Source organism: Sceloporus occidentalis, unplaced genomic scaffold (assembly GCF_023333645.1).
Source record: "Sceloporus occidentalis isolate IW3139 unplaced genomic scaffold, rSceOcc1.0.p SCAF_302, whole genome shotgun sequence".
Taxonomy (NCBI): Eukaryota; Metazoa; Chordata; class Lepidosauria; order Squamata; family Phrynosomatidae; genus Sceloporus; species Sceloporus occidentalis.
The window spans coordinates 2,486-146,664 of record NW_028317282.1 but is presented as its reverse complement, the minus strand read 5'-3'; the positions used below and the strand labels follow the sequence as shown (position 1 = coordinate 146,664).

The 144,179-nt window shown below is 38.8% G+C and overlaps 6 protein-coding genes across 6 annotated transcripts; all 6 read left to right on the top strand.

The window, feature by feature from the left end:
- The first annotated feature begins 78,983 nt into the window (after positions 1-78,983).
- LOC149275011 (B-cell receptor CD22-like) lies at positions 78,984-91,643 on the top strand. The gene is made up of 13 exons (XM_089504964.1): positions 78,984-79,020; positions 80,541-80,704; positions 82,611-82,746; positions 83,139-83,435; positions 83,824-84,087; positions 84,684-84,944; positions 85,971-86,234; positions 86,598-86,867; positions 87,160-87,253; positions 87,622-87,685; positions 87,790-87,914; positions 90,677-90,755; positions 91,440-91,643. The coding sequence occupies exons 1-13, from the start codon at positions 78,984-78,986 to the stop codon at positions 91,641-91,643; spliced, it is 2,259 nt and encodes a 752-aa protein (XP_089361090.1).
- A 681-nt stretch (positions 91,644-92,324) lies between these two features.
- LOC149275010 (free fatty acid receptor 3-like) lies at positions 92,325-93,296 on the top strand. Its single transcript, XM_089504963.1, has one exon. The coding sequence runs from the start codon at positions 92,325-92,327 to the stop codon at positions 93,294-93,296; it is 972 nt and encodes a 323-aa protein (XP_089361089.1).
- A 3,850-nt stretch (positions 93,297-97,146) lies between these two features.
- LOC149275009 (free fatty acid receptor 2-like) lies at positions 97,147-98,109 on the top strand. The gene has a single exon (XM_089504962.1). The coding sequence runs from the start codon at positions 97,147-97,149 to the stop codon at positions 98,107-98,109; it is 963 nt and encodes a 320-aa protein (XP_089361088.1).
- Positions 98,110-102,296: 4,187 nt separating this feature from the next.
- Positions 102,297-103,253, top strand: LOC149275008 (free fatty acid receptor 2-like). The gene has a single exon (XM_089504960.1). The coding sequence runs from the start codon at positions 102,297-102,299 to the stop codon at positions 103,251-103,253; it is 957 nt and encodes a 318-aa protein (XP_089361086.1).
- Positions 103,254-103,294: 41 nt separating this feature from the next.
- On the top strand, positions 103,295-126,192 carry LOC149275007 (free fatty acid receptor 2-like). The gene is made up of 4 exons (XM_089504959.1): positions 103,295-103,362; positions 107,353-107,504; positions 121,016-121,124; positions 125,220-126,192. Exons 1-4 carry the CDS (start codon positions 103,295-103,297, stop codon positions 126,190-126,192), a joined length of 1,302 nt encoding a protein of 433 aa, XP_089361085.1.
- Positions 126,193-142,675: 16,483 nt separating this feature from the next.
- LOC149275006 (free fatty acid receptor 2-like) lies at positions 142,676-143,617 on the top strand. Its single transcript, XM_089504958.1, has one exon. The coding sequence runs from the start codon at positions 142,676-142,678 to the stop codon at positions 143,615-143,617; it is 942 nt and encodes a 313-aa protein (XP_089361084.1).
- The last annotated feature ends 562 nt before the right edge of the window (positions 143,618-144,179 follow it).

Sequence of the window (144,179 nt, the reverse complement as noted above, 5' to 3'; positions counted from 1 at the left end):
TAGCCTGAGGCCTTCAGTTGTGAAACTTTCTCTGTGGTTTCAGCACGCTTCAGTTATACAAAAAATGTGTCTAATTGTTATATTAAAATCTCAGAGGTTACTTACAGGAAATCGAAACTTTTAATTTTCGTTTCCCTGAAGTTCAGAACCATCACCAGTAAAAGTGTAGCATGTACAATCATGACCTGGTTTAGGAGGACAGATAGCATCAGGTAGACTAACCATATTGTATTTCCTTTACTTTGATATATGTTCATCACCATTTGCAAAACATTCCGTTACACCCCTGTTAAACACTAGTCTGCACCCCTATCTCATTCCAAACACCCCCCTGAATTCTTATTTTCGGTCAGTCATTAGTATAATATCATTACATTATACAATAAAACCCCTCCGATGTAAGATTCCACAAAATAATTTATGAGTCTTGAAATTTTGCAGACAGTGGTCAAGAAGGGTCAAAAAAACAAGCCGAGGTCTGAATAAACACCAAGAAGACACCAAAACAAAGATAATACTCACTAGCTCAACAATTGGGTGCTGTGGGGTAAAAGCCAGGGTTTAATTACTCAAATTTGGCGCCAAATGGGAGATTGAAAAACCAACAACCTGTTTTGGTTGTGCCCAGGGGTATGATCCCACTGCTGCCAACAAATGTGACGGCAGGTCCTGTACCCCGACTGGATACACTCGCCAAACGTTGCTTCCTTCCCGAGACTTTGGCGATTAACCCTCTCCGTGGTAGACATAACTAGCAGTAGAGAGATGAAGCGGAACTTGACTCAGAATGGAACCGTGCTGATCGAAATCCAGCTGATGAAGCGCATGTACTGTCCTGACAGTAAGTGATTATAGCAGCCCACCTCAAGCATCAGACAGAACTCATGTTGAGGTGAAAAACAAAGAACACTTTATTGTGAAAACACACAGCCTTATATCCAGACTAATCCCATCACCAGAAACAATACCCCCTGCCCAGACAGCCAGGCGCCACAATCACATCACCAAGCACAGCAATGCCCGGATAAACCTAAATCGTTGTATTCGGGGTGATCCCAAGGTGCTCCCTCTCCCAACCACCCCCTCTGGTGGGGCCAGGGGCATCCAAGATATTTACGGTTAAAACTCCTGCGGATCCTAGCTGACAAACAGTTCCAGTGAATTATGGCTAAGACCCTGTCAGGTACAGGGCAAGGTTAATAAAGATGTAATAAATCCGGGTGACACACGGGTGGGATTATAATCCTGGGCACAACCAAAACAGGTAAACACAACTGAAGAAGGAGTTAAAAGTCCTCTGCAGCCCTGGTTCCGTGACAGTCACTTCCGGTTTGGTTTCTTCAGCCGAGAAGTACTGATCCTGAAAAGAAGTGCAGCTTGGGAACGAGTAACACGTGTATAACAGAAAGACTTTGGAGGATATTTAGAGTCTGTGTCAGACATCATTCCGGATAAAGTGGGGTAAAAACATTGCAGATTATGCCGTTTTTTTGAAAATAAAAAATTGTGTGGTGAGCATATAAATACCATGGGTGGGACATGGAAGAGAAGAGGTCAAAAGTAGGCAGATCTTTACCGGTGCCCTAAAACATGGTCTGTTGGTGGGAATGTTTGGGAATAATGATGGGTAAGAATAAGTTCCTGCTTTGGGGTTCAAGACACCCAACTCCTTGAGGAACCTAGCAAACACTATTGGGGCCAAATCCTTAATGTTTTCAATGGTGACGCAACTCGATAGTTAACCACTGACGAAAAAACTCATCTCCAAAGCCTTATTGGCACAAGTTTCCCAATAGTTTTTTTGATGAATTGAGGAACTTATGGAAGCGGTGAAAGTATTTCTTAGCGACCCATCGTTCGGAAACCGAGAAGAGAGAGGTAACAAAAAGATACTGATGTTGTATAAGAAAGGAACCAGCCTTTTTGCATGGAATCCAAGAACAGATAGATTAGTGATACCAATACAAGATGCAACGAGCAGCACATGCATGATAAACACATTCATATTTCTGCTTTTCGCAGAGAATAAAGTTTGCAAAACCGACGGAACCATGAAGCACATTGTGATAAGATTCCGTCAATATAATTGAATCCTTTTCTATAAACGCATCATTTTTCAAAATCTAAAATAGAATTCAACGAGCAAACAGTAGAGTATTTCCAGATCATATTTCATGAACCGGTTAAATTTTTGTTGAGGAAGTACAAATTATAAATAAAACATCATCTGGAAGCCTTGTTTTTCTCCATTCTAGAACATTATGAAGCTAATTGACCATTACCGTAAAGAATGACATATTCTGTTGAACGTTCTGTGTTTAAATGGAACCTGATAGTTGAGCCAGAAGTATAATGGGAAATGGTGGGGAAAAAAAAGAATAGTTCATTTTAATTTCCAGGTCGATTCCTAATGATGGCATTACTAATTCATGTCACTCAAATGCGGGGTGGATGAATGATGGTACAAGTGGAGCTGTGAAATCGCAGTAAATTAATTAAGCATAAGAGATTTTTGTGCACATCCAAATAACAGCGTGGACGACAATTATTTCTTCCAAACTCGACCGATTTAATTGGTAGGATTCAAACTGCATAGCATTTGTCGTGATGATGTCATAAAGAAAGTGCTGTCATCGGTCAAAATAAATTTTGCTAAGATCACTAAAACAATTGCTGGTAATGAAGAGGTTGTGTAGTATTTAGTGCTTGGGATGTCTTTCCGAAGGATTAAGCAGCATTAATCATGTAAGAAATTTATTTAATTTAAATATTTATTTTGATTGCATTAAGTCATATTCTGCCGTCAGATCTGGCTGTCTAGTCTCTGCTTAGAGTCTTAGAAATTAAAAAATATAAATTATTTTGTCACGCAGGGTGCCTCAGGCAACCCAGCTATTTTTTTTTTGTTTTGCCAGAATAGCAAGTAGCAACCTGGTGTTAAGGAGAATTATATGAGGGGTGTGTATGTAAATAGGTGTCACACATGTGAACCCTTTAAAATAAAACATGGGAGGTTGTGCCAAAAGAGCAACTGTGGGGTTTATTTTTATAAAAATTTAATGTGTAGAAAGAACGTTGTTGACAAAAAGACAAAAAAAAATGATTGATCATGAGCACGTGACACCAGACCTGCAAGTAAAGTCTTTATGTAAAGTATTTTTATGGATTTTCTTGGATTTTTTTTTGCTTAAGACTGCTGGTCTCATCCCCGAAACATAGCTACCCGGACCTCTGCATGTGAGAAGTCACTCCCTCACAAAACCACTCCTGGTAGTCTACTCTGGAAAGTTTCCTGATATGTTCCATTCACATATACGCAGCCCCCCCCCACCTCTCATATGACCCTATCACTCATGTCCTCTGATGTGTGTCATGGTTTATCTTGGTCAAATTAAAAAAGTGTTCCTGGATGATAGGAAGGTGCAGAGTCATAGACGCTTTGAAGACCTACAAGGTCCCCTTTCTGGGACAAAATGACAATAATGTTTTTTTTATAATCGTTCTATTTAATTTGCAAAATCACCATGAACATTACACTAGTTTTTGAAATTCACAATTTCACTTGAAATCACACTTTTAGTATTAATAATTCAACTGTATCTTCCAAAACCATTTTTTCTTCAAAAATCTAAATTATAACACTGGATTTTACCAATTTATTTTTTTTAGCCAGTATGATTTCCACAAATACCGGAAAGGAAATCAGAAAAGCCCCTTACCAATATTTTGTTCTAGTGCATAAGAAACTATAATCAATATTGAAACCGCCACTTGCCAAAGACTGACTTCCGATGCTGCAGATACTTTTTGTAGAACAACCACGGTAGGATGTCTGAACATTAATAATTCCTGTAGAAAATAAAAAAAAAAAAAAATGTAAATTTTAAATGTGAAAATTTTACTAAAATATATTAATAATTAGAAAAATAGTAAAAAAAGAACAAGCCAATAAGTGAACGGTTAGGATTTAGATTCAATTATTTCAACAAATCATGAAAAAATTTAGCTATTTGGGGTCGCCGGCAAAACACTTTGACCAAACAGGTGGCTAGTTTGAGACTTATTAAATGTTTGGGCCAATGGACCTTTGCGAAGAGTGGTTAAATGATGTGACAGGTGGTAATTTCACAGTCGCCTCTTCCATTGTATTCAACTTGTTGGGAAAGTATTGACGGTAAATTTTGTGACATGTACCTTGTGATATTATCTGCATGGTTGACTGGGACAGAACAACAATTAGGTTTCTGAAACAACTCAATATCACACGGCATGAAATAATCACCTTTTGTAGCATTTACAGGTGACATTTCACGCTTACCTCTCAGTTTTGTGGACTGGAGAAGGCACATGTTTTCATTGCCTTTGCATGCTATGGTGTCAGTGCTGGAACACCAGTTAGAGTTGACGCTGTAGCAGGTTCGACAAGACAGTCCATTGGGTTCATCGTTGTTCTCGGGTACTTTGAATAAAGACAAATTATGAAAATTGCTGTCATTTTGTGACCCACAAGCTTTGAGTGAAACAATATGCCGGAAAACCTAAACTTGTTATTCTATGGAACTGTGTTTTCAGAACGCTAATGATGACAATGATTATACGTGTAAGGTAAGACAGCCTACTAGCAGTAGTGCTACCAGATGGTTGCCTCCCCCTAGGGCTTGTTTCCCTTAAGGGCGCTAGGAGCACTTACGTTCTGGCAGTTCTGGGACACAGTCATCAGTGGAGCAGCAGCTAATCACCATCTTTACTTTGGTATTAGTAATAGCAGTCACACTTCCTTGCAAATCACAGTGTTTCTTGGGCAAACAGTCTCGTGCATAAACTTTAAGTTCGGTTGAATCTGCAAAGAGTATGCGAAAGAACATTATTCTTCTACTAGAAGTAGTAGAAGCATGTCCAAAAAATGGTTACATTTTAAGGCAGGAGGAAAGTATAACGTTTGCTTGGAATTTTGTTCCCTATTGAATTTTTATTGGAAAAAGAATATGGTCTTTACTAGTTTTCTGCAAAAAAAAATAAAAAAATTAGTGACTCCTTTTAGACATCTCTAGTAGGTACCATATTATATATGAAGACACACATTATTGTATACGTTATGTAACTACCCTAATGTATGTTGTTAATTAGGTGGCAACTGCATGGCTTCAGTTAAAAAATGAAATTTTTTTTTCAGTATAAAAAAGGCAAATTTGCATGTATAAAAAAGTTTGAAAGTTTGCACATTATTTGCTTCAGTTGTAAATTTTAACCTGGAGATCAATTCTTCCGATGATCTTTGTTTACAGGAAAAGCTTTGCTTCAAAAGACAGGCGATACATCTGAGCTTTCAAGATATTCCGTAAAACTTTTTAGAGATAAACATGTTTGCAATATTTATTTTAAAATAAAAAATAGCACCATACTTGCAGTTGTTACGGTATATGAAGCTCCACAGGCTTCGTCGGCAGAGCAAGTGACGGTTAAGCCAGCACATGATTGAGTACCCATTCCGACACATTTTTGACAAGTCAGTGAAAAAGCTGTAGAAGAAATATTAAAGAATTAATGTCTGCTTTGGTCAATTTTCTGCTATTTTCTGCTACTATATATTTTCAGAAATGTAATTGAAATATAATAATTAATTAATTCTGAATTAATCATGCATCAGCCACAATGGCCACCAAAGTTAATTAGAAACCAAAATAAAGAAACCATATAGCCTTAAAATTCAATCCTATATTTTTTATTTTCCCATTTTGGATGGAAAAAAAAGTGTTTTTCATAGGAAAGTTTGTATTAATATCAACAACTAAATTATTCATTTGTTATTCATTTAATCAATTTTGAAATTCTTATAGCCTAAAACATTTATCCTTGTATTAATTAAAAAATATATGTTCCTTAGCCCATACACAGTGGCTTAACAATCAGTTTGGTAAAGAACACAACAGAACTTAAACATTAAAAAAATAAATATGATTGGTAGAATCCAAAATAAGAAGGAAGGTATTTTTGTACCAAAGCCCTGGTCTCTGAGTTCCAAAAATTTGGTAAATTATTATTATTGGTATTATTATTATTATTATTACTATTATTATGATGAGAAATAGTTTTAACTAAACAGTTGGACAATTTTCAGTCATGTTATTTTTGCCCTATTTTCCCATTTTTTTTATTTTAACCTTGATCATTGCTCAAAAAATGTAAAGACCCTAAATCCAAAATTATATTTTTTTTCTAAATCATAATCCAAAGCCCCATTTAGGTTTTGTTCTTTTAAAAAGAATAAACCAATGTACCTGTATGAGCAAACACTGAAAAGATACACAGCAATCCAAGTCCGGGCTTCATTGTGAAATTATTCAGTAGGTAATAATTAGGATGGTTCTAGCTCGAGCCTCTTCTACTATAACGAGCCTTGGAATTTATAGTGGCGCGAGGTCAATAAAGGGGGATGGACACATGCTCAACATTATGAAAAAACACAAAAACAAATAAATCAAAGTTCACAAACAGAAAATCAAATAATGTACTTTACCTGGATAAGGTTATGGACATCAGCACGGTACAAATAAAACTTTGGCTCATACTAATGTATTCAGTGTTATCCATTTGATGATGAGGTGCCCCAAAGGGGCTGATTTAAAGTATATCTTAGCAGATCTGGAGCCGCCATTGTTGTCAGTCATGTGATATTGTGGGTGATTTTCCCTGCTTAATCACCACACCACACTGAGCTGATGCTTTATGGCAATGCAAATGAAGTCCGTTCCTCCATAGACTTTCATTAGTCAGAGAGTCTGGCTGGGTGATTAAGACTGAGCCATTCTATTGTTTCCCACAGGAAGTATGATAAGGAGTTGGGGGGGGTTAAAGTAGATTGGGGGTCAGATATCAGAGCGAGAACTCATACAAATGGGGCAAAAACTACATCTGGTTTAAAAACGAAAACGGTGCAGTTTTTTTGAAAATTTATTTTTAATCTGATACCAGAGATAAATAATAAAAGAGTGAAAGTTCCCTTTTTAATTTATCTCAAGGGACAACCGGCTTCAAACTTCTGCCATTGTGAGGGTCTGGAAGACCACACGGGTTGTAAGTCATCACTTATTTCCACTGGTTTTCAGTCTATTTTGACAATTAGCTTAAAAATAGAAAAGACATTGAAACCAAGATATATTTTATGTAGCGTTTTTTGCCCAAACCAATATCTCTAATGTCCTTGTGAACAGCCGATCACTCCGGGTTACTCAGTATCCACTCTCATTACTGACAGTTAATTGTTGGGTTGAGTTTCTATCATAAATAAATACATATTATTTCCAAAGTACGCAATCTAAACAATATGAACTTTGTATTTTTCCCTCAGAAACACTCTAATATTTGATTACTGAACGAAAACAGAGGCATTGCACTGGATGCAATGACCACACGATTACGTCCTACGATATTTTCCTGTGGTTCTCATTGCCAACTGATCTAGGAGAGTTGGCGGGAGTAGGGTAACAAGGGGCACAAAGAGCTTTTTCCTGAGCCTCCCTTGAACCAATATAACCAACTACACACAGATCTGGAGATAGTGACGGCAGATAAGTTATTTCATTTTAGTTATTTATGGAAACTTACAACAAAGAGCTGACAATCAAAAATAGAGAGAAGATGCCAGATGCTTGCTGGGAAATTTGTTCTAGAAAAGGTCATGTAAAGGAAAGTATTCATCAAAGCTGTTTCGTTCAACAGTGTTTGTTAAACTATTCCATTTATGTCGAGCAGGCTGACCCAAAACCGGCTTATCCAGCTATAAAATAAACTGCATTGTAAAAAAGAATTTAGATGGAGAAACTCTACTTACCCTACTAAGATGATTCCTATACCAGTCTATTCTGTCTGTTATCTTCCCCCATTTCTCTTTTCCGATGGTCTGCCCTCTTCTATGTTGAGATAACACAACTGGGATATTATAAAACTGTCTCACAAAGTCAACACTCGCTAGCCATGTTGGCCACCACACTCCGGTACCATCTCAAGGACCGTTTCCACCATTACACCATTCTATAAGAACGTTTCTATTGAAACCTAGAAAACTGGATTTCCACCCCTTCGTCCGAAAAGGAACGTCTCCATTTCCATGTCTTGCGATGACTTTATTAAGATTTTATGAATGTTTTGGAAGTACAAATACAAATTTGAAATTTTGCAAGCGGAAAATCCCACAGTTTATTATAGTTACACAACATACTAACTGCAACAGTAATAACGCAACATGTACAGGGAGATTTGGGTCATCAGGTGGTTAGGGCAAAAACGATATCAACCAGAAGTTTTACTAATAGAATTTGTTCAGTTATTTATAGTTTTGAGCAATTTGTTGCGTTTCTGGTTTTGGTGTGTTGTGAAATGTCTCTGAAATCTACGTTTGTAACCCGTATTCTAATTTATTAACAGACATACAAATTGATATCTATTTATCTATCTATCTATCTATGTATCTATCCATCTATCTATCTATCTATATGTCATTTTCGATATTCGTATCCAGAATTCAATCAAAACAGCATACGTTTTTGAAAATTATGAGAGTAAAATTTGCCAAAAGTTTAGAATGTAATCTTTTGCCAAAATTTCTGTTTAGGCACGTATAGTGATGAAGGGATTTGTCAGTGGCTAGAAGTAAACATAATTTTTATCAGCACAAGAGCAGCAACTGTTTGAAAGAAGAAGTCACAATACAAACCAAAGCCGCTATTAGTACACGAAATCTTAACATTCACGCTTATTCCGTCGGTAATTACAGATTCATTGCCGATATTGCAAATACTCTGAGTTGCGCAACCACGGAGGACTGACTGTTGTGTCAATGTTCCTGCGGGAAAAAAAATATTTATTGTAGATTTAATCAGATTGAGCCGGGTATCCTGTAATATATTACCCGAAAAATCGAATGAAGAAGTGCCCTGAAATTACAAAACGTTTTTCTTTGAGTGGGAAATTATTTTTTTCTCTACAGTAAATTCGAACCAGATTTTAAATTTTCGTTTAATTTTTAGAAGTTTTAATTGTAATCTGAAAAAAAAAAGATTTAAATTTGGGTCTGAATTAAATTAGAAAATTAAAATGAACAGTGCGAAATAAAATGATGGATCCGATAGCGACGTTTGGGGTCTGGAGTTTGGTAGGTGGAAGGATCCGGGGTATTGAGGCCAAATCCAGTCTTTAAATACCTGTCATCGAGGTTATTTGCAGGATGCACTTGGTCTCGTTGCCGACGCATTTCATGGTCTCTTCGGTGTCGCACCATTCAGCGTCATTGGCTGTACAGGTTTTACAGATCACTCCATTAGGCTGAGTGCTATCATCTGGCACTTTAAGTGAAGAAGAAGATCACAGTGTGAATTATCTCTTTTCCTCATTACAGTTTTATTAATTTATAACATCCCGTGCTAAAAAAAACAATATGGACTTTGTGGGGCATTAGTGTTTTGGGGTTTTTTGCTTCACCCTGCCATGTCTTGGTGTTCCGCTAGTTGCGGTTCATCAGCTGTGCATTGCATTCTCCTTATATATTTACTAGTCACAACAGGCCTTCTGCTCAAGCGAAATCACCGCAAACTTGACCCTCACAGAACGTGGAGTGTTACTTAGAATGGACCATCAGCGAGGAAGGAGGCCTTCTACATGGTGCCGAGTGAGACGTCCCCAGGTGTCCTTATCACCCCTCTACACCATGCTGAGAGCCGGGATATAACATTGCATCCCACCTCCCCACAAGCTATAGCCATTCGGGCCAGTAAAGGGGCTGTTAAGCTAGGGGTGCTTAATGGACTTACATACTGGCGCCGGTGGAATGCACTGGTCCGTGTCACAGCATGAAATACCCTTTCTGGATTTCATTGTACGGCTGCTGAAGCTTCCGGGGGCATTACAATAGTGCTGAGGCATGCACGTTCTGCCAAAAAACTCATTCTTCTTGATTCCACCTGGAGAGAGGAAATTCCCATTGCTATTATTACTATTATTCAAATTAAAAGACACTCCATTAGGCAGTGATAAGCATGAGTTATTGGCAAAATATTTATGTGTTGCTTGTACCAAAAAATTCTCACTATAAAGGGGCAACTGGGTATTTTATTTTCTTAAAATTTACAAGACTCTTCTGCCATAAGAGTTTTTTATGAAAACTTTTTGTTTTCTTCCACTGTTTGACCTGTGGTCACAAACGTTTGTATACTTTTAATACAAAGGACCGTGAATTTAGAAAGGCATAGCTATCTATCACATGCACCCGTGCATACGCTTTTGCTTTTGGGTCATCACTCAACATCATGCAAGGATATGTTGAAGAGATGAGAGGGAGGAGAGAGACAGCTGCCCCGGTGCAGCAAGGTGAGGCAGAAGTTGAGTTGCCCGGAGGCAGTATCCCTGCACCTCCTGCTTTTTTAAGCATATGTGATGTGAGCGTGTGGTGGTCCCTTAACTCCCCAGGCACCGGGAGCCCTGGTTAGATCTTTGTGCTCCTTGGTTGCTTCTCGGAAATCCAATGGACACAAAGGTCTGAAGAATGCCCAGAACCAGATTTATCTTCTCTGCGGGCCTAGGTGTAACACAGGGCAGCTCCACTGTAGCCCCTTCTGTCCCTCGGTCCTCAATGCTGCACAGCGCTCGGTGGAAATAATTTATGGCAAAGCCGGGAAGATCAGTGACCTCCATTGTAACCATCGCATTGAACAATGGAACTCCAGGGAGGCTGATCACCCATATGTGGTAGAGGGGTTGCTAAACCCCCTGGATCTGCTGCCCTAGGAGTAGTCTACATGGCTAGGGCAACACACCAGTCACACTAACATCTATCATCTGCAACCCTTGTGAATTAAAAATCTGGTGTTGCTTGTTTGCTTACCTGTGTGTGTTCTTATGAAGAATACAACTCATGTTCATTTTGTGAGCACTGTTTTATTAAGGGGATATTTTTTCCTATTGTTTGTTCGGAGGAGAACATTTTAAGCCCTTCTGTGATAATCGACATACCTTCGGTGCTCACCGTGTGGGTAGATACACAGACTTTGCCAGAGGGGCACGTTACGTTGTTGCCAGTACAGAATGTTGCTCCTTTAACCAGACACACTGTGCACGACAGACAATTGCCTACAAAGTAATGATTGATAGAACATTATAGTTTTGTATATTTGTGGATTCATCAATGATTAAACTTCTCCAAGTTAAATGTACACCCAAACCGCTTTTATGAAGGCTGAGTGTTACTTTATAATTAACCCCTTTTTACCCAAATACATGGAAGGATTCATCAAATCCTGTCCATTCATTTGTCTGCCTCATCTCCTTGATGTTTTTCACTCACATATTACCGTGTGTAGAAAAAGGATATGGAATAACCAGATGATCAAGAGCTTGTGTGGAGTACACTATGATTTTGAGACCTTTACTTTTAATTTTGCAAAATGCAGACTCTGTACAGTTTACATGTGGCTGTAATGTCCGATGGGTGTATTTCTACAACGATCTAATTGTTATGTATAACTTCAATAATCTTTATTACAACAATCATCCTGCGGAAGGACGTTAAGGAAATACCTGCATAGAGCTAAACCACAAGAGCCCCACTTCAATACAAAACTACTGATTCTCCACTTCCACCTACTGGTAGCACAGTAACCAAACACAATGTATTAGAATCATAGAATCTGCTGGCAGATCGGCCCCCATTCGGCCCCCATTTAGTCTGCCCCGTTTTTCGTGCTGTAAAGACTCAAACCTTAATCAGTCGTTGGTCTCATCTTAGATTCAGGAGCCGTATGCCTATCCCATGCATGATTAAATCCCCTCTACCACTTCGACCAGGAGGTTTTTCTCCCCTTATATAACGCTACATTGACGTTCTTATATCAAGTTCTAACCTTTAAAAAGCTGAAAAACTCAAATTACAAATGATAATCCTTTGTACCCCCCGTAATGGAAGCAGACTTACTTGTTTTTGTAAGAGCTAAGAACGCAAGAAGTATCCCAAGACTGGATTCCATTTTGGAAGGATTCCGCATAACCTTGTATGAATTAAAGTTCAAATAATGAGACCTCAACCCTCATTGGTAAATATTAACTAGGCTTTCTCTTATACCAAATAAACGCCAAGGGTGGGGCCAAGAAACACGAACCAGGGAGCGAAATGTTAATTAGAACCTTTAAACTTTGAGAACGAGCAAAACATGTAATTTACAACCAGTGGTTATACATTTCTTAAAATGAAGCGAGAAATCTTAATAGACAATAAAGAAATATTTCAACATTTATTTGGGAAGTTCGGGTTGAAAGAAGATCTACTTGAAATAACTCAAGGGATATGCATGATACGTGATAAGTGGTTGGAGAGAGTCATATTACCTTTAAAAAAAAAAAAAACTTAATAAACTTAATAAAAATCCATATATTGGCCATATCTGGTAGCAAACGAGTCTAGACATCTCAAGATGACTTTTCAATACCGAAGAAACTAGTTTGAATGGGAATCTACGATTCCTGCCTCATCATCAAAATCTTCCAAAGTTTTAATTCTTGCTTACCATTTTTTATTATTTTTGTGTTATTTTCTTTATTAATGCTTATGAAGAGCATGACTCTTATATTTCCACAGATTCAGATTTTGGCAGGGTCAACCCATCCCTTCAGCCTTTCGAGGTCGATAAATGAGTACCATCAATTGGGTAACAATAACTATTATTTAGCTTTATTATTTATTATACATCAGTAAAAAAAAATACATAAAATTTCCTGGTCGAATTGGAGTCTTCAGGTAAATATTTCACACACGTTAAGCAGCCTTTCTCTCCAAATTTTCATCGGTTACTCAATGTGGAAATGTAATTTCTTTAATATTTTGGATGGCTCCTCGGCAGAGGTGACCTCATCTATGACAAGCCCAACGCATGGACTCCTCTCTTTGAGAAACATAATCTACTCAAGGAGCAAATAGTATTTGAGACGAAAAACATTTAGCGCAACATGTATTTTATAACAAGTAATTGTACTTTTATTAAACTGATACAAAATATCTTAAAAGACATTTAACACATTATTAAAATGCTAATTTGGTAAGTTCGAGTTGGCAGAAAGTACATTTGAATTAAGATAAATTAATTTATCTAATCGCTAATATATTATTTTATTTATTGATTCAATCGCTTAAGAAGAAAGATATTTAATATTTGATTATTTTATATCAAGCATCACTACAGAATGGAGCCTAAAGAGATTGATTTATTTTTACCTTTTTTTTTATTTTCTAGAATTTCTCAAACGCATATTTAATCAGCATAATTGAAGACACAAGTGTACACGTAAATCCATGAGAAAAAGCAGCGCTTGCACTACTTTTTGCTGGGCTGCATTCGAATGTCATGCCCAGCTTTAGGCTACTGCTATCCACAAAAAAGCCGCCAACTTCGCATACAGCGGGCGTGGAGCAACCAACGATCACCTCCTGATTGATCATGCCACCTGCCACAGAGAGTATGAGAGACAATTACATAGTCATCTAACTTATCCCCAAAAAAGAGTGCTGAGGATTATAGGTGGTAGAGCCACTTTTGTGACAAATTAGGACATTTACTTAACTAAACCCATTTGCTATATCATATCATGGGACACCTGACCATTACACCAACAGGGACTTTGATGACATTGCATTCTAAATACATAGACATTAATATGTAGTTGGTCCCCTCTTTGCAACTATAACGGCTTCCGGTCTTCTGGGAAGGCCTTCTACAAGATTTTGGGGAGTTTCTGTGGGAATTTTCCCCCATTCATCCAGTAGAGCGGTTTTGAGGTCAAGCGCTGATGTTGGGCGAGACGCCCGGCTCACAATCTCCGTTCCAGTTCATCCCAAAGGTGTTCAATAAGGTTGAGGTCTGGGCTCTGTACAACTGGTCAAGTTCTTCCCACCAAACTCATCCAACCATGTCTCAATCAACTTTGGGATGAGCTGGAACGGAGATTGCGAGCCGAGGGTCTCATCCAACATCAGTGCCTGACGTCACACTCTACTGGATTCCCACAGAAACTCTCCAAAATCTTGTGGAAAACCTTCCCAGAAGAGTTATAGCTTGAAAGGCGGGGCCAACTTCATATTAATGTCTACGTATTTAGAATGTGATGTAATTAAAGTCTCTGTTGGTTTAATGGTCAGGTGTCCCAATACTTTTGTCCTTATAGCGTATTTATGATACACCAAGTCAAAATTGAAAAAGAAAAAATAAAGTACAATTTTATAAAAAATTATATGGAAAACACAGGACTCCAATTCAACAGAGAAATATATATTGCTGCATGTGCAGGGCATTAACATCCCAAGCATTAGGGGACTCCAAAGGATTGCGTTTCTCCTTAAAACTGTTTGCCCTTATAGCCTCTTTGTAAGTAACACCTGAACCCTGAGTGTGTGAGGACCCTATAAAGTAAGGTAATAAATCACTGACTCGGTAAAAGAGTGACTCTATATGATTATTTCATACAGGTATAGAGAGAATAAGGTGTAAAGAAATATACCACACCATTAATGATGATCCGTTGGTTTGCGACACACTGAGTCTCGCTCCCTGTGCAGTATAAGTCTTGTGAAGCATCACAGGTCAAGGAATTAAAAGATGAGCAGCTTGGGCACTTCAGTCCATTTTTCTTAGAATTGTCCCCTAGTACTACAAGACAAGAAGAAGGACAAAGAAAACCAAATATGACCACCAAGAGCATGTCATATATATGATAAACCAGTATCCAGATTAGCAAATTTGAAGAGCAGGTCGATCTGGATGAATGTAGCCCATGGAACAGAGGGCCTTGAGTGGAGGAGGTGGGCTTAGGATAATGGGGTTAAGGGACATTGGAAGGTCCTGTATAAATAGGCCCTCCATTTTGTCCTTTCTAATCAGTTTTTCTTACCTGAAATAAGTTGGGTGACAAGGATTCTTCTCATCAGTGTCACAGTGGCGGTGTTGGTCAGAGTACGGTAGAGGGTGGTGTTAATGACTTGTTGTGGTTTTGTTACCCATACATATTAAAAGCTGTGGCCAATTTTTCTCCAAACAGTTTGTGTCCGTGTGTTTATTTGGTTGGAGCTAATGGTATTGAAAATCTGGGCCCACAAAATCAAAGATTACTTAGTCAGATACATTTTGTGATTTCCTATCAGATGAAGGAATGCTGGGCTGCTATCAGGTGGGTACAACCAGTACTTACATTTGGGTAAATCAAGCATCGGGAACCAGCCCCCTTGATTTATCACAGGCCCCCTCATTGACTCTCGTAGCCCGTTAACTTTTCCTCCGATATTCTTTGAGTGTCGGATCTACGCCAAGGTAGCTCAGACTTCTTAAGTTTCCTTCAACATTCAAACTGGGCTCTCCCTCTGATAGACTGACCAATAATTTCATTAAAGCTGAACCTTTTGGTCATGATTTTCTGATGTCCCTACCATATGATGCACTCAAGCCTACAGGTCTTGACTGTGTACTTTGGTCAACTGAAACTAGATGATCGGCCCTTGGATCATGGATCCTGCTCATGAAATCACCTAACCCTGTGGACTGACGGTATATAAAATGGGTCTGAAAAAACGGTCTACGTTGACGTATAAAACTGATGATTGAAGAAAAAGATGGTTTGAATGGGAGGCCAGAATACTTTGAATGAATTTCGGGGCTACAAATGAACTCCTTAATACAATAATTATATCAAACGCCTGATCATTAGGGGGTTATAATAAACACTTACATGTTGGCTGTGTTGGGGTACAGTTGTCACTGTCACAGCAGGATGTCGCCATCTTGATTTGACCCCCTAAATAGCTGATACTTCCGGTTTTAGAACATACGCTCTGGGGCTGACACGATCTAGTGAAAGTTGAACCCTGTGCATTGCCTGGGAATAAAGGAAAGTATTATTTAATGGAGTAGGTTTGGTTTGACCATTTATTTATTCATTCATAAATCCTATCCATTCGCCTTTGTTTTAGTTCATTTTTCTTTATACGTTTATACGTTTTCGTGTACATTCACTATCGAACTAAGGAACTTTTTTTTCTAATTATAATCAGATCTAAACACATATAATGTGTTATTTTCAACCGAGTGTGAATTCCCTTTAACCCCCGAAAAAGGTTTTAATTCTGATGACGAATTTTAATGAAATTGAACTAAATACAGTTAAAACTCATACATTATTAAATTTATCCCTAAATGTCTCCTTTAAACAATTCTATTCTAAAAGGACTACTTTACAGTTGCTCATGTTAATATTTTTTAATAACTTTTCCCAAATACCCAAATCTATTAGTGGCTTAGAAGATATTTTAATCAACTAATCATCTGTAATTCCCGTCTTGATTGTTTGACCATTGTATGTATTTTGATCTTTTTTTTTTTTACTATTAGTTTGTTAGGTTATTTATTTATTACCACCCAAGGGAACAATTTTCCCCGTTAGCCAATTCCCTTTCCCCTTCCTCATTGGAGTGAAATGACTGAAGCGAGAACAACGATTCTCCAAAAGAAGACAGTTTGGGTTGCTTCCAGTACTTCGAAATAAGGAGTTTGAGGACAATTAGTAGGTGTATTGTGAATGTTCTCTTATATATATTTAGTTTATGTCTAGTGTTATGAAGTAATATGGTCAAAGGATCCAAAGTCTTTGTCCGCCATCGTCCTGATGGTAGCTATAACCCCTGCCACAATGGTTGGATGAGAGAGCAAGACCACCAAATGTGAAGACAATCTCCTCTGGATACATCGCATCTCCAACAGCGGTCAGATATGGTCCAATATATTTCATGACGTTTGGGTAGGACCCTATACAACTAAGAGACATTTCTACAGAGATTATTACATTTATATTAATATTAATAGTCAATATATCATGTTGTTTTAAATTTTGCTCGTTAAAGGGACAGATTTCTTTTAACATGAAGCACAGCGATAGTTTCTGGTCATCTACAAACGTAATCTACCTTGAATGACAGACTGAAGTGCGGATGCGCAGACATGGCCGGTGGGGCAGGTCACGCTGCTTCCAGTGCAGAATGTCCCACTCGTTGTATGGCACAATATGCAGGAGCGAGAACTCAGATCGACTATAAGGAAAATTAAAAAGGGAATGCTTTATGAGATGAATGCTTTATGACATTCCTCCTATTATATATATATATATATATATATCATATGTTCCATAGAAAGCCCATCAAATTTAATAGATTGTTCTGAAACACAATTTGAATGCAGAGGAATTGTACACTCTACTGGATGCGATCGATCAGACGTTGTACAATAATTAGACTCGTGCATTCGGATTCACACAAATTTTAATGAAATGTTCTAATTTCCCCAATTTTGCCTGAAATTATTTATTTATTATGGTAAAGAAATGTAACAATTAATTAATCATATAATATTTATAATATTTATTGATTAAGGAATTGTTAGGCTAAGCTATCCCACCTCACCTATCAGCGGGTAGGTAGACATATAACCACCATGATGATAATAATAGAGTTTTTTAAATTTATATATATGTTATCATTCCTTGTACCTGGATTTACAGCAGGGCACAAAAAAGTATAAGTATGCTGTTTTCCATCAATGTTCGCAGAAAAGCTGCCTACATCACAGAGGCTTTGAGAGAAGCAACCACGAACCGTTGAAAAGTCTGATGTAAGTCCTAAAGAAATTAAATAAGACATGTAAGCGAAATACCACAAAATAATAAATTATAAGCAATACAACAAAGTTCTCAAAGAAATGCTACTTAAAAGGACTATTGAAGAAAAACTACCAGGAAAGACCAAGGGACACAACATGTGCGGCTTGGAAGAGAGAATAGAGAGAGCGAGGATATGATGGAACCATTTAAGTGTATATATATATATAAGTGTTGAACCACGAATGTTTCAATGTAACAGAAGAGGTTCTAATTAGTTGGAAATACCTATATTTCTATACTTATCTGGGAAAAATACTCCACCTGCTGAAGACAGAGGGACACATCTCAGTGTTTATTTTTTAGTATGAACCTCAACATCTTTGTTTACATTTTAACGGAAAAAAGGAAGAAGAATTCATCTATTATGTGCATGAATTGACTGATCCAAGGTCATGTTGGGCCAATGGCCAGTGGGCTAATGGGACTTGGCCTAGTTCAGTTGTAACTTTCACTGGGTCAGTTTAGGCTCAGGTAGGACTCAGTATGGCTTGTAAATTGTGAGGAAAGGCAACCTAGAGCCTCATATGTTCATGGTCACATTTAGTGAAACAAAGAATGGCTGAATCCACCTGCTCAATTACGCAAACGGAGCAAAACAGAGAACATGCAAAGAAGCTTGCAATACCATTATTTACTGTCATGGTGTGTTGAGCGCACACAGTCTCTATCCCGGCGCATCGCATGGTTTGTCCAGAATCACAAGTAGAAGAAGAAGAAAAGCATGCAGGACACGTCACTCCGTTTAGCAGAGAATTATCAGGTGGTGCTGTGAACAAAATAATAAGAAAGATTTTACAAATATGCGTTGTACACATGTACATGTTGGAATATGTATCTATAATACTCTTTTGGTTGTACTTTTCCTATATTCTTCAGAGGTAGACATCTCACTGTCATCTTCTACAACCTTTTCTATCAAGCTACCATCTTCCAACACGTCTCTTCCATCCATGATCACTGAGTATCTTATTTTTGTCAAGGTCGTTGTTTCAGTTCTAAGTTCCAAAAATGGATTCTGACATAAAACTGAGAATCGCCTTACTGAATTTACCAGTAATTTAAATATATTGGCCACCTGTAGTGTACTAAGAGTTGTGTACACTAAAACTACATTTGGCATAATGGGCATCTGTCTTCTCCCTCTTCTCTATCAATGGTCCCTTTGCTCCTTCAATCCACATAATCCTAGGTTTAGTTATAAGTCCGGTTTTCTCCTGATAAACTAATAATACTGTTGAATTCTAAATATGTGATGATGATCCCATCATCACATATCACATATCATATATCATTGAAAATAGTTATGCTTAATTATAAGTGAGGAATGCCATATGTGTCTGATAAAGGTTTGTCTGTGTTAAGGTGTTTGGAGAAGGTAACAACACACACTTACATGGTGTCAGCGTTGGGATACAGTTGTCACTGTAACAACATGAAGTCCAAAACTTGATAGTAGCAGTTAAAAAGCTGATACTTCCAAATACATTACACTTGCTCGGTGGTTGACACGATCTAATGACGGCTAAAACCGAGTTTCCACCTGTGGATAACAAATAGCAAAATTATTTTACAAACATGTAAATCATCCAGTGTCACAATAACAATATCACAAACCACCCTGCAGTTTAAATGTAAAGACAGGGTTCTCATGCCCCATCCCACTCCATGTTTCTCCCACTGTCCTGCCCCATGCCCCTCCCCCTACCAAGCTCCATGCTAGCGATTGGTCCACCAGGCTCTAAAGTCTGGAAAGGGGCCACCAGACATCAATCACCAAAAAAGGGCCCTAATCTCAAGAAAAGGGTCCCACGAGAACCCAGACTCATGAAGCATGCCATCAGGGTCGCAGGTAGTAATAGGGAGCTTGGGACCATACCAGGACCTCTCTGAGTTTCAGCCAGAGAATCTAGGCGAATTGGCGCTTCTTCAGTGTTTTGGGGTTGTGGCGCTAAATGTCACAGGTTAGGCATGCCCACTCCACTATTCTCTTCTCACTCACATACAAATTCAATGTGGTTGGGGCTAAACACGGCAAACCCTCTCACTCGCAAAACCAGGGTGAGTGTAGAAATCCATAGGTATGTCTGTGACAGATCAAGGAGGTCAGGCCCATCTGCTTACCCAGACCCAATACACAGGTACAGGTTGTACCCCAGTCATGGCTTTTTGAATGCTTTTCAGGTTTTAGACCCCTGTGATACATACCAGCCAAACATTCTGAGCTCCCAGAAAAAAAGGGGGGGGATCAGGGGATGGAAGAGGAGTATGAGGGGGAGGACGTCAATTCTGACATTTTATTTTAGAAATGTCCCAAATATTTCTCACAATTTGAAATTATGAAAATATACCCGGTCTTTCCGTTTTAGCTTATCATGACGGGTGTAAGACTTAACCAAAAGGAGGAATTCCATGGATGCAACATGTATCACACAAATAATAATTAATTCTTAATTTGGTTAAATATAAAAGGCCTAAACAATGAACAAAAAAAACCTTACAGGATATTCTTATGTCAATATGATTGTTGCTAATTGTTTTATTGTGGCTAATTGATAAAGGGGACTACTGTGATTTTTGTATATAACATACCTGCAGTGCTTTTCCTATATGCAGATGCACAGACATAATCAGATGGACAGGTTACACTGTTTCCTTGGCAAGACAAATCTCCTTCAACTACGCACGATGTGCACTGGAGAGAGTACCCCACTAAAAATAAATAAAGAAGGTTAAAAATGTCATCTACGAATCCCGCTCTATTCCCTTTGATATGGCCTTTTGGTTCGATCAACAAACTTAGAAAACATATCCGCATAGCTGATGGGAACTCCACTCACTCCACTGTGAAGGCTGACACGGTTTCTCGGTTTTCGTCATAGTCGGTGGTGCTCCAGAAGTGGCAAGTCTACAGTGGGAATGAGGTCCCAAATCTTCCTTTTCTGGAGCCGTATTTGTCACAGGTCGTAGTGCCATTTCTGGCCCTAACCCATGGCCCTAAAAAAATAATCCCTCCACCAGCATTTGACCAGGGCGATTTAAGTGAAAGATGTAAAAAAAAAAAAAAAAGGGTCCACCATACAAATGGTTTGCCTACCATAAAAAATGTGCCCCTCGCGCGGCCATTCAAGTCAACAATTAATTAAATGCAAAACAAAGTACAAAATTATTGAGAATTGAAGATTATTAATTTAATTAAAATAATAATGATTGGCAATGACATAAAATCTACAGATAGAGAAAGCATACTTATAAAATGAAGAAGCCATTTGAACATAACTTTTAAGTATAAATTTACCTGGTAGCAAGGCAGAGATGGCAACCAGGATTCCTAGACCGTGGGGCATGGTGAAGCCAAGTACCGCAGTAATCATACCGAGAAAACGTTGGACAGGAGTCGGGAGAAAACAAGCTTTTTCAGATTTTTAACTCCGCTTTTATAGTGATCAGGACGAGGAAGAACAAGAAAAAAAAAACATCAATTGGAAGGTGGAGGGTGGAATATTGGCGAACAATGGAATTTATGCAAAATCTGTTCAATGCATCTTTTTTTTATTTTATTTTTTTATTTTTTATTTTTTTCTTTGAATGTAACTTGAAAGAACTTTATCACATCTAAAATCTGTAAGATTATGCTAGTTATACCGTTTCAAGACTAAGATCTCAGGTTCCCAAAGGAAAATTACTTAATTATATAACTACTAAGTTCCTGATTTTAATTAAATTATTAATTATGGTAAAAGCTGTGGCACTTAAAGGCCCCATCAAGCATTGTCAAATGAAGCCGTCAACTCCTCTTGTTCAACCCAGGCTATGTAATCATTTTAAATTGTCCTCTTCATCTCTCAGGCCAGGGGTGTGGAGAGGGGAGAGGCACAGACTGTGGTCCATGCCTTTCCATAAGGACTTTTAAGAGCTTTCACCTCCACATCCCCATAGGCAGAAGATGGGAATGGGAGGCTTAGGTGCTCTTTAGGGTTTTGTTTTTTTTATTTTTAACCTCCACATCTGACCAAGAGTGGGATGGGAGCTCAGCGGTGTATAGCTCAAAAACACATGATTTTTTTCATGATACATTAACCTCACTTTCCTCTTGGTCATAGGCATGTGGGGAGAATACCCGGGGGGGGGGGGGTATAACATCCCATTCTGATTTTATTACCCTTCCATTGCACACTCAAGTGTATCATTGCCAGACATAACCCAATCGCCGCTATTTGAATCACGATCCTCCCATGGACTCCAATGGGACTACGAATAGTTAAGATAATGATGGCGTCTCCAGTCAAGGTTGATACCTTTTATTGGGCTCACATAGAAACAGAGATAGAACAGCTTTCATGACCTCAGAGGTCTCTCATTCAGAAACACGTGAATTCCATTTGAAGAAGAGGCTACTAAGTGTCCGCGAATCTACCTCATTTACTATGTTGACCCAATAAAAGTTGTCGACGTCGAACATGTCTGATCTTCACTCTCTCTAACTCCCGAAAAGTAATACATTGTACCGAATGATAAATAAATAGTTAAGCCAGAGTCCAAGGAATGTACTTGACATTCACACCCTCCATTGTATGGGCCTTATATGCAGCAAATAAATTTCTTGTCAGGTATCACTCCTGTGCTTTTTGTAACTATTATCACAAGACAACATTCTTACCAGTTTTCACTTCCTCTTCAATTAAAGAATGCCTAAAGCCAATGTTGTCACATACTATGATTGAAACCATTACATTTTCTGCGTGTCTTCTTTTGAGTCCTCAGAGCATCCCTAGGGTGGATCCAAGAGTACAAACTGTACAAAGTTACTGTAAAGTTCCACTTTGTCATTTCTTTACCCTAAAAGGTAACATATCTTATTACAGGAACGACTTCAATAATTTGTCTAGATTTACTCTCTTTAACAGGGCAGGTTAAGTCCCTGCTTTCAGGCAAAAATATCTGGGTGTTAGAGTGAGTGTGCGTGTTAGCGTATACAATTTTGAAATGTAGAATTTGAGAAATGTTGCCACACACAGTGTTTTTTTTGTATATCATTGTTGTAATCCTGCCTAAGAATAATAATCATCTAGGTGCTCTGTATAATAAATTGTGTGTTCAACATTCCAAAAGCGGAATAAAATGGTAACCTGATGATAAAACTAAAAGTGATTGGTTCCCCTTTATCACAATTTAACAGATTCTGGAAAAAAAAAAGCCACCTTTTCATTTCATTTTGTGTTGATAACACGTTCATTGTTACTTTTTATTAGTTTAATAACTCGAGTAATTAAACCAGTTTGTATGAATTTCTAAAATAATAAAAAAGTAATCAAAACAAGGGAAATAATTGATGAAAAGTAAAATCCGCTGTTGAGACCGAGACTTCCGTTGCTGCAGAAGACTTTCATGTCGATATTTAAACCTCCAAAGCTAGATTGCTGGTTACCAAGAACGCTGCAGACGCTTTCCGTGGCGCAGCCGCGCATGGCTTCCTGTACATACAAATATCCTGTGGAGTAAACGCAATGAAATGTCATGGAACTGTTAATATTTCAATGGTTAAATCATAGACCCAAAGCCTATAAGGTGGGGCACAATGGTTAGGTACCCTTATGACCAGGGTTACTTTAGGGGTTCACAGTAGTTGCCTCTTTGATCTCCCCAACAGCTGACATAGTCCAAAGGTGGAGGTCTGCCATGCCATGTCCTGGCACCCAACAACCGGTTGCATGCAGATCATGGTAGAGAGGTCTGTGGCAATAGCAGCATCTAAGGTATTATGGGTCTTGGAGCCCACTGGCAGAGCTTTCTCCGGGACCCCTTCTGCAGAATCCCCTATATGCATTCGCAGCTTGGCCGAACACAACTCATGACATCAGCCCCAGCACTGGCTCGCCAAACACTATTGGGGGGTCCAACAACCCCCCCATGCATGCCTAGGTTTGAAGAATGCATATTAAAGGACTTTGTATTAATATGCATTCATTGTTGAGCATACTGTCTGGGATGCTGACATTTACATTACCTGTTATTTTTTTTTGAAGACGTAAACATTTATTCTCCGCTCCCCAACATTGCATGGTGTGTAACACTAGAGAGACTCATCCGAAGCACAGGTCCGACACGTTAGGCCGTTTGGCTGTAGGGTATCAGATGGCACTTTAAAAAGAGGTGAAATACAGGAATATGAATTTCCAAAAAGTACACGCGCGTGATCAGAATTCAGGGCCGGACTGGGGAAGATGAACGACCCCCGAAATTTAAGGTCAAAAGCCGCTTAATGACTAACTGGCTTTATCTGCGTCTCAAGTGATGTCATAAAAATCCATTCAAGGCAATGAAGAACCAAGAGCCAAGAGAAACCATTTTTGATTGGATAAATGGTAACACACCCACTGTCGCTTTATTTCTCCCCCACCCACTTTGCCTATAGCCCAACCCACTTTCCATTGGACCCCACCCACAATCCCCACTTACACGCTGGCACGGTTGAGTTACAATTGTCTGTCTCGCAGCAGGCAGTCGCTATCTTCACCTTGCCGTAAAGGAAGGTGATGCTCCCGGTGACGTTGCACTGGTTTCTTGGTGCGCAGTCTTTAGTAAACACCGGACTTATTGCTCCGTCTAAAAAAATTTCATGAAAGTAGCATTTTAACAACTTCTGGGGTTGAAAAGGACTATTAACTTAGTTGCAACAAAGTTTAAAGGGACACATACGTTCTCAATCTAAATTAAATGCATTTAATCTTGAAAGTCAAGGTATGCTTGGAAGGGTCTACCGGGTGTACCGAGAAGACCCTGCAAAGATTTATACTCAAGTTACCCCAAGCTGGGGCCACTCGACTCAATTCTTCAGTTGAGTTGAGCGAATAGGACCCTTGGTTAAAAATGTTGGCCACTTAGTCCTGATATGAAATCAATTGTGGGCACAGCTATATTTTTGTTATAATATCCAAAAGATGTCACATCTATTGATTGCTCGTACTGCGTTGTCCCAGAACATTCTAATGACACAAATTTATTGATGGACACAACATACCTACAGCAGTAACAGAATACGCGGTTGCACAAGCATTATCCGAGGGGCATGTTACACTGGCCCCCGTGCAAGACGGTCCAGACAGGGACATACACTTGGTGCAGGAAAGGGATTCGCCTGAAAAATAAATGTTAGAACGTGGAAGATCAGTAGATGCTTCAAAGTAATCTCGTGTCGCAATAACCCAACTGGGGAGTCAAAAGTCAATGAAAAGGCAATCGGATCATAGTCGTAGGAGAGAAGAGAAGATGATAAACCTTTGGCGCACGTCACAACTTTACTTCCGACCAGGGCCAGACTGGGATGCAGAAGAAGCCCACCACTTCAAGACCACAAGACCGTCCATCACAGAGGTGCCACCATCTGCCGCACTCTACAGTTTATTACTATTTTTAATATATTATTAAAATTATAATTTTTCTAATACTCTGTGATTTGATTTAATTTTTATTGGTCTCCATGAACCTGTATTTATTATTTTTTCTTTATATTTTTATTCTTTTATATTTATATTTTATTGAATAGGCCAAAAAAAAAAAAAATTATAGAGCCATTAAAAAAGCACAAATATTCTATAAATAATAAAAACCTGTATTTTGTTCTTTTAAATAGGGCGGATTTAACTTTTTTTTAAATGCAATAGCTTGTTTATTGTAATGACATACGTTCTCTATTTTTTGTTTTTTTTACTACAAATGCAAACAAAAAAAGGATCGTTTTGAAGATGAATTAAACAAAAAAGACGGTGAAAATGTGTTTATAGGGCAATATGAAATGTCACGAAAACATTCCCAAATTCATTGTTTGTTTTTACACAGATATTCTATAAATAATCAAAAATAATAAAAAAAATAAAAAATTTAATTTTTTTTTAAATTGTGCAGATTGTTTTTTTAGTATAAATCATTGTTTATTGTAATGTCAGCTATAAATCTGACAAACATTGTCACGTAGATAACAGGTGGATGGTTTCTTAGTAAATAGAGACGTACCTGTTGCTGCCAGCGCTGCCAGCATGCACAGAGACACGAGAGCGTTCATGCTGGAACCCGATGCCAAGGTGAGAGATTCTATCGAGCGGGAGCCTCATTTATCCGTGAAGCACCAACATGGGGAGGGGGTTCCAGCGGTGACAACATGGAAACACATATCTTGTAGCCGCACATCTTGCAGTGACAATTTCCATAAGTGTTCCTTTGTTGCCTGCTATAGATACGTGCAGGTTACTTTTATTATGTGTTATAAACCCATCGTGTTTATCTATAGGTTACTCCGGTACAGCTCAGCCTCCAGATAAAGTCATATTTTCCTTTCCAACAAAGTACATCCCAGTGTTTTACTGTCAAATAGATTCGTATAGCTCGATACCGTGAATAATGGCATATGTATGCTTGTATGTGTATGTAGACGTGTGTATATGTGTGTGTATTTGTGTATGTATATATGTATATATATACATATATTTATATGTGTGCGTGTGTATGTATATCTGTATATATAATATATATATATATATATATATATGTAACTATGTGTGTGTGTGTCTGTGTGTGTATGTATGCTTATGTATGTTTTATCCAATTCAGTCTCCGTGTCATTATTTGGTAGGTCTGGGTGGTGGTTGGGTGTCAGAGCACGGTACCCACTACCTACATATATGGTCAGCAACAATACTCAGGTAGGCTGTCGTGTTTAAACGATCCTCAATTGGTACTAAGGGGCCCAAAGTGTGCCAAGAAAATGTCCCCTACACCATTACACCACCACCACCAGCCTGAACCGTTGATACAAGGCACGAATCATAGCTGAATACCATAGCTGGAATCTGAATCTGAATACCATAGCTGGAATCGAGACTCATCAGACCCGGCAACGTTCTTCCAGTCTTCCATTGTCCAATTTTGGTGTTTCTGTGCGAATTGTAGCCTCAGTTTCCTGCTCTCAGCTGACAGGAGTGGAGCCGGTGGGGTCTTCTGCTGCTGTAGGCCATCTGCTTCAAGGTTCAGAGTTGTGTTGTGCATTCAGAGATGGGATTCTGCATACCTTGGTTGTAACGAGGGGTTATTTGAGTTATTGTTGCATTTCTGTCATCTGGAACCAGTCTGACCATTCTCCCCAGACCTCTGACATCAACAAGGCATTTCCGTCACACAACTTGGTTGAGTGTGAAAATCCCAGCAGATCAGCAGTTTCTGAACTACTCAGACCGGCCCGTCTGGCACCAACAACCAACATGCCACATTCAAAGTCACCTAAATCCTCTTTCTTCCCCATTCTGATGCTCGGTTTGCTGCCATGTGACTTTACTAGCTATTTGTGTTAACAAGCAGTTGAACAGGCGTACCTAATAAATCGGCCAGTGAGTGTATGTATGTGTGTATGTGTGTGTGTGTGTGTATAGATGGGAGAGCGGAAAGAGGATGAAAAATGTAAAAGGCAGGCAAGCAGGATGAAAAATTGGAAAGAAGATAGAAAAACATGAGAAAAAGACGTCAGCAAGTGAGATGGAAAAAACAGATGGGCAAAAAAACAAAAAAAAAAGCAGAGAAAAATATATGGAAGGACTCTATCGTGCGGCTTTCTTCAGTTTTGTTGACGCAGCATAGATATTATTATTATTATTACTATTATTATTATTATTACTATTATTATTATTATTATTATTATTACTATTATTATTATTATTATTACTATTACTATTATTATTATTATTATTACTATTATTATATTATATTATATTATGTGCAGACGGAAACTTGCTCGGCTCGACTCTCCCGATAACATCTAATGTGATCACCTGTAGCCTGAATATTAAACTTTGAACTTTGTTAAGTATATTTCCAGAATCAAGTACTGTTGTTATCTTTACTTATTGATCGGTTTCCTAGTTGTAAAACTATCTTTAGTTCTCACCATCTAACGCATCTGTTAACGTATATTTGTTACGTGCCCTTATTTAATTTGTACAGCGCTGCGTAATTTGTTGGCGCTTTATAAATAAAAGGCACAAATAATAATAAAAATAATACTGAAATAGTCGTCATATGTTATTGTTTTTCTTTGTCTTTATCTCTATATAATGTTAAGTTGCTGATTGGTCCGGGCAGTATAAAGACACAGCCGTCCAGTTCATGCCAAAGTTTATTAAGACAAAGATAATTTGCCGAGAGAATTGTATATTTCAGTTTCTAAAACATTTACATCTAATATTTTAAATTTTAAAAAAATATTCTATTAATATTCTGCCAAAATTACCCAATAAACCAAAATTAAATAGTCAATTTGTACAATTATTTTTTTTAATTTTCTATCATTATGGAGGAAAAATGTAAATAAAGTAATTAAACTTTTATATAATTTGGAAGAATGCATTGTTAAAGAAACAAAAATGTCATTAAAAGAAGGGACATAATTGATGAAAAGTAAAATCCGCTGTTGAGACCGAGATTTCCGTTACTGCAGAAGACTTTCATGTCGATATTTAAATCTCCGAAGCTAGATTGCTGGTTACCAAGAACGCTGCAGATGCTTTCGGTGGAGCAGCCCCGGGTGGCTTCTTTCCCAGATGCTGCTCCTGGAGAAAAGACATTTTTTTCATGTCAGTAAATTTTTGAAAAAAAGAAACATGGTTACATTTTGATATCAGACACTTGGTGGCGCTAGTGCTGCAGTGGTATGAGGAGAATTCTATGAGCTTCAGAATTTGAGCTTATTTTTTTGTAAGATGTGGTATGTTTATGTTTTTTTTTATTGCTAGTAGCGCAATGTAGCACTGTTTTTAAACCAGTTGTTTGTTGTGCCCCATTATATGTTGTCTGAGACCAATCCATTAGACTAACACACTGACTCCTTACTATACTACCTGTGGGAAACAATAGAAAGGCTCGGTCTTAATCACCCAGTTGACTGATGAAAATCTATGGAACAGACTTTATTAGCACGGCCATAAAGGATCAGCTCTGTGTGGTGTTTGAGCCGGGGAAGTCACACAAAATATAACGACTGAAAACAATGGCAGCCTCCAGGTCTGCAGATACAGGAAGTTTATTGGAAAAAAATTGATAAAACATAGGTTTTTGTCATGACTGGACACACCAATGGTATACAGCCCTGGGGGTTGTTACTGTTCACGGCGCTAGAGGTTATTACTGTATACAGTGCTGAGGGGTTATTACTGCATACAACTCTGGGGGTTTATATTACTGTATACAGTGTCGGGGGTTATATTGCTGTATACAGAGCTGGGGGTTATTACTGTATACAGAGCTGGGGGTTATTACTGTATACAGCGCTGGGGGTTATATTACTGTATACAGCGCTGGGGGTTATTACTATTACTGGGGGTTATGGTTGGGGAGAACAATATTTTTTCCCCTTTAAGTATTTATTTATTAACCATTTGAGACATTTGGTACAATGTTAGGGAAACATGTTGGAATGAAAGCTGATATTGAAGAAACGCGGTTTAGATTACGTGTTAATTGTTTCTCGAGCAGTAGGCATTTAGTCTCATTCCCCTGACACTGCATGGTGTCGGCTGTGTAGCAGTAGAGGGAGCTGGAAGAAGCACAGGTCCGACGGGTGACCCCATTTGGCTGTGGCTTATTAGATGGCACTTTTAAAAAAAAAGAGGTGAAAATGTGAAATATATGAACGCCTAATCAGTTATTTTAAATTATTTTATTCTAAATAATAAATATAAAAAATCACAATGAATTAGAATACTATTAATACGTCACTTTAGCGTCACTGGTAAAAAAGTTCTCTATGGAGAATCTTAATTAAAAAAAAAAACAAAAAAAAATAATAAAAAAATGGCAATTTTCCATAAGCCGCTCTACAGACTAATTTTGTCGGCATTGTTAACCAAAAAATTATAGATAATGTTTTTATTTCCACTTGTGTGTATATCTGCCCCTCGAGTGGTGTCCGAAACATTCCATATTTTTTGTTAAAAAGACAAAGGAGATAATTATTTTTTGATTGGCTAAATGGAGATCTACCCACGGTTGGTTTTTTCCCCCCCACCCACTTTCCAGTGGCCCCACCCACCTTCCATGTTACTCCACCCACAATCCCCACTTACACGCTGGCACAGGTGAGTTGCAGTCGTCTGTCTCGCAGCATGCAGTCGCTATCTTCACCGTGCCGTAAAGACACTGGAGCTGAGTGGGGCAACCGCTCCAGGCGGCACTTTTGAAGGGGCGGCACTTTTCCCCCCCAAGCCCTTTTTTTTTTTTTTTTTTAAAGCGAAAGAGAGAGAAAGGGGCGCCGAGTGGTTTTCGCTTACCAAACTGTCAGTACCCACTCGGCGCCCCTCTCTCTCTCCTCTGCGGCGAGTCTCCCTGTTCGGTCTCGGTGCCGGCTTGTAATGCTGAGTGCCGGAAGATTTCCGGCGCTCAGCATTACAAGCCGGCACCGAGACCGAACAGGGAGACTCGCCGCAGGACTGCTGAACCCGGTGATGTTGCACTGGTTTCTTGGTGCGCAGTCTTTAGTAAATACCGGAGTGAGAGTTGCAGCTAAAAAACGCAAAAACAGCATTTTAACAAATAATGGAATTACATTTTTTTAGAAAAAATAGTTAAAGGTAAAGGGACACTTTATCTAAACATGCATTTATAAATTACACACTTCCTCCAATGGCGGCGACGTTCATTAATTCTTGAAATTAGGTAAATCAAATTTCTCCTTCTGTATATTGGTGAGCAACCACTGAGGCCTATCTCATTTTGAATATTACATTTTTGGGTAAGTTCAACCATTGATTTAGTTGCGGAATCCTTGATGGGGTCTGCTGAGGACCTTGCTACGATTTTGACTTAATTTATCTCAAGCCATTACTTTATGAGTTGAGTTTAATGGATGGCACCCATGGGCCTAAAAGGTGACCACTTAGTACAGCTGTCCTGATTTTAAATTAATTTGATTTTCTCTTTTTTTGTTCCGAAACCGCTGTCAACGAACATTCTAACAACAGATATTTATTGATGGACACAGCATACCTACGTTGGTAACAGAATACGCGGTTACACAAACATTATCCGAAGGGCATGTTACACCGGCCCCCGTGCAAGACGGTCCAGACACAGACATACACTTAGTGCAGGAAAGGCATTCACCTAAAAAATAAAGGTTTGAACGTGAAAGATCAGTAAATGCTTCAAAATAATCTCTAAAAGTCCCAAAAACCCAAACAGCAATCATCCAAACAGCAAGCCTAACACAGCCACCAGAGTTCTCAGAGACTCCAGCATTGAAGAGGTTAAACAATCACACATCCACCTACTACACACAGAGGTTTTGCTTGTTTCCATTGAAGATGTTAAGCACACACACTTCAGCATTGAAAATGTTAAATAATCACACACACACACACACACAGAAATGTTAAACTCTGGCATTGAAGAGGTTAACTGATTTCACACACATCGTAGTTTTGCACTCCAACACGAATAAGGTTAAATAACCACCTAGCTGTCTACATTAAAGATGTTAAACACACACATTTTTTTACACTCCAGCATTGAAGAGGTTAAATAATTTCACACACACTGAAGAGGTGATATTTTTTTTTTATTCCAAACGCTAATAAATAAAGGATGCCTTTGAATATAAATTAAACAAAAAAGTACTTTCCTTACCCCGAAGTATAAATAGTTAAAATTCTAAAATACTGTTCCTATTATATTATATTATATCTATTTACCGCAAAAGGCATAGGTGTAGCACAGGACTATAAAAATTAATATTTCAGAAGTACTAATTATTAATTAATTATACAAAAAAAAAAAATCCTGAATGTACGTGGTGGATTTTTGTATTTTTTGTATTTTTTATTTTAAAAATTCATGTATAAAAATCTATCTGTAAATAAAAGTTGAATTTCTTTTTAACTCTATTTGCGAAAATGCTAGAGTGTGCGTGTTTTTAGATTTTATACAGGTTTCTGTCATAATCCCTAAATGAAATACAAATACTTTATGTTTATTATATATATAAATTAAATTTTTTAAAACTTTTTTTTTAATTAATTAGATTATTTTAAGTAATTTAAATAATCAAACATTGATTCGTTAATAAATAAATTAGCCCCAAAATATCTGCCAGGTCAGAATTCAAATTAATTTAAAGTTCAAGATGGAACAAAACAAAATTAAATTTAAAGTTCTGTTTTATTTAAAAAAAATCTTAATAAAATCCAAGGGCAAAGCATTTTCACTTTTTTTCATCTTTTTTGATGACTTCTAACCCTATAGGCTCTTTGTTCTTAATGAAAATGATGTCATACTAGTTAGTATATTTACTAACCTGAATAAGAAGTTGTTAAGTTCTGATCTGATTACATTGCCGTGGCTTATCATCAATATTCCTTTGATATACTGGGTGTAAGAGACGTCAGACATCTGTGTAAAACATCTGCAGAAGCAAAGTCATAAAGTGAGATTTATTTAATGATCAGTGGAGAGAAGCCTCCTAAAAAAAAAAATAATGATGGCATCCATCAAGTCTGTCAATGGATCATGTGACTTTAACCCCTTAAGGACAATGGGCGGTCCCTAAACCCGTTGAAAACAATGCATTTTGAGCCCGTACATGTACGGGCTTTGTCATTAAGGGGTTAAATTCATGGAAGGTTCCTTATCGTAGACCTGTTGTAATATATTTCTCTATGTAAATAGCCACAAGAACTGTCAACGAGGCTTCAAATTTATCGTACCCTTTGTGTGTGAGACATACCTGCTCTCGTTACCGTGTGGGGATACCCGCAGGCGCTTCCTTTCGGGCAGTTGGCACTATTCCCGGAGCCGCTGATACCAACTGAAGCCAAGAACACTGATGAAGAAAAAGGAGTGGAAGCAGAATAGAATGTCCTTCTTTACTAAATACAATTGTATCAAACAGATGAATTTAATGAAAGATACAATCTGGGAACTTTCTAAATGAAGGGGAATGACAAATATTAACCCTTTAGTAGCCCATCATGAAGATTCTATGTAGTGGCTCGCCAATATTGTTAACCTAATAGCTCTCATAAGGTCGTTATGGAAACCTCGATTTGTCATTATTTATGAGTTACCTGCATTCTAGTGAGGATGTCAACCCTAACAGACCGGCAACAAAAGCACCAATTAGCATTTATAATAATTACGTAAAAAAAAAAATCAGTAATAGCTTTCCTTTAAGTTACTTCCATTATCACTAATTAATCGAGGCAAAATATTTTAATTGTGATTTATCTTTTAAAGTGCTTTGTTTTAAAAATTCTACGAAGTATCTCACAAAAATATAATAATTATGTAATTTATCATTTTTAGTTTGATTTTTCTGCTTTGAGTAAAGTCATAAATATAGCATAAAATCAAAATGTAACATGTAAAAGATTTTAACTATTTAAAAAACATTTTTTTTATATGTTTAAACTTATAAAATATCAGATTGAGGTGCTTCGCACAATAGAGGGTGCAATTAATGATTTGTCCAAGTGGAACAGCGCCTTTACAATTCACAAACGCCTCCCCGTGTTAGGGCGCTGCGTGTTGTATGCATGCCTAGTTGGAGAGCTTGGATTTCTTTTGTACTCCATGGTAAAAAGTTTAAATTGTGCAAACAAATAGTGCCACCTAGTGGCCAAATCAGAAACTGCTCTTCCTAATATTATTAATTATTGATTTAAATAGTGTCAACATGTTCCGTAATACATAATAACATATTATTACATTTTATACAGCACTAGAATATCTGATATCAAATATTATTTATATTCTATATATTGTAAATTATATATTTTCTTATTTATATTTTTATATTATATTATTATATTTATAACTTTACAATGAGAAGAGTATGCAAATGCTTGCACTAAATACATATACATTTTAACTAATACGTCAATTCATTGTCAATTAACCAGAAACCTAACATTTGCCCAAATATATGAGTCTATTTTCACCTTGGGTCCAAGGAGGACCCTAGATCCGCACCACCCTGCTTGGAACATATTGTGGTCTGTGATACAGGATTGCTACTGGAAATTTTTTCAAGGTTGTTTCTTAATATATGGTATATTTTGCAAGCTCCAATTACTCAAGTTCCCTGGGGAAACTCTCTATGTTACGCAAAAGGACCTACCCTTTGAAATGAGTCCAAGGCCAGAGCACTGGTCCATCGGACCAGAGCCGGCCTTAGGTGTTCTGGCGCCCTGTGCGAACTACTCCTCTGCATCGGACAGTTAATGGACCCTTCTTTTCCGCACAAAGAACTCACCAAATAATTAAAGATAGAATAGGAAAGTGATGATAACACTAATACCCTTGGACTACCGGTGATAACTTTTAGAATTTCTTTATGAGAACGAAACTATGAAATATACAATTTGCTTCACACCCCCAATGCCAATTAAACCTAGAAATTATAAGCGTTATTTAGGGAGTGAAAACTAAATATTGCCTCATCCTGGTGAAATTCAATCCAGATCCTTAACAGGTCATTAACAGGTTCGGAGAGTTGGAGAAGCTCTAAGTAGGACAGGATTAACAAGAAAAGCATGGAATTCTGGATGACTTACTTTTACTTTGAAATTGTCTAGCCGTGATTTAGAAATATGTTTGCACCTGTGGAGGTATTGAATGATAATTCTAGCACTAGTTAATTCTATCATTTCTTAGGCTTTGCAAATGAACCCTCAGGGCTGGATTTAAATCCCTTTTGGTTCATCTTCTTGTAGCCCAGTAGAGGTGGCTACTAGACAATCAAAATTCATGGGACGCTTGCGAGCTCCGTCATAACAAATGCAAAGTCATGTGGACTTGAGGGTTGGTGGGCTGATAAGATCAGTTCTTCTCTGACAGCCCAAGATGGTCCTTGCTTTACTCTTAGGCCACTATATAATGGTGTCACATGCGGCTCTATAATGCTTAATGTGGTCACACCAGTTTGAGACTCTAAGTCACAACCAGGCAAGAGTTACATTTGAAGTATATAAATTTCTTTGTGTAGCCCGGGGGCATCAATGAGGAACCAAGGCCAAACTTGAGTACAATAGGTGGAACTTGGCCAACCCCACTTGCCACCCTACTGGTGGTGATCTGATGGAAGAGTGGACGGATCTCTTATGATCCCAATCTCTCTTCCTCAAGGGTTTAACCAAACGAACCTTTCCTAATGTTCTCCTTTCCAAGTCCGCACTTGCCCATACGGGATTTCCTTAATTTCTAAGTTGACCTTTGCTCCTTTTGCATGTTGTACCCGTGAAAGCTTGTATCAGCTATATTACAAGGTGAGTATTCACGCTGCAGAAGAACCAAACGTATAATTCCTTATGGTCATGAAAGATAGCCGTGCTGCCATGTTTCCTTTCCAGATAACTGGGAAGGGGTCACTTGTCCCAGAAAGTCTTCTGCAAATACTGGTATAGAGTTCTATTTAGGATACAGAGTATCCGAATTTATCAACTGACACAACACATACACGGTTAGGTAGATGGGATGTTTTGCCATTTTCACCAATGCCCCAGGGTGGTTGAATATAGTGATGTGTCCTGGGGGGGGGGCAGCATTCCCCTTGGTCTAAAAAACCAAGGAAAACCCTGCCCCGTTTCTCCTATGGGAAAGTGATTTCTTTTACACAGAAGCGAAATACTGGTTTTAATGTCACAATAATGCTACCCAAGACGTGAAATGACAATTTGGTAACCTAGACAAACCAGTTTAGTAAGTGTAGATCCTAATAGCGTGCAGACGAACACGGAAGAAAGATTGAGTTATATTTGAGTCATGCGCAGATAAATGGCTGTAACAGGACCATAATGGAGTGGATATAATAATAACCAATCACAATATATACATACAATGTTATATCTGACCTTCATGTGATCTTGTGTAGGTTGCATAATGTTTGTTGTGTGTTGTTGTGTAGCTTTGATTACAGGCAGTCACTATCCTTACCCTCAATGTGCGTATTAATATAGACATGTTATATTTAATGGTGCTGCGGTGGGTCCCAACAATGACATCATATGACTCTTTGAAGGGGTTATTTTTTACATTGCAGAGAGAGTGGTAGATAAGTGGTACAGCCTCCCAGCAGAAGTGGTAGAGGTTAATACAGTGAGGGGATTAAACATGCATGGGATAGACATCCGGCTCCTGAATCTAAGACGAGACCAACGACTGATTAAGGTTTGAGGTCTTTACAGCAGTTGTTTAAAAATCTTTTTATAATATACTGTTACATTGCTAACCAGCTTTTTACTTGAATTAGTTACACCTGTAGCTCACTGCAGTTCCTTTTCTCCGATTGGCTGCTCGGGGTTCTAATTTAGAATCTTCCCACGCGCTTTCCTATTTGTTTACAAACAAACTTAGAGAAACGACCATCTATAGCGACCCGTTTCCGGCGGATAACTAAATTAGAAACGCAAATTACGCGGACTCAGTCTATACATAGCCTGCCGTACATTTCTAATTTAGAATGCATTTTAACCCCTTAGTGCACTAATGTTACTCCTTTAGCCAGAAAGGAACGTGGTGCAGAGTTCTTAAAACACATATCCCTCTACTAAACCTTCTTTTACGTCCAAGGGGATTATTTTAGTAAACGGACCCATTCGATTCGTTATCAGCAAACACTCTATAGTACTCCACGGTATTGTCCAATCTCACAACGCCACACAGAGAACAACCAAGCACCCTGCTGTATTAAAGGTTAAATAAATCCACAAAGCTACGCTAGCTTGCCCAGACGCGACTTCTTTGGCACATCATGCATTCACCGTCAGACAGGGGTGTGTGCTTCCTATAGTTGAGAGAGTTGCTCACGTACTTTCTGCTACGCGGAGAGGCAGTCCCTACTCGTACTCTTTTTTTTTTTTTTTTTTTAACTATAACATACACTTGTTACGTGACTTTCAAATTTAGTCCCTTTGGAATGGGAAATCCCGCAGAGCTCTCTGTGACCTCTTCTACAACGTTATACTTATACGAGGCAGAGGAGGCGAGCCTTCAATTCACATTGGGACTCGCGCATTCTACAACGCCCATGAGAGTGTGACATGTAACAATTACAGCTAGAGTGCACCTGTCTACAAACTGTCAGTCAACTATACCGAGGTCGAGCTGGAGAGATTACGTCGGAATAGGGGGCAAGATAAGTGAAAATAAGGAAAGTTCGTGGATCCTGTGATGTGGAGAGAGGCAGCCGAGGGAGAATCCTGGGATTGAAAGCATCGCCTTGCTCCAGAAAGCACACAGAGGGGTGAAAAAAATTGGAAGCGGGCGGACGCGGTGGGGAAAGGTTGACTTCACGTCTATAGGAGATCAGAGGACACCTGGACATTAATCCAGCTACGGATAACAGGAGACATCCCATCACAATAATGTTCCTTATTGCAGTTTATTCTGCGCTTCTGGCCGCAGGTAATTATCCAGCTTAAACCTTTTGACTAATATCCACCTTTTATTTAATAAAATGAGAAAATTGTTTATTTTTGCGGTTAATGTAGCTTTTTTTTTATGTCTATCACCCTATAATTTGGCCCTTGTTAAAAATTTACTCCAACTTTTGGTCAGTATCCAAAATACCCCACTCATCAAAAAAATAAAAATAAATAATAATAATAATAATAATAATAATAAAAATAAAAAAAGATATTAAAATATTTTGGTTTTAAATTAGAATCTTGATGTTTTTGCTTTCAAATAAATTCTCTTCCAGAATGAAGCAAAACCCCAAAATTTTAGTTTTTAATCAATTGCACGTTTTTTTTGGAGGGGAATTTTTAAAAAAATAAGCAATTAAATTAAAAAAAAAAAAAATTAAAAAAATAATATCTTGATTGAAGAAAAGATAAGTGAAGTTTTCCAAGAAGGGGATAGTCCGTGAGATTTCCTGTTCTCTGCCTTTCCGAGGTAGATAAATGACCATTAATTCTTCATCTGATGTTTTTGAATTATTTTATATTATTGACTATGTGATCCTAAATGCAACCAGGGGAAAAAATATTCATCGCCTTTGTGAATCTGGACCATATTTTCTTTGTCTGAAAAAACCCTTTTATCTATAAAATAAGCGGGGGGAGGTATTATTGATCACCAACGTTTGACTTGACATTTTCGGCACATTTTAGGTCTAGCCCTGGAGTGTGAGGTCTGCTACTCGCTTAACTCCAACAGCTGCTCGGGTCACTACAAGACTTGTGATCCTTCGCATAACCGATGCATGGAGACGTTGAGACAGACCTCAATTGGTAAGTCCATAAGTCAGTGATATTTCCATCCCCTTGGATTTTTTTGTGTTGAAGATAATTATCCAATCATTTTTGCTGATTTCAAAAAAAATTGCATTCAAGGTGAGCATAGAACCTGCCGGCAGATCGGCCCCATCCGGCCCCCGTCTAGTCGCCCGTTTCTCCTGCTGTAACGACTCAAACCTTAATCAGTCGTTGGTCTCGTCTTAGATTCAGGAGCCAAATGCCTATCCCATGCATGTTCAATACCCTTACTGTATTAACCTCTACCACCTTTGCTGGGAGGCTGTTCCACTTACCTACATCCCTCTAATATTAATGTCTAGACACAGCCAATGTGTAAGAAACTTCTTTTATCTCTTGTTTTTAAGGTGATCTGAGGAGCGTGGTGTTAGAGAAATCTTGCGGAAGTGTTTATAACTGCACACATCCAGCCAGACTGACAACCCCGGGATACAGCATCAGCATTACTACTATATGCTGCGATACTGACTACTGCAACAACCGGACAATGACGTGTAAGCCTTCTGACCCTTTACAAAATCCACAGTAGATGCACAAAAAAAGAGGAAACCCTCAATTTTAGCTTCACAATATTTCACATACAAAATATGTATTTATTGGGCGATATAATAAAAACTGAAAATAACAGAGAAAAATATAAAAAAAATTGAGTCAAAGAGCATTAAGAGTGAGAGTTCTCCAGAATGAATTATTTCTCTAATTATGTTATGGACACGGTCCTTCAACATCTCCCCAAATTGTAAAGGCTCCATAGCTGGGATAGACTGGGCTGTTCCTTTAAGGCCAGTAGCCATTAAATGACATACGTGTGACCAGCAGCTGGATATGCGCGGCAACATGCTGCGTGAGAATAAAGATGTAATTTATTCAGCTGCTGGCTACAAGTGCATCATTTGGAGGCCACTGGCCCTTAAGTACCAGGGCCTCCTAGTTATCCTCAGTCTGACACGGCTATGTAGCCTGCGGGAGCCCTATGGGCCTTTTTCCCCTGTGTGCCATTTGACCAGTCCGGACCTGCTCCAAGGAGGACCTCCTATAGTTCTACTACTGGAGTGACATCTTCATACCTGGGACCATTGAGGCTCCAGGTATGCAGAGCCCTCCCTTTTTGGCGCTGGTAGGCGGTCCAGGTGACATCACAGGTGGACCACTGACGTCAGATGTGGGGCTAGCCCCAAGCGCAGGAAAACAACATTGGGGAAGTGGGCAGGAGTGGTGCGTGAAGCTGCGTGAAGAGTTCCCAGGCATGGACGTCTAGTGGATCTAGATGTCTTCAGTGCACGTGGTCAATGTGGATCCTAGATGGGCAATCAACCCCATGAAGTTTATTGAATTTAGCCATAATTTAACATTACTTCATTGGTTCCGATCTACAACGGAGGTAAAAAATGGTTTCGTTGAATATGTCTTATTAAAATCTATTCATATTTTTAGGGGAAACGGCCAACACTACACTTAATGGTGTGAGATGTCCGTCTTGTTTCGCCAAAGATTCAGAGACCTGTGATAATCGAAAGACAATGAACTGCACCGGAATGGAAACTGGTTGTATTCAGTTTACAGTATCCAGACCCAGAGGTAAAAAAAAAACTTAATTACTTCATTAGATTTATCCCTTTCTATCTTTATGTTAGCATCTCATCACATCAACAGTCATTTTATGGAACATGGTTGTCTTTCCGATCTCAATGGTGGCAAAGGCTTCTGCAGCTAGGGCCGGTTTTTGTGTACCTTTGTACCCGGGAAGTGTCAGGGTTTGCCCCAGAATCTTCACTTTTGTATAAATGGCTGTTTTTCAAGGTGTTTGGGCAGATTCTGAGGGTCCTGGAGTGAATGGGCAGAATCTGAGAGTACTGGGATGAATGGGAACACTCTGAGGGTCCTGGGATGAATGGGAAGACTCTGAGGGTCCTGGGATGAATGGGCAGATTCTGAGGGTCCAAGGGTTAATGGGCAGACTCTCAAGGTCACACAGTTTAGAGCTGGCTCCTTAACCCCAGTTGGCCCCTTTTGCACAGAGGAAAGACCTGCTTGAATCCAGGTGTGTTAAATCCTAAAAACGTTTGAAGCCATCTCCATGTAGACCACCTTAACAAAACAATTTATTTTGAAGAAGAATCCTTTTTGGGAATTATTTGAATTCAAAACGTATAACATACGGGTTATATAATCATAAATCATATCCATAGATATAATTTTTGCCTCAACTGTTATCTTGTATCTACAACCCGTCCACCACCGTGGCAAATGAAAGACCTTCTACTCCGATGACATCACTGACTTTATATTGGTTAATGACTTTTTATCATATAAAATCTTATCTTAGCGTATCTTCGTCTGGAGTGGTTTTGGAACGGTTACAAAATAACGAATGGACACATTTTCTTGTAGGTTGGTGGTTATCTGAGTTCCCTTTTCGTAGGGTGTGTTTCTTATTATTTTGTCAATAGTATCCTGTTCTGTTTCTTAAACGTTAAAAAAAACAAAAAAAAAAAACCCCAAACATTTGGTTAAATCATCAAAGGAATTCCCTTTCAAATTCTTCCAGAGAGGATCTGCCTGCGTACACACGCGTTATCCTGTCTGATAGGAAGGCATGTTCTCCCCGTAGTTTGTCCACATACGGGAACAAGGAGTTTGAGAACCTTAAAGGGCAATCTCTTTGTCTTTTATCCCTTTATGCTAATTTTAGAACACAGCCGACGACTAATAACCAGAAGTCCGATGCCACCGACGGGACTGAAAAATAACATTTTGGCAGAATTCTGGCAGGAGATAAAGGCTATTTGGAATAAAGCGAGGAATGTGTCTTCATGAAGACATTTCCAAAAATCTATTTTATGTATCAACACAGCTTGTTTGCCTTCATCAGAATTCCTACCCTTTTGTAATGTTTATTTATAATATTCGGGTTACATTGTATCGGGGGGGGGGGAAGAAGTCTCAACAACAAAAAAGAACAAAAGAATGGATCTTCACTATATTACGACATAGAAGGGCAAAAGATCCTCATAAATCATTTAGTTTGTCAATAAAAATCATATCTTTTAACATCTGGCTGAAATAATAACAAACATATGTGATTCGAGGGAACTGGCAGATTGGCCCCATCCGGCCCCCGTCTAGTCGCCCGTTTCTCCTGCTGTAAAGACTCAAACCTTAATCAGTCGTTGGTCTCGTCTTAGATTCAGGAGCCGTATGTCTATCCCATGCATGTTTAATACCCTCACTGTATTACCCTCTACCACTTCTGCTGGGAGGCTGTTCCAGTCATGTACCATCCTCTGAGATTAGTAGGATGAATGGGGTCTAAAGACCTGTAAAAAGACATGAACCTTAAACCATAAGATTAACTCTTGCATCTCTCTTTATTGCCTCTTTTTATTAAGTCGATCTAAGGAGTGTTAGAGAAATCTTGTGGAAGCAGCCTGGGGCAGTTTGATGCCTTTCTGTGATAAAACTCCATCACATTTATCATTCTCCTGCTTATCAGCCCTGCGTTCCAGAACAAACAAGTACTATTGTATTGTCGTTATGAGTTATGCTCGTAATAAAGGCGAAGGTTCTTTTACCTCTGTTGGGAAAATAATTGTTAGAAGGTTCTCAAGAAAAGGCTTCTGGGCACCCAACATCTTGAGGTTTTTGACCCACGTTGGGTATACCCCATGGAACATCTGGCTCATTTATGGAAATTAATTTGATCCATACTTCCTATACAATCAGAAGTTAAAATTACAAGTAGAGATATTTAGCCAATACTCTTCTTTGGGGGTATTATTCCCATAATACGTTCATTAAAAAGTCTCCCAATAACCACAATGCTCCATGAATAATATTATTTAAACATACTCGGAATGCGGACGTTTGACGGGACGTGAATAGTTGTATGTATGACACGGGTCGGGCCTCGGCCTACTCCCAGCCCAAAAGAATAGAATCACTACAAAAGTTTTGGAAATTCAATCCGTCACGTTCCCTCTGCCACAATGAAGGCCTTTCATGAAATACTCCCATTATTATTCCGTTAATAATAATAATATGCCTTTACATGAGATGTTATTATGTCACAGTCTTTCTATAAAGAAAATCCAATTTGTGAAATGCTTTGGAATGGTTTGTTAAAGCCAACACTCCTTTCTTTCCTTTTTTGATATTATTCAAAAAGAAATCACCATCATTGTGTTGAAGATTAGCGCAACCATTGGGTCATTTAAGGTTTAGAGGTGGTAAACATAGTGGGTTGACATATATATATAATAGAACACTACCAGATAATTGTGAAAGGGAATTATTAAGACAATTATTATTCCTTTCCCTGGTTTCTGTAGGGGGTCGGGGTAAAAATGCCCCAAGGTCCATAACAAAGTCAAATGAGAACTCGTTAAACCCAACAAGATTGGAGTCTTGTAGGATCCGCATGTGATTGATAATGTACAAGATGATGGTAATATCTTTTCTGGTTTCCCATCGATGAGTTTGTCCAAGAAGTGCCTAAATCGAGCTAGTCATCTAGGTAGACATGTTGGTTGATAGAACTCCAAGTGGTTTTCCGTACAAGTTGGTTTAGCTGGAAACCATTCATCTTTGGACGGGAGGGCTGGAGAACATTCTTACAGCAATGAAACATAATTAGTGGGTTTATCACTGTGACTGTGTTTTGACATTCAATGCTTGTGTCTCTATCCAGGCTCCACAATCACCCTGGCTGGATGTGCGTCGGAGAGCATGGAAATGACACAAGGACAAGCCGCGTTCTGGGGGAACTCCATCAAAGTGACAGGATTTAGAACCTTCAACGGAGCGGAGTCTCTGAGGGCCGCGCTGCTGCCTCCAGCGCTGGCATTTCTGACCGTTGTGAAATTATTCGTACAATGATGATCTCACTCACCGGACGCAAACTCATTTCAAATCACATGCACTGATATCAAACCAGCCATTATTACCTTTGCCTAAATCAACCATTAAACGCAAATCAGCCTTAAAATAATGAAATAACATGTTTTAAACCCATTCATTTTTATTAATAAAGAATTTTTATTTCCATTTCTGGAGGAAACCGTCTGTACAGGACCTTTCCTGGGTTACTTCCAAAGCTGAGTCAGTTTTCCTTTCCATTGACTCTCTCCTTGCATGAACCCCACCTAATAACGTCTTAACTATTTTTATTAAAGAAGCAAAATGTTTATGATTTAAGAGATAAAAAAAATCACTTGAAAGTTCGTCCTATTTCCATTGGTCTGGTATGGATGAAACGAGACATGCCATTGGCTACAATTCTAGTTCAGGCAGCCAATTGGAAACACAGATTTTAGAATGGGCATGTGGATAGTGACCTTGTAGTACTATAGTTCTTCCATTCGGGGGAGCAGCTATACCCGCCGTTTTAAGTTATTCTTTTAGCTGACTTTATGAATTCTTTGATAGTTTTGTGCTTCTGCAACTGTCGTGACCTTAAATGACTTATTAGGGGCCGTAAGTTTCATAATTACTGAGCAGAACAAAATGCGTGTTTAGAGTTTCTTGGGTGTTGTATGCCTTTAGACTTATTGTACAGCATTTTTATGTGGTAGTTACTATTTAGTTCCTTGTGTGCCTAAACTTGGCTCTTTTTGGGGTTAAAAAATGTGGGAAGATGAGTAAAGACTGGTCAATAATTTTCAATAACTCAACGGCAAAATTGAACTCTAGAATTCAAATAATAACACGTCTTTTAATGGCTCGTGGGAGATACTGTTGTATTGGGTTGGTCACCAACATGGGAGGCGTTGCTTCCCCCCCTTTTTATTACCTCCCTTTTCCTCTCTCTCTTTCATAATTACTGTAGAACAGATAAAGGTGAACTGTGTTTAGTAAGTTTGAAATTGTCATTCAATTCTTAGAATTGGGTGGCACAGAGATTTGATTTGTAAACAAACAAGTTCTCAGTAGTCAACGATCTCACCCAACATCTGGTCAAAGCGAGTAATGACGGGCATCAGAACAACGGCCATTCTGAGATTTAATCAATGCAACAGACACATAGAACCTTGTCGGCAGATCGGCCCCGTTCGGCCCACGCCTAGTTGCCCCAACAGAGGTCCAACACTGTATCTGCATATCAAGGTTCTAAAATGGAACACTGGTTGGCGCCAGAAAAGTGTTCTGGAGATCCCTTCTCCCATTGGTTGAGCTGATCCATTGAACCCTCCCTTCCTTCCTTCTTGTAGCAACTTATGTTCTAAAACATTTTTTTTGTATAATTTGGAAGAAAATATCATAAAACTAACGTGGTGCATCACCTGAATACCGATCTACCACATCCACCATTAATGGAAAATGTTGGGTGAGTTATCTTCTAAGCTTCAAAGCAATAGGGGAATTTTTGTTTTTAGAAATATAATAGGAAAAGCTTTGCATAGCCCGACCGATATCTTCATAATTCTCCACCGGTGTTTTGTGGTCAAGAAAATGCCTGTTAATGTAAATTTTAAGTGTCTTTAATAAAATTAAGGATAAGGGCATCGTCGTCAAATGCATCAATTTTATTTTGACGGCAGATATTAGGAAAGCGATCAGGGCAATTTAGAAACGCGGGCGGACGTGTTGTATAAATAGATATCAAAGCGATAACAATAATTTCCCAGTTCATATAAAAGTGTAACCACAACTATGTCCTCGTGTAACAACAAGCTATGACCTCGTTGCGATGTATGTCGGGCAAAACGTTCTTCTGTAAGAGTTTTGCCATTCAGGTTTAGTCTTGTTTTAAGGTCTACATGCCATCCGCCAAACTATCCACATATATAAACTTTGTCTTGACCATATAAGCTTTGGACCCCTTTACAAGAGGTTTTGTTGTTGTTGTCGAATGAGAGGTGGGATGAAGATGTCCTAAGGTGGTCTATGGTCATGTTTTCACACCCAAGAGAAATTCATCTCCAGTAAACTCATCTGGCCAATTGTTTTTTTTTTATGAAGGACTGTGGAAGAATGATGGATAGTTCAAGGAATGATTTAAAAACTATCTGGAGGTTCTGGTAACTGTGTACAAACTAGGCGAGGTCTAAGTAAACACTCCATGGATGATGGCTGGAGATTTTGACAGGCAACTATGATCCATGTGAAACGTGACCGAACTCGATGGGTCAACTTGAGGGCTTTCATTCAGTTCTTAGCTTCACGTTATTCATGCTTCTGACGTTATCTTCTGACATTGAGAAGAATACAAACGGGATAAAAGAAGGGTTAGTGCTACGAACGTTCTTTTCTATTGGTAGAAAGCTCAAGGTCGCTTTGAAGAGCATGCTGAGATATCTGATTTTAGGTGAACAGGTTGAAGGCCAATAAAGATTAAACCCAAATCATTAGACGCCATGTAGCTCATAAACGCTAATGTTACGTTTCTCAGGGATTGGAAACAATGTGACATAAATTATCTCCGGATTAAGATATCCTTTAACCTCATTCATCGCACGTGAGAACATTCTTCCCAACGTCTCCAAACCAAAGCTACATTCATGCCTAGACAGAAAGCAAAAATCCCGGCCCATGCAACAGGATCCCATGTCATGTATTTAAAGTCTTAGTTTTAAGACAAAAAATGGCTATTTTATAAAATCTATATATTTTGGGAAAATTGTATCCTCTGGCACGTAGCTTTTTTTTTATTATTTTTTTTCGGATGCAGAGAATCTCCTTTGAGTTTACGACGCAAAACACGGTGAACCGCAAACCACTCGCAGATGTAAAAGCCACAAAGAAGTCTTTAGATTTTGTGTTTTCAACAGATAGAAACACAGAACCTGCAGGCAGATCGGCCCCCATCCGGCCCCCCGTCTAGTCAGCCCCTTTCTCCTGCTGTAAAGACTCAAACCTTAACCAGTCGTCGCCTTAGATTCAGGAGCCGTATGCCTATCCCATGCGTGTTTAATACCCTCACTGTATTACCCTCTATCACCTCTGCTGGGAGGCTGTTCCACTTGTCCACCACCCTCCGTAAAGTAAAATTTCCTTACATTACAGCCGCAGCTGTTTACCCAACAAGTATGTTTAAAGGTCAATAGAATTATCGTGTTTGTTTATCTTGGTCTTATTCGTTTTTTCTTATTTTCTAAAGAACGTTAACGGCCTCAACCTCAAGAAAAGTATCGGCCCGGACTCGTTATAACCAACCCAGCCTAGTTCTAACCACAAGCCTTTGTGTTCTAGATCCGCGGTGCTCGTGCCAGGAACTGGATTATTTCACGGAAAGTTCTGAACTGCGGAACTGACCTCTTCGTGTCAAGAACAGCAGATCTTGAATGTCCTATTGTCTCTTAACGGTCTTGTGCCGAGGATCTGCGTGATTATTCCTCCCCGTTGCGTTATCCCCCCTTATGGTTTAGTTGCTGCTTGTTGCTGATTTGTTGAGGCAGTCTTTGTAAGGGAGGAGGGGAACGAGAAGGGAGAGAAGTTCAGGACAGGTAATGGATTAAATAATGCTGGTTCTGCCACAGGCTGCCTCCGATCTCAGCTGTGGTTAACATTAGTATTTATTGTTTTATATGGCGCCGTCATATTCCGTGGCGCTGCACAATGGGGTTTCAACCAAGTATTTCCAGAACAATTAGACTTCCCGGCAAATCGATGCAAAAGAGAAATTATATGAAAATGAGATTAAATGAACGTAGTGACATTCCCTCCTCGTTAGGAATGAATTTATCATTTATTTATGATTAATAGTGAAATTTGGCTCTGTGCCATCTGAAATTCGAGATTTTTAACACAAATCTTTTTTTTTCCTCCCCTGAGCTTGTACTTTCCGCAGTCAGGACCAGACATGTTGGACCCCCCCCCGGTATTTTATTTATCTTTAATACCGGGAGTCACGTTTCGCGGCACGCAGTGTACGGGCAGAGCGCGCATTGGCTGAATTATAATCGATCAACGTGTTTTGTGTCAACATGTTCCTTTCACAGAGAACCTGCCGGCACGTCGGCCCCCATCCGGCCCCCGTTTCTCTTGCTGTAAAGATTCAAACCTAAATCAGTCGTTGGTCTCGTCTTAGATGCAGGAGCCGTATGTCTATCCCATGCATGTTTAATACCCTCACTGTATTACCCTCTACCACTTCTGCTGGGAGGCTGTTCCACTTATCTACCACCCTTTCAGTAGAGTAAAAGCTCCTTCCATTATCTGTTATGTCATCGCTTGTTTTTCTAGAGAACTAAAATGCTATTCTGGAATGCCAAGTTAAAATAACATTGCTCTGTAGCCGCCGGTAGAGATTTGGGTTAGGAGCTCAGCACACGGGATAGATTCCAGTTTCTAAATTTCTCCAAATTAGCTCATCTGTTTTTGAGCTCCGGGAGCCATACCAACTACCCACATAGATCAGTAGCAGATGCCGCCTCCTCCTCCGGGCTCTGCGTGTCTTATTATACTCCTGAAATTCAAGGGATTCACATAACAGCCCCTTCCAACGACCCTCTGCACGCCAGAACAGCTTAGAACGCCACATTGTGTGTACAACAAAGGGTTAAACATTGTATTCCATGGGTTTCTCATCCATGTCAGTGGGTCAGAAAGTGAGTGGGTCAGAGTTTAAGATGTAATGCAAGGAAGTTTTACTATACTGAGAGGGTAGTGGGTAACTGGAACTGCCTCCCAGCAGAGGTGGTAGAGGGTTATACAGTGAGGGGATTTAAACATGCATGGGATAGACATACGGCTCCTGAATCTAAGACGAGACCAACGACTCATTAAGGTTTGAGTCTTTACAGCAGGAGAAATGGGCGACTAGACGGGGGCCGAATGGGGCCGATCTCCTGGCAGGTTCTCTGTTTGTAAAAAAAACTCCATTGGGTGAAATTTAAAAATAGACATGAAAGCCTCTAATGTTCTTTTGAGGGACTCGTTGCTGAAATCAGTTCTATTGCTGGACTCCGATAAGATTCGCTGTAACGTCCGCCGCTCAGGAAGAAGCCGACATACAAACAAAACGCACTCTTTATTGTTTCACGTTTCCTGACACACGGACAAACGAATGTTGCTTAATCAGGTACACGGGGGGGGCATCCGAGGAGCGCTTGGTATTCCGAAAACAAACACATCGGTGTTCTACAGACATGGATACGGGACAATAATCTGAAGAGATTGGAATGTTCTCCGGAATCTGAGAATTCTACACTCAGCCCAGTTGTACCTAAATTGGGGTCCGTGTATCCAGAATCTAAGACCCCTCCTAACGCTTCCACGTCACGTTATATCTGGTGCTCTCCAACCGCAAACCATGCTCAGATCCCAGGGGCGGAGGACTTAGGCGAGGTTGGTGTCAGCGGCTGCCTCCACCTTTGGACCTTGAAGGCTGTTGAGGGGCCCTAGGGACTATTTCCCTGAGCCCTTGGGGCCGGAGCAGCTGCATCTTCCTAATTAGCGGTTTCCATGCTCTATAGAAATGATCTGACCTAGTCCAGCCTCTGGGATAGCCGTGTAGCTGCGTACCCTGAACATACCTCCATATTTATTCAAAATGGCTGACGTTTTAGGCATTGTGTCATATATAAACACAAATTTTAAGTCACAACCATGCAGAACCTCTCTAAGGCAATGGATAATTATTGGCAACAAGATCTATCTTCAAATGTATTCAAACTTTAGAAGTAAAAACATAAATTACCTTGAATATGTTTATCCCAAAAGGTAGATGGGTCTCCTGCCTCGAATTTGAAGTAGTTCTGGCCCATATCACCCAGGCTCTGGTTTTTTCACATTTGTTATCAATTCCACCAATCATCTCCCTACGTGTTGCCTACAAAATATTTTTATTTTAAAAAATGTGTGTTCAAGGACAGCAGAAGCCTACTAGGCCTCACCGGTCAATCAAGAATTCAGTGGCCTTCCGAGGGGGCTACGAAACCCTAATGTTATGGAAGACATCAAGAACGTCTGAGCTATAAAACCAAGCTTTCACTCAATGGAAATTAAATCGAGAAATGAGACGGAACCCATCAATCACCAGCTCTACGTTTGGACGTCTAATTAGTCGCATACTTCTTCCCGAAGGAAGTGGGAGCCAGTAGATAAGAATGAAGACTAAGAGGCAGGCATGCATGAAGCATGACATGGCTACTGTATAATTATACGACGAGGTGTGGTCACAATTTTAAATATAACTCCAGCCGACACAAGGAAACGTCGAGATGTTTTATTTCTTAACTCGAGGGACAAAAAAACATCTTGGGTAATTAGAAGGTAACGGAGAACGCTTTGTGGTGGGCATCTGGCACAAACAAGATAAAATTAGGAAGAAGAATAGAATTTTTAAGTAATATTTTTATGGACGTAATCTGACACCTCCCTTTCACCAATCAGAGAAGCCCCCTGGGAATTGGTGCAGCTGAATGGACAGGGTGCATGTATGAGTGGGTGAGTGCGGTGTGGTTGGTGGTAGGTAAATTTGGGGGTCAGGGTCCGGAGGGGATATACTGTAGGGTGTCCCTTGGGTGACCGAGATCATTGCCACTTTTAGAAAGACGGGTAGCAGTTACCTGCTTGGCGCTGAACTTGTCTTTGATGGCTGGAGCATGGACAGCATGGACCTGGATTTGCAGAGCTCTCAGGCCGGACGCCGATAGGACCATCCACCAGAATTTGGCACGATTTTTTCTCCAGGCTGCGGTGCTTTCAACCAATAGAGGGTCAAGTGAGTATGGGGAGCTGAAACCACATTTGTCCGGTGTGCCAGGCGGCCAATCCAGGATTGCTACATATCATGTTTCCCCCATAATGCTTAGGGCACACCATGTTTCAACAATTTTTAACCCTTTAGTTATAGCCACTGGTAAACCAATAACCCAAAAATATTTTTATTGCACTTTTCAAGTTAACTTGAAGTTTATAAAATTTGTCAAGTTTTTAGCTTCTCACTTCTGGGCAGGCTGACTTGTAAAATGTATGGCTCAAATGACATGCGGTCGGGAGGGTAACATTATGTTTTCAGATATTGGAACAATGCCCAAGTTTGTGTAAAAAAAAACATTCTTAAGAAAACAGAATTTGCCAGATGTTCCCAGCTGTTAGCCAATAAGCGTACGTGGCAGTCTGCCCAGAAACAAATCTAGAAATATTAAAATAAAAATTGCATAACCTTGGATTCCTAGAATTTTACTTTAGAATGCATGTTTACTGGCTGAGGTTTCCATGGATATAATAAGCATTCAAAGCAACACGCACCACAGTGACAACTTTGTCTCCAAACAGTTTTTCAGCGTTAAATATACCCCCAAACAGCTTCTGTGTGCCATCTTAAACCCCCAAATAGCTTGTCAAAGCCCTCAAACTTGCCCCCAAACTTGACTGAGCGATCTTAGCCCCCAAGCAGCTCGCCTGTGTCTCTCTCTCTCACTTCATACAAACTGATTCAGCATGCAGGAAATGGATGTGATGTCACTTCCTGCATGTTGAATCAGGGAGACCCGCAGCTGGTGGCTTTTAAATGGGCCGGCCACAGGGGTCATCCCTAATTCAAAGTACACAAATTATTCTTAGAAACAGCCCAGTGATTTTATTTGTATAGAGTTTCAGAGACAATGAGAGAAAAAAGCAATGTTTTGGCTAAAAAAAAGAAAAAAATTCAAATGTAAATTTTTTTTAAACCGTAATGATTCAAATTTGCTTAAAATTGGTTGCAGATTGACACCATGTTCTTTTGGGATTGTGGAATAGTTTTAACAAATTGATAAATTAATTATTTAGAAAATATCATTAAATGAAATCCATGATTACCCCTAGAAACTTTATTTTCTTGCCAAATGTATAGACAATGGTATAGAAACACCATGACATCATATGTTTGATGATGTCATCTTCGAAGATCGCAGAGAAAGTCTCATTGTCGACAGAGAATGTATCCAGAATTATTTTTAGGCCTTTCATGCTAGTCTACCACATTTTACACGTACCAGGGGTACAACAACACATGAACAGGAAAGGGTTTATCCTGATTGAATTTGTCCCTTTTTTTGTTAATTTGCCATAAAAGAGACTTTAATGACTTCTCGTCTGTCATCGTAGTTGAAACTGGGCTTTGTTCTGAGGATACGCAAGCGAAGGACTCGTTATCTTTCAGAAAACAAGCTAATTACAGCTCATTTATAAACGTTTATCCAAAAACAATGCATTCAGTTTGTTGGGAAATTGCATAAGAAGTGATGCAAGTTTCCTAAATGAGTCAAAATTAAATAAAAAGCACGTCAAAGGGAGCACGTATACGTTAATGAGCACCATGATTATCTTTACAGTGGTTTGATAGCAATGTTTAAACTTTGTATTCTTTTTTAGGCCGAGAAGGCCTATGGCTGCATGTCGGGTCGGGGGGGGGCTGTAGTCGCTTGGCACTGGTACAAAGCTAAAAAACGAATTTGGCGTGTACAGGTTCAGAGAGGTGAAAACACCATAAATTAGTGATAACTGAACTATTTGAATGAAAATAGCCACTATGTTACTCCTGAGCAAAATCATATGCCTCTCACTTGGTTTTAATGAGCTTCTGTTGTGGCAAAAACATGTACTAACCAATTATATGTAAACAGGCTGTTCTGTGATTATGAGAAATGCACATGTATGAGCAGTTAGCGATTAGGTTTCAGATTTTTTTTATCACCCCGGTATTTGAATTGCTAAAAAATGTTGGTGACTTGAGCTATAAATCTAGACATGAATAAATTTTTTTGAAATTACATTTTCAATTATTTTTAAAATGTAAAATGATTTAAAATGAATTTTTAAAATTAACATTTTAATTTCCAATTGATCTTTTAAATGTTTAATCATCATATTGCAAGAAACAAGACATTTTCATACAGCCATATTTAAACAATACATCATTTAAAAAAAAAAAACATAATCCCCCCCCCTTCCTATTAAATACCTTCAATGAATCTGTCACAAAACTGAATCGTTTTTTTTACACATTAAGGGAAGTTGATCCTGTAATCACTTAACGTCTTACGGTTGCATATTCTATGTCTTCCGTAGGTACACCTCTCCGTGGCTCTTGCATTTCACTTCGAGGTCTGTGTTGAACTGATGTGTATACGATATCGTTGGTATCCTTCTTTTAATTTTTCAAATAAAAAAAAGAAAACAAAGACAATTAAAAGAAGAAATTATGGAGCATTATTATCACCAACACCTTCAAAACCACCTTAATCATGTGGTCTTACAACCCTAGACAGGTCCGCAAGAGCATTTTACCCCCTCCACTCAACGTACTTTATTATGTCCTTCCAAACAGCCAGTGTCTTCTTCTATTTATACCATATTTAACGCCTCTTCCTCTCTCTCTCTCTCTCTTCCAACCCTCTGTTGTTTCTTTCTCAGCTCCTCATCTCATGCCAGCTTCTCCTATACGTCCTCTCTCCATGTAGACTTTCCCTGTCTCTATAACCTCCTCCATCCGACATTAGGGTCAGTTCTGCCCTATAGGCAAGCAGGCAGCCGCCAATGGTGCTTCCACCAGATTCCTTCCTACCTTAGGAAACAATAGAGGGGCACCAATGACTTATATTGCCCCAGAGTCCCAGAGCTGACCCTATGTAGTGCAATGACAAGGGCTAATCCTTGGTAATCTGGTAGCAAAGAAGCAATAGATCTCTCAGAAACAATGTCTCTCCATCAGACAATTGGCCTAAGTTATTCCTCATATCCTGGTGGCCCTCACCAATGAAGACAATTGTAATTGAGTTATACTGTAGAAGGGGTATTAAATCTAATCAACCTCCCTACATAGGGCCAGAAGTCCTAGTATTCCACGACCCAACTCTAACAAAACATGGAGTCCTGCTTACCTGTGGCTGGGCATACAGTGTTCCCTGGTTGTTGGAAGCACCGCCATTTCTTTTGGCCGGACTTCTGGAATATAAGTGAAAAAAAAACAACTTAACAAAGTTCACCGAATTCTAAACTAAACAGAAAATGTGTACGGAAACAAAATGAGGTTTAAAGATGGAGGACGCCAAGAGTCATAAAACACATTCTGCTACTCCTAAGTAAACAGGATGTGAAGAGCTTTAAAAGGGGGAGTAGGACCTTGTTCAGTTGAGCTTACAATTTAATCTTGGGATCCAATACACTAAATATTTCCACATCTACCTGGAACACCTATCCAAGAGACACTCGTACAAAGTGAATAGAGACTCACCGCACTTCTCCGACCCCATGGCCTAGGTGCTGGTTGGTGTAATGTGGCTCGGTATGGATGTTGCCGTATAGATGATCGCTCATTACTATTTGCTCAGCGGCTGATCCATTCTGTAGAAAAAAAAGGGAAAAATACATTTTCTGTGTTTTTTATTCTTTTTAAAATACCCCAAAGCTTATGTCCTCCTAGGCCTTTATACCTTATCTCACCCAAGACCACCTTACCTGACCACTGGTCACAGATGCTGGGATTTTTGAGCTGGGTGACTTTTGAATTTTCTTCCTCCTAAAATTAGATAAAAACGAAAATGTAAATTTGTTATTCCCCTTTTATCATTTTAAATGAGTTATTTTTAGTAGTAAATTAGTAATATTTTATATTCAAGACCAACGACTGATTAAGAGTCTTTACAGCAGGGGAAAGGGGTCGCTAGATGGGGGCCGAATGAGGGCCGATCTGCCAGAAAGGTTCTATGTTTCTAGTTTTTTTTTTTACATACCTGGAAAAAAAGTAAAGAAAAACCACAAACAGGAAAACGAAAAACACACCGGCTACAGTCCCGAGTATGACTGGTAAATCGACTTCATCGACTGGGGATAAATCAAAAAGAAAATGACACATAGTGACGTTATTGTTATCTCATAAACAATGGGATAGACATATGGCTCCTGAATCTAAGACGAGACCAAGGGTCCAGAGCTCTTAGTCTTTGAGACTAGATTGGTCAAGTGGTTCTTATCTGCCGTCTAATTATAAGTCATTCTATTAAATAGAAAAAATATAATATATTATGCATTAGCTGAATCCTGAAATTTACACACAAAAAATCCAATAATCTTGCATAGAGATACAAATTTATATGCAGTCTATGATATAAAAAGTATCTACTTACGAGTAACAGTGTAGAGTTCAGACCGAGGACATCCAACGTCATTGCAAATGGCACAACTATAACCATTCGACTGGGAGAGCCGATCTACGGTCAGAGTCTTCTCGTTCTCCTCGGGGATCGGAGAACCGGCCAGGTACCAGGTATAGTTTACCGGTTTCGGATTACTTTTCAAAAAGTCGCACACCAGCTTCATGGCGCTTCCGCGTCGTTCTGCCTTGACTTTGACTTCTTTGGCTGAATCTATAAAAATACACATACGGATGGATCATATTATATGATTTAGAATTTTTACAGCAATTATTATCATATAATAATATATTTATTTAAATATTATCATATGATCCAAATATATTATTATTAATATATATATCTATATATAAAAATATTATATTATATTATATTATTATTATATTATTATTATATTATTATTATAATTGTGCAAGCTAATGCTATGTAGAATTGTTAAAGCAACACATTTCAGAAGAAAACCCAAAGACGAGTTTAGTTGACAAATTGCTAACGTCAAAATCTTTACCCAGGCTTGGCAAAAGACGGTCAACCACAATTTCCATCGACACAGACAAGCCTCGTCAGACATGGCACCATCTACTCACGGAACCGCCATATTGTCACTTTGGATTCCACTGGTATTGGTGGTTTAGAATAAACATTTGAGACTTTGTGTCCTCCTTACATTGCACGGGAAGCTCCAGGGTGGCTGATTGTCCGCTCCCTACGTTGTTCTTTGCGATACAGTAATAACGCTCGTTCTTCCAGCTCACGTTCCAAGCTGTCAATTTCTTTGAACATCCTTTTAACTTTTCCCCATCCTTATACCACTCGTAAGACGCATCAGGATTAGCTGTAGTTTCGCAAAGTAAAGTGGCATTGTCCCCTTCTCTTATCTCTCCTTTGTCTTGCATTTTAAGAGTGGTGTTCTTTGGAGCAACTGATAGATAAAATTGTCATATTGTTAATAATAATCTTTAAAAAGAACTGGTGTCATTGACCTCATAATATAATCAGCCTATTGAGGTTCAGTTACCTGAACTTATTGGCTGGTGGGACAGATAAATGGCTTACATGGAGATGTATTAATATATATTAAACATGTTTTGTTTCCACCGGGCTATTTTCATGTATGTAGACAAAAGTTACATAAAAAACTAGTAGCTACTCACAATGTATATTTAGAAGAGCCCTTCTCTTAATAATGTTCCCATTAGGATATGTAGCCATACACTTTAGGTATGTGTTATTATCCTCATACATCGGATGATATCTGATTTGTGATGTAACTCTCCAGGTCCCACTCTTGAGGTCTTCATGATGCACAAAGAGTTCCCCCGGCTTGTTCCATGTCAGGGTCGGTGGTCTGGAGGCGCAGGTGTGCTCTACAGAGCAGTTTATAGAAACTGTCTTCCCTTCCAACATATTGTCCGTTTCCATTCTTAACGGGATTGAGAAGGAATCTGGGAAGAACATGCCAAGCAAGAATAATTGCTTTCCCCCTCAACACTTTCGACGTCTACGATGTAAGTCATAAGTCTTTTGGGATCTACACATGCAGAGACTACTTCTGGTAGGACATAAATGAACCATTAATGACCCCAGACATGTCTAACCCCCCAGGTATTCCCTATCTGTATTAGTTTGATATTTGAGTGGATCATGAGCCAGGTTTCTTAGGAAGCCTTTAAGGTTAAGTAGCTTCAAAACTTTCCCTTAAGACCCATGACCTGTTGACTCTGCTGAATATTGTTTTCTTCTATCGGGGTATTAGTGGTAATCGGGGTGGTAATCGGGGTGATTGTACGGAGCAAACGCAGACGACTCACCCGTGAAGATGACCTGAATGCTCCGACCATCATTAAGAACATATGAATTTATATCTTCGTTGACTCCTGGATAATACCATCCTGACTCTTTCACGTCATTCATCCTCAAGGAGCAGCTGTTGGTTCCATTTCCCACCAGGTAAGTGCGACCGCTGTACCCCACCGCCACATCCGACGGGTTAAACTTATTGTAAATTGGTGAATTACTGTTCGCTTCATACCAGATCAAGTTGAAGTCTTTATACCCCTTTGGGTGGGTGAAAGAGCAGGGGATCTCCACACAAGAACCCCTCAACACTTTAATAGATTTGGGGAAACTGAAAGACCAATCGTTGCAGGATGAGTCTTCGGAACAACCTGAAAGATACAAAGTATTTATATAAATAATGGCTGATTATATGACTGTATGGAGAACGTGGAATTATGGCACTTCTTCAGAATGTCTTCTTTAATATTTTTATAAAATGTTATGCCAATAAAAAACATGGCAACCCAAATGACCAAATAACTCAAAATGCAATAAATGACTTTTTTAACGTGTCAGACATTATCCCTTTGTGTAATCTTCCTGCTACTTCTTTCCCTTTGAATTCTCACCAAATTTTTCTCTGTGGGAAACAATAGAATGGCTCAGTCATAATCACCCAGTTGGACACTCTGACTAATGAGTCTATAGAGGACTATAATGGCTATTCGATTATTTTATCTATACGTTAATACAATGTGTATAGCATGTTGACACGGACTATGGGGAAACAAGGAAATAATTAGCCGGAAAAGTAACATTGGCGGCATTCTGTGTGTCTGATTGTAAAAAAATAATCAAGCACGTTTATATTATAATAAATAGTATTTCAGTTAATCCCCATAACCAACTTAATGAACACTTTTTAGTTACCGGATTGTTATTTTATAGTGTATATGAAGCCATAATAAGTATGACCCTCTATGCTTATGGGCTGCTGGAGGAGATGAGTTACCTGTGAAAGAAACCTTGACAGTCCGACCATGTTGGAGATTAAAAGAGTTTATATTTTTATCTATTCCTGGATAAAATTCTGCTTCTTTCACAATATCATTAATCCGCAGAGAGCAGCTGTTGGCTCCGTCTCCCACCAGAGAGGTGCGTCCTCTGTATTCATGTTCCACTTCTGACGGGGACTTCTCATTTAAAGCCTGTGGGTATCCTACACGTTGATAAATGTACCAGATTATATTGACGTCCCCGTAGCTGGCGGGGGAGGTAAACGTGCAGGGGACGGTCGCGCTGGAACGTTTCAGTACTTTCACGGTTCGGGGGAATGTGAATGACCAACTTTCACAGGCGGATTTGGAAAACCACCCTAAAAAAATGAAAATAAAATCAGCATAACTAGCAATATCGAACACTGGCAAACACTCAGAACCAAGAAGCATGCATAACATCCATTATTACCAGATAAAATACTACGTTACTCAGTGGTGTGAATCCATTAACAGCTGCAGACGCAGCCTTTGGAGTTGTTCCTACAATCAACATAAAGGAGAGAGGAACCATTCCAGGGGCCACCAAACAAGGTGGCACCATGCGGACAACTTTCCAAGTCTACAGCCCCTATAGCGTCCATGTTTTATTCCCTCTGGTTATAAATACTATCCTTTAAAAGGAACAAGAGAGCTTTGAAAAGTTTAAGCCCAGGAGATAACCCACACGAGGAATGTTTATTTTACCTTGAAGAATAAATATGGCAAATATCCCTTCTATAAAGACGTGTTGAAGGTTCATCTTCTGGGGTTGGATCCACTTGATCTTGTATCTTGGTGGTCAGCTTATCGTCCTGAGAAAACATGTATCTTGTATACGTACAGAAAGAAATCTATCATCAGAAAATATCTTGAGACATTTGCTTTGGCAACAATACTTTATGAAGCAGTTGATATCTAGATGGAATCTCAGGGTACGTTCTTTTAAAATATCAAAATGAAGAGACCCTGCGACATTTGGTGGAACTTGAAGAAGATAGATCCAAAATTTCAAAAATATTTATTTGTCAAGATTAGTAGATTAGTAGATCATTTATCAGATGTTCAAATAAAATATTTTTCAAGATCTACGGGAATGTCCTTAAAAAAATGAACACAGGTTAGGTGGCTACTTAGGGTCTCCACTGGTCCCCCTGAAGACCATATGGGAAAGGTGAGACCAGGGTATTACGGTAACGTACCTGTTTTGAAGCAATAAGCCTGCAACCGAGTATAGCAATCAGAATAAATAATCAGAAAAAATATAATAATGTATGGATTTTTCACCAAATTCTGGAGAGAAAAGTTGAATGCCGGACTTACCCGTCTCCATCGGACTTCTGGCTGCTACAAAATGCATCGAAGAGGAAATATGGTTTATCTTTACTTAACATCCTGTCCAACCACATTTAGAGAAGTGATTGCGAGTACTTCTTGCAGATATTAAGTTGATAGCACACTGAGCATTTAGCAAGTTTAGAACGATCAGTGTGAAAATGCATTGCGTGACTCGGAAGAGCCCAGAAAGTTAACTTCTTCTTTTATGTGGTGCTGAATATTAAAATATTTTAATTCTCTCAATATAGTAAATCGTTCTAGTAAACGAATTCCATAGAATGTTTTTAGAAATGGAAATGTTACATTTTGTATGCTTAAAAAACAGTTAATTATTGAAGGTCCATTGCTTGTAAGAAGACACATCTTGGACAACACTCAGTCTCAACCGTAGTTGACATATTGAAAGAATAAAAAACAAATAACGAGCCGTTCAAACATAAATCAGAAGAAAGGTTTGTGTCGGGAACAAGGAGTTTTAGAATTAAGAATTATGGAAAGGGCACAAGGTGCTGAGCTTCAATGAGCCAATAATACTTTGGACCAATAGGGATGGGTGCTGGTGGTTTGCGAAACCTTGGTTATGGACAGTTGAAGACCTGGGCTGGCCATCTGGTACACCGGGCACAAGCGTAGTAGGCTGCTGGCCAAGAGCGTTACATGCTAATTATTATTTAATTCATCGTCATTTAGGCCTATATCTGTTTTCATAAGATTCAGAGCCGCACTCCACATCAGCATAAATAGGTACCGTCAGCCATACTGACGTCATCAGGCGGCCAAGTATATCCAGGGGACAGTCGTTGGGTGGCTTTAGCCTTGCAATGCCAGGACCGACACACCATCGCCAGTCCGGTCCTTTAAGGAGCCTATAGGTTGCGGGATAATCCATTAAGGGGACCTCTCACTGGGCTTCGGATCGGACCCTTATTGTACACGCCAGCCATAGCACCAATGACCTCATAAGGTAACTTTAAAGAAGTTATATTGTTGCAATTAGCTAAGCCGTTTGTAAAAGTGATTCTGGAAGCTACACTCACGGTTACCGCTCATCATCCTATAGATTTGTTTAGATGTCCACCCTATGGATTTACACAATTCGCCCTTTTATCTGTGTGACCTGCTATCTTTTTATTTTTTTTATTTTTATATGAGATCTTTTATCAAGTTTTAACATCATATTTTAATAACAAAACACTCTTTGTTCAATGTACATTTTTATTTTGTATTTATTGATCCTAGAGATTATTTATTTCAAGCAAATATATTTGTCGTGTTATCTAATTGTCTGCATGTAATATAATAATTAGCAATTTATATTTTCCCAATATCATATAAAAAAAAAATGATTTCGTTTACACGTTCTGTTTATTTTTTTAAGTTCTTGGTGTTTGGATTTTTATAACTTGTAATAATATCTTTCGGCTCAGAAATGTTTTCATACGTTGAAGAATCGTCTAGAGGCTTTTCTTTGCGAGGGACTCCAGGCTGCGAAACAGAAATAAAAAAAACTAATGAAATTCATAGATTTAATGTCAAGAATCCCTATTTGTCTCAAAAACATTAGGACGAGCTTTTATTATATTTATATTAATTTATTATTTCTTATATTTATTATATTATAAAGGATATTTTTACTTAAATATTATGGCACATATAAAGTAATCATAAACCCCTTTTTTTGGTATAAAATTGCAATATTTAGAGGCTACCTTTAATATACCATAATCCAGACATATATCTGATTTCATAAGATCTGCGTAGGTTGATTCAGCGGGCTGAGCAGCCTGAGAAAAAGAACATTAATTAATATTAAATATACGGATGGATACAAATTGAGAGAAATTAGGGTTTGTTGACTAAACCCATAATTGTGTTGTGATGAACTTATGTGTTGACTTTTCATGTAAGTCAGGAGAGTTGAATGAAACCGAGCCACTCTTGGATTTACTAAGAGTAATTTTAAGAAATGCCACCTGAATGTCAACGCAATTCCACATGGTATGGCTTGACTTTCAAGATAAAGATTTAAATTAAAAAGTCTTGAATGGAGCTTCAGCTGTCACGTCATGTTTCTGACCCCCATGCGAATGGTTGCTTCTGGTCAACGACATCAAGCTGAGTTTCTTGAGGAACATCAGAATTTTCAACGTGATGCTTTGTTGATAAACCTGTCTCTTTAATGGTTGGGTTTCATTCCTTTGGTAGTTGATGTGCTTACGTTAAAAGCTGATATCCTTACCCTCGTACAGCATGTCACAAACCACGAACGACAGCTTCTCCACCTGACAAATACAGAAGATCATTTTGGGACGATTAACATCAGTGAGGACTTATTTGTGCTGAGATTTGGTTTTAAAGGAAAGCAATAAAATCTACCTCCAACAGATACCGACGATCAGTAGACACAGAACAAAGCAGACCACTCCAACCGGCACAAAGATGTACGTGTGGTCATCTGAAGGAGACAATACTCTTGTTTAGATGTTATATTAATTAGATGGTAGAAGCAAATTTTTAGTGTGATCTCCTTTCATGTGTTCAAAAGCTTTGAGGAATCCGATACGAGGAGGTTTACGTTTGGGTAACACGTTAGAAGCTAAGTTACATTAAAAAAAACATTTGATGGCCGATAAGAACCACTAGACCTATCTAGACGCCTAATCTTTCGATTAGGATTTGAGCAGGAACAAATGTATTAGAGATTAGATGTGAACAAACCATTAGGCTGCACGTGTACACACTACTACTGACCAGGAATTGACTAAAATTGACCATGAAGCCAATAGACCTTTAATAGTTAAAACCTTTATTTGGTTTCCATGACTCAGAAACAACAACTAAATTTAGGTCAAAACGTTTCCCGATGAAATATTAAATAATCCTGTTGACTCTGCTCTATTGTTTTCTTCTATCGGGGTATTAGTGGTAATCGGGGTGATTGTACAGAGCAAATGCAGACAACTCACCCGTGACGATGACCTGAATGCTCCAACCATCATTAAGAACATATGAATTTATATCTTCGTTGACTCCTGGATAATACGATCCTGACTCTTTCACGTCATTCATCCTCAAGGAGCAGCTGTTGGTTCCATTTCCCACCAGGTAAGTGCGACCGCTGTACCCTGCCGCCACGTCCGACGGGTTTAACTTATTGTAAATTGGTGAATTACTGTTCTCTTCATACCAGATCAAGTTGAAGTCTTTATACCCCTTTGGGTGGGTGAACGAGCAGGGGATCTCCACACAAGAACCCCTCAACACTTTAATAGATTTGGGGAAACTGAAAGACCAATCGCTGCAGGATGAGTCTTCGGAACAACCTGAAAGATACAAAGTATTTATAATAGCTGGTTATATGACTGTATGGAATCAAAGCCCTTCTTCAAAATGGCAATCTACAGGAAAGGTGAAAAAAACAAGTATAATGACCCAAAATCCAACAACTAACATTGTTACTGAACCTAATAGTATTACTTTATGTAGTAATACAGTGAGGGGATTTAAACATGCATGGGATAGACATACGGCTCCTGAATCTAAGACGAGACCGATTAAGGTTTGAGTCTTTACAGCAGGAGAAACGGCGACCGAATGGGGCCGATCCACCGGCAGATTCTAGGTTCCTTGGTTTTTTATTATTTTATTATAATAAATAGTATTTCAGTTCATTATCATTTAATGACGTTAATGAACGCTTACTCATTATGTTATGGCTTATATGAAGCTATAATAAGAGACGACGTTTAGCAGTATGACCCTTTATGCTTATCGGCCGCAGGAGGAAATAAGTTACCTGTGAACGAAACTGTGACAGTCCGATCACCGCCGAGAAAATAAGAGTTTGTGTTTTTATCTATTCCTGGATAAAAGGATTCCCTATTTTTCACGTCATTAATCCTCAGAGAGCAGCTGTTGGCTCCGTCTCCCACCAGAGAGGTGCTGTATTCCCGTTCCACTTCTGATGGGGATTTTTTATTGAAGGCCTGCGGGTATTCAACGCTGTCATAAATGTACCAGATTATATTGATGTCCCCGTAGCCGGCGGGGGAGGTAAACCTGCAGGGGACGGTCGCGCTGGAACGTTTCAGTACTTTCACGGTTCGGGGGAATGTGAATGACCAACTTTCACAGGCGGATCTGGAAAACCATTCTAAAAAAAAATAAAAAAAATAGAAAAAAACTCATGCAGACACAGCCTTTGGAAGTTTTTGTCACTTTGTCACCATAAGCACTTAAGAATATATGAATATTAGGGTTTTATAAGAAATACGTTGATTGTTAGGACACTTTGCTGGAAGACAATGGATTAGATCCATCAAGCTCATCGGAGAGCTAAAGTATTGATGGTTGGAAGCCTAGGTTGAAGAGCCAAGCTCCAAAGATAGCTGTGGCTATACTACTAGTATAATTCTTTATTAACTTGACCGAGACAAGGTGGCACCATGGGGACAACTTAGTTCACAGCCCTTATAGTGGTCCATGTTTTTTTTTCTACTAGATATAAATACTATCCTTTAAAAGAAACAAGAGAACTTTGAAAAGTCCAAGCTAAGGAGATAACCGACACGAGGAATGTTTCTTCTACCTTGAAGAATCAACAAGGAAAATATCCCTTCTATAAAGACGTGGTGAAGGTTCATCTTCTGGGGTTGGGTCCACTTGATCTTGTATCTGGGTGGTCAGCTTATCGTCCTGAGAAAACATATATTATCTTGCATACGTACAGAAGGAAATCTTTATCATCTGAAAATATCTTGAGACATTAGATTTGGCAACGATTCTTTAATATCTACATGGAATCTCAGGGTACGTTGTTAGTAGATCATTAAATAAAGGACTGTTGGTAGGGTTACCAACATTTAAATTAAATGTGAAAAAGGGACCCTGGGACATTTGGTGGGATTGGGAAATCTCAAAAATATGTATTGAAGGATATTTGTTAAGATTAGTAGACAATTCATCCGGTTTTCAAATATTTTTCAATATGATTTATGGGAACTTTCTAAAAATACATTTCAAAGTTCCGCATGAAGGACCTTTTTTTTAAATTTTAATTTTACGACAAGCAATAAGTTGCTGCTCAAGGTCTCTGCTGGCCGAAGGTCCTCCTTTAGATGAACTGGGAGAGGCGAGTATTAGTATAATGAACCTCCAACCAAGTATAGCAATCCGGAGAAATCAGTAATTATAATATTACAGGGATCTTTTTTTACTGAATCTTAGAAAGAAATGTAGAATCCTGGACTTACCCGTCTTCATCGGATCTCCGACTGCTACAAAATGCTTTAAAGACAGAACACGGCTTGACTTTGCTTAATATCCTGTTCCACCACATTCAGAGAAGTGATTGCATATAATTCTTGAAAATATTCACTTGTGGTCAGAAGATCAGAAGTTTTGAATCAAGTATTTGCCTCTGTTTATCCCCATGAAAACTATTGCAACGTACCCACTGGCATAACTACAGGGGTCGCAGCTGCGATGGGGCGCGCGCCTCTAGGGGGCCTGGTGTGACCCCTTCTTCCTGTCTACGAAGGAGCGTATGGGGGTCACATTACTGGGAACGAGCGACCAGTGAGAAAGCTGCAGGAGCAGTGAGAGGTAAGCGGGGGTGGGGAGGAGGTGGGACATTTGTATGTGTGTTTGTATATCTGTATGTATGGATGTGAGCATGGATGCGTACTTGTGTGTGTGAGCATGGATGTATAATTGTGTGTGTGAGGATAGATGAGTGTGAGTGGGGGGGTGGGTATGTGTTTGTGAGTTTGGATGTATGCTTGTATGTGTGTGAGCATGAATGTGTACTCGTGTGTGAGCATGAATGTGTACGCGTGTGTATGTGTGTGTGAGCATGGATGTGTAATTGTGTAAGTGGGGTGAGATGGAGTGTGTGTTAGTGAGAATGAGTAAGTGTGCGTAATTTCTGTGTTTTCATATGTTGTATGTTGCGAAGCAGAAACGCTACCAATATCTATAAAAAGGGCATCAAAAACGCAGCCAAGTCACTGCTGACCTGCAAATCTGACATCCTATATGGTGGGGAATTATTCGAAAGCTTGTTGAGGGATAATATTCAGGAACACATTTTGTCCGGTAACATCATCGGTAAGAGTCAGCACGGTTGTATGAAGGAAGAATTGAGCAAAATGTAGACCAGGGTCTTTCCGTTGATATGTATTTATTTATAAACTTCCTTATAAAATGCGATTCATACATTAACAGAGATCGGCTTAGGCAATATTTTTGCACCTGGATTGAAAATCGGCTCGCGGTTCAGAAAAATTGTCCAGATGCAAAAAAATGGTAAGTGGAGCTCATATTTTTTATGAAAGTTGTGCTTGGCTCGGAACATAGTCTGTTTAGAAAATAGTTTGCAAACATTGATATTTTCGTAATAATGTATACATTTTTTTACATTTTCTTTATAGATTCTCCTTTTTTTTGAACGGCGTTTGGTTTAGAAACGTTTTCATATGTTGGTGAATCATCAAGAGGGTTTTCTTTGATGGGGACTCCGTGATGAATTTCGAACTGCAAAAAAAATTAAAAACACAATTAAATATATAGTTGAAAATTTAAAGCTCCTCAACCATTTAAAAACATAATTTGTAAACATTTTCTATTTTTATAGTATTTTATAAATTTTTATCTAAATATTATGACACATAAAACTCAGTAAAACTCATTAATATACTTTACAGTATAAAATTGCAATTTTTAGAGGCTACCTTTAATTCATCATAATCCAGACATATATCTACTTGCGTAAGATCTGTGTAGGTTGATTCAGCGGGCTGAGCAGCCTGAAAATATAAAAAAAAAACACTTTAATGAAGATTAAATATACAGATGGATGCATATTGAGAGATATTAGAGTTTGTTCACTAAAACCATAATTGTGTTGTGATGAACTTATGTGTTGACTTTTCATGTAAGTCAGGAGAGTTGGATGAAACCGAGCCACTCTTGGATTTACTAAAACTAATTCTAATTCGTCTACATGTTGACTTGGCTTGACTTTGGAGCCTGGGCTCTGGTGCCAGCTCCTTATGCCAAGTTGTTTCTGGTCAACAGCATCAAGCTTTTCTTGTTTCCCAAGGAAAATTTAAAATTTCACCGTGATGTTTTGCGGGTAAACCCGTTTCTTCAATGATTACAAGTTTCAATCTTTTAACAGTAGATACTTTTATGTGGCTAGGTTCAACGTTTGTATCCTTACCTCAGTGTGGTGCGTCCTAAACCATGAAGCCCTAGGACGTTTTCTCCGCCTGCCGAATACAGAAGATCATTTTTTGGTGGATTAAGATCGGAAAAGGTCAATGTGAGGACCTAGATCTGTCAAAGAGCTTCGAGAATGGAATAAAATGTACCTCCGACAAACGCCAACGATTAGTAGACATAGAACAAGGCAGACAGCTCCAACCGTCACAAATATGTACATGTAGTGATCTGAACCAAATAGAAGAAGGTTTAAGTTGTGTGTACTTAACATGTTACATGAATGAATGGAACATACTAGATGGAACAGTTCCCTGAAGTGACATACAAGACCCATCCGGCCCCGTCTAGTCTTCCCTGCTCTAAAGACTCAAACCTTAATCAGTCGTTGGTCTCGTCTTAGATTCAGGAGCATGCTAGGTCAAAAATGTTGATGGCAAGAAGTCAAGAAAGAAGTAATTATGGTAACCTATAGTTACCTAAATGTAACCACTTGTACACAAAGTAGAATAAAAAAATGACACAATGTTACTTGCTTGTTTCTTTGTGAGACTCGTGGACAGTGACTGGTCCAGACATGGAATTACCAACTCTATTGTGAACTGCGCAGGTGTAATTATTTGGCATTATTGGCGGGATGCGTTCCACAGTCAAATGTTTCTCAGTGCGATTTGTTATAAGTGAACCGTTCAGATACCAGGAGTAGTGCGTCGGTTCCGGATTACTACTCAAAAAACTACACACCAGCTTCGTAGCATCTCTGTAGCTTTCTGTTTCGATCTTGACTCCTTTGGCAGGATCTGTTGGGATGAGAATTGCACTCAGATCAACGTTTGTTTCCATGTATCTGAACAATAAAAAATATATTTATAATAAATAATATTTATTTTTAGGCCAAAATTGGGCATGTTTGGTCGGACTGAAATATTATTAAATTACGGACGCTTACAATGCACAGGCAGCTCCACCTTGGGGGAATCTCCACTCCCCAGTCCATTCGTCGCAGAGCAGTAATACGTATTCTTTTCCCAGCTTACGTTCCGTAATGCTAATTGAACATCGTTTCCTACAAATACGTCTTCGTTGTACCACATATAAGAAGATGGAGCCGGGTTAGCCAGGGAACTGCATATCAAGGTCACGTTGTCACCTTCCTTTATCTCCGTTACGTCCCATTTGATCTTGAGGCTTGTGTTCTTTGGAGGATCTGATAATGAAGACATACAAGCTGTGGTAAAGTCCCTTAGATATCTGGAGTTCCATGTGTTTCCTTGAGTTTATCAAAGCTTGGATGAATTATTGTTTGCTTTAGTATAACATATATAATTCCTGGTCATTGGATCAGCCAGCCTTTACAAGGACTGGAAGGAGAAGAGAAAGAACTTCCGGACAGGAAATTGACTCGATAATGCTGGTTCTGCCACAGACTGCCACCAGTCTCAGTTTTCATAAAGTTGACATTTTCAACTAAATAGCTCCAAAACAATTGCACTTATTAACCAACCAATAAAGCACATAGTAGTTTCAATAAATTAACTACTTAATGGTCACAGCTTCAACTTAAGTCTAGAAATATCCTCGAAACAAAGCTGTGTCCTTGTACCAAACAGATACCACAACATTTGTGCTGAATTTTTTAAATTAGGATATGTAGCTATACGTGGCACATACATCTTATAATCGTCATAAGTTGGGATATATCATATTTCTGATGTAACTCTCCAGCGCCCTCTTGTGGAGACCTCCTGCTGTACAATCAGAATGCCATAAAGAACATGATTTTAAGAATTATGCATTTCAATTGTCTACAGATTTATTATTAAATATGTAGCATTCTATCCTTTTTTACCCATTGAGCTATTTGTTAAGGACAAAGTTACATGAAAACATGGTGAGTACTCACAATTTATATTCAAAGGAACCACTTCGGTCATATTTGTCCCGTTAGGATATGTAGCCGTACACTGTAAGTCTGTGTTATTATCCTCATAGGTCGGATAATATGTAATTTCGGATATGACTCTCCAGCTCCCCGTGGTGAGGTCTTCCTGACGCAGATGCTTGAGTTGCCCCGGCTTGTTCCAGGTCAGGGTCGGAGGGTCGGAGCCACAGGTGTGTTCTACAGAGCAGAGGAGGCTGACTGTCTTCCCTTCGAACATATTATAAGTCCCTGACATGATGTGCGGCCTAGGAAATGAGGCTAAAGATAAAATTCAAACAATCAGCGTATTATTTGTTTATGGGGCGTGTGATTTTAGCAGACATTTAGATAGGCCCCATTCGGCCCCCATCGAGTTGGCCAGTTCCTCCTGCTGTAAAGACTCAAACCTTAATCAGTCGTTGGCCTCTTCTCAGATACAGGAGCCGTATGTCTATCCCATGCATGTTTATTACCCTCTACCACTTCTGCTGGGAGTAGTTTTTTGTCTCTTTGGCGTTAATAACTATGGCCATCATAAGTCATTAAAAGTTTCTACTTATTAAAAAAAGTAAACCCTTTAAGCTCATGGGATAGGCATCTGGCTCCTGCATTTAAAATAAGACCAAGGATTGAGGAAGGAAGCCAATGGGGCTTTAATAGTTAAAACCTTAATTTGTTTTCCATTACTCAGAAACAACAACTACATTTTAGGGCAAAACTTTTCCTGAACAAAATATTAAATAATCTACCCGTTGACTCTGCTGAACATTTTTTTCTTCTGTCGGGTTGTTAGTGGTAATCGAGGTAAATACAGATAACTCACCCGTGAAGATGACCTGAATGCTCCGACCATCATTAAGAACATATGAATTTATATCTTCGTTGACTCCTGGATAATACCATCCTGACTCTTTCACGTCATTCATCCTCAAGGAGCAGCTGTTGGTTCCATTTCCCACCAGGTAAGTGCGACCGCTGTACCCTGCCGCCACATCCGACGGGTTTAACTTATTGTAAATTGGTGAATTACTGTTCGCTTCATACCAGATCAAGTTGAAGTCTTTATACCCCTTTGGGTGGGTGAAAGAGCAGGGGATCTCCACACAAGAACCCCTCAACACTTTAATAGATTTGGGGAAACTGAAAGACCAATCGTTGCAGGATGAGTCTTCGGAACAACCTGAAAGATACGAAGGAATTTAGCTGATTATTTACCACATAGGACACAAACAGGCCCAGTTGGCCATTTGGCACACCAGGCAACAAAACGGAAGGTAGGTATATCGAGACGTCGGTCGCCAGGGCGACCTCCCATAGTCTCAGGTTCCTGACACCATTTTGCATTCTATGGATAGAATTTCGACAGATTGTCCCTGCATGGGATGGGATCCTGTGGTGGAAATCGTTGTGTTAGATGAGACACAATGAGTTGGAGATAGACAGAACCAAAATGTCTTTGAGGATGGAAGTTATGAAAACCCTACTGATATATATACGACATATTACCTTCTTATTAGACATTATATTATAAAATGTATGCAGACATCATTAAATCCAACGTTCTTATGGGCTGCTAGATGAGTTACCTGCGAATGAAACCTTGACAGTCCCACCATGGTTGAGATAATACGAGTTTATATTTTTATTTATTCCTGGATAAAATTCAGCTTCTTTCACAATATCATTAATCCGCAGAGAGCAGCTTTTGGGTCCGTCTCCCACCAGAGAGGTGCGTCCTCTGTATTCATGTTCCACTTCTGACGGGGACTTCTCATTTAAAGCCTGTGGGTATCCTACACGTTGATAAATGTACCAGATTATATTGACGTCCCCGTAGCCGGAGGGGGAGGTAAACGTGCAGGGGACGGTCACGCTGGAACGTTTCAGTACTTTCACGGTTTGGGGGAATGTGAATGACCAACTTTCACAGGCGGATTTGGAAAACCACCCTAAAAAAAAAGGAAAACCAAGAAACATATCTTCTTATGGAAAATATTTTACTAAAAAATAAATTTAAAAAAAAATGTAAGATTCTTTCTTGTCCAAAGCCTTTAATCAAAATGTGTCACAATGCACCCAACCAGCGAGTAACATTTCACAAAAAATCCTAAAATATTATTATAATATATATTCTAAAATATATATATATATACTATATAAAATATAAAATATACAGACATAGACAGTGATACAAACAAAATCTACTCTGTTACTTCCCTCTGGGTTTTTCAACATATAGTGAACTCCGAGATTGACCCAATTTGGTGGTGTTGTCATCTAATCATTTTTAATCTTAAAAAATACATTTTTAATACATTGTGCTTTAAAGAAGCTGCCCCCCCCACTACTCTGCTAAATTTACTCTCACTCAAAAAGAAAGGGAAAGCTTCCTGCACTTCTCTTTTTCTGCGGGGCCGTCTGTATTATTCTGCGGAGAGCCGGGACTAGGGGACTACTGGAGAAGATAGAAGAAAGAAGAAACAGAGAACAAGAAGTGGAGCAAAAAGGAGAATTTTCCAAAATACATAAAAAGCAATTTAAAAAAAATTGAATCGTTTTTGGCCCCATGTGCACAACAACCAAATGGTTGTTCCCATAGAAACTGTGCGATTAATCCTTGAGAATGTTGTAAAATTGTCATGTTCCTTTTTTTTATAGTTCCCTACAATGTTTGTACTTCCCCCTGAACAGAACAGTTTTAGTACCTTATATAACCCTATAGATAGATTTTTCATTATACCCAGAGAGTGCCCATAATGGATTGGAACGGCCCCAAAAGTGACGCAATTAATGAATACATTTCTCAATAATCTAAAATCTGATAATAATTGTGACAGTTGTTAAACTTAAATATTAAATAATTCATTTTTTGATGATTATATCCCGTTAAAATTCCCGTTGAGGTTGGATAATAAGACTTTGAAACTCTATGCATGGCAGGCTGGCTCGCCAATTTTAGTCTCAGGAAAAACTCCAGATACGAAACCTTAAAATTTTCCAGAAATTTGTATTTGATAAGTTTCTTTTACCTTGAAAAATAAACAGAAAAAAAAATCCTCTCCATGGTGTCATAGTTAATATTCGGAGGTTGCCTTCAGCCTCTTGGTGGTCTCCCTGTCTTTAAGAACAATGAAAATCCGAAATTAAGTGTCCGTTACATCATAAAGGAACATTTTATTTATGACTTGGGCAAGCAATTAGGTAGCAATTTTTTTTTCTTTTTTTATGCCTTTTTATCAATTATTTTCTAATTTTGCTCTCTATAAAGATGGACGGCTGGATAAAGTCACAACACAAATTAGCAACAGAATTAAAATTATTTTAACATTAAATGTGAATATTTAAAAATAGTTATTATTCCATATTAAGCTTTGGCTGATGGCTTTACTTAACCCCTTAATGACAATACATGTACGGGCTCAAAATGCATTGTTTTCAATAGGTTTAGGGACCGGCCCTTTGTCCTTAAGGGGTTAATATACTTTTCACGCACGTGTTGAAGCATATATGGTATGATAAATATAAGTTGACAGAGGAAAACTTACATATAAGGCAATAAGAAGGCAAATGGAACTTTATAAATCAGTTTATTCCAGGACTTAACCCCTTAAGGACAATGGGTGGTCCCTAAACCCATTGAAAACAATGCATTTTGAGCCCATACATGTACAGGCTTTGTCATTAAGGGGTTAAATATTAAAGATGTTCTGAATGAAGTCATCCCAATCGAGATATTTCAATTCATCAAATCAGAGGAAAATATGAAGACGTCGACTGTGAGAATCTGAGAATCTGCCCATTTACCCCGAGACTCGGAGATTGGGGTAAGAATTCTAAGACATCGGGGTCTGCCTAAAATCTAGAGGGGATGGAGGACAAGTGAAACGCAAGCAATAGGGTGAGAGAGCTATCATAGGCTTGATGTATGATTTGGTGAGCTTGACTCGTAATTTATGTCAATTAAGAAATTTGACACAAACTGATAAAAATGATAATGAATTAATTAAAAACAAAACAAACAAACAAAAAAAAGGCTTTACTTACCAGAATTCATTGAGTCAAAGCCTACATATGAATTGTATCAAGGGGGAAGCAGTGCAGAGGTTTACTTAACATTCTGTTGAGCAACAATAAGTGGTTGAAAAATGACCAAAATAATTCTGTTTCCTGTGGTCATAATGAAGTTAAAAAAAAAAAACAAAAAAACTTGAAAAACAAAACTTTGAAATACATTTAGTTATTTATTTTAGCTGATACAGAGAGGTGTTAATGGACAGAGAGACATTCATCAGAGAAATAGCCTATAGTGCCCATGTAATAAGAAAGATGTATGCTATTTTATTATATTTTTTATCTTTTATTGTATTTTTTATCAAGAAAGATATTAACCTCCAACACTAGATGATTAGCAGGAAAAAGGCAAGGTCTTCCTCACCTGTCTACCTGCCACCTGCCTACCCATTGTACAGCGCTACGGAATATGATGGCACTATATAAAACAATAAATAATAAAAAATTATCTGTAAAACCCTCTGTTTATATTTTTTGGTTGCTTTCACGTAGAGCTCATCTTACAGCTGAACACCTGTTGGACATAGGTGGAGACCCCGTATCCGATGAGATGCCACGTTCATGGAAACATCTCAAATATCTTGCTTAAACCCATCTAGTTTCCTTAAAAGATGATGTTTTAAGATGAAAAAAGAAGACTTATAGTTCTTTTCAACAGAAAAAAAAATCATAAAAAAGACCTTCACAAACCATTTTTCTTATCCATTAAAACTAGAACCAGGTGTTGAACCTTCTTTATAACTCAGTTGTTCCAGATTTAATCTACGTTTCCCATTTTTTTAATTTTTAGGCAAAATAATATTAAAGTCACAGCTGTTTAAAACATGTTCTCTTTCCTTTTTTTCCCCAAAATTTAAGTTTCTTGTTCTTTCATTTTTTTAATCTTAAATCATTTCTTGAACCCATTCCAAACTACATACTTTAAGTCAAAATAAAATGTAGCATTGAATGTGAGATCCAGAGAGGAAACAGTTAACACTGTGTATCTCTTGAGAAAAAAAGTTGCAAAACATTGAAACATTTGCAAGAGACTATTATTGTGTAATCTGAGCGCAAACCGAAAGTGCGACAAGATATATATATATATATATATATATACATAATTTAAAATTTACAGTTTTTGTATTACCCACAATAAGTAAATGCATGAATTAATAAATGTATATATTTACTTTTATAAAAAACAATATCTGAACCAGTATAGCATATTACTATAAATGAGATATATCACTATAATAATATATATTTGTTTTCATAAATTGTTTCTTGATTAGAGATTATATTTTTTTCTGCATTTTTTTAATAAATGAGTCATATTTAATTTGCTTGGATTTGGGATTAGCAAATATGTCTCTGGCTCCCCCTTGAGGCTGAACTGTATTTTGCAGGCAGATGGTGTGAGTTTCACATGGGTTTCCAAGGGTTAAGTGTAAGATATGATTATGACCATTTAATAATTATTTATTACATTTATAATGTGGTTTAATTTGATGTACTTTGGGGCGGGAGAAGAACACCCCAGGCGGTATATAGACAAAAAATGCTACTGGAATTAAATGAATTGAATACCATATAAACCCATATAATATTTTACTTATTTTAAAGTAAAATATGTTTGTAATAATAAGAAATGTTTTTGGACTTTGGTTTTTAAGTCATTCCAGCTACAACTACTGGAATTTTTACAAATAACACATTGTTCATTGCAAAAGAAAAAAAAGTAATATATATATATTTTTAATTTATTCATAATAATGCATACATATATAAGCATTTTGATATATTATGGCAGGATGTAAGTATTCAAGATTATCCTCCTTTATACTTTATACTTTATAGTAGATACATTGTAAAATATAATTTTTATGGACCAATAAATAGAAATAATGTCAAATACATAAATAATAATTTTGTGATTAAAGGTTGCCATCTGATCGCTAGTAGCGGTGACTCATGTAATAACTTGTGTTTATTACTTATTACTGTATTAAATAAAGTATTTATTGCTTAAAGGGGCAGCCTTAATTGTACCTTTGTTTTAAGATGATACTGACGTATCCACATGTTATGAAGAAACCAGTCCTGTTCACAAGAAGAAGACTGCTGTTATTGTGCATTCATCACATATTTATACTCAACACAAATATATTTTTTGTTCTGCCCCCCCCCATAATAGATACTATGCCACCACCTCATCATAGCCCATGATATCATTATATTCTTCCCCAAAATAAGCTAATAGAGAAAAGTTAAAATGTAGATTAAACATAACCCCCCAAAACATACTGGGTACGTTCGGTACATTGATTCAAACTCAATCACTCCGACCACCCTCAGCCAAACTGATACAGATACACTGTCCACACTAATGTATAATTCACACACACACCACTCTGACCCAAATTACCACTCACACCACAATCAATTACATACACACACATCACAATCAAACACGACACACTCCCATGACCATCCTCACCCCTCCCCCTATCATCCTTATCCCACCATCCTCATACATGCCACCATCATCACCCCATCAGCGAATAACAAATACAACCAGTGTCCTACCTCCATGTGCTCAATGTCCCGGGGAAGGTCCCAATGTCCAGGGGAAGGTCCCAATGTCCAGGGGACGGTCCCAATGGTTAGGCTGAACGTGGCATCTGACAAACATTATAGTCTGCAAAAAAAGAAAGAAAGAGCACAATATTCTTGAAACTGTATTTCTTAATCCTATTATTACCTGAAAAAAGGGGTAGTAGTAGCTGGACGATAGCATTACCCCATCGTGTTTCCTCTACGATGACTACAGAGTTAATTATGAAATGTTTAAATTTCCCATATACTCCTTTCCTCCAACAAACCGTCCTTCATGCGTTCCGTCTGTTGTGGACAGCACAGGGCATGTACCTCATAGGGAGGATCCTGCTGTTCGGCATTTTTAAAGGTAAGTATGTACACACATTTTTGCCGTCAATATTTACGTCTTACTCTTCATTAATGAAAGGAAAAAAAGAGTTGAAAAGATGGTCATTTGTATTGAGAATCTGCATTTCTTGTTACCCAAAGTTCTACACGCAATGATGATTCAGGTGGGTCATACCAACGACACAACATATGTATGCACTGGGACACATAGTAACGTCCTTTATCTCCTTCTGGTTTGGGGAATCTAATTGAAAGCTCTCTTTACAGGTTGTTTTCTCCGAACGGTAGGTGATCAGCATGTTTTCTCCTTGCCGGGGAAGATGACCGCGGTGAAGGACTCTTGTGTAGTCATCCCTTGCACGTATTCCAGCGTAAATTCCAAAGATGAAGTAATCTGGTATCAACACAGACCACCAAATCACATCGAGATCTACAATAGCCAGAATCCGCGTAAGGCACACAAGTCATTCCAAGGACGTACTGCTTTGGTGGGGAATTTGGCCAAAGGAAACTGCTCCTTGAAAATTGAGAAGATTACCTTGTCAGATAGCAATATGTACTTCCCTTGGATTAGTTCTGGGAAGGACACCAACTCTTCTGGTTTCATAAATACCAATATTTCAATCCAAGTATTGAGTAAGTATTAAACCTTACAATGTTCATCAACCACTTTTTAATGCTCTTTACTGAGAGAACGATTATGGAATACAACATAAGGTTAAAGTTTCAAGACATCAGGTGGGGGGGGTGGACCCAGGGGTCTTGAAAGCCTTTGTGGCTCCATATTTTTCTTTTAAAGGTTGGCTTACCAAAAAGGTATCAACAACAATCGGCTCCATCATCTGGGGTTCCAACACAGTGTCCATAACAAACGTTCAACATATTACTCATACACTATGGAATCCATATTGTATCAAGGCAATTGGTGATCTAAACTGGATACTATTAGGCAAATCCAACAAGTAAAACATTACGTAAAGTAAACTGCTTAAATTTGACTTGTCATGCTTGTGGTTTCTCGTTGACCTTTATACCTTAACATTCTCTGCAGCTAAGGCCAAAGGAGAGGTGAAACTTACTCCTAAACAAGTCACCGAAGATGATGCTATTTTGATTACCTGTTCGGTCAAACATACATGTCCTTCAAGTCCTCCAACATTCAAGTGGAACGTAAATGGTAATATAAGAAGAAAGCATGAAGCCTTGACAAATGGAGAATGGAGGACCTCTTCAGTGCTAACCTACTCTCCTACATCCAAAGATGACGGAAAAAGTTTCACGTGCACTACTGGACCTTACAAAAATACATTTAAATCCGCCATTCTGATTGTAATGTGTAAGTAATTGAAAAAAAAACTATGGTTGTAGCTTACTAAAAATGAAAGGCTTCGTAGGTTGGGTCGTCAGCTGAAACGCTACTCTTGCCTGCTGATGACCCAACCAACAAACTCTTCCCACCTAATGTAAGCCCGTGCTCTACAGATTAATCTGATAACCAACCCATTGTTTGAATGTTCTTTTAGATGCCCCCAAAATGGCTGTTGTCAACGCCAGCCACGAAAATGGCCAAGTAGAGCACGGGGAGGACGTAACTCTTGAATGCGTTAGCACCAGTAACCCCCCAGTACTGTGGTACACGTGGTATAAGGACAACCAGTTGATTATGAATCTCACAGATCCAAATCTTGTTATAGAGGGAATGTCAGAGGCAAAATCTGGGTTTTATCATTGCGAGGCTTCTAATCACCTTGGAAAAGCGGAATCTGAGCCCGTGTCTATAAACTGTACGTATCGTCGAAAATCCTCGCTGCTTCTTTTGTTTACATTTATAACAATAAGGGGTCTCCAGTCGGTTGTTGCATTTTAAAGCCAGTGACCATGGTCTGAAACTAAGATGTCTTTTGATTCCTTCAAAACTCTACCAAGTCAATTAGAATTCTACTTTTCCATTCAAAATGTATAATTGCTTATTTATTTATTAACATAAATTAAATATTTTAAGGTCCTAAACAATGAAGATTATTCTTATGTTTCCTCATTTAAGCTTCAGGTTATTGTAAAACTGTGTTGGGTATAAGATTCATCTAGGTGACCAATGCATGGATTCCATGGATGACAAATTGTCTTCTGCTCTTCCCTCTTTCAGGTGTTGGCTGTCGATCTGTGCTTCCCTTCATCTTGGGAGGCGTTATTGGAGCCACCGTCCTTATCTCTTCAGTGATTGCAACCACTATCATGATACTGTAATTATACAACTCCCTCTATAAACGCACGCCTTAAATCTAGGAAGCAACTGAGTTCTGAGTACCTGCCTTTATTGCATTTTATTTAAAGCTCTAAGATTACTAGATGTAATGGGATGACCATCACGTCATCTTACTGCGGTAGAATGATTTCACTCTTACGTTGTTAGGATTCGTTTATTTAAAGTTCCGGATAATGCAAGCATGGAACCCAGTGGTCACAGCCATCAGTTGCGTAGTGGCTTCTAGTGGCAGGCAATGCGGCATGTTCTGGAGTCCTATAAAGCTCCTAGATTGGTTATTTTATGGTGCTTGTTCTGATGTTGATTAGTCAACGCTCACTTACTGGTATGTTAGATCTAAGTTAGAGATTATTAATGATTTCCCCCAATATAATGATTGGTTCACACTTGATGGAAGAGAGCAAGTAGACGGGAGCACAGAATGAATTTAGCATACGAGCAAAGCTACCTTGTCCTTTGAAGCCACAGGTTCCCACAAATATATTACTAGTATCTGTTATTGGATGGGGAGGCCATGCTTTGAGATGGTTGCCGATCCTTCTTGCCCTCATTTACCTCCCACCAAGCTAAGTTCAGCCCAGCATCAAGATTGAGGATCCTCATAAGATCCATCTGTCATGCCGCCGGCTTTCAAGAGGTTGTCCTTCGCTGGAGGTGTTCGTCAATGAACAATGCGTCATACTCTGAACATTCTAAAACTATAAACACTAATAATAACGATAGGGTTTTTTTTCCAGGAAAAAGTCAAAAAATACCAGCCCTCCAGTTAACGAAGATAAATCACACAAAAGCTGTTCTAACGTGTACATGAATGTACAGGTCAGTGGGTTCATCGGGTGTCCAATGGGATTGTATTATTAGGGGATTTACAAACCGAATTACGTTAAGGTCGGGTTATAAGAGCCGTTTAGATTTGGAAAAATTCCAACACGGCCAGCCTCCAATCAAAATAATTAACAATCGCATCGGCCCACTTAATACTTATTTCTGGGGTTCTACAAAAAAAAAAAAATTATGGAAACAAATCCCAGATTTGCCAATTTAATGGATTTTAACTCCATGGACCATGGGGAAAAAAGTAAAGAAAAAACATCTGGAACCTTTTTCAAATCTCACTTATTATATGGCCTTAAAGTCCCTTAAAATGGTCCTATTTCTAGGGAGGTCACTTCTGAGGTCAATCGTGCGCCTAAAAGTTAGTAGTTATGGGCGAAGCCATTTGTTAGGAATTAAAAAAAGAAAAAAAGAACCTAAATATTATATTATACACTTTCAGTTTTCAGGTAACTCAGTGTCGTTGGAGAACCCCTACACATCGCTCCAGAATCACTCCAGATGTCCTGACTATGATGAGATTCGGGTAACTTCCCCATTGGGAACCCTTTGGTTTTAGGGTATAAGTATACGGGTTTGGCCCTCATGTTTTCCATATATCTATAGATACCATTGCATATAGATATTTTTTTTCTAATGATACGTCTCGTTATAATGTGTTGTATTCTGTAGAACATCAACAATGGCCGAGGGTCATTAAGGCACTATTTATTTATTTATTTATTTATTTAATATTAAAAACGTGGATACTACCTTATGATTTGTGTTTATTCCCCACGATTTATAGTTAGAGAAATCTGGCGAGAGTCCGACGTTACAAACGAGTCCCGAATATGAAGAAATCTTCCCGAATCAAGCATCGAGCGTCTGTGGGGCAGATTACGACTTGTGGGGCAGCGCCTGGAATTTCAGCAAATAAAGAACGTCTATTGTAGGGATGAGAACTATTTGGGTCGGAAAAACAAGAAACATATATATATATATCAGAAAAAAAAGATTTCTCCTTTTTGGACTATAAAGAAATTGTCTAGTTATCCGCAAAATGAATTTATCAATCACAATATGTTAAAAAAAAAATTATTATTATATACAGGATTTTACAGCTTTTTTACCATTCATACCCGAGCCAAAAAGATACTGTAGCAACATTGTTATTGCATTGATTCAAGGTATTCAATTAAAAAATTCTACCTTTTATGGAATTGAATGATTTCTCAAAAAAATTTCAATTGGAGACCTTCCTAAAAAATAAAAAAAATAAAAAAAAGGCTAAAAATAAAAATGTACCCAGGTCTCACGTTTCTCTCGTGCGTTAGAGAAAATTTGTCAGAAACAGGCAATGCTTTAGATTGTCCACAAGATGGCAAATTCACCAAAACAACCTAAAGTACAAAGGGAAGATTTATGGCATTTTACCCATAAAGAGAGACTCCCGGATCTCACGTGTTTGCGTATTATACATGATACATACGTGGCAGGCCAAGGAACATGGCAGCAGGCCGGTATTGGACATTTGGCACACTGGGTAAATGGCAAGTAGACCGGTGGCCAACAGCGGCACAGACCTGCTGCAGTGTGTGACCGGCGGCTGGACATGACCACCCACACGCTATGTGAGCATAAAAACCCAGACATGCGTTTCCATCCGTCGGCCGCGCTTACATCATCATCATACCTGGGAATACCGGGTTTCTCCCCAGTTAAGCCTAGCCCGGAAAATCGAGGCTACAACAGTCATATATTAAAACTTTTTTTACTTGGTACTGAAAAAAATTACTACTTCTTTAAAAAACAGGAAAAAACTAAGAAAAAATGTACGATATATTTCAATACGTAGAGATAAGGCGCTTAACTCTTCATGGTGAGCCACGGGTAGGTGGAAGATCATAAAATAGTAAGTTTGTTGTGTTCTTTTTTTCCGGAAACAGTGGTTCCTTACCCCCATACCCCAACCAGGGTCCTAATAGTGCATCTTCCCATTATATAACTTGGTTGGTGCTTATTCATGAACGCCAACCTGTGACCTTCGCACATGAGCACCTTACTAGAGGACTTCACCTTGATGTGATACGTCTAATTATCGTTTGATTAGATAGAATTCCTCAATGTATTTTGCTTGTGATGGAAGACGATGTCATCTGATACCAGAAGATACAACGTAAAAAGTTCTAAAATAATAATAATAATAATAATTAATAACAATAATTGCTAAAAAAATACATTTGCATTACTAAATGATTTTTTGGTATCGCCAAAATTTTAAAATGTTTTTATGAAAGCTAAACTGGTGCAAGGAACTGACTATGAAAGTATTGCCATGGCAACCAAGGGAATTTTCATACACACTTTTATGCAATTGGTCTTGAAAAAAAAATGCATGATAATATTATTTCTTTATTTTTTTTAGGAATGAAACTTATAGAAATATATATGTACCTGGTTTGCACTATAAGATAATACGGTCTGTAAAAGCGAGTTATAGTGATTTTTGTACTTAATTTCCCCAGAAGAAATCATCTTTTTGAAACAGCATAACAGGAAGTAAATGAATTTTGATTCTTGTAAACGCTACAGAACGATGCACTTCAGTTCATTCAGACATAAAAATAACAACCATCTGCTGTTATGCAAATCTCAAAAATACCAGATTTACTTTAAAATACATATATGACGACGAGCGGTACTTTTTTCTCTTGGTTCTCTTGCGCATAAAACTACAATTTTTAAAAATAATTCTGATTGTGATTTTGACATCATCATTTCAGAATTCTCTGATTCCATTGGATATTTTTTTTTTACAGAGTACTACGTATGTTACAAAAATCCTCAAATTTTACTTTATAAAATTAGTATTAAAAAATTCACAAAATTTAATTTCTTCTTTTTGCTTTACTAAAAAAAAAAATATACCAAAAAAAAACTTTTTTTGACGGAAAAATAACCTGGACTCAGACCGGCATAAAGTAATAATTCTGAAAGTAATTGTTAAACAACAAAACTTTTTCAAGCATAGAATTGAGTTTCATTATTTAATATTATCTGTAGAATTTTTAAGCACGAGCGGAAGGACTCGGGCAGGAAGCTCAGAGAAGAGGGCAAAAGAAAAAGAGCGTTCTGCTTCATTAAGAATAAGTTTGCTGCCAAGTGAAGAGACGGCATCCTATTATCAGACTCGTGGAAAAAAAATTCGACATAACATAGAAATTAAGGTAAGAAATTCAAGTACTATTGTAATAAAAAATTTATTTGAAATTTTATAAAATTGGGTCACATTTAATACAATTTCTTTCCTATTTTTTTATCCAAAAAAATGTTTTTGGGGTTTGGCTCAAAGAATTAGAATTGGTTGAGTTAAATGCTGTCAACTAGGGGGTTTTAATAAAAATGGTCAATTACTTTTTTGGTTTGATTCGACGATATTCTCAGATTTCGATGACAAAAAAGTATGTATTTTCTGAATACCGAGAAAATTATATTTTGTTAGATTTTTTTTATTGTCAATTGTTTGATTTTGAATTTGATCTTCTCAGGAGTGATCAGTATCCATCTAATGTACTTCTAAAGCAGTAAGAAAGGTTTCTAGGTGGGACGTCTCCCTCTACCACCAAGGTGACTTCTCGATAAGATCTCTCTGGCATTGATTGGAATTGGGTGAAAAGGTGTGGTTTTGTACAATCAAGCGTTTCCCCAAAAATTGTATGGTTTTGCCTATTTACAAAACAAAAAGTCTGTTGAAATTACACATGGAAACTTTTTTTACAAGACAGAAATTATTACTTTTCACCAGAATGTTGGTGAAGGTTTGCGCCATCGTCTAGCAGCGATATCATTATTTACTTGGGTGTTGGCCTCTGTTTGCAATCTGTGACAATTAAGCATTCCCTGAAAATCATGAATTAGGCAAACTTTTACATTAAAAACGTATTTTCAGGAAGGATTTGGACATTCATCAGTGCAAGGAATGGTGTTTCTAATGCTGCATTTAGTTGTATAAGAGTTTATTTCAGAAATACTTTAAACGTTCGTCTCCTAATTAATACATATCTGTGTTTGTTAATTTAATATAAATATTTATCATTTTGTAATTTAGGATGATGGATAAAATCCTGTATAAGTGCTTGGTGGTCACTGGACTGTTTCTTCTTTCCAATGGTAAGAACATTTATGGATAGATAGATAGATAGATAGATAGATAGATAGATAGATAGATAGATAGATAGATAATATATTGAGTTACATTCATTTATGATATTTAAAAAGACTAATTGAACAAAAAGATTTCCCAACATATGCTTTTTTAGTGTTATCAGCCCATGTAGATCTAAATGGTCCTATGGCTTAGAGATAGGAGAGACATCAGTGATGGTGGGGTGGATGTGGTGGAAATCAAACCATGGTCTCCTGCCATTTTTTATTTCTTGGGTTGGTAAATCACTACCTGAGAATGCTCCGGGCTTGACCCTGAGTCTCCGGGTGAAGCTCTGCTTTCCTGAGTCTCCGGGTCAGTTTCTTCTTTCTTCAGGCAGGGGAGCCGCACATGCCTATGTCTACTCCTCTTTAGTGTTACGCCCACTACCCACCCACTAGCCCAGCCCCCAAGCAAAGCTAGCCCCACCTCCCATGTGAAGCAGATATGTAATGTGTTCATGATGTCATTTAGCTTTTTTGTGTTCTTTTGTTTGTTTTTTGCAATTTGATTTTTCCAGGAAAAAAAATGTTCTAAAATAATTTAATAATAATATTGTATCCTGGAATGTAGTTATTTTGTTAAAAAATATATATATATTAAATGTTCCGAAATAATGTAGCGTATTATTTAATAAAGTTCCCTTGTATTCATTTCTTTATGATGCATCTCAAAAGCATTTTATTAAACTGAAGTTGATATTTATTTTTAAATGTTTTGCAGGATATTTACATACCGTGAAAGTAGACTTTCCAAAACCGATTACAGCCTGGAGAGACGCATGCGTCATGATACCCTGCCTTATCCATCACCGTCAGATAGAAAAGTATATATGGTTCCAAAATCCAATCTATAATAACACCACTAAAGAGTACGAAGGAAAGGTCGTGTTTAACAGTTCATATGAGTCCCTTGAAAATCGAGTGCAGCGTTTGGGAGAAAAACTGGACAATTGCACAATTCTGATAAGAAATGTCCAAGATGAAGACACTGGGAACTACGGATTGAGATTGTGGCTGTCGAATGGGAAGTGGATGGAAAAGAATCTTTCCATCTTGGTCTCTGGTAAGTTGACTGTGATACCCCCCCCCCCCAGAAATGGAAGGTATCAAATGTGGTTGACGATTTATGTTTTTATTGTCAGCAAACCAAAAGTTTTAGAGGTTTAAGGACCCTATTGAGACTCCCAATAATCACCCGAACCTATGTTTTGGGGGTTTTTACCCCACTATCATTCCATACCCAACCATCCTGCCATGTATATATATATATATATATATATATACATACTCTACATATACAACCTATATTGTATTATAGTTTATTAACCGATAAAAACCCCAAGAACAATGTTAGCCCGTTGGTTTTGGATGACTCAAGAAAAGAAACAGCATGAATGGTAAATACTGCCGAAGGTTATATGATAAATCATTTTTAAAGTTTCTCTTTTTTCACAGATACCGGACCTGATTTTAAAATAGAAGAAAAGGATGTCCGACTAAAAGAGAACCAACAAGTCACATTGGTTTGCTCTGTAAATTATTACTGTCCAGAGTACCAGGTCAACTTATCTTGGACCGGAATCATGGATAATGATGCTAAAGCCGTCGTAAGTGTGGATACTAAAAATCTGCAGACCACGAACAAGTTGACTTTTACGCCATCATGGAAGAATCATAACCAAACAATACAGTGCATTCTGAGCAGGCCAAGTTCAGAAGCGGAAAGTCGAAATATCACTCTGAACGTTGAGTGTAAGTTAACAGTTTGATAAAGCGGAAGAACTTTAGGGAACCATAGTATTCATTGGAGGAAACATTGGGCAAAATGGGGTAGGTTTGGGAAGAAGTCCTATTGTGAAGAAGAGGAAATTGTTAGAGAAACACCAGAGAGTTTTCCGATTCAAGCTTAAGTAAAATAATGTTGGATTTGGTTAGAATAACTCATAAACTGGGGCAGTGTATTACATCATGGCATAGTTATTGAAAACCACCTTTTCTGCCATTGCTCCACCACCGACGCCACTCTGAGTAAAGGACATTATTTAACTGATGTTGTTACAAAAGGTTACAATCAAACAGTATGTTAATAACAAAAAAAAAAAAATACAAAAATAAAAGTGTTTTTTTTTTTTCTTTTCAGATGCTCCAGAAGGTGTTCACATTTGGCCTAACAATTCTCTATTAGTAATTAAGAAACCTGAAAAGGTAACTCTGGAATGTAGGGTGAATAGCAGTAATCCACCCGTTAAATACTTTAGGTGGTATGAAACTTTCGGCAGATCTGAAAAACCACAAGCGGCCAAAGACAAGACTTTTATCATCGACCGAGCCGGGAACTTCAAGTGTGAGGCTACAAATGATGTCAGCAAATCTATGTCAAAAGCCATATCTGTTATTGTGCAATGTAAGTAAACAAACTCTAAAAATATAATTATATCACATAGTGTAATGAGAGGGAAGCCATTTTGAATCAAACAAATGCACCTTATAAAAGCTTTTGGCTTTCCTGGAGCTTTCAAACTACCCAAAGGCAGATGGAAAACAGTAATAACAATGTCAGTGTTTTTTTAAAAACTAAAAAAAAGGGTTTTACCTTCTCTGGAAGAACCCATTTTTTCAAAGGTCTTCTTCCTCTCTTTTAAAACATGTTGGGGGCTTCATAGAGTAGTTTTATTAGGGCTCGAGGTATCTGGTGGTGAACTCAACATGGGGTGGATTGGCAGCTAAAAGGATTGATGCACGTCCCAGTCAAATGCGATGGTAGTGGTCTGGGGGCTAACAAAAGAAGATCAGGATGGCTCATGGTGTAAGAGAAGTGAAGCCATTCATCCCAATGGGCTACCGATATGGTCCTTTTTTGCCCCACACAACAGGCTTTCCAGCTGTGCTCCTTTAACATTGATGTTCAATATATCTCTTAAGTAGACCTATCACGAACAAAATGCATCAGGCATTTTAATAAGGTATGAATTACTAAAATATGTCTCTGTAACTCTACAGTTCCCCCAGAATCCGTAAAAATTATAATACCACCTGGGAGCATAAAGGAAGGAGACCGTGTTATTTTAGAATGCTCTGCTAAGGCAAGTCCTGATCCAACCAAATACATCTGGTACAAGAACGAGAAACAGGATTCTGATCACACCGCCAAGAATTATAATTTCGAAAGGATAACAGAAGATCATGCGGGATCATATCAGTGTGAAGTTTACAATGCACTCGGGCAAAGCAAATCCGAATCCTTACATTTGGATGTCAAATGTGAGTATTTTCTTGGATCTTGGACCAAGATCAAGGTCAATAGATGGAGTGAAGTATGAAAAATAAAGAGAGATTATATGGAAGAAGAGGATGGGGATTTGGTAAAGGGGAATGATGAAAAAAATGAGGAATAAAGGAATTAAGGAGAGAAACGTTGGGGGATGAACACTGGTGTTGGTCTGATTTTGGTCCCCCAACACTGTCCAAAACAAGAAGCTACAAGCCCCCTTTAACCAAACGTATTAAGAATATTGGAAGTTACGATGAAAGGATTAATAACGATGATTTATAATATCATAACAATAATTATTTTTTCTAGATAAACCAAAAAACCCCGAAATAATACTTGATCCGGAAGGGACTTCATTCACTGAGGGGCAGATAGTTACGTTTCTCTGCCTTACGAACAGAAGCAACCCTCCAGTATTAAAAACGGAATGGCGCAAGAATGAAAAGGTCATCGATATATCTAAACCGCTAAAGCTAGCACCAAAGGATTCTGGGAGTTATAAATGTAGCGTTGAAAATGAAGTAGGTTCCACAGTCTCAAAAAGTATACCCATAACGGTCCTTTGTAAGTATTTTTCAATAATTACTGAGAAAACCCATAATCAGATTGTTTTAATCAGTATCACAGCCTCCATATATAGTTATTTGGGGAAATGACCTTTAATATATATACAAAATCATACTTTTTTGAGCACTGCTGCCATTTTTTTTTTATTCTGTGAATAATATGTATTTAAATGGTCTTCCCCGATATAAAAATAGTATTTTAAAAAAGAGGAAGCAGACTCGTGCAACGTGATAATTTTACAGTAAAGATATATATAACATATAATATATAAATATATATAAAATAAAAAAATCACAAAAAGTTTAAAAAAAATCTTTCTATGGCAACAACCTATCATTGCCTACATTAGTGTCACATGACAATTATGTGTTCCTAGTAAAAAAAAAATTTGAATGGGGATAAAGTTCACATAAAAGCTTTATATTAAATATATTTTTTCCTTTATACAGACCGTCCAAATCAAGTTACAGCTGAAATTGTAAATAGTGACAAAATAAAGGAAGGTGAAAAGATTTCACTGAAATGTACAGCGAGCCCGAGCAAGCCTAAAGTCAGCGGCTACGCGTGGTACAAGGACGGGAACCTGTATCCACAAACCAGCCAGGCGATCGAATTTCAAAGCATAAAGTGGACGGACTCTGGAGATTACGCCTGCGAAGCGCAGCATGTCGTAGGAAATGTGAAATCTCAAACTGTGAACGTTAATGTTCAATGTAAGTGAAAGAAGCTCTACAAACAGGTATAATATAAGATGCCCAAAGAAACCTCCAAGGAGGTCCCATTTTATATAACAGATGGAAATATTATTAACATTTCATTGTAGATATGGAAGAGCTTTCAGGTGGAATGTTAGCTCCTCAATTCTCAAGTCTTTGTAGAAAGCTCCATGGAAGCTCCATGGTTTATGCTTGGTCCAGACAACTCAACTCAAATCAGTTCGAGGAATAAAATAGTGAATAATAAAAAAGTATTTCAAAAGGATATTTTTGGCCTTCTAGCCAACGACGGAAAGACTCTTTTTTTATGTTGATTTTAATTTCCCTGACATGTTGTCCTCTCCCTTGGTTTATTTATAGATGCTCCGCGTCAAGTGGCCATTTCAGTAGACCCTTCGCAATGGGTGACGGAACACTCACACGTGGCCATGACATGTAATGCAAAGGCCAACCCAGGTCGCCCAATGACCTATGAATGGTATCGAAACAATGTTTCGTTGAGAATGTACAGTGGAGTAGCCACACTTTCAATCATTAAAATACAGACAGCAGAAGAAGGACATTATTATTGCACAGCGAAAAACCAGGTTGGGATTGGGCGGTCCAACACTGTTTATCTACGTGTTTCATGTAAGTATGTTCTAGATCAGCTGGCCAACCAGGGGTTCTAGAGCAGGCGTTATTAGAATATTCTGTATTTTTGCTTGGTTTAAAAACACAGGTGATTTAGGTGGAAATAACACATAATTTAAATCAGAAGTATATAATCAATAAGAAATCCTGAGACGTTACATGCAGTCACTTTTTATTGTTTCTATGGGGGACTAAAGGGTTTGGGCTTTGTTCCAAAATACGTCCATGTCCTTAGATCAAAGCCTTTGGTGCTGGTAGTCTTTAGAGTGTATGTGTTTTTGTCTTTCAGATAGTGCCTTTACCATAGGGAAGTACACATCAACAGGTCTTGGGGTACTTCTTGCCATCATTTTATTGGTTTTGGCCATCCGGTTTAAAATTTGGTAAGTTGTACAGTTGAGTGGAGATACAATTGCACCCTATTATGCCCTTACTTACAGAAGGAGAATGGTGTGCCAAGGACCAGACTGTGAATAACTAAGCAGCCCTGGCACTTTAAGGCCAGCGGCTGCCAAATTATATATGTGCCGTATCAAGCAAAGGGCCACCCACTACAGGACCCACTCAGCTGCTAGAGTGGCAGTATAGGTACATACGCGACCCTATCGGCCTCCAGCCCACCAGGCATTTGTCCTGTGTTCCAAATGGCCTGTCTGGGCCTGGGTGTGCCAAACCACAAAATACTACTGATTCTTAAATACTGAATTATAATAATCATATTTAGAATTTTATTTGCTCTTTTTTTTTTTAGGAGAAAGCTACAAAGAAATCCAACAGACGACATAAGTGATTCATCCTTCTTTGTCCTGAAAAAGGTAAATAAAAATAATATATCTGTAGGCGAAAAATGGAAATGGTGGCAACACTTGGTGGCAGAGATATCCCAGCCTTATTCTAAATAACCTCTTCTCCTTTGCAGTCGCACAATGAGTTACTGGATGGTGGGGTTAGACAAAGTCCATCTGTAAATAGCTCTGTAGAACATCTGGACTACTCCACCATACTATTTCGAGCTTCAAATGAAAGAGAAACCCAAGGACCCTGGTTTGTATTCCTGCAGCTCTGTTGGGTTTAATGGAGGTAGTCATTATGGGCTATCAGCAGAAATCTGGGTAGCATTATCTGAAATAACAGTTATGTACATTCTTGCCCCGGTTGTCTTTAGGAAAGGAAGAAACTCTCAAGATCCTGGAGTTATCTACAGTGTGGTGAGGAAGCCACATGGAGAAGTAAGTTTCCAGGTGGCACCGACCTATTGTATGAAGTTCAAATGTACCTGAGGGAATTTAATGGAAAACTACAACCCGGGGTCAAAAAGAAAACAGCTCGATATTTTAAAAAAAAACAACCTTTTTTAATCTGATACGAGGAATAAAAACATTTGGTGAGGGTTCCACTCAAAATGCAAGGTTAAGCTTGGACAAGGATTGTTTGTGGTCCCAACCGCGAGTATGAATAACCTGCTTCTTTATAAACAACAAATATCTTTAAGGAAATATACATTTAATGAAAAATGACTGCCGTATAGATTTATTAATTTGGAACCTTTACCAAATTTCCATTCACAGATGCATGAGTATGAGAACGTTAAGTCGGCAAACAACGACCAGGAAGAGATACATTATTCGACAATCGTCAACCGAGCAAAAGGGGGGGCAGTGCGTCAAAATGATTTGTCGGTTGAATATGCCACTCTCAAGCATTGAGCCCAAACTGTGTTATTTCACAGGCATTAACGCAAGCAAATTCTTACACTTGTTAATAATATTAACCCTTTTGTGCTGATGCGTAGATTCTTCCGAGAATCCTGGTAACAAAGCAAAATCAGTTTTAGGCAATGGATGGACCATAACCCCAACTTCTGATACCTGGAGATCTGGGAGTTGAAGTCCATCAATGATCTGAGAGATGTAGTTAATCACTAGGTTTCTCATCTTATAGTCTAATAGAAGCCATACCACTTGGGCACCAAGAAGTAGATGTTTAAGTGACTACAATAAAGTCCAATTAAATAAAACCAAGGTAGAAGTTGATTAGGATATTAGGTCAATGGCTGAGGCACTGTTGACCATTCCTCTGTATTACATTATATTGTTTCATTGTGTGTAATTACAATATATGTTTTGTAAATATGTCCAAATGCAAGCTTATGACTTGTGTAGATGGGCCTGGTGAAATACCAGGCCCTAGGACAGAATATGTCTTCCCATTCTATAACGAGCCTGACTAAATATAAGCCTTATAGAACCCTCGACTTGGGGGCCTTAGGGACAGACCTCTCCTAGTAGACACCGCCAAGCACATCATTTTTAACAGTCTACTGGGCCACAGTGTAATTTCCGACTGTCAGAGCTTGTGACCATGTCCTATTATTGTATTAACCTGATCATTATGATGTTTTTCATGAATGTAAAATATAAGTACATGCAACATTTCATTAACAAAAATAAAAATTGAAAAACGTGATCTTTTTTTTTTTTTTTAAAACCCCTTCAAAATATAAATATTAAGCTAAATTTATTAAGATAAATATCAAAAAATATTAAAAAAGGACATTGAAACAGAAGGTCAATATTTATGAAAGACATTGATACAGAACATTGAGATGCATTTTGTTGAGTGTCCCACGTGCAACAATCTCAATAGTTCTACATTGATAAATATAATGCTTTGCATTTGCCAATGTATATGAAGAGTCAATTCACAAAGGGTTAAGTCAACATAAGAAATTTCAAATGAGGGTATTTTTTTATGTGTTTAAAGGACCACATTGCTGAAAGACCCAGTGGGGTCACTTAAATGATTTGGGAAGCTTACAACACCCAATGTCCGCCCCAAATTGTCCCCAACGTCTTAACTACACCCACTTTTGATATCTGCACTTTTTCATTAAACTTTTACGTTTTCTAAATGTATCGACGTTTTCTTACATAGAACGGATAGTTTATGGAAATGCAGAATATTTAATCTTGAAATGTTTTTATATAAAGCTGGCTCCCGGACACATGTTCTATGGAAGCAGACTGGTCTAAAATATAAATGAAGACGTGGATTTATGTCTCTAATATTCTATAAACTGCAAAGATGACATGAATTTTAATTTACTATGAAGGTTAATTCTGAATTGAGACTGTAAATAATCTTCTAAATCCACGAGGTCTCGTCCTTTGGACTTAATAATTGAGTTTGTACCAAACTACCAAAAAAACTACATCAGAGCAATGTTTTCTTTTTAATGTCGGAATCAAACAATACGAAAAGGAATCATATCGTTAAGTAGATTTCTAGTTTGTAAGCTTGAGAGTAACACATACAATGTTAAAGATCTACAATAATTAATAAAAAAAAGGAAAACCTCTTAAATTCTTAAGTATATTTAACCTAAAAACATCATAAAAGGTGAGTCTCTCTCTGTATCATCCTGTTATATCTTTCCAATCAAACTTGCTTCTGGCTCTCAACATAAAAGATAATAATGTCAGTAAATGGTTGAATTTCACCTTTATTAATACAAATTATTAAAACTATTACTGCTGTTAAAAATTATAAAATTAACAGCTCATTATTAAAGGAAAAACCGAGTCCTAAATACATATGGGGGTCATTTCTTCACTGATTTCAATGCTTTTTACTGCCTGTAAATCGGTGCAGGCATTCTTTAGTTATTGGAGGTAGAAAATTAGAAGTCTGTCTCATTAAGCTCCACCCCCAGGTGTCCCTATTGAGACTAGGAAGCATACGTAGGTATGCTTCTTGCACATGCTCAGTAGCACTTGCATTAAACAGTGTTGTGTATAATGTCACAGGCAAGGACGACTGACCTTGTTCCTTAACCTTTCAGAAACCACGGTTACACCATGGAGGCATTTTAGCCGAGCCTATCCTGTGAGTTATTGCTTTATGGCCAGAAGGTCGTTGCCATCTCGTTGCTCGGTTCCGAAATAGCTAATGGTGACATAATAGCAGCGGAAATTATGAGGAACGGTTTCAAAGTCCTTGTCAAACGTGTAGGATTTTGTCGCACTTCCCACCTATAATGACACAAGTGTTATCGTCCACGTCTTATAGGCTAATCATCCATGAACACTAAATAAAGAATGTATGGAAAGATGAGTATCTACTTTCATATCGTATAGTGTGTTCATAGTCATGACTTTCTTAATAAAAAGTATACTCCTTGTTTGCTCTGATAGGAATCACTGTGTCTTGTGTTATTGTTGGCCGATGTCTTCTGAGATTGGGCGCGCTGTTTATGGAAAGATAGTGATATCCTTCAAATATTTTTAAGGAAAATTTCCTTAAAGGAACCTAGTTCAGGATCTTAATGAGAGGCTTCTGACAAGGAAATGAGAGATATGGTTTCTGATAACGGGCCCCATCCCTTCCGGCATTCACCAACATCTCTTAAGGCAGGGGTGGGCTGGCAAAGTGGATAAAGGACCGTTACCACGTAGGCTGATGACATCTTAAGGTCTCGGGATACTTCCAGAGACCCCAGAGACCTTTTTTTGGTGGGATTCCATTATATAGAATTTTGTACAAATTATAGCGATTTTATTGAACCTGTAGAGGAAGAAAAAAACACAAAGCGAGAATAAAGCTCTTGTGGGGACTTTGCGGAAAGAAGTAGGACAAGAGAAGAAGGACACACACTCATCCGTGATCGGCATTGTCGGCATTGTGTTGCATCTTTGGAACACAAGCACGAGCCACTCCATGGTTTCTACAGCAGCTGTGCCTCGTTCTATGCCCCGTGCTTCAATATTTGGCTAGAGACGGTTTAACGGACACTTTAAATGCTTCATACGTGATCCTGAGTGCCACATGTTAATGTTCTCTCGTACCACGGAACGCTCTCTCCGTTTCTATTTTTCTCCATGGCGTAGACTGTTTTTCATGCGATAAAGAAAATATTTAATGCTTATCAATTCGTCCTCAGATCTCCTGACATATTTAACCTTTCGAGTGGCCGAAAAAGCGTGTACAATGTTGATCTGCTGCCCTCGTTTTGCCGAGACCTAGAGAAGGTTAATGCTGCATCACAGTCAATTCTGGATTTATTGCTTTATGGATCCGCAGTTAACGTTGACTTATTCAGAGGGCCTGCTGAAGAAATCATTACTGAAGATCAGCAATCTTTCTGGACCATTTCCCATCCATTTAGAACAACAAAATACGGGATGTATTGGCTCTGCTCCATGTGTTTAACGCTCAGCTTATAGCCGTCTGCGAAAAGCATGAGATCCTTTATTCCTCGTTGAGCGCGTTAAGTGGTTTGATCGTTCTATCAAGTCGATGGGGTGTTGAAACTTCCAGAACCCTCTGACGGGTCTTTGTTGAAGGACACCGAGCCGCATCCTTTCCAAGAATTTTGGTGTATTGTTTTTAATCATCCTTACAAAAGAAAGATGTCTCCAGCTACCTGTTCCGTGACCAATATTGGATGCCTCTAAAATGTTCGTGGTTAACCTGTCACTGGCGATTTACGTGATAACAATTATTTTAGGTCTACCATCTAATATTATGGTGCTCTATATTTTCTTCAAGAAGGCTCGGAGAAGGTTGACTCCCAACCTTATCTACATGATAAACCTTTGCGTCTCCGACTTGCTGTTCATAATGGTTTTACCCATTAAGATAATCGAGACTTTTTTGTCTGCCTGGACCCTTCCTGCCATCCTCTGCCCGTTGTTCAACTTCTTCCACTTCAGCACCATTTACGCCAGTGCCTGCTTCCTCACGGCGGTGAGTGTTGGCCGGTACTTGAGTGCCGCTTTTCCTATAAAATACAAGATTTATAAAAAGCCCAAATACTCCTTCATTATATGCATTACTTTGTGGGCCATCGTCATCTTTCACGTCGCCTTCGTGTTTTTGATCGAAACCACGCAACATGGGAGCCTGGAATTTTTTCTCAGACACCACGACAGCAAGATGACCTGCTATGGCAATTTCACGGCCGAACAGTTGAATCTGATCGTGCCGGTAAGACTGGAGATGTCCGTGGTCTTGTTCTTCTTACCGTTATCTCTCACCACCTTCTGTTATGTGTCTTGCATCAGAATCTTCATGAGATCCTACATGCACGTCAAGCACAAAAAAAGGGCTATCCGTGTTGCTATCACCACGTTGACCATCTTCATCGTGTGCTTCGGCCCATACAACATTTCACACGTGGTGGGATATATAAATCACGAAAGCGTCTCATGGAGAGACGAGGCTCTCTTAACCAGCACTTGCAATGCTTTCTTGGACCCACTTATCTTCTACTTCTTATCTTACCCTATGGACCAGGGCTTCTACCAGCTATGGAAAACACTGAAATTCAAGTACAGCATTTCCAAAAGGAAACTTTCCTCTGTGTTCATGAAGGTTCCGAGGGACGATTCCAAAGTGGGTATAAGAACTATTTCAGCAACTGTGTGAACAAAACAAAAGGCAACAGCCAATGCCGTAAATATTGCCCTAAAATATAATAACAATACATACAATTATTATATTTATTTATAACATCTCCACTGTCATACGGTGTGAAATGACTTGAAATTAGCAAAAAAAATAACGCTGCAAAAAATTGTATATATATGTAATTTTTGAACAGTAATTTTTTATTGCTTTTGCTTATTTCTTAATTTAAATTTTAATAATGGTTTAAGAATACGCAATATCATTATTATGTACTCAGTTTCTAGACACGATTCAGTTAATTAGATGTAGGATCTACGCAAATGGAAACAGTTCATTTTATTCTATTTTATTATTTTGTGACTTCATTTGCACTATGAGAGGCATCGTCGTAAGATGTAATAAATCCAAAATGTCTCTAGTTCTCAAAAGATGCTCATGTATTAAATTGAGGTTAGGAATGATAAGAGACATTTGAGTAAATATTTTGCTTCGATATTTGGCAGCCGCTGAAAAAATCATTAATATAAATTTTCAAAACACACAGAAACTCGATATGGAGACAGCACAGTAATGATTCGTACGGATTCCTGTCTGTTTAATGAAATGTGCTAAATACAATGTAAATTTCTAACATTTTTTTTTATTTCATTTTAACTCTTTAATCGATTAATAGCTAATATCAGCACAATCTGAATATTTACTATTTAAATCTTGATATTTGTCTACAGTGTTTTTGAAATATAAGATTATTTTTAAATTAATTTTGTTGTTGTTTCTTGATTTTTTCTTTTGTTTTTATTTAATATCACGTATTTTACATTGGATAGGAGATTGGATGGTTTAATGTTCTTTTGGCTGCCTCCTTTCATGATGATTTGATAATCCAACTAGCTCAGCCTATGATGGAGACACGACCCCGACAATGCTTAATGATGCCATAAAGATAACTTGCTGTCCCAAAATGTTAAGGCACTAAGGTAGTATTTCTGCCCCAACTCAAGCTCAAGGCCAGAGATATAACCCAACTGGGTGGAAGATGCCGAGGGTCCACATGAATGTAATCACTCAATCGAGTGCTCGCTGAAAGGAACACTCAATTTGCTCATCAAGAAACCATCACAAAATGAAGAAGCGTGTGTTCTATCACAAAATGAAGAAGCGTGTGAACTAGAAATGTCTAGTTCTGCAGCCCACTACTGACCACAGCTTTTGATCTGGGAATGAAGTAGATTCCACCAAAATATTTCCTAAAGTCTCATCCTAGTGGTCGTTCTACCAGGTGGTACCAAGTAGAACACAGCTAGGACACAAGGCCTACTTTCAGCCGCATTGAAGAAAGGAGATCTGATTCTAATTCCTTGTGCTGATTTATGTTCAAGACAAGAGTTTTCCACCGCAGAGGCAACGAGGAATTCCCGTCAAAGGGATTTAATGAGGTTTGTGTTAAAACGATGAGTCAACCAAGTGAGGAAGCAGATCGCATTATAATTTTACATGCTGCTTTCTGAAAGTAACGTCTTCTTCTGCAAAAGAAGGAAACGGGATTCTTTATACTTCGAACGCTTTTAAATTCACTTAGGTAGAAAGGTACTGAGTTGTCTGACTCAGCTTGGGCTCGGCCCCTGCCAGTAATAAGTAGAATTGTATTCCACCGTATGAATTTCTCCACCTTATGGATGACTGACGGAGCAATTGCTTAATGGCCGGTGTCTAATTTGTTTTGCCAAAGCAGTGGAAAGCTATAAATTGAGACAGGAGTTAGAGGGGAAGCAATCGCAGGTATTTAAAGAGCAAAGTCCTTTTATTGTCTTTCATTTAGGCATGACAAATAAAAGTACACAATGTTTTCCTTTCGCCGCACCCTGAGATGTGTAAAGTGTTGCTATTATACATGAATTGCGTGTAATATTTATGTAATAACTGGAAATTGAGCATCTAAAAGAAATTAAAGGGATAGCGGCACTTTTTTCAGAGATTGGGGCGGCCAATTTGCCCCAGACTGGCGGACCGCCGGCCGATATTGCTCCATATATACCCGATATGCAGCTCCAGGGGGTAGTATAAAAATGCCAATTAATGTTGCTTTTAATACCTGATTTTATAAACACAACTGAATAAGAATGAACTGAATGGGTTATAAGTGACATCTGTATTTGGGCCATTTATAAAAAAGACGAGACCTCCGAGATTCGGAAAGCTCTTGGGATTCTATATTAACACGGCTGCATTTACAAAAGGGGCAAAGTCCATGACATAATTTGTTTCATTATGAGAAGAGTCGGTCCTGTCTGCAGGAAAAATTATACATCAGCTTCATTCACTAATATTATTGTTCAAACATGTTTGTCTTCTTATCATCGGAAAGAAGGACGCTTCCGTGTTTTTACAGGAACCTCCATCAACTCCATCAATTATGGTTCATCATTGATTGATTAAAAAAAAACATAATTAATCCTGGTTTTATATTTTTTTTAATCACAAATGAAGGAAAATATTAATATATTTATAGAAATATCATGTCACCTAGAACCCTTGAACCCTCCTAAATAACGTACTACGATCCGGAACCCTTAAACCCTTATGAGTGACATACATCGATCTGGAACCCTTAAACCATCCTGAATAGCATACATTAACTTAGAACCCTTGATCCCTCCTAAATAACATACAATGATCCAGAACCCTTAAACCTTCATGAATAACATACATCAATCTGGAACCCTTTAACAATCCTCAATCACATACATAGATCTAGAACCCTTAAACCCTCCTGAATAACACACCTCGTTTTCTTAAAAAAATAATGACTACTGATTTTGATACTTTGTTACCAATAAAAGTTGATATAAATTAGTTTATGTATAACTCAATCAAGCCAACGCATTATTATTTATTGTTTTATTATTATTTATAATGACTTCTCACAAACATAATATTTTAGAAACGATAGCCTTTCAAACTCAATGGGTTAAAAAATTGTGATTATTGTTGGTGCCTTAAAGCCGACAAAGCTTTTTTTTTTTTTTACGGCGGGGACATAAAAAAAATCATTAAAAAATCATGAAAAGATGAGAAACTTTCCACTACAAGTGGAAATCATTTTCAAGTCCAACCATATTTTTATTTGTTTTAGAGATTTTTTTTTTAGTAACATTAAATAGAAATCTTTGTCTCTAAGATTTATTTTGAGTCAAAGTAACATCGAGATTTCACTCTCCTGCCGGTTTAGGAGAAATCATTTTTACGAGAAAGCTAGAAATTATTGCAATTAATGAAGATTTTGAAATAATACATTAATTCCACTTTCAAAGGTATGCTTTTTTGGTTTTATTTTGTATATTTTGTAGGGCAGAACTGCATATTTTAATACTTTTAAAACCTTTAGAGTAAACATTGTGAATTACTTATATTTAGCCAGTAAATCTCCTAAATTTCAAATTGTTCAAAAATTTTTTTTGTATCATATATAACTATTAATTGTTAAGAGGTTTTGTAATTATTATTTTTTTTTCTTCATGTTTTGTTTTAGAATTATGTTTACAAAATTATGCAAAAAAGTTAAATCGATGCAGATATTCCTATTTGTTTAAACGTAAAAATATAAGACTAAAATTTGATGTCTCGGAATGTCCATAATTGACCCTTCACTAAAATATTTTTTTTTATTGGAAATAAGAATTTGTTTTTAGCTCTATGTCTGGAGTTCATCAAACTCTTGAAATAGCTCAAAAAGTTCAAGGTTCAGGCAAATTCCATTATTTTGAAGTTGAAATAAGCGCCATTAGCTTCTATTTTTCTTCTCGAAAGATGGATTTTTCCGGTGATGGTTATTCATTAATTTTATTTCATATTCACAGCTCTTCTAGGAATGGATGCCAACATACAGACTCCATTAATTTTGTGTGTCTATATAGTAACCTTCGTGACTGGTGTGCCCTCCAACCTCCTGGCATTTTATACATTCCTGGTGAAGGTCCGGCAGAAACCCAACCCGGTAGGAATTTTCCTCCTCAATCTCACCATCTCCGACTTGTCACTCCTCTTCTTCCTGCCTTTCAAGATGGTGGAGGCTGCATCGGGGATGCACTGGCCCATGCCTTATTTTCTGTGTCCCATAGTGGTCATGGTATATTTCTGTAGCATTTACATAAGTATACTGCTTCTAACGGCGGTGAGCGTGGAGCGATATCTTGGAGTGGCTTATCCAATGAGGTACAAAGTTTACCGAAAACCAGTCTATGCCATCTGGACTTGCGTTTTCATTTGGTTCTTCAGTGGTCTCCAAGGAAGCGTCTCCTTCATCGTCTTGAAATTCTTGCCAAGTAACGAGAGTAGCCAGGGCAAATGTTACGAAAAGTTCTCAGAGGAACAACTAAAAATTCTAATGCCATTTAGGCTGGAAGGTAGCCTGGTATTATTCTTTATTCCTTACCTTATCACGGTCTTCTGCTACGTTAACTGCATCAGGTTGTTAATGTCCATGCCAAAGATCAGGGGAAAGAAAAAGTACCGAGCTATAGGTTTGGCGGTTGCCACCCTCTGTAATTTTACCATATGCTTTGCGCCCTATAACATTTCTCATATCGTTGGTTTTATTCAGAATAAGAGTCCAAGGTGGAGAGTGTATGCTTTACTGCTTAGCACGCTCAACGCCTGTCTGGACCCCATAATCTTTTATTATTCATCTACAGCTGTTCAGAGATCTTTCTTGAAGTGCTTGACCACGATTAAAATGAAAATTTTTAAAGTGAATCCTGCAAGTCTGCAACCTGAACAGAGTCAGCTCAGTGAGACGCGAGCCACGTTGGACCTAGAAGGGACCTCGGTCTAAATTCTAAGAGTAGTCATCGTCGGAATTCTACGGCACTTATCACAGAATACTCTTCATTATGCATAGAAATAAATATTATTAAATATAATAAATCGATAGGTAGAGATAGAAAAAAAATCATTATTATTATTTGTTTTATGTTCTAGTATCTCCATGTAGAACCATTTGATTCTCTAAGCAGTCCTTGGACATGTTCCAAGTTGATGGAACTTGGCCAAAAGTTATTACACATAGTACAAGGAAGCCATATACACTCAGTAAGGATATTGGATCCTTCCATAGGAATAATTAAACTTTCTACATGAATGTTATGCACTCTATGTGCTTTTTCACCTTTTACAGGTATTATTCAATAAAATATTTACTGTGGCAAATGTATTTAAGGGCATTTAGAGAAAAATATAATTTAACTTTAGACCTAAGAGAGTTTCAGAGGATGCTGTCATATTTTTGCCGATGTCTCTAATGCAAGAATGGCTGATTTTTTGGGCATGCTTTGTCATGTGGATGTATGTAAAATGCCAATATCCCCTTATAAATATGTTCAAATAAACTGAGCGTAAATGAATACTTGTTTTATTGTTTATTGAAAGTAAATACAATATTAATCTAATGAAATACTATCATTAGAAAATCAGGGATTAACATTAAAGAGGAATGAGATGGGCGTTATGCCTCCTTGTGTTTAGGTCTTCTAGGGGGCACCATTGAGCTCCATCCTAGGAATTCTCATTCACAACATAAAGCAGTTCTTTGGTTTCCAATAACAAAGCACTGAAAGCATATTGTGGTTGCCATTGGGTTGTCGGGGACACATTGACCCATTTCCATTCTTAGGGGTGAGGATGATTTACATAATTCATACACCTGTCTATTTCCATAAAGATAGTGGCGCCATTGTATGATAATTCATCACAGATGCTTGGCGGTGATATTGTACTAGTTTATAACGGCCTGATGAGAGAAATAGTAGACCGTGTTATCGTTGGATACACGTAGAATGCGGCATAATCAAATCCATTATAAAACATGCAAAGTTTCTTTTTGTTTATAAGGAAATGCTTTGAATTTATAATAATGTTTATTATCAGATGAATCTCGTATTGTTCTGGCGGATCAACAGGTTGGAAGAAATTATTTGATGCTAGTAAGTCGGTGGTCATTGGACCCTTTTAATATCAGTGACACCCAAAGGGTTAAATTAATAATTTAGAATTAGAGCTTTTAGGCGGTCGTTTTTTTCACCAGTATTGCCCTGTGGGTGGTCTCACTGACGTCGGTGGGCTTTCCTGCTGATGTTGCGGGTTGTCCACTCTCCCATGACCCAGAGGATTCGGGTGTTGACCTGAAGAACCAGAACTTCTCCCTGAGTCTCCAGGCGAATCCCAGAGAGTTCCCAGGCATGCTTTCAGGTGAACCATGACCACTCTAGAACCCCACTTTGAAAGATACACAGAGCCAAAGCTTAAATTCTCAAAAATAACCCTACAGTTTATCAAAGGAGTCATGAGACATACCTAGGAATGCCCTTGTCTTCGAAAAGATAATCCAATAAACTCTTAAATCTATCCATATACTTCACAGTCAGTGCTTACTAACGGGGTGGATTCCAGAACTTCACTGCCCTCACTGTAAAAGGTCTCCATATCATTTTAACATGTATCTACTACTACAGCGAGACATTAAGCACGAAATTGAGTAATACTCTTTCACAAACACATAAGACCCCACAGTATAGTACCCTATATAAGACCCACAACTGCCCTGGCATATGTATGTTATTATGGGGGCCCACCATGAATTTTCATAGTTTTTTTAAAATTATTTTTATGGTCCAGGAACCAAAATTGATTTATTTCTAACCTGTTTATGTTAATACGTTGGGTCTTTTACTATTATTATTATTATTATTATTATTATTATTATTATCTTTTATAATTAATTTTACCCCTGACTTCTTGTAAAAAACGCAAACACACAGAGATGTCGGTGTCACCTCCGTAAAGGAAAAGAAACAAAACAAAAAAAAAATGATCGGTTATATATTAGCCCTTTAATTAACTCTGTTTAACATACAAGAACATCATTAATCACCATGGCATGATCTCCCATACACCCAAAACACTAACACCCATCGTCATTTGAATAATAACTTCACATTATAGGTGGCTCTGGGCGTTGTTACAGAGCTCACATCTCTGCAACCCCAAATAATAAATGAATAATAATTATTCATTAAAATAATAAGTATTAATTAAAATATTAATAGTAAACTGATCGATTATTGGCCCATGGAAGTCAGAAATAATATTACCCCGGGTATTACCCATTGTTAGAAGGAGATTGTGGTATGGTTATCGAGACGTATATTGATCGGGTTATCTTCTTGTTTAATATGTAAACTCCAGTCTTCTGTAAACTTAGAGAAGATGAGATAGTAGCAATAACCTTGCAGCAGACCATTTCGGAGTCATTCGTATATCTGGACACGTGCGCTAGGTATGGGCTGCCATCTCCGCTGATAAACCCGGTCAAAGATATACCGAAGACACCAGACCCTTCTTATCGCGCGCGGACGAAGGAAGGCAAGGAGATGTCTGTGGGATGCACAAAATATTAAAGGTCAGTATTAATTGTTTTCAGTTTTTTTCTGCCAATTTTCTCCCATCTCAATTCAGCTTATTACCGGTACCATATGTTGTCAAAACATGAACTTGTGGATTATTACCTTTTTTTTTCGTTGTTGATATTTTTATGTGCTTTTATTTCACAAAACAGCTCATTGCTAGTACCATATATCATACAAATATAATTTGCTAATTTTTTTTTTACTATTTCTATTTTCTTATTAATTTTGCTTGCATTTTTTTTTCATTTTTAGCTGTTTTTTTAACTTATATATTTTATTGAATTTGAATTTTTTGTTTGTTTTCTGCTTTTTGTTTGTGGGGTTTTGTCGCTTGCATTTTAAATATGTTTTTTTTTTACAAAAAAATAATTATATGAATACATAATTTGAGTCCTTTCTATATTTCACGTAGTTCGATATCCACATATTAAGTAGTCGATGGATAATCCAAGAATTGGTCCGATAAATATCCTCTTAAAGCAAAGATAATATGCTGACGCGTTTTATTCCTGTGTTCTGAACAATAAGATGTATTTCAAACATCAAAAATTAAAATAAAAGTTGTGAAAGTGGACAATATTAATTCTATGAAATCATAATATTATCAAGAAGTAATACCAAATGTGAATTTTTTTTTGAAATCCAAAAAGTTCCAATTTCGTAACTTTCGATTTTTTTGTTGTTGTCCAGAAAGCATTAATTGTTTGTGTTTCTATGACGATAGAGGTTAGAGAGACAGAATTAAATATTTTTGTCTAATACTGGAAAATACATAATGGCTAATTGTCCGTATTCTGTGAAAAATCGCTCTGTGGTGGAGTTAATACCCCGAGGCGGGCAACACGCAGACACCGCAAATAGATTTAAGTCCATTTTTTTCCACTGTTTTTCAAGAAAGTGATTGCTGAACATTACTATTTGCTTTAGAAATAGCAGGCGGTTTGAATTTAATATGGTTTTGAAAATCACACAGTATTTGACTAAATTGATTAAAAATGAAATTTTTGCCTTTAGAACTTTTGCCTTTTCTTTTTTTTCCGATATTAATAAGGAAATATATTATCGATTTTAATAGGGAAAATATAATTCTGTCAATGTAAAGGTTTATGTATTTAATTCATATGTACAGAGAATCGGAAAAATAAAAGATAAAACAGCTTACTTTTATTTAAAAAAAAGAAAACGGGCGTATCCGACAAATTTAAAAATGGTGGAAAACTTGAAGGAGAAACAGAATCACAAAAATTCCTGGTGCCAATTTTTAAGGTAATTAATATCTATGTCACAAATTATATGTTTAGTATTAGCACAAATCTGGTAATTATTAACCATAAAATAGAACGACAGCATAGATCTAATGGAAGAAAAGCTTTTCTTCACTTTGAGGGTGGTGGATATATGGAACAAGCTTCCAGAGGAAGTTCTATTGGTTAACATGCTGGCATAAAGCTGTAAAAGTATAGATATTAGTCTTTCATATCTTTATTTTGTCCAATTGTTGATCGGCAGGTGAAAATCCTCGTGTTATCCACATAATGAGAAGTGATTGATCCCAGTCATGACTTACTTTCCCGGAGCCGAGAAACTCTTCTTGACGGTCTATATCTTCACGTTTATAACGGGGCTTCCTCTGAACATCTTGGCTCTGTGTACCCTCGTCAGGAAATGTAGTCAGAAGCTCGTTCCGGTGGACATCTTGCTTTTCAACTTGACCATCTCCGACCTGCTACTTTTGTTCTTTCTCCCGTTCCGCATGGTGGAAGCTGCAAATGGAATGAGGTGGCTCCTGCCCTACATCTTCTGCCCCTTGTCAGCGTTCATGTATTTCAGCAGTATATATATCACGTCCCTCTTCCTTATGACTATCAGCGTGGAGAGATACTTGGCTGTTGCTTTTCCTATCAAATATAAGCTTCTGAGGAAACCTATCTACTCCGTAGTGGCAAGTATCGTCATCTGGGTGGCAGGCACAGCTCATTGTACCATCGTCTTCATTGTGGATCATTTTATGTCTAATAACGAAACAGTAGACAACACGGTTTGTTACGATAAGTTCTCACCGGCCCAACTTAAGGTCCTCCTTCCTTTTCGGTTAGAAATGTGTCTACTTCTCTACGCAGGACCATTTGTCATCACTGTCTTCTGCTACGTCAACTTTGTCAAGATCATATTATCCCAGCCTCGAATACAGAAGAAGAGGAAACAGAGAGCCATTGGGTTGGCCGTAGCCACGTTGACTAATTTTGTAGTGTGCTTCTTACCGTATAATATTTCGCATGTGGTCGGCTTCATTCAGGGAAACAGCCCGGACTGGAGAGTCTACACTTTGCTGTTGAGCACATTTAATGCAAGTCTGGATCCTATCATTTTTTACTTCTCCTCTGGCTCGTTGAAGAAGATATTTTTACAGGGGCTGGTGCAAGTTATAAAAAAGTTACGTTTGGGAACCCAATGGACCCATATTTGTATTTCCCATTGCGAGAAAGAAACTGAGATTTCCAATATATCATCCTAAATTGCTAAGCGTTCCTTAGGTAGATTAAACTGTCTAATACTATGTCTTATATCAAACTGCTTGAAATAAAATTGCGCACTAAGAAGTGTTTTCAGCCAGTTGGAGGCCAGTAAGATAAGAACTAGAAGGTTCACACTAGAGAATGATAACTGAACATGAATAGAACTCTAAGGACAAAGAGCTTCTACAAAAGGGCATAGGCTATAGCTGAGTCTCCGAGTCTCCCTTTTTGTCCTTTATGGTGACCCTTAAAAAGTCAACATAGCTAGGCTACCTAGCCTGTCCTTTGTAAAATAATTACAATTAGAATTACAATTTCAGGTTTCTAATAATAATTCCTTGATACAATAAATTAATTGCTACATTTCAACCCATATTTCGCAAGATATTTTTACTGTAATTATTGTTGATGGGCACTAGAGGGCAGCAGTTGACCAGTATAAAAAAAATCTCCTGTCAGTCAAAACAGATGGTTTCTAAGTTGATACATTTCTCAACAGTAGGAGGAAAAGGTTTAAAAGTAATTTAGATTTGTTGTAAGGCGGAGTGGATGAGATAGTTGTCCAAATTACTTGAAGAGAGATATACTATTTCATTTAGAAGTTGGACAAGATTAATTGGTGAGTACTTACATGTAAAAGCTAAGGATTTTCTAAAAGTCAGATCTAACCAACTATATTTCTCTGGAATGTTATATAGAATCTTATCAAACTATCTCTTCAAGATCGTATTTTATATATACAAGCTTTAACATGGGGTAAATTCAATGCGACAGACATTGAATCTCTAATCTAAATGTCACAACTGATGCCTCCTCAACTTTTGTTGTAATTTCACATTTTTTTACCTGTATGTTTTTTTATGCACTTCGATCATTTTGGTGGCTTTTCTTTTTATAGACTTTTAATAATAACATCAGACACTTTGAAAAAGATACCCTGGACCAAGGAGCTTTCAGTTCAATCATATCTTGAGTATCAAAAGCACTGTTGGGTTCTGTTTTGCTATAAAATTCTAATGTTTTATTAACTGTTCCAGACACGTTTGTTATCAGAATGCTTGATTGAATTTGGTTGTTTTTTTAGAAAAGTTTGCATAAATATTCATTATGCTTCTATAGCTTTGAAGATCCTAAATGGGAGCTTCTCAGGCTCTTAGTAGAGTCTTTGAAAGCAGCCAATGGGAATGAACAATTCTCCAGCCGCAAATTGTGATTGGATGTTGGACTATACAGATATGTACCAAAAAATGAAAGCAAGCCCCATAAAGAGGTTTATAGAAGCTGGATCACTGTAAATGTTGTTTTCCTCTTTAAGGGTAACGATACGTCCCCGACATTTCAGGAGTCCAAGACTGGACATCTGTGTTGGGGGGATGTAGCAAGAGGCAGAGAGGGTTGGGGGTTGATGCCAGAGGTAGGTGGGACTGGAGGTGTAGTCAGCCACCCATCTTACCCAAAAAAAACCATCTTGTGGTAATCAGAGTATCTCCAAGGATCTCCTGCAATGGAGGTCTGTGTTGTTACAGCTACATTCAGGGCAATCATAGGATCTCATCAAACGGGTCTATGATCCCCATTGCCGGCAAAAGTGGGGCAGCTACTCGGGAGAGTGCCTGGAAATGGGGACTGCCCCACAGAAAACCAAGACTGTTGGGATATATTGATTTTAAATATATTAATGATTGTAAACATTCATAAAAGTATTTTTTAGAATGTTGGGAAATCAACTTTAAAATGTCTTTTTTTCCCTGTTAAAGTCCAATTGCTCACCTCAGCCTGTTACTCTTCTTCACTTGGAACATATCTGCTTTATATGTTTTACAGTCTGCCTGTTTTATGTGCTGTAAATCCCTTTTCTCTTCTATTTCCAATCAAATATAAGCAAAAGCGAGCCTGTGTGTGTCTTTATAATCTAACAACAAGACTTCATTGGCTACACTGTGGTCAATGCTATGCCTGATAATCATCGAAGGTCAATATCACTTTTTAGTGCAAATAATTTTCCTCCTAATCAATTTCTTATGAGGCTTTACCGCCGTCTCAATCAATTCAGACATTCTAAGGAGAGACGGTGCGAACGAGATGGGGAGGGTGTAATGAATGATTACAAGAGAGAGAAAGAGAGATGAAGAGAGAGAAAGAGAGAGAAAAAGAGAGAATTGGAAATTGGAGTAGATGGATGCTAACATAGAAAGGGATTGGCACAAAAGTGGTTTGAAACCTAAAACTGATGGGTCTGATCAATTTCAAAACAGAAGACAAGTCTAAGAAGTCTAAGTCTAAGAAGAACAAAGGGGAAAGAGAAAAGAAAGATGGAAGGGAGGGAGGGAATCAGAGATTAAAATCAGGAGCTAATGACATACATGCATCACTAGCTCTCCTTCCCTTCACTTTTCACCACCTGAAATCTCTTAATATGTTAATATAGTGGGACTTTTGCTGACGTGTCCGGCCACACATACCCAACTGTCAGACGTGCTGACTTCATCAGGTTTCCACCAGACTTACAGTGACCGGCCGCCCGACCATCACCGGTATAGCCCTGGTCACAAACCCTATGCCTAATTATGTAGAGCAGTTTATGGCAGACTGGAGTATTCTTTCTATAAAAAAAGGGTTAAAAGGAACAAAAACTCTTGCTCAGCACTTTTCCCTGTTACTGATGACTCCAATGGCCAAATTCCAGTAGAATCCAACTGGACGTCTGCCAACCACCTACTCCAAACATCAAATATCTCAACTAGACAAACTAGTTTGTGTTCATTTCATGCTATAAAGATGAGAATTCTCCCGACAGAAGGAATGAAAGACTTTATGGTGAGTATGTTGTCATAATAAAGAATCTATAAATTATGGTTGAATTGGGGCTTTATTATGTAATTACAAATCATGTATTCGTATTTGGACACAGAGAAGGTCAATGGATGCTAAACACGCATGGGATAGACATACGGCTCCTGAATCTAAGACGAGACCGACGACTGATTAAGGTTTGAGTCTTTACAGCAGGAGAAACGGGCGACTAGACTGGGGCCGGATGGGGGCCGATCTGCTGGAACATTCTAGATTTCTATATCTGAGTTTAGCCTATGAGCCAAGAAAGAATACATTTGGCACCCACAGACAATCCAACTACACTCTGTCTGACTGTTCCTAGGTGATAGAAACCAATATTTATGAAAGAGACTATAAAGCACCTATTTAGAGGGAGCCTAGAAATGTTCCAACATGGTACACTGAAGTATAACCATGAAAACAATTTCAAAATGCATACAAAAAGTTTTTTTTGCAGAAGTCTAAAGGCACTGTTTTGAGAGTTCTTTAGAAAAAAAAAATATTTTTTTTTTTACTTAATTTTTTTCTCTATCTGTGGCACAAGTTACGTTGTTGCCGGTGAGAATGTGGTTGCCATAGCGACCCATCAATACGCAGCAGTGATTCGCCCCGCTGAGGTTGAATTTATTGGATTCTGTGCGCGCCGAATAAATCATCCTATTTTTACTAATTAGTTCTTCGCTTGAAAAGCAATGAATTCAAAGACCTTCAAACCCCCCCCCCCCAAAACAGCAACTAGCAAAAGGAAACCCTCGTTAGTTTCATGCCGCGTTTACACTAGATGTATGTATTTTCATTCTTTTGTCTAAGAATCCGAATAAAAATGTTATTTTCATAAAATAGTTTATATAAGCAATCTGATATTTATTTGAGATTCTGTGTTTCTCTCTTTATTAAATGTAGAAAAAAAAAAATAAAAAAAATTTTTTTTCTAAACATTTTTTAGATATTTTCCCTAAAAACGATCCAATGATAAAGTGGAAAAATAGAAAAAAAATGAGTGATCTTTTTCTTTACTATAGTTTACTATATAGTTATATAGCTAAACTTAAGACCTTGGCCATTTGCCGGCAGATCGGCCCCATTGGCCCATCTAGTCTGCTAAGACTCAAACCTTAATCAGTCGTTGGTCTCGTCTTAGATTCAGGAGCCGTATGCCTATCCCATGCATGTTTAATACCCTTACTGTATTACCCTCTACCACCTCTGCTGGGAGGCTGTTCACACATGGTAATATACCCCCTTAAATTATTCTTCAAACAGAATAGAAATCATGTCCAAAGATCCATTCGTTGTGCCTACTTCAGAAGCTACCCACCATCCATTCAACACATTCATTTCTAATAACGATAGACGAAGCATGTCAACTAATCCGGTGAACAGAGTTTATCAGCCGGTGCGAGAGTCCCTTACCGGTAAATACGAGTCCCAGTAGAGCGCCGGCTCGGTGATTTGCTGGCAGGAAGGTGCCGACGGCGTTGGCGGCCTATGGGATTTCTCTTCGTACTCGCAAGCCGTTTAGGTTTTACATTTAATTAAGAGCTATGAGACCATTAAATCAACAGGTCAATACGGGCCGCCATGTAATTAGTGTTTAATACGTAGCCATGGCAACCAATTTCACTGAACTGTGAATCCCACGTCACCCATAATCTACCTGTCCGCCGGACAAAGTCTGGAAAACACAAACAAAAAAAAAAAGCGTTTTCTAATCTAACTCTTTACGGGCCAGAAGACTTCTGATTTCGTTCCGACGCGGAAAGAGTTAGCGATCGGTTATTCCGTTAGCATGACATCTGGACGCTTGGTAAACATTTAAAAAATGGTCGTTTGGGCTTCGAGGCTGGAAAACAAAATGACTGAAATTAGATTAGATTTCAACCAGTCCACCGCATATTACGAGATAAATTGGAAAAAGGGAGAGAATCTGTTTCTCGGTTGCGCTGTTCAGCAGTTAATCCCCAAAGAATAATCCTGCAGTCTACACAACACACGGAGACTTTGGCCGTCCTTCCGACAGAAGCTCGGCATTTCCAGTAGCAGACACCCTGCCCCCCCATTGTGTATCCACCCCGGTTGCATGATAAGTCGCGTCGCACGTAATGATAAACATGAAAGCATGGTTTGTACGAGGGTTCAGAATGTCGAGAGGCTGCTTTACAGACGGGCTGTTTGTGTATACAAAAATATGTTTGTAGTAGCAGCCTTTATCTCACTTTTTTGGACTATTTCCACTAGACTTGTGCATTCGTCTTCGGGCGAACATGAAAACGAGCACGAAGAGGCCGTTTTTTTGTTCGTTCCGAAGGAACGTAGAACAGAATACAGTGCCGGCAAACCGTAGGCGAAGACGAAGACTCACAATCACGAAGATTCGAAGATTCTTCGTGATCGTCTTCGTTTTTGCCGCGCAACCGCCAAAATTTCAAACAGGAGTGAGCTGATCCTCGTCTGTCCAATCAGCTCACTCTTGTGACGTAACGCTAAGGGTCTCGTCCAATGCCTGTGCTGCTGTTTTTTGAATTCTGAAGGCGCCTTTATAAGACCAGAGCTTGCCTGAGAGATCCATTCATTTTTCGCTGTGACTGCTTTGGCAACACTGCTGTGCTGCATCCGAGCGTTACAGAGAGAGATTGTTCTGTTCTGTGTGAGACTGGTAAGCCTTAGCCTGCCATTTCTCACTGTGTACTTCATCCTCACTTCAGTGCTACTTAATTAATATATTTAATAATAATAATTTGATTAATTTAATTTTTTTAAAATTAATTTGTCATCAACTTTAGTGTAAGTGCTGTTGAGTTGACAGTGCACCCAGTGCCTCAGTGGCACTGGGGTGCCCTTGCCCTGGGCTGGCACTAGTGCCTATTGCCTGTCCTGCTTAAATAAATTAAATAGAATTTATAAATTACAATTTAATAGAATCTATAATTTAATAGTTCATTATAATATTATATATATATATATATTTGTCAGTCATATATATATATACTATAGTATACTAGTGTAGAGTGTACTGTAGACATTCATCTACTAGTGTCTAATTTAAAATCAGTAATATTAATTAATATAATTAATAATTGAATTCATTATAAAATTATATATATATTTGTCAGTTATAGTTAGTAATAGTATACTAGTGTAGAGTGTACTGTAGACATTCAGAACATCTACTAGTGTCTAATCTAAAATCAGTAATATCAATAATTCTCTAATTCTTTCTTATCTTAATAGTTAATTAAATTAGCTATAAATAAAAGTAATAATATTAATTAATTACTACTAGCGTATAGTTCAGCTAATCTTATTAGTACTGGTGCTGCAGCTCTATAGTTTGTGCTTTGTTTTAGCAACAGTAAGAGACCAAGTCAATTTTTCTTAATTAATCTTTCATTTTATTTCATTTGTTTTGCTCACCTCAGTCCATCAGTGAAGTGAACTTGTTGGGCTAGTGAGTGCAGCCGCATAAGTGCTGTGTTTTTTTTTGATCAGCAAGCAGTGACGTTAACTGTTTTGCAAAGATTTTCTCATTTATTTTACATTTTATTTCAATTTTATTAAAAGTACCCTTAGTGTTTTGCTCACCTCAGTCCATCAGTGAAGTGAACTTGTTGGGCTAGTGAGTGCAGCAAGCAGTGAAGATAACTGTTTTGCTGTGACATTTTATTTTATTTCTAATTCTTTTCAAGAAAAATTGACTGTGACGAGCTGTACTAAGCAAAGCTTCAAGCTACTAGCTGTAGTACTAAAATAATTCTAATCTTCTTTAATCTTAATCTATAATATATTATAAATAATAATATTCTAATTCATAATCTATAATATAAGTAATTCTAATTCTAAATTCTAATTCATAATCTATATTCTTCTATCTATAATACATAATATATAAGTAAATTAGTTCTAATCTATTAATATTATATAACTTAATATTAATTAATAAATCATATACTGAATCTGATTTAACCTCACTTTAGCTTAGTGGGTTTGAGAGCGTCTGCCTAGAGGTAGACTTATAGTAAGGAAATATAGCTTTAGGCTAGCATAGTGGTAGGCTAAGCTCTTAGGCCCGTGTAAATTCAAATTAAAAATAAAATACTGCTAGTTATTAAATAGTTAATCTTGAGTTAATAATTTCAATAACTTTAGGATTTTGGCAGATTGCACACAGCACAGTGCAGTAGTGCATAGTTTTACTTTTTAAGCAGTAGCACTGAAGAGAACTTCCTCTAATTTTTTTGTCTTTAATTCGTTTTTCCTTTTTTTTATTTTTATTTTTTTATTTTTTTTTTTATAGTTTTTTAAACACTACACTACACTACACTACACTACACTACACACACAACACAAAATTTGAAATGGATCCTCCTTTTGGGACTAAGGAGGGACAAGCTCCATCTACCACCACCACCACCACCACCAGCACCACCACCAGCACCACCACCAGCTCTAAGATGCAGCCTTTGCGTCAGTCTAGTCGGCCAAGTAGGCCAAGCTCTCGCTTATCATTTGGGGAAGCATTGCTTGAAGGATCATCAAGTAAAGGAAAGGCACCAAAAGCAGGCAGTAGTAGTGCGGCTAGGCCCACAAGCTCTATGGTTTTTTACGGAAAGCCTAAAGCACCAGAAGCACGTTCAAAGTTAAAGGGTAGCACAAGTAGTACCAGCCCAGTGACTAAAAAGAAGTGCCTTTTGCCCCAAGCAGCATCTTCCCCATCCACCAGCAGCATGCAAGGTACCAAGCAGAGCCAAATTAGCAGCAAGACTCAGAGGGGTCCCAAACCAAAGCGATCTCATTCCTTTGTAGGGAAAACCACCACCACCACCACCCCCGCCTCTACCACCACTAGTGCTGCGCCTACTGTTCCCACTGGTACCGCCACGCCATGTCCTCCTAGTACCTCTAGCAAGCCACCAAGTCCTTACAAAATTTTTGTAAAGACAGTTAGAGAGAGGGCTACACATAGTGGAACTCCACCTAGCGAGGTAGCAGAGGAGCCTGAGACTGAGAGGCCAAGTGCAGAGTCTATTCTTCCTGCTCGCACTACTACTAGTCACGAGTCTCACGACGATATCAGTCTTAGCTCCAGCCTAGCAGGAATTCCATTCGATCTGGCTAATGAAGAGCTAGACTATGAGCCAGAGGAAGTAGAGGAGATGAGTGGTCAGGAATCAGATTCCTCAGGGAGCAGTGTCCAAATGACTAGTGCACAATTTTCCCCTGAGCCTCCACCTTCTCCGCTACGATCATCACCATCACCACCACCAGCAGCAGCAGCAAAACCTAGCAAATCTAAAGCAATTAGCAGTCCCACTATGGCCAGTACTGTTACCACCAGTCCCACCACCACTAGTTCTGCCTCTGTTCATCCACCCCGAGCAGTAAGAGCAGCACCCAAGGCACACTCCAAGGCTATGCGCGCCCCAATTTGGGAGCACTTTGAAAATGTTGAAGAAGGGCGCTATGGAAAGTGCAAACATTGTGGGAAGCTAATAAGCAGAGGGAAAGTGTCTGGCCATTTTACCAGTGCTAGCATGAAGCATCACCTCAGCACTCAACACAACGCTGTGCTATTGGGGAAAGATGCAGAGGTAAAACTTAGTGCAGGCAGCATAGCTGGTGGCCGTGGAAAAACCCCAACAGCTTCTTCTTCTGAGCCAATAGCAGCAGCAGCAGCAGCAGCAACTAGTGCTGGCAGCCAGAGACCAAGGCAGGTTGGAGCACTGCATGCCCAGCCCACCCTGGAAGAATTTGGGGCATTCCACTCCAAGAGAACGATGCCCAAACAGCAGGCCAATAAAGTAACGCGACTTATTGGTCAGTTCATTGCTGTTGGAGGGGCATCCTTCTCCATGATTGAAGGGGAGCCTTTCAAACAATTGATGGCGGCTGTGGCTCCACAATACACAGTTCCGTCACGTTCCACTTTCAGCAGGAACATTGTCCCCTCGCTGTATCGGTCCTGTGTTGCAGCAGTGAAAGAGGAGCTTTCCAAGGCTGCTGGTCAGTGTGTTCATTTCACTACAGATTTGTGGAGTGCACCTAGCGCCCAGCATGCCTTTCTTTCTTTGACAGCACACTGGTGGCAGCCCGGTGTGTCTAAGGAAGTTGCTGCAGCAGGCTACCGATCATTCCTTCTCCATGCAGAAGTGATGGATGAAAAGCACACTTCCCAAAATATTCTGCATGCGATTAGGAAAATGTTTAGCCTTTGGGTGGGAGCAGAGGCGGGCACCAATGTTGAAGTTGGTTTTGTGGTAACTGACGGAGGTGCCAATATGGTGAAAGCGCTGCGAGATGGTCATATTGTTGGTGTGCGCTGTGCAGCCCACATCATCCATCTTGTAGTGAAGGCAGCAATGTCAGAAGGAACTAATGTGGCAGCAGTAGTTCTGTCCCGCTGCAGAAAGATCGCTGGGCACTTTCACCATAGTGTTAAGGCTAGCCAACTTTTGAGGGAAGAGCAAGAGAGGTCAGGTCTTCCCGTACACTGCCTACGTCAGGATGTCAGTACACGGTGGAACTCCACGTTAGACATGCTAGAGAGGATTTTGGAGCAGCAGAGGGCAATCCATAATCTTGCCTCAGAGCACAATATTGGGATTACCTCTCCATTGAATAGGGAGGATTGGACAGTGATCGCCCAGCTAGTGGCAGTCCTTAAACCATTCAGGGATGCCACAGAAAATTTAAGCTCAAACACTGCCAGTCTGGCCCAGGTAATCCCAGTGTTCTCCCATCTAGGCAGCAAGATGGATGTGTTCCTTGGAAACCGTGAGGCTGTTCAAGGTGGCACTCTACATCCTGACGTAGCAGCCATAGTCAGGAAGCTGAAGGATCTGCTAAAAGTACACCTTCGCAAGCGAATGGAAGAGAGTCCCGAAATGATGCTAGCGTGCCTTTGTGATCCAAGAATTAAGGGAAAGCTAGCTTTGAAATTCAATGTTCTCAGTAGCTACCGGGAGCAATTGGTCAACAAGGTGCGTGACTGGCAGCGTAAAATGGGAATGCTGTCCGAGGAGGGTGAGGTGCAGGAGGAGGAAGAGATGATGTGGTCTGCTACCCCTAGCAGCAGCATCAGCAGCAGTGCCACAAGCAGCACAACACAGCTGAGTGGAGCAGCTGCGTTTTGGGAAGAGGCACTTGGCAGTATAGTTGGACCATCTGACAGAGCTAGCAGCAGAAAGGAGAGTAGTGCTGCTGAAATGGTCAAACTTTACCTCTGTGAAGTTCCTTCTGCTCCTAATGTTGATCCTCTTAGCTACTGGGATGAAAAGAAGAGTGTGTGGCCTGCACTCTCATGGGTTGCGCAGCAGCTTCTATCATGTCCGCCAACCACTGTTCAAAGTGAGCGCGTGTTTTCTATGACTGGAAACATACTGAGTCCACAGCGCTCACGCATGGCACCTCATCTGATGGAGCAGATTGCCTTTCTTAAATTCAATCTGCCCAAATTGGGTTACCCAGCTCTTAGCTTGGAAAGTTAAATTTTTTCTCTCTAATGTTTAAGGTAGTTTCTCCCCCTGGTTGCACTTGCTGCGGTGTGGCAATGCCTGCTACCTCCGCTGGTGTAGCCAATTTACGCTAGGGCCTAGTGTCTGAGCTCTGTAAGTCCGCTCCCAAACGCCTAGGACTGACAGTCTTTGGATGCTTTGCCCTGGGGTGAAACAGGTGAGTGGGTCGTCAATTGCCCACTCATTCACCTTTTTCCGTTTCCAACGCTGCTGCTGGTGGTGGTGCCAGTATCTTTTGCCAGTTCGCTTCCTGGCTGAAATCATGCCTCAGATGTCCCTAATGGAAAGGGTAGTTTCTCCCCCCTGGTTGCACTTGCTGCGGTGTGGCAACGCCTGCTACCTCCGCCGGTGTAGCTAGCTTATGCTAGGGCCTTGTGTCTGAGTTCTGTAGGTCTGCTCCCAAACGCCAAGGACTGACAGTGCTTGGATGCTTTGCCCTGGGGTGAAACAGGTGAGCGGGTCGTCAATTGCCCACTCATTCGCCTTTCCCAATTCTGCTGCTGCTGGTGGTGGTGCCAGTGTCTCTCTTCAATGCCAGTTCGCTTCCTGGCTAGTGTCATGCCTCGAATGTCCCTGATGGTAAGGGTAGTTTCTCCCCCCTGGTTGCACTTGTTGCGGTGTGGCAACGCCTGCTACCTCCGCCGGTGTAGCCAGCTTACGCTAGGGCCTTGTGTCTGAGCTCTGGAAGTCCGCTCCCAAACGCCAAGGACTGACAGTTTTTGGATGCTTTGCCCTGGGGTGAAACAGGTGAGCGGGTCGTCAATTGCCCACTCATTCGCCTTTTCCAATGCTGCTGCTGCTGCTGCTGGTGGTGGTGCCAGTGTCTCTTCTCTGCCAGTTCGCTTCCTGGCTAGTGTCATGCCTCAAATGTCCCTTATGGTAAGGGCAGTTTCTCCCCCCTGGTTGCACTTGCTGCGGTGTGGCAACGCCTGCTACCTCCGCCAATGTAGCCAGCTTACGCTAGGGCCTTGTGTCTGAGCTCTGGAAGTCCGCTCCCAAACGCCAAGGACTGACAGTGTTTGGATGCTTTGCTCTGGGGTGAAACAGGTGAGTGGGTCGCCAATTGCCCACTCATTCGCCTTTCCCAATTCTGCTGCTGCTGCTGCTGGTGGTGGTGCCAGTGTCTCTTCGATGCCAGTTCGCTTCCTGGCTAGTGTCATGAATCAAATGTCCCTAATGGTAAGGGCAGTTTCTCCCCCCTGGCTGCCTCTGTCTGCGGTGTGGCAACGCCTGCTACCTCCGCCGGAGTGGCCAGCTTACGCTAGGGCCTTGTGTCTGAGCTCTGGAAGTCTGCTGCCAAACGTTTAAGACTGACAGTGTTTGGGTGCTTTGCCCTGGGGTGAAACAGGTGAGTGGGTCGCCAATTGCCCACTCATTCGCCTTTCCCATTTTTCAATGCTGCTGCTGGTGGTGGTGGTGGTGCCAGCATCTCTTCTCTGCCAGTTCGCTTCCTGGCTAGAGTCATGCCCAAAATGTCCCTAGTGGTAAGGGCAGTTTCTCCCCTCTGGCTGCGTCTGTTTGCGGTGTGGCAACGCCTGCTACCTCCGCCGGAGTGGCCAGCTTACGCTAGGGCCTTGTGTCTGAGCTCTGGAAGTCTGCTGCCAAACGTCTAAGACTGACAGTGTTTGGGTGCTTTGCCCTGGGGTGAAACAGGTGAGCGGGTCGCCAATTGCCCTCTCATTCGCCTTTCCAATTTTTCAATGCTGCTGGTGGTGGTGGTGGTGGTGGTGGTGGTGGTGCCAGCATCTCTTCTCTGCCAGTTCGCTTCCTGGCTAGAGTCATGCCCAAAATGTCCCTAATTGTAAGGGCAGTTTCTCCTCCCTGGCTGCCTCTGTCTGCGGTGTGGCAACGCCTGCTACCTCCGCCGGAGTGGCCAGCTTACGCTAGGGCCTTGTGTCTGAGCTCTGGAAGTCTGCTGCCAAACGTCTAAGACTGACAGTGTTTGGGTGCTTTGCCCTGGGGTGAAACAGGTGAGCGGGTCGCCAATTGCCCTCTCATTCGCCTTTCCAATTTTTCAATGCTGCTGGTGGTGGTGGTGGTGGTGGTGGTGGTGCCAGCATCTCTTCTCTGCCAGTTCGCTTCCTGGCTAGAGTCATGCCCAAAATGTCCCTAATTGTAAGGGCAGTTTCTCCCCCCTGGCTGCCTCTGTCTGCGGTGTGGCAACGCCTGCTACCTCCGCCGGAGTGGCCAGCTTACGCTAGGGCCTTGTGTCTGAGCTCTGGAAGTCTGCTGCCAAACGTCTAAGACTGACAGTGTTTGGGTGCTTTGCCCTGGGGTGAAACAGGTGAGTGGGTCGCCAATTGCCCACTCATTCGCCTTTTCAATGCTGCTGCTGGTGGTGGTGCCAGCATCTCTTCTCTGCCAGTTCGCTTCCTGGCTAGAGTCATGCCCAAAATGTCCCTAATGGTAAGGGCAGTTTCTCCCCCCTGGCTGCCTCTGTTTGCGGTGTGGCAACGCCTGCTACCTCCGCCGGAGTGGCCAGCTTACGCTAGGGCCTTGTGTCTGAGCTCTGGAAGTCTGCTGCCAAACGTCTAAGACTGACAGTGTTTGGGTGCTTTGCCCTGGGGTGAAACAGGTGAGCGGGTCGCCAATTGCCCACTCATTTGCCTTTCCCATTTCCTTTTCCATTTCATTATTTTCCTTCTGATACACAACCAACCAAACATAACACACACAATAACACATATAACACATATAACACACAGTGACATCACACATAACACACATACACACACACTTACAATGCACAAAACACAAGGACCTTTTCCTTGTTATTTGCCCTGGCCTTCACTCACTAATAGCATTACATTAACACTATAACTCACACTTCACCCTATAACATTTTTCCATCCACATACCTGCCAACAGACCCAACTTTTTCAGGGACAGTCCTGCTTTTTTCCAGTCCTGTCCCATCTAATTTAGCTAAACTAGGTATGCAAAATGCAAATACACATAGGTAGTTATAGCTCGGTAGGTAACGCTACTATAAACATTTAATAAATATAATCAAGTACTAAATAATAAATCTAACTTTAAAATACATTTAAATAAACCCCTATTTTTTTTTAAAAAAAAACATTAAAATTTAATTATTATTATTTAGACATAATCCATCTTTAACCAAACCAGTGCACTGCTACTAATCTTAAACATAACCGTACATTAACCCTAAGCTATTTTTTAGTTCTTGTCCAACATTTTTCCATCAGCATACCTGCCAACACACCCAAGATTTTGGTGGACAGTCCTGCTATTTTCCAGTCCTGTCCAATAAGTAAGTTGGGTTGTTGCAAAGTATGCCATTGTAAATAGGTAGCAAATGTTAGGCATGTAAAGTGGTCCAAAATCAATTTAAAAATGTAAAATATTCCCTATTCTTTTATTAAACATCTATGGACAGTACACCTCGGTATGTGTGTGCAACTCTATTGGTCGTTTCGGCAGGGGGCTCGCCTGCCATCAACGAATGAAGTGCATTCTGCAGTTCTGCAATTCACTCGTTGATGCCAGACCAGCCCCCTGCCGAAACGACCAATAGAGCTGCACACACGTACCTTCACGGCAGCTGCTGCTGCTGTGATGTGTTATTAACCCCGTATTAACCCCTGCTAGGCAACCAGGAGGAAAACGAAGATTAAACGAGCACGAAGAATGTCCGCGAATATTCGCCCGAAGAGAAGACAGGAACGGGCGAATATTCGCGGAATACGAAGATTTTTTTTTCCCCGAAGACGAGCACGAAGACGAACACGAAGAGCCCCCTGGTGCCCAAGTCTAATTTCCACCTTGAATGTTAATTAGAGAATGTTTTTACAACATGCCAAAAACGAGATCCAAAAAAAAGAAAAATGGATGTAAAAATGAATGGAAAGATAGATAGATAGATAGATAGATAGATAGATAGATAGATAGATAAAGAGATAGATGGATGGATGGATAGATAGATAGATAGATAGATAAAGAGATAGATAGATGGATGGATAGATAGATAGATAGATAGATAGATAGATAGATAGATAAAGAGATAGATAGATGGATGGATAGATAGATAGATAGATAGATAGATAGATAGATAGATAGATAGAGAGATAGATAGATAGATAGATAGATAGATAGATAGATAGATAGATAGATAAAGAGATAGATAGATGGATGGATAGATGGATGGATAGATAGATAGATAGATAGATAGATAGATAGATAGATAGATAGATAGATAGATAAAGAGATAGATAGATAGATAGATAGATAGATAGATAGATAGATAGATAGATGGATGAATAGATAGATAGATGATAGATAGATGGATGAATAGATAGATAGATGATAGATAGATAGATAGATAGATAGATAGATAGATAGATAGATAGATAGATGGGTAGATGGAGGGAAAAGGGAAAGGCAAGGCAAAGGAAGGAAGGAAGGAAGGAAGAACAAATACATTTCAAAAAGGGAAGAAAGGAAGGAAAGAAGGAAGGAAGAGGAAAAGAATGATGGAAGGAAAAGGAAGAAAGGAAGGAAAAATAAATAAAGAAAAGGGAAGAAACGAAGGAAGGGAGGAAGAAAGAAAGAAAGAAAGAAAGAAAGGAGAGAGAAGGAAGAAAGGAATGAATGAAGGAGGAAAGAATAAAAAGGACAGAGGGAAGGAAGGAAGGAAGAAAGAAAGGAAAGAAGGAAGGTAGGAAATAAAATAAAAGATAATAATAATAATAATAATAGAAGAACAGGTTAGGGAAGGGAGGAAGGAATGTACAACCCTCTAGCATGGAAAGGGTTAAGCATTGTTTTTTGAGTCATATTTTTCTTTTTAAACGTCTTTATTTGTCCTGGTGGTATTTTTACATAGATGAATATATATTAGTTGGTGCCTTTTGTGTTCTCTGGAAATGAAGTCACGTGGCTGGGCTGTTGTAAGTTTACTTAAGTGACCTGCGGGCAGCAGAGAAAGAAAAGGCAGAGCCTAAAGCCAAGAGCATCGCGAGGCTTCCCTCCCCGCGGGGAGCAAAAGTGGAATTATCTCCCCTCATTTATCGGCGCAAAGATGAAAATAAAAGCACTTGGTGGTAATGAGCTCTTCGGACGAAGGTTCCTCACATAACTTCAGCCATACAGAACAAACAGAAATAAAGCACAGAGTAAGCTGAGCACCGGCCAGCCCGGTACATCATTAGGAATCTCCATAGAGTATTCGGTGGCACCGAGTTCCTCATCACTGGATGTCTTCTACTCGACTCTGAACTTACTATACACGATGGCAGAGCCTTCCCAAACTTCATTATCTGAGCAGCTTGGGTATGTTATAAAATCTTCATTTTTCATCATTTCCATTTTTTTATTTTTAGAACTTTATCTGTCTATGCCAGTAAAGAATGTCTTTATCGTGCAGAAGGGAGGCACCAGAGTTATTATTGATACGTTGTTTGTGATTTACGCGTAATTTTTGGATACAGAAGAAGCTGAAATCCGACTGAGTTCTGAGATTTCTTTGAAAAGGGGGAGCTAATAAGTCAATCGCAGATACCCCGTTTCGTGAATAGATGGCAGAGAGGGGTTTAATTCACGATTTGGATCACCTGAAGTCTTCTTCTTTAAGTGTTCCTGGAAGTAAGGGGTCTGGCATCTGGCCACCGGTCTGTAAGGGTTAATTATGCTATGAATTGGGACAATGGTTTGTTTTATGGGAATTGGGAGCTGTCCAAGCCATCGAGTTCAAGTTAATTTTATTTTTAGGTATCACTGTTCGAGGTTCAGATAAATCATCAGATTGAAACATTTCGGTGTTAAAGTGGGGAACGCTTATCGAATTCAGACATCTGGCGTGTGGTAAGGGCGGTTGCGTTTAGAGAAGTCTAAGAATGCTTAAGAACTAAAGTTTGGGATTTTGGGGGAACTAAAGAAAAAAAATAAACTATTTCTATATCTTCACAACCCCCCCCCCCTTTTTTCAGAAGCGTAGAGTGTCTTTTCAGAAAGTTTTTCATGTGAAAGCAGAACAAAAAGTAAATTTTTAGTAGGTTTGATCTTAATCTGTTTGGGGGGGGGGTCATCGGCTGCATTTGGGGCTTAATGGGTTAATATTATTTTGCACGTTACTTGAAAGGGCTTTGGGGTTAAGAAGAAAAAGTAAAGGGGATTTAAGTTAGGGGGGAGAGGAGCGTGGGAGAGCTCGGGATGTATCATTTCCAACATGTTCCAGCTGTCGGGAGGAGGATGTCGGGAGCATGTTTGGAAGGTGAGATATGGTTTGCTGAAGCACAATCTTGGATGGTGATTGTAGGATTATTTGGGAAAGATCTTGACCTACTGACTTAGTGGATAAGTGCGACAGATGGATGGACTCCAGGAGAGATGAGAGTGAATGAAGAGCCCGATTTTTTTATGAACACAGATATGATTTTTATTAAAATAATACCGGAAGATACTCATGAGATGCTATAAAAACAGTATGTGGTCTGATGATTCATAAATATCGACTTTTGGCCGGCTTTTAGGTCATACAATGCACAGACAGTGCAATTAGGTTTGTATCACTTCCCTTCTTCATTCATCAGCAGATCCCAATGCTTTCTCCCAGTGAACCGGTCGAGGTTTCATCAGCAGATCCCAATGTAGACCGGTCGAGAACCGGAATTTGAAGTTTTATCACTAGATCCCCAGTAGAACGGTCGAGAACCGAAAGCCACAGCTTCCATTGCCTTCTAGTCAGCGTGTTGCCCTATAAAGGACAACCATGAAATATTGTGAATTGTCCCTTATTGTCCCTAAACATGTTTCAAAGGCTACTTAACTTAACAAAGTTGCAATGATGTTCTTCAGACCTAAATTCTAGAATTGTCATCTCCTGTTGCCAAGTCACACTTAAACGTACAATGCTCCAAAATCTCTTCATATTTAAACTGTGGTGAGTAAAGTAGGTTCTTATGGATGAAAAAGTGACATCATTTTAGAATATTCTTTTTTTTTTTTTTTTTTTAATATATAGTTTATTGTTTTGTTTAACAGAAGCTGGTAAAAGTAGAGCCCACCGGGCGATCAGGCTCCTTGTAGCTCTGCCGCTCCATGAGCCGGTTAAAAGAGAGATCATTGATCTCCCCAACTGGCCCATCAGCGCTATGGAGGACTGCGTCCATGGTTTGCACTCGGTTGGCGTGCCGCGTCCTTAAATGATGAAGGCGTATGATGTCATATCCTGGAAAGAAGGAAGGGCTAGCAGAGGCTTCGACCTAGAGCAGCACCGAGGGTTAATACGCATTTGGTATACGCGTCATAAGATTATGCCATACCAGCTTTCATGCTTCTTCCCATAGGTTATGGCTGGACCTGACGCATTTTACATTTTTTTCCAGCCGTACAAAATTTTAACCCTTTAAGTAACGTAATGCTTTAATACCTTTTTTTTTTTTAATGCCCAGAAGAACGAGCTTCTTCACTTGAGAGTTCACTTTTTTGGAATGAAGTATACAGAACAGAGAGAAGGGACACTCCAGCTTATAAACAGCTTATAAACAAAGCCCTTTTGCGGTGAGAGTCTGTATATAAACCCCGAGGATTTACTTGACGTTCGTTTAAAATATCCGCGTGGGTCAAGAAGAGCCTTTCCCTGATGTTTAAAGATAATTAAACGCGTCAACGTTCGGAAAGTAAATTTCCGAGGACACTTGGCCGGTTTGTCGTCGCACTTGGAGGGGGCCCTCAGTGATCCGCAGGGCAACCTGGAAAATGAATTATTTAACATAAAAAAAAAAACAAAAGGAAAGAAAAATTCTTAATAATTCATTTATTAATTCATTAAAAATCATTAATTTCTTAATAAAGCTTTATTAGACTATCCCTGACAAGCGAAGTTAGCGAAAAGCACGTCGGATTTTCTTCTTTCTTCCGCTTGTTTCTTAGAGATTTAGGAACTTTAAAGTTTTAATTTGTTTTTTTCTTTCCTTTTGAATTTAATTAATTTTAATGAATAATTAAGTTGGATTCGGTGGCTTGTTGTGGAAAAAGAAAAAAAAATTCTCATCCATAAAAAAAATGCAAAAAAACTTTTTCTTATCCATAAAAAAAAAATTACAAATTAAAATTTATATATTAAAATAATATCATTTTATAAGGTTTTCACCAAGTTTAAGTCCCTGGTTTGTTTTTTGGCCATTCTTAACAAAACTCCCCTGGCCCACGCTCGATGCAGAATACAGGAATGCTGGGGACGGGACTGCGAAACAGAACACATGCTACTGGGACTGTCCTCTCGAAAATCGGGACTGTTGGTAGCTATGCAAAGTATTTATAATCAAAGCAATAAAATAAGAGGAAGTCAAAGAGAAAAGAAGCAGGCGCCGGGTCACGGGACGCGTTAGAAAAAGTATAACCTAAACAGAGAGGAAAGGACTCTTTTACTAAACTACTATGTATCCATTACACAAAAGGGGAAAAAGAAAGGGAATGCTGCGGGGTTTTCCATCGTAGGTGTTCTCTATTTACACAGCTCTACGCTTCCGATTGGACGGGGTGATTGGCCTATTGTTATCTTTTACGATAGGAATTACTATTTAAACATGATTACACCGCAGAATGTACAGCCCGTTGTGAGGCTGCAAGGCAGGATTAAAGGGTAGAGACCGGTATGCAGGAACGTACCCCAGGAATCAGCAGATAAGGCAAGTGAGAATAAGCCGAAGTCAGGAAACGAAGCCGAGGTCAGGGAAACTAGCAAGCTGCGAGGTCAAAATCCGAAGCCAGGGTCAGGAACCAAAAAATCAGGAACGCCGTTTAGTAGCCAAGGGTCGGGATATAGAGAGCAGCAGAGTAGAGGACAAGCCGGGTTTGGTACACAGGAAATCAATAGGAAAAAATCACCAAAGGGCACTAGAGCTCGAATAGAAAAACAATCACTGAGCACTGAGCTAATCTCAGTGCTCAGCTTTTAAACTTGCCGCCAGGGGGAAGCCTCGCCCCCAGCCGTGACGTCATCGGTGCGCGTACCCCGGCGTCTCCACTCGGGGGCGCATAAAGTTAGTTGAGGGCGCGCGCGCGCGCCTAGTGGCGGACATGCTGACGGAGGTGGAGGGAGCTGGAGACGCGCCGCGGGATCCGGTACCCGCGGGCATCGGGTACTCAGGTGAGTCACTTCGTCGGACCCGGGGTTGCGGACCCTGACACCCGTGTACACCTGCAGTCTAACACAGGCAGTGTAAAGACATAAATACAGTATATATACAATAAATATTATCATTTATTGTTTTACATAGCGCCATCAAATTCCGTAGCGCTGTACAACGGGTAGACAGCACATAACAAGTAGCGTATATATATATTTGTATTTGGGAGGATATTGACATTATAATGGGGGTTTATTCACTAAACGGAGAGTTGGCAGGAGAGTCATAGATTCACCTCGCCTACATCACTATTCATGACGAAGGGCCAACACCGACAGGTTCCCCCTGGCATAATGTATGGTCCAATGGGTGATTAAACTATACATTATACAGGGCCATCCAAGCCCTTCCTGCATTAGAAGCTGATGGGGTTCTATAGTGATGCCAAACACTTGCGGAAAGTAGAAGGTTCCTCCTTGGAGAAACGTCACCGGGAAACCCCTCGCGCCCCAATATGGTTTTCCACCGTATGGACTCATCAGAGAACGTCCTATAAAACATAAAAGTTTATATTTAAAGTACGAAATACCAGCGAAACGATGTGTAATGCATTTCATTTGACCACACGGTGACCACGGTGACCACTTCTTCTTTCTAAAACAAGCTAAAAATACACCAGAAACTAGAGCTTTATATATATAGATTTTTTTTTGAGAAACATTAATGTTGCCAATAGACATTCTCCTCTAACCTTCACAATTAATATAAAAAAAACCCACCACATGAAAAAATAGCCCATCAGAATCCTAGTGATTGTAATATTTTTAAAAAAAAAAAATATTATAATAATATAATTTTTTTTTAAAGATCAGCAAACTCATTTAAGGGGGATATTAATGTATTCTTTTTTTTTGGTTACTATAAAAAACAGTATTTTTTTCAACAATTGGTCGTGGGACATGACAAAGGTAACATAAATGCTCGTGTGCTTCGTGACTCTTGTAAAAATACTTATTAGGCTTGTTGGAGGATCTGTGAATGGGGACTTTTAGCCATCTTGCATCCAAAAAAGCCAAACTTAGTTGGATGGGCGCTCGTCCCCGTTGGCGGTGATGTCCTTGGGTTCAGTAGCAGAAAGATCTCTGGTGGCTTCTGGTCCAACTTCTGGTCCACAGTCTTAGCGATTTTGGCCGTTGGCTTTTGACGTCTCGGATTGACCTCTCAGTATAGACATTTAGGGATTCATGGAGGACAATGCTCAAGGACCCAAACTTTTTTTTCATACACAGCTTTGGACACAGGGGTCACTTAAGGTTTTTTACTTCTTACATCAACCAAGCTCGGAAAACATGGCGGCGGCCGAGTCAATCCACGTAACGTGGATCGCGTTAACATTCTATTCATCATTAGTCATCTTCGCTTTGAATCCAGGGTTTGCTTTGAACACAAAGGGAAAACAAAAATGCCACGAAGGGGGAAATCCGGTAGTATGTCCTTTCGCCGTGATTACATAGAAGAACTCTTCCTTTTTGACCTACATCCTTCAAGAAGAGACAATGGAGCTCTCATTTATTATGTGATCCCATCTCCCCATATTTCAATGGGATAACAGCTGTGTCAATAAATCAATTTTTTTACAGAGAAGCCTTGTTAAAGCCGCCTATTATACTCCAGAGTAACAGATTGGGCCGAGTTATCAGTAAATAGACTTTGCCAAGGGCTGATACATGATGTACTGCGTTATCATGGCTGTTGTTGACTTTACTGTTTGCCCACATGGAGTAATCTATGTCGCTGCCATCAAAAAGGAAAGCCTAATATCTCAATTTCATGCATAGGGACGATGTGAATGAATGGACTATTCATTTACTTCCCCCGGATCAAGAAGCGAAAATAAGGAGATTAAAAATGCACCTTGATGCTTTATATACATATATTTTTTATTATTATTATTATTATTTATTTATTTATTTATGAAAAATGACTATAAAGTTTTGTATTTAAACCTAATTCATGATATATAATCACTAGGTCTTCTGACACATAGAGTCAGTCAATGATTTCTTTATGATGCCTCACAGAGAAAAAATCCTAAAAATCCCCCCCAAAAATAGATTCTGATTTATCTTAGTAATGATTACAGATGATATTTGCTTATTTTTTAATTGATGACATCATCAAACTAAGCAACGACACAGTTATTTCACAGTTATTTTTTTAAAATCATATATTATTACATGCCACCAGATTCCATTTTCTCTTTTTCCTCAAAAACCAAAACCTTAAAGGGCTGAAGAACCAATCAGCTTTCACCACCAAGGGAGCAGCAACTTAACAACAGGAGAGAATAATGTTGGGGATCCAGAGAACAGGAAGTTAAGATGGCTGCTCCCGCGGTATACACAAATATATATGACTTATAAGATGCTGATAATGTTTCTACCTTCATGTGCTATTGTTCATTGCGTCTTTTGTTCATTTTGTTAATTCTGGTCTTTTTCTCTCTTTTTTTTTTCCTCTTAAGGAGCAAGCTGGATACGCCAACCCACAGTCGTGTTATCCTGGCCGTCTACATTGTGACTTTCCTTACCGGACTGCCTTCAAATCTGTTGGCTTTCTATACATTTCTAATAAGAGTGCGCCAGAAGCCGGCGCCGGTTGACATTCTTCTTCTCAACTTGACCATCTCCGACCTCATCCTCGTCATGTTCCTGCCTTTGAAGATGAAAGAGGCGGCGGCCGAGATGATTTGGGACATGCCGATGTTTCTCTGCCCCCTCACCGGATTCTGTTACTACAGCAGCATTTACGTCAGCACCCTGTTCCTGACGGCGGTCAGCGTGGAACGCTACCTTGGGGTGGCTTACCCTATAAAATACAAACTCAATCGCAAACCTAAATATGCTGTAATTGCCAGCGTTGTGTTTTGGTTGATGGCTTGTTCCAACTGTAGCGTGGTTTACATCGTCCAGTACGCCATTCCGAATAACCAGAGCACGCTCAATAACTCCAAGTGCTACGAAGTCTTCTCTGCCCAGCAGCTTAATATTTTGCTACCCGTTAGACTAGAGTTGGGTCTGCTCCTGTTTTTCATCCCGTTCATCATAACCCTCTTTTGTTACATAAACTTCATCAAGATCCTGATGTCTCTGCCCAATATCCAGGCCAAGAAGAAGCAGAGGGCCATTGGCCTAGCCCTGGCCACACTTGCAAACTTCTCCATCTGCTTCGCCCCGTACAATATCTCCCATGTGGTTGGATTTATACAAAAGGCGAGCCCTAACTGGAGGGTCGATGCGTTACTTTTTAGCACTTTCAATGCCAGTCTGGATCCAGTTGTGTTCTATTTCTCTTCTTCCGCGTTTCAGAAAGTATTTTTCGACTGCCTAGAAGGCGTCTTACTGAAGATAAGGGCCGTCTGCCATTGTCAAAAGTTCTGGCCGCCCTCGCTGGAAATACCCTTTCATGACCATACCGTGGATAAATCTTCTGACTGAGACATTTTGAAGTATATTATATTTTGATACTTGCACTGAAAAACTTTTCTACTCATCCTTTCATTTTTTTATATATATATATTTTCATCATTTTTTTTTTTTTGCACATAGAACTAGATTTAATTGAGATATTTTGCCGTAGCATATAAAAATGGAGGGGGGGGGGATCCAATCGATTTCCGAGATTCATTTTAAATGGCCACTTGGTACATCAGCCAATCAGAATACAGCTAGATTTCAAAATATGGTCGCCGACCAAAAACTATGAAATTGAGAAACAAAATTAAAGGAGCCACGGTTCCTTCAAAAAAAAAGAGGGCCTTTCTTCACAATAAGGGTAGTAAAACTCTGGAACGCAGTACCAGTAGAGGTGGTGTCCAACCGTACTGCGTAGGTCTTCAAAAACAAACTTGATTGCTTTTTGGCAAGATAGATTATTTGGGGTACTCGGAGTAATTTAAAATGTTTTAATCTGACTGTTGTTGGGGTTACTACGTCACCATTCAATATCTAAGGTCCAGCCAAAGACTCCATGTTTCCAAGTCAAAAAGCCATTGGACAGACCTTGCTTTTCGGCGTTGAGGTAAGGAGCCAAAATCGTTAATGATCAAGAACAATTTAACTATTTTTTAAATACAGAGGGACGAAAAACTGGAAACTTTTAGCACGCACTTTCAGAAACAAGTCATTTTTATTTTTTTCCCTAAATTTACTGCTTTTACGGTAAACGTCGAGACATATTTTGCGAACCACAGACCAACCTTTTGTAAAGAGCTGTTTTCCTGGCTCGCTGCATAGGGAATTGTGCTATAAATGTGTATATAATTGCAGCTAATGGGCTCAGGCAGAGTTAATAGAATTAAAAATATGAAAGAGAAATCGGCTGCGATAACACACTGGACACAAGATATTAGAGCGTTGAAAATAAATTTGAATTACGCTACAACAGCAGAAATGCTTGATGTCTGTTACCTAAAATTACATTTTGCATAATTTCTGTAAACAAAAAAAAAAAATCAAATTTCTGATAGATCGCACCCTTCCGCCGCTTTTCGGGCCAATCATCATGCGGGGAAAAGATAATTGGCTGAAAGCACCTGCTCTAATTTGACCAAAAAAGAATTGTTTTGTTATCGTAGGTCCGTATTCCAGGCAGCTTCTCAAAATTGCTGACGTGTTCTGTGACCTCAGCACACGGGTGCAAGGAAACCAAAACATAGAAATAAATACTCTGTATCGACAAAATAATACATATCAGATTGTATGTCGCAATAATAATAACGTAACATTGTTGCGCATAATCAAGTAATATTGTATATAGAACGTGTAACATATATATATAAAACATGCTACTTATATATTTGTGTATGTATGTAAGTATGTGTGACTGTGTGTGTGTGGCCAACAAAACAGCATCATGGGTAATGGCACCGTCGACCGGCCCGTATACGTACAGATTTCAGTCGATACCTTCTACACCTTAAATAGTGTCTATTTAACCCCTTAAGGACAATGGGCGGTCCCATTGAAAACAATGCATTTTGAGCCCATACATGCACGGGCTTTGTCATTAAGGGGTTAAGAAAGACATAGCAAACAATTTGATATAAGAATATCGAAATATATATATATTACAAAAATATGCTAAATGTTGTGTTTTTGCAAATAATGCTTCTTCGAATCCTGAATATTTACGATGAAATAAAGCTATTTTTCTACATTTCCGCCTGTGTTATTTTTTTTTGTCTAAAGATGTTTTTCTTCTTTCGTCTGATTAATGGCGTTATATGGAGAAAAGGACTAGACAGGTTCTGCCATAAAGCAGGTAGTGCAGGTATGGTTTGTTTGGAGGGGGTGGGGCTCAACTGTCACATGACTTCCAAAATGGCTGCCTCCTTGTCTGCAGGTAAATTGAATGTAACATTTTAAGAACGAGAAACACGCTTCTCAATTCTACTTACAGAATTCTATATTAGATCGTAGCTACTTCATTCGTACTTCTGTGAGACTTGCTATTTAGAGATTTTACTGAAATTGTTAAAATTTTTTACATATCCACTAAATATTTTAAAAAAAAACAAAAAAAACCTCTATTTTCGGATGGTGTTAGACCTTTTGCGTTTGAAGATGTTAATACAATCTTGTCCCGATCTCCCGTATCCTTTCTCAAAGGGAAATATAAATATTTAACAACGTAGACGCATCGTAGTATGTTTGAGGCTTATAATAAAATAACCTTTTCCTTTAATAAGATGGGATACACATTACCAAACAGCGTCTAAACACTCCTGGGGGGGAGTCTTGGACCCAATCCCACCCATGTTTTACTTATTTCCACTCACTTACGTCCAATCCACAGTATAGATTTTTGATTATTTTCCAGAGGGTAGAAAAAAAAAGTATAAATCTGGATAAAATGGGCTACAAATGTTTTTTTTTTTAATTAATTTTTTCCGAGTAAAGAAAATGTCTTGCTTAATTCTTAAGACACAATACCCCCCCACCACCACCACCAAACCCAGACTTTCGGGAAATATAGCTATAGTCCGAGACAACAAGGAACTAAATTCCTATTAATCATTAACAAAGTCTAACAGCCGCCCAATGAATGGGTTTATGTAATGAGGGTAAATAGATGTGTTGCGCAATCTTTGTAGTCAAATCCATGTAACAGAGACGCGGGAATATAATACTTTTCTTAAACCCGAAGGAAAGCCTTTGGTCTCAAGGAAAAAGCCCTGCGATTGCCCTAATTAATTGGGAATATTATTATGTACCAGTTTGGAAGCCGCCATCTTGCCACCAATTTTTAATTGGCTTCCTCAGCCTAAATATTTGCGGTAATAGCTTTACAGAGGAACTTTATGACCAGAAGCTATTTTAGCGCCAATCGTTCAGTCTGCTAAAACAATACGAAAAGATTCCAGGAAGTACGTTTTACAACTTCCTGTTTGGGCTGAGAGGATTTAATGATATCGGATCATCTCGATTAGTGCTTTTCTCACAGCTTTATCATAGCTGGAATCCCTGCTTGAATACAGGGGACTCCATTGGTAATATCTTCACACCCTGATGAAGGCCATTTTGGCCAAAACGTTGGCTCTATAATCAATTTTCATTAATATGTAATCGTTTTATATGTTTTATTATTAAATCTTGCATATAATAGTCATTATTTTTATTCTTTGAAGAACACTTGAACATGAGCCTGCATTGTGTCTAAACTTAAGAGTACTTAACGGTCATGACGAATACGGTACCATTCCAACAACCAAAATGTAGAGGAAACCAATAAAAATATAAGTAACTTCAGAAACAGTTGTAGGGAATTTGGTGCTGGGTCAGCAAGGTTCCACTTAGAACCCTCAAGACAAGTCAAAGACCTCAAAGTCAACTGCGGCCAGTGTTGTTACATATATCCTTACGTCTGTCATTCTGCAAGTTTTACTTTTAAAAATAACTATTTTATGGAAAAAAATGTATTTTCTTATCTAAGTCATTTTAGACGTAGCCTGCCAAAGAACATTTTAGCATCAGCCCGACCGTCAACATCTATTTTTTCTTTCTTTGTGAAGTATTGTTGATGCTTGGCCCGTCATCATACATAAGATCTGTCAACAATGTTGACAACTCAAATATTATCACATACAAAAGGAAAAATTGGCACACGGCTTCTGTTTGTTTCTCACACCAGATAGCCCAGCATAGTCTGGTAGAGACACATATCAGCTTGGGTTTCAAGCCAATGCAAAATACTTTGACTTACTGGGGGAAAAAATCGGAAACAATGGATCTATTGATGCAGATACAATGGCCATGAAAACTATGAGTTAAATAATATTTATATAAGATAATTAGTATTTACATTGGTGGGACCAAAACTGCTTTGTTTTGATGATGGTCTATGATGGGTCCAACTACCAAACCAAGAAACCCATCTAAATTCTCCACCACTAGGCATTTTGGTTATTTTTTAAGAATACCCAAAATATTTTAATTTTATGAATATTTAAATTTACCAGATAAGATAACTTAATGGGTTAGCTTTAATAAAGTAAACTGAACAGATTTATTTATCTAAATATGCCCCAGAATTAGCTAGAAAGTTGAACAGAAGTTTCATTTTGGAAGGTTGCATTATATTTTATTATTTTATATTAAATATATTATTATTATTATTATTATATATTATAATATATATCATATATTATATTAAATATATATTCTAATAGGTGTATATTAAATATATAATATATCTTATAATATATATTGTATGAAATATATATTATATATCATATTCTATATTATAATACATATTTATTTTATTATATATTATATTAAATATATATTATAATATATATCATATATTATATTAAATATATATTATAATATAGTATATTAAATATATAATGTGACGGAAGCCTCCATCACTGGGGCCACTGGAGAAGCCTGACTGCCAGCCTCCTCCCTATTGACTATGGGCCCTGGGTTTGTAGAGACTTCTGTGGCTACCCCCAGCAGTATCATCTCATCACTGGCTGAGGGGATTATCTCCAGCAGACAGCCAGGATCTGCCACCAGGGAGTGACCACCATTCTTTGATGTTTAATGTTGTATAAATCAGTCTTCGTTTGGTTTTACCCTACACTGAGTCTCGGCTAGTGACTGGGGAACCGGGGAAAGTGTGTTGTCCCAGGCTAAGGGAGCACAAGACAGCGGAGGCAGTCGGTCGGACTAGCCAGCTCCGTGACATATAATATATTTTATAATATATATTGTATAAAATATATATTATATATCATATTATATATTATATTACATATTTATTTTATTATACATTTTATTAAATATATTATATATTATATTAAATATATATTATAATATATATCATATATTATATATATTAAATATATATTATCTTAATATATAAATATATATTATATATGATATATGTAATATAATATACAGTATATAGTGTGTTTTTAAGCTGTTATTTAGTTCAAGCTTATAGGAATCTGATTTAACACAAGCCTCATGGCACTGAGTGATAAGGAAAACCACATACAAATATTAGTTCCTCTTTGTGTAACTGGCGTACGTGCCATCCTGCAAGGAGTACAGGAAATGAATTTGAGAGAATTTAGGTAGAATTTCTTCACAATAGACATCTAAATAGACATCTACTAAGAAAAATTCAGTGTGGCTTTTTAGACTTTAGTTGAAATTCTACATGGATGTGTCAACACCTGTGGAAAAGTGACAGCCCTCCGCCAGTAAACCCAGTATCCTCTATAAACGCTACTTTTTTAATTAATACCACCCATTAATAATTCTATATCCCTATTACTGTATTAGCTAATAATATTTGATATTAGGTAATAAGTAAATTATTTCGCCACAGGAAGGCATCAGGTAATAATATTACTAGAATGATAACATGAACTACTGTATCTTGTCGCTGGTATTCCGGCTCCATCTAGTGGTCATTTCAAACATTCACTCAACAAACAATTCACATTAATTAACCCAACAGAAGAAAGTCTCCCTCCTTGTTTCAGGGACATAGGACCCACATTGTGTCGGTTGGTTATAATATAGTTGAATGACAATGAGTGATAAGCTTATGGCTTGCAGGGTAAAAAATAGGTATTAATGTCTTGGATAACCACCGCCTTGTACTCTGTGGGATAAAGTTTTTGCACACTTTTAATATCTGACCCATTTAGAGTTAATAGATACAGAGAGATGTGTGGTTGAGATTATTGGCCAGCAGAGGGAGCTCTAACACTAGAATGTTTATAATTGTAAGTCGCTTTGAATGTATCACTTAACAATTAACCTATTATTGCACGGTTGCCGGCAGGTTACATTTATTCCGGGATGACAATAGTCTAGTCCATACCAGGATTCATTTCATTTATTGATAGAGCTCCAGCAAATTCTGTACCGTTCTTACAATAGGGAGAGAGTGGATCTTACTGATAACATTAAAATTGGCAATATACAATTTACCAATAATATTACAATAAATCAACACATTGTGGCACAAAAACGTCAAAGGAAGGTGCTTGTTTTGTGAGCTTACAATCTATACTTTCAGTTGAAACCTGCAAAGCAAGGTCTGGAGGGTCCCTCCAGTGAAGTACCTCCAGTGCTCTATACAATGATGTTGGTCGGTTTGACAAAACCTGTTTTTATGTCATTTTGTCCCAATAATCTCTCTTTATCTGCAGACCTGGAGCCGCCGTTGCTGTCAGTCATGTGATATTTTGGGTGACTTTCCCGGCACACACACCACACTGAGCTGATGCTTTATGGCAATGCTAATGAAGTCCGCTCCTCCATTGACTTTCAGTAGTCAGAGAGTCTGGCAGGGTAATTAAGGCTGAGCCATTCCATTGTTCCTCACAAACAGCTTGATAAGGAGTCGGGGGGGGGTTGTCTAGTAGATCGGGGCTCAGATAACAGAGCGAAAACTCATACAAATGTCTGATATCCAGCTGGCTGAAAACATTATATTTTGGGGCAAAAATTATAACTTGTTTAAGAAAGAAAACAACCAAATATTTGAAGACTAATTTTTAATCTGATCTGATAAGCGAAGAGTCGTCTCTGCTGTTCAGATAAATTATTATTGTCAGCCTCTATGAGATGGTTTTATCTCGAGCTCAGATAACACATCAGCTTTAGACATCACACCGGTTGCAGACCAGTCATTTCCCGTGAAAATAGCTTCCTGTTATCATTACATTTCACGATTCTTGAAAATTAAAGCAGAACCAGCGACCATTTGAAGAGGGGGGGGTACACGTCCCTCCGTCCTAACGACGAGGGCCTCATAATCCATCAGGAGTCTCGCAATCCAGATATTTAGCGAACCAAAGTTCATCGACACCGGCTCGATGTTGGCTTCAGAACATGGGCGTCATGAAACGTAAAGAGTTAATTGGCAGCGTTCTACCCGTCCACATTATCTAGAGAGAGATTAGATATGAAATGATCTCAGATGTTCACCAAACAGGATGTAATGTCAAAAATATATTAAAATAACAGTAAAAAAAAAACATTTTAAAAAATCCTTAATTAAACGGTTGGTTGATATCGGTGTTGGCGCATCGCACCCGCCAGCTTGACGTCATCGAGCAAGTTGAGAAAGTTCCGGTCAAAAACTTGTCTGTACGCTGCTTTCCCATCATCGACTGTTGAAGAGTAACAAGGTATTCCAGAACGTTCCATGAGAAGAAGTCTCTTTTGGGCAGTCTGTAAATCTACCTAAGATTCCACCTCCTAGATGTTTAAATCGGGGGCGGTGAGATTCCTCGTAGACCTCTTGCGGCTGCCAAAGCACCACAAGGGTCCACACCACGGAGATCTCCGCTCCTGTGTCGAAGAGTTGCTTGGCAGGTGGAGGGTCTGTCTCTAATCTGCCTCTCCCACCCTAGACACTTCCCTGAGCATGATGGCACGGCTGATGCCTTCCGCCTGCTACTGTACCGAGGGTATTAGTGTCACATTTCTTAATGTATTCTGTTGGGCTCCTTGCCAGACAAGCTGGAATGCCGAGGAGAAGTCTCTGGAACGTGTTGTGATAACTCTCTCTCGTACATAGAAACAACACTCGGACCATGACGACCGAGAACAGGAGCTGTACCAGAATATAACATAGAAACATAGAATCTGCTGGCAGATCGGCCCCTGTCGGCCCCCGTCTAGTCGCCCGTTCCTCCTGCTGTAAAGACTCAAACCTTAATCAGTCGTTGGTCTCGTCTTAGATTCAGGAGCCGTATGTCTATCCCACGCATGTTTAATACCCTCACTGTATTACCCTCTACCACCTCTGCAGGGAGGCTGTACCGCTTATCTACCACCCTCCTGGTAAAGTAAAATAAATTCTGGAATAGGTTTTCCTAACACGGGAGCGATTTCACATCACACGCCATAGCTTTCGTATATATTCTCACTTCTCCTTCTTGCCTCCTTACAATGCTTCAAAGCCCATGGCTGGTAACTGGTTAATTGGGAGCGGTGGGCTCTCCGGCTTCTCTCCCTCCTATCCACATTGTGCTATTGGCTATTGGTGTCAGACACAGCCTACGCTGTCACTTCTGGTGAGGACCAGGAAATTGATGGGACCGAGGGAGAGAAGCCAGCTGCTGCGTGCGCGATCAGAACGCTCATCGGAGGAGACCGCGCTGATCGCGCACAAAGAGCGTCCCGAGAACTCAACGAAGAGGGATGGAGTGAAGCAGAAGACGCGTAGAGGTGGAATTATCATTGTGTCTGTCTAGGGGGGGTGAGTAAAATATTCACAATAATATAATAAATATTATAATATTTGGGTTTATTTCTTCTGGATTACGCAATTGATAAAAACCCGCAGAAACTGGAGAGAGAGAGACAGCTTAGCAAAATCGCAGCTTGCAGAATAAACCCCCTAACGACTTAAAACGAGACCCTGGGAACCACGGGAACTTTACGCTGAATTCTGCAGAAGGTCCAGGAACGTTCTGGCCAAGTTTTCCTCTGTGAATAGGCAAGCTGATTATGGTCTGGCTCAATAGTTTGTTTTTTTCTTGAGGTCTGTTGGAAAGACCTCGCTGAAGGAGTTCAGATTTAGGGTGATGGGGGGTGACAGGGTGGTCTTTCTTAATTGCCCCCCCCACACCCCCACCCCGACAATGGGCTTCTTCAATCGCTCTGTTTTGAGGTTGTTCCATGGTTCTTATAGGGCTCTGTCCATCATAGTGTTAAATCCGCATCGATAAAAATCATATTAGTAAATGGGTTTAATTAACTCTTTGATAACTGAGCCTCGAGAACGTAATCAGATTAACCCCCCCTTGTTAGAAATGAAACTGATTTGTTTAAGTTTTACAAATCGACTACAAGGAGTGAGACGTTCCTCGATTTAACTGATGAGGGCAGATCAGGGGATCCCTGACAGATATTATTATTATTATTATTCTATGATGATTAGCCTTATGGAATTAGTGTTCTGCTTACCGGTCTGCGTTAACATGACACCGAGCGCTGACAAAACCTTTTCGGGTCCATTATTAACGAAAATCGACAGATGTTTAATTTATAAGAGAGGATTTTCCAAAATAAAATAATTTCCACGTGAAGGTTGCAGATAACCTGATATTTTGTATTTAAAAAAAAATATTACCCCCCACAAAAAAAATTCAGCTCCCATTAAAAGGGGGTAATAAATAATTACATTCAGGGGTACGACAAGTTCAGATTGATTCTTCTAGTGATGCACAGATAAAGAAGACATAGGCAGCAGGGACAAGAATGATTTGCCCCGAAAGAGATGCAATATTCTTCATTACCACCATAATAATATTATTATTTTTATTATTATTATTATTATTATTATTATTATTTTATTATTATTATTTTATTATTTTTTATTGATTTATTATCTGGATTTTTACTGATTGGGCATTGAAATCCTCGAAACGTTGTACTCATTTTTTGACTTCATCAGCCCAGTCTCACTGATCATTGAAAGATGTCTTAAGATTCCCCGTTGTACAGCACTGCGGTATATGATGGCGCTACAGAAATCAATCAATTATACGAATAATTCATTATCGACCAGCTAATAATTTAGAATTCCGAAGGGATGCATATATATATATATATACCCCATTCTTTGCGATAACCCTCATTAAAGCTCTTCCCTTCTAGTGATGATGTCACCGATTAAGTCACGTTAGGATTAGGTCACTCTTATCAGGCTGTGACAATAAGAGTTAATTAATCTAGTTCCTCGTAGAGTCTTTCGATTCCGCTTAACGCAGTCAATTTAAATACTGTGACATCTGGCCCCCGTCTCCTTATAAACTCCTTTTTTTCGCTTCATCGGGGCTTGTAGGTGAAAGGTAACAGGTGAAGCATCCTCAGAAGCCGACGGGTTTACGACTCAATTAGAGAACACGACAAAAGCCGAGGTCAATGTCTAATTCCAGTCTTTGCACTGTATTTCTGCCCAAAAATATTATATGACCCATGACACAGGATACATACATGAAAAAAAGACACCCGTTCTTCAAGGTCAACCTGAAGACATCGCCTTGTGATTATAAGACATGGGATTTAATGGGGAGGAAAAAATATTAACCCATATTTTGAATATATTATTATATTATAATATAATATAAAAATATATATATACAAATATATATCTATATATATTTATATATTTTCTAATATTTTTTTAAGATTAATAATAACCCTTTAGTTGGAATTAACAAATCTGTGTTTTCTGGGTTTTTTCCCCATTCTTATTTATTTATTTATTTATTTATTTTTTACCGCAAAATACTTAACTGATTCTTTAATACCAAAAAATTAACTTTTACAAAATACTTGGTTTTTTTCTTCCAAAATTAAAGTATTGTTCAACCTTAAATGTTAGAATATAATTATTATAAATATTGTTAATAAAATATTCACATTGAATAAAGTATCTTATTTTATAATGAAATTATATTACTAACACTAAATATATATTTACAGACTGAGGAGTGTTAGGATTTTTTGATTCTATATTATAATATTCAAATATATATTATGAATATCAAACACATAATCGTAAATAAATCCTAGAAATTAATTCGAGCTTCAAATTTCATTACTAATTTGTTAGCCCTTCCTACAGAATGAATATATAGCAAACCTCGTGCATCATATTTCTTTTCTTCTATTTAAAAAGGGATATTTTAGGTTGGAGGTGAGATCCCGTTTACTTTTCCCCTACTGTTTTTAATCCATTTTGCTGTGCAGATGTAATAGAAATGAAGATGAGGTCACAGCGTGCGGCGGCAAATCAGTGTCCATATCCCATACACTTGTCATCGGGGGTACTTGTGGGACCTGTCGTGTCCTGCTGCCCCCCAAGATCTGCTGCCACAGGCCTTCACCTTGTTGTGGCTATCATTGCTTTATTATTTTTTTCCCATTATTATTATTATTATTCATTAATAATATATATATTTTATTATTATGTTTTTTTTAATTTCTTATTATTATGATTATTATTTATTATTATTGTTATTATTATATCATCAGGATTTATAAAAAAAAAAAAAATTCTTAGTGGCTAATGTCCTTAAAACCTTGACTTTTCCTTGACATCTGATTGTCAGCGACAGAAAACCATAAATTAACCCATTACGCCAATTCTCCGGGACCAGGAAAGTCCCAGTTGAATATAAGATGATCTTAACAAAACTAGCAGTGCTCAATACACACGATGTGGTATCTCCATTCTTCGTTCCATGGTCTGTTGGTCTTGAGGTGTTCCGTAAATACATTTAAAAAAAACAAAAAACCATTGAATTGTCATATCTAAAGGCAAAGGTATTGGAGAATTTTAAAATCCATACATTTTACAGAACGTATCCAAACCTCTGCCTATCATTTTCCGAACGCAATATTTTACGACATTTTTCTCAGCTTACAAAATGGTTCTTTCTGCTCAATTACCCCCAAACATAACATTCCGTCTGATTTTACGATGGGCGCCTTCCGCGCAACAGAAGGACGATCGAGTAACCAAAACGATACAGATCCGGGGGCTCGGCGTTTTACTTCAAGTGGAATGAAAACAGTTTCTCCAATGTCTACAACAGAGGTGTAAATTGCTCTTTAAAAAACACATTACTATTATTTGTATAGTCTTTGTTTACACTTTCAGTGGAAATGGTTAACGTCTCGCCTGTAGGAGAGGTCATCAAAAGTGTCTTAAATAGACCTAGACACAAGATAAGAGACATTTTGGGCTCAGGGATAGGGGTGATGTACCCCTCGGTCTCCCCAAATTTGAAGAACTTGAGTTGACAATGATGTCATTTTTTTAAGAAGAAAAAAACAGAATATTCGTAATGCATTAAAATAACGCTAAAACAAGGTGAAATCTGTGATTAATAATGTATATTTATGGAGACATTACCACAGCAGAGATTTTCTCCCACAGTAAATAGTGAAGGGTGAAATGGTAGAGTGTTAGAATGAACCTTCGGTGAGGAGGTGGTTTGGGGAAGGCTGGTGGGACATGGCAAATCCTGACAACCACCCCACTTAGACGGGGAACCAACAAGCACCACGAAGAAGACAAACTAGACAAGACAAAGGGTCAAGGCAGACACTACAGGTTTTGAGTTTAGTTTCGAGAAGTTGGGAGGCATAAGACATCTTCTGGAACAATGGGAATTCCACAGCCAATAACCACGGGATCAGAATACAATGTGACAAGAAGTGAGACCCACCAATCAGAAGTAGAACCAAGAGAAAATTTGAGCACATAGATGCATTTATGGAATCATCAAGTGTGCATGTGATGCAACGACAATAATAAGGCACGAGTATCTTGTCGAATTGGCAACAAAACTGAAATAATAGTGGGAAACAGGACCTTCTTGACCCATGGTCATCATGTTGGGGTGAAGGGGGTGTCTCCAAATGGACAGGATTGAATGTATATAGTTGATTGCATCCTCAGCAAATCCACTAATTAAATCCCAGCTTTCATCGGTGTCCTGAGATGACTTTCCATTGACAACATCACAATGAGGACCTGACTCGATGGTCACGAGGCCGCCAGCCCTTATCGACCTGTTCCATTGTCATTGTCGGCAAAGCGCACGCTAATTGAAAAGAGCTGAGAAGTCTTGTGTCTAATGGTTTTTTAAACGTGGATAAGATACCCTGGTTATACATCCTGTTTGACTTGGGTCAAAGCCATGAGTGAAGCCAACTTGTGTGTTGCAGGCGTGGAGAAGATAATTTAGACTTTCAGCTTGGATTGTTGGGGCTGGATAAGCAGGATGAATCAGGAAACAATGGGAATCCATAAAGCTGAATATCATTTAGTGAATGGCCCTCTTTATCAAAACTGGATTTGCTCTACACTGATAAAAATCGTTCTGTTGTACTGAAAGCTGTCAGAAATTAGCCTCATGATTTATACAACTGCGATATCCCAAGTCAGAGGTCAAATGAACAAAGACCAATTGTGTCTGGTGATTAAAGGGGCAATAAAGAGGGTTGGGGGATTTGTGAAGTCCAAATCTAATAAGTAAACCTGCCGCTGTATATCTTTATGTAGTTCCTAACTTTTTTCGGTATCGATACAACTCTAGAGGGAAACTTTTCAGCCAAATTCCAAAGGAATAGCTCTCATCTTCTCCAGATGCCTGGGAGACGTAAACTTATCCAGAATTCTTATTGTGTATATGTGAAGGTGTTGGTTTTGCTGTTGTTCTGTTGATTGAGGAGCTTCATGTCAAAGTTGAAGACACGTTTGCGTTTGTTACATTATATGCGGGGCCATGTTTGAGGTTATTGTTGGGTAACTTTGGCCGGAAAGTTGTTCTATTAGACCGACCATCGTCTTCACCCATCCGGTTGGGTGATAGCAGCGATGGTCCAAGAGTGTTTAATGACCTATTGAGCACGCGTGTGCGTCGACCAACAAATATTTGTATCACAAAGCTGTGGAACCGTCGCGTTTTAGCTGTCACAGTCGGCAGATGTAACGATCTGTTTTCAACACATGAAACCAGACAGTTGATTGCATTCCGTCAACAGCTTTCATAATCCTCTGAAGGACTTTTATGGAAGCTCTCCAAACCAACTGCTCCGCTGATAGACTCTTTCGAAACGAGCAGATGTGATCGATTATATCTCGACTGAAGTCTACAAGTATTAACAGGACTTAAGGCTCATGCAGCGTGTCTGGTTGGCCAGATGGGGCCCTGATGACCATCTCCTACGTGCACCTTCAGAGCAAATTGATCTTTGGTGGTCTGGTCCATTAATGGAAAATGGTGTTTCCTACATGATGGTGCTGGCGAGGTAAAATTAAATTAATCCAAGATGGCACCATGCTATAGGACATGAAACGCACATTACCACAACGATGTTCTTTGTTCCAAATCCATCATTGTTTCTTCTTATAGAACGATACCCAACTTCTTCTCCAAGGGAATTTGATGGTATCCTGGGTCAGGGCACTGAAAATAATCATTTCTATTCTTTATTTGCTCAAGGCTAAAGACTACTCAGATGTAACCCAACATGTGTATTAATTATACAGATTCCATGTTAATAAAAACAAAAGGGGAGAAATAATAGTTACGGTAACTTGAGTTAAGTAAACAGATTATGTCTACAAAATCCGACGTATTAATCACGAGTCTCCCCAGCTTTGGGTTTGTTATAAACTACGTTGGAAAGACGTTCTACTCTATTTCTGTGTTTATTCACGATTATAAACCATCTCATCGTGCGAGATCCAGAAAGTGGACGGAAGAATATTAGGTTTCCAGAGAGAGTGGAGTTTCGACATTTCTCACGGCTGCGGTAGCCCAATTCGACCCGAAAAGTGATGGCGCGATGGTCATATAATTTAGTGAAGGGTGAACCACTTCTGCTGGCAGGCTCTTCCACTTATCTACCACCCGAACCATGCCATTCACACATTTCCATGTCTTTATGTCGAGAGGAAGCATGGAAGTTTATTTTTAAAGATTACGTTCCTCATTTTTGGGGTAATTTGCGTGGCTTTGATTATTTTTTTTTTCCTGATCTCGATTTAGGAACGGCGCGTGGATCAATTTCCAGCAAATTCTGGACAATTTCCAGCAAAATGATAACATTGAGACAACCTTCAGGAAATGTTACATGTGAGAAAGAGAGTTAATTCTGCCCGAGAGAGGAAATATTATGTTTCCCATAATGGCGCGAGTCAAATTACAGATGCCACGTAAATGTTTAAAAGGATTAGAAGCAGCTGAGAACAAATCCAGACTGGAACGGGTTAATATCGAGATAACGGACATTCTTCGCATTTATATAAGAATCCTGGGAAATGGGAAACAAGGATTATTAGATTATTTTCCCCGATACGGCCGGAGGAGCTTGATCGCTGATTTTCACGTCTTCCTTTTTTACTCCACTTGATCTTTTTTAGGGAAGATCGATAAAACACATTATTTGCTAAATAAAAATCTCCATTAAACACCTTCCTCTCCCAGGTGAAGTCAATTTATTTACAATTAAGTCATGGAAATAGCAGAAATGTCATTATCTTCCGCTAACTAGTTGTCATAAAAAATTATATTTCTTGTATCGGATCAAAAACTAGTTTTTATAAATGTTTTGCTGTTTTTTCGCTTTCTAACCCAGTTGTAGTTTTTGCCCCATAATATGATGTTTTCAGGCAGCTACATATCAGCCGTTTGTATGATTCTCGCTCTGTTATCTGACCCCCAAATCTACTAAACCTCCCGACTCCTTATCATACTGCCCTTGGGAAACAATAGAATGCCTCAGTCTTAATCACCCAGCCAGACACTCTGACTAATAAAAGTCTATGGAGGTTTGGACTTCATTAGCATCGCCATAAAGCATCAGCTCATTTTTTTCATGGGATTTTCCTTTTAATGGAATTCCATGTAAGATTCACAGGGCTCTGTACCAAGTTTTCTGTTTGATCCAACTGTGTTCCCGTGATGTCACTGAAGTCTCTTTTATCCCAAGGTCCATCGCCAAGCTTTATACTTCAACTCTTACCCCTTAAAGGAATCACATGATGGTCCCGGTGCAAACTCGATGAGCCGCTTATGGTTCGGCTTCAAACAGAAGCATGTTTGCATTTTATTTGGCAGGATTATTTTATTCTCGACATCACGAACGTTTACTTGAAGGTCAAAAACCTGCTTCCTGCTTCCTCTAACCACTTATGGGTCCTTCGGGTCGTCGTGTGAACAGACCTGTGTGCCAACCGTCCTGTTTAAAGCGAGGAAGGAAACTCTAGAGAAAAAGAGATCACATTTATAAAAGAAAAGGGAAAAAAACGGCCCAAAAACACAAAACATACAACGGTGAATAATGATGGGTTTTCAGCAGTGGGTGAAGAACGTTGAAGGATTTTCTTTTATCTTTTTGCCATTTATATATACATGTTCCTTGGAGAAGATGAGACGACAGTGTAGCTGGTTCAGGCATCTAGGGAATGAGGAATCCAATTACGATGGAGACCCGAGATGGAGCGACGTATGTGGAATATAATCACGATTATGCATACTTAGTAGATAAGCCCCATCTCAATTGCTTTCCTTTGCTTGTTTTGTAAAAGTGAGTTATCTCTCCGTTATATATTAATCCAATGTTTATTTAATTAGATGTGTAGGAACCCATTGTACAGCGCCATGGAATATGATGGCACTACGTGAGAAACGTGACAGGAATGATATGCCCACAAATATCTCCTGGCGTTATGGCATTGATGGTTAATGCATGATGGCATTGCTGATCCGTTAGAAAGACAGCATAAAATAAGTGAAAAAATGGTAAAATGACAACACGTTTCTCGATTTTTCATTTTGTTTTAATTAACATGTTCCATCTCTTTTATTTTTGCACAGGATATGAGTTCATCATCATGGCCCCAACAGCAGCTCAGAGGAACATGCACTTGACCGTGTACATCATCACCCTACTCACCGGTGTCCCGTCTAACCTCGTGGCCCTCCACGCGTTGATTGAAAAGCTCCGCACCAAGGCGACACCCAACACTGTCTTCCTCCTTAACCTGACTATCTCTGATTTAGCGTTTCTGGCTTTTCTTCCTTTCAAGGTCACCGAGCTCCTCCAAGGTCAATGGAAAATGCCCTCCTTCCTTTGTCCGCTTAGTGGACTCATCTACTTCAGCACCATCTACTCCAGCACGCTGTTCCTCACCGCCGTGAGCGTAGAGAGGTACCTCGGCGTAGCCTTTCCCCTAAAGTACAAACTCTACCGTAAGCCCAGTTGTGCTGTGGCCATCAGTTGCTTCCTCTGGGTCTGCTCCTTTGCCCATTGTAGTATTGTCTACATCACAGAGTATCACCAGCCTTCAAACTCGACCGAAAGGTCCCTCTGCTACAACAACTTCACCACCAAACAGCTGGAGGTCCTCCTGCCTTTCCGTCTCGAACTGGGGATCGTTCTGTTCTGTTTCCCATTTCTAGTTACCTGCTTCTGCTACGGCAGCTTCGTCAAGATCATTGTCTCTTCGTCTCACATCCATCGAGAGAAAAAGCAAAGGGCCATCGGTCTGGTATTAACCACCCTAACCGTGTTTGCCATATGCTTCGCCCCGTACAACGTTTCTCATTTGGTTGGGTTCGTACAGAGAAAGAACTTGGACTGGAGAGACGAAGCCTTGCTTCTTAGCACTTTCAACGCTAGTTTGGACCCGATCATTTTCTACTTTTCTTCCACGGCTGTACAGCATTCCTGCAAGTGTTGCTTGATGAGGCTGAACATTTGCCGGTCCCAACAAACTCTACGCAAGATCGTGAATAAGCAGAAAATGAAATCGGCTCCCCAGCAGGTCTCAGACAACCAGATCCATGGTTCTAATCTCTGACATCTGATGGTTATTTATTAATTACAATATATTTAAGAATTGTTGGGATGCCATGATCATCGATGGAAATCTTCTGGGTTTTCTGTCTGTTCTAGTATTGTGCTTGTTAGACTACACCAGTGGTTCCTAACCCAGTAATCAAGGCACACCGATGGTCATGGCTTTTCTAATCTCCCCATTGGAATAGAATATGGCGGATACTAAATCCTACTCTGTTAATGTTCTTTATGGACTATGTAACTCTTGAAGACTGGGTTCATCCGAACTCTCATTATCGTTATTGCTACATCTATTACAAAACCAATTACTAAGTGACGTAATAAAAATCACACTGTGTTACTGTCCCATATCTTTAGGGTTCACCTTTTTATCCATGGCTGGGACACACCAGAAGGACAAGATCGTCCCATTAGGACATTGTTATTGTATATTCTATAAGGTGACCCGGTTAGTGTAGTGGGTCTAGTCACCTCTAGCTGATTGATTATAATTGGGTCTTATTAAAGATGTCCTCAAGCTAATTCTTTCCCGATGATAATGTCAGCTCTGGCTGCGGAAGGGT

Excerpts from the sequence above, each read along its gene's own strand:
- LOC149275011 (XM_089504964.1), top strand. The coding sequence starts at position 78,984 with ATGGCAGCAGGCCGGTATTGGACATTTGGCACACTGG. Across the intron at positions 80,705-82,610 it reads GACATAACATAGAAATTAAG|CGTTTGGGAGAAAAACTGGA; the intron begins GTAAGAAATTCA and ends AATCGAGTGCAG. Across the intron at positions 82,747-83,138 it reads TCTTTCCATCTTGGTCTCTG|ATACCGGACCTGATTTTAAA; the intron begins GTAAGTTGACTG and ends CTTTTTTCACAG.
- LOC149275010 (XM_089504963.1), top strand. The coding sequence starts at position 92,325 with ATGTTCGTGGTTAACCTGTCACTGGCGATTTACGTGATAACAATTATT.
- LOC149275009 (XM_089504962.1), top strand. The coding sequence starts at position 97,147 with ATGGATGCCAACATACAGACTCCATTAATTTTGTGTGTCTATATAGTA.
- LOC149275008 (XM_089504960.1), top strand. The coding sequence starts at position 102,297 with ATGACTTACTTTCCCGGAGCCGAGAAACTCTTCTTGACGGTCTATATC.
- LOC149275007 (XM_089504959.1), top strand. The coding sequence starts at position 103,295 with ATGTCTTATATCAAACTGCTTGAAATAAAATTGCGCACTAAGAAGTGT. Across the intron at positions 107,505-121,015 it reads GGTGCGAGAGTCCCTTACCG|AAGAACGAGCTTCTTCACTT; the intron begins GTAAATACGAGT and ends TTTAATGCCCAG. Across the intron at positions 121,125-125,219 it reads ATAAACAAAGCCCTTTTGCG|GAGCAAGCTGGATACGCCAA; the intron begins GTGAGAGTCTGT and ends TTTCCTCTTAAG.
- LOC149275006 (XM_089504958.1), top strand. The coding sequence starts at position 142,676 with ATGCACTTGACCGTGTACATCATCACCCTACTCACCGGTGTCCCGTCT.